Source organism: Eumetopias jubatus, unplaced genomic scaffold (assembly GCF_037043125.1).
Source record: "Eumetopias jubatus isolate StellerSeaLion01/CBP00866 unplaced genomic scaffold, mEumJub1_p1.0 scaffold_5, whole genome shotgun sequence".
NCBI classification, from domain to species: domain Eukaryota; kingdom Metazoa; phylum Chordata; class Mammalia; order Carnivora; family Otariidae; genus Eumetopias; species Eumetopias jubatus.
In genome coordinates this window covers 146,077,734-146,221,589 of record NW_028274811.1, presented here as the reverse complement: position 1 = coordinate 146,221,589, position 143,856 = coordinate 146,077,734, and the positions used below count along the sequence as shown (strand labels likewise).

General features: G+C 45.9%; 3 protein-coding genes across 8 annotated transcripts; 1 reads left to right on the top strand and 2 right to left on the bottom strand.

Moving 5' to 3' along the window:
- Positions 1 to 39,824: 39,824 nt before the first annotated feature.
- On the bottom strand, positions 39,825 to 71,700 carry ATPSCKMT (ATP synthase c subunit lysine N-methyltransferase). Of its 6 annotated transcripts, none has more exons than XR_015768241.1 (6): positions 71,662 to 71,700; positions 67,814 to 68,100; positions 64,706 to 64,843; positions 63,431 to 63,481; positions 55,975 to 56,574; positions 39,825 to 41,961 (listed from the first exon to the last, which is right to left on the bottom strand). XR_015768241.1 is itself a non-coding variant. In XM_028122647.2 (5 exons), the coding sequence occupies exons 1-5, from the start codon at positions 71,675 to 71,677 to the stop codon at positions 56,374 to 56,376; spliced, it is 693 nt and encodes a 230-aa protein (XP_027978448.1). In that variant the 5' UTR covers positions 71,678 to 71,700; the 3' UTR covers positions 53,635 to 56,373. The 6 variants fall into 6 exon arrangements, 4 of the variants coding, with proteins under 4 accessions (XP_027978448.1, XP_027978449.1, XP_087879662.1 ...); XR_003612211.2 differs by lacking the exons at positions 39,825 to 41,961; positions 55,975 to 56,574 and adding exons at positions 60,336 to 60,519; positions 60,667 to 60,835; XM_028122647.2 differs by lacking the exon at positions 39,825 to 41,961 and having other exon boundaries at positions 53,635 to 56,574.
- Positions 71,701 to 71,811: 111 nt separating this feature from the next.
- On the top strand, positions 71,812 to 85,084 carry CCT5 (chaperonin containing TCP1 subunit 5). Its single transcript, XM_028122646.2, has 11 exons — positions 71,812 to 72,261; positions 75,023 to 75,083; positions 75,603 to 75,767; positions 77,200 to 77,398; positions 78,978 to 79,170; positions 79,251 to 79,400; positions 81,485 to 81,604; positions 82,267 to 82,452; positions 83,064 to 83,201; positions 83,622 to 83,802; positions 84,805 to 85,084. The coding sequence occupies exons 1-11, from the start codon at positions 72,157 to 72,159 to the stop codon at positions 84,930 to 84,932; spliced, it is 1,626 nt and encodes a 541-aa protein (XP_027978447.1). The 5' UTR covers positions 71,812 to 72,156; the 3' UTR covers positions 84,933 to 85,084.
- Positions 85,085 to 88,853: 3,769 nt separating this feature from the next.
- CMBL (carboxymethylenebutenolidase homolog) lies at positions 88,854 to 112,180 on the bottom strand. Its single transcript, XM_028122673.2, has 7 exons — positions 112,046 to 112,180; positions 102,746 to 102,776; positions 99,263 to 99,496; positions 97,186 to 97,293; positions 92,976 to 93,118; positions 90,746 to 90,837; positions 88,854 to 89,548 (listed from the first exon to the last, which is right to left on the bottom strand). Exons 3-7 carry the CDS (start codon positions 99,475 to 99,477, stop codon positions 89,369 to 89,371), a joined length of 738 nt encoding a protein of 245 aa, XP_027978474.1. The 5' UTR covers positions 99,478 to 99,496; positions 102,746 to 102,776; positions 112,046 to 112,180; the 3' UTR covers positions 88,854 to 89,368.
- Positions 112,181 to 143,856: the final 31,676 nt, after the last annotated feature.

Below are 143,856 nucleotides of genomic sequence, written 5' to 3'. Positions count from 1 at the left end.
CCCCATGGTCTGGGCTGGCCTTGGGCTGGGCAGCCTAGAGCCTTGTCTGTGCAGAGTGTCAGAGGGTGTAGAGTTGGGATGCTGACTCTTGCTAACAAGGCAACGATATATGTTGGCTAACTGAACATAATAATAATAATAAAAAAAATAAGGGAACTCAAAAAGGGGAACCAGGTTGATAAGTCAATAAAGTCATTTAGTCACATAAAAAAAAAAAAAAACCCTAGACCCAGACTTACCAATTCACAATGAGAAATACAAGTGTCATGTGGCCTGAAGCTCTTGTTCAGTGTGGCCATAGCATTCTCTCTGAGTAAGGTGGGACAAAACTTAGCAGGAGGTTATTGCCTGGTGACACGGAGGCAGCCCCCCTGAGCTCCATGGTCTCCTGATGTAGTGGGAACAGGCTGGGGGTCCACCAGACCGCCACCTGGCATGCTGGACGAGGCCCAGTGAGCACCTGTCCTCCTATCTCCTTTCCCTTCGCTCCCCTCCTGCCAAGGTCTCTCTCCACCAAATCACACTCCCTAAATCCTACCCGATCTCCCCAGCTTTGAGAATCTTCAGTGTACCCTAGGGCCAACGCAATGGAGCCCAGCGCTTTCATGAGGCTATCTGGGAGTGGCTCTAGCCCCACCCTTCTGGACTCCTGACTTCCACGCTGTCACACACATTAGATTCACTCGGGAAGGTAGTTGAAGCACCTTTGTTTCCCACCTGTTCTGTAAGTCCTGGGTCCTCATTTCTGTGTGCTTGGGATAGCAGTTCACACTAGCCAAGCTCCTTCTCTGCTCCACGCACCAAGCAAAGGTCTGAGTACCTGTTTGTCCATCTAATCCACATCTAGTGTATCCAGTCCTCGGCTCTAGAGAGTTGGTTCCACTGTCAGAATCATTTATAGATGGGGAACGGAGGCTTGAGGAATAAAGAAATCTGCCCAAGGCCAAACAGTTATCAAGCAATGGAGTAAGCCCGTGAACCCAGCCCTGAGCTTGGAGTCTACACTCTCAAAGTTGCCACCTGCCCAAGGCACTGACATGGCCTGCACTGCAGATGTTTGTTTATCCATTCATAAACAGTTTACATTTGTACTGTGAAAAAATGGGGATTAGAATCATGAATGCAAGACCTTAAAATAAAATACTTCATTACTTTTTTTAAAGATTTATTTATTTGAGAGAAAGCATGAGCAGGGGAAGGCGCAGAGGGAGAGAACCTCAAGCAGACTCTGCGCTGAGCGCAGAGCCCGTCGCAAGGCTCCATCTCTCCAACCTGAGATCATGACCTGAGCTGAAATCTAGAGTCAGATGCTTAACTGACTGCGCCACCCAGGCACCCCTAAAATACTTTATTATTTTAAAGACCATTTTCCTTTATTGTAAAATGAGATCTTCAAAACTGCTTCCCTAAGTTTAAAACCCTCATTTAATTTACTCTATCCACCACCTCTTTGGAGGTATTAGATTGCATTTTTTTTTCAAACATCCTGTCATTCAGACTGCTTCTCCCCCAAATCTCCAAATCAGTCTGAATTGATGAGGCTTTACTATAAAAAGCAATCTTCAGCTGACATGCGGCATCGTGTGGGAGTTCAGTGTCTCTACTCCAGAGTCTGCTTTCGTGAGTGCAAAAGTTGTCTCCATCACAATATTACCGGGTGATTAGGCAAGTTAATTAACCTCTCTGACCCACATTTCTACATCTACCAAATGGGGGTGATCGTCAGCACGCATCCACCCTCCACTGGTGAGTACACAGATAATCTGGGTAGAGGGTGGTACAGAGCGGACACTGTGCCATCACTGTTCTGCACTGTGCCCTACACTGCAAGAGTATTTTATTTGCATTTAAAAATGAGATATACATGGTCTTTCTGTTGAAGAAATTCTTGAGGAAATTGTTAAAAAGTAAAATCAAGTATAAAATAAAATAAAAACACGTGCTTGCTTGGACAAATGGCCAGTCCTTTTGTTTCTGCCTTCATCACTCTCTGGGAAAAAGGGAGTCGTGGTGTGTCTGTGCCCTCAGCAGCAGCCCCGACCCAGCGCTAAAAGAGGGAAGAGCTCAGGACTCTAAATTCTGAATCTTTCAGACAGTCCTACCATTCTCCAAACATTGCACCAACATCATGAAATACTTTAAAATCAATAAAAATGAACTTGGCAGCAGAAGGCAATTATTCATACATTATCTGAAAACAATAAAGTAAAATATACTGTCCACTCAAGTTTTAGGATTATGCGTGTTACAGGTGAGTATTTATTTTTAGCCGCCTTTCCCCCCTCTTTGTCTCTTTTTGCTCCAATTGTTAGTTTCAGAGGGTCAGACAGAGTTCAGTTGCATAGAGAAAGTACTAACTGCTGAATGGGTCTGTCAGGCTCCTGTGTTTAAGGAGACAGAATTGCATATTACAAGAAAATGATTGTTCAGCTACCTTTTCATTAACAATTTGTCTAAAAGGAGACAGACTTAACTGCTTCCATTGAAGTTGGGAAGCAACAAATTGAATGTGCTCCATAAGGATTATGTCAGACTTCCAACGTATGGTGAGCTACAAACATTAAGATAGCACACTCGGAAATGGTGCTGGGTTCACTGTTGTTTGGTGGCAGTTTAATTGAATAGCCATAAATACTACCAAAAAAAGAGAGAGAGAGAGAACTTGTCATTATCTGCACAATCTCAAGTGAAATACTGTAATGATTTTCTTTTATATCTATTTTGGGTCCCTGGCACGTTAAAGAAAAATTTCTTTTGGGGACCGATACTGAAGGTTATTAAGGAAACATCAGCTACTAAATGCATCCCAGGTCAGTTTCCTGTAATGGCTTTCCATATTTGCACAGAGAGGAGACATCCAAGGGGAGAAGAGAAAACTTCAGAATGAGCCCGGGGCTAACGCAAAAGGGGCTTCCCTGGGTGCACCCCAGGATGGCAGTCCCAGGACAAATAGGTCAAGTAGGCTTCTATGTCTGTCCAACAACAGAAAGTCCTGTCACTTCCCATCCTCACCTCCCAATGCTCTACCTTTTTTTTTTTTTTTTTTTACTTCTTTTTAAGTAATCTCCACACTCAACATGGGCTCAAACCCACAACTCCAAGGTCAAGTGCCACAAGCTCCACCGACTGAGCCCGCCAGGTGACCCAACAATGCTCTGCCTTCTTAACTCACCAAATGATGACATTACTCTCCACATCTGTAGAAAGCTCTGTGTTGGTGTTGTTTTGTCATAACTTATATGGCCAACAAGTCCACAACAAGTAAAAGCCCCAGAACCCCAACTGTGGTTTCAAGGGGTCCAGATTTATTCCTGTCCACCAGGAAATTCACTCTGGCTCAGTCATGGAAATAGTACTCATTAACACTCATTGTATATAATGTTCATGTGTTCGATGCCAAAACCGCTATTCTATTCTCCTACTTAACAGAAAGAGATCACTAATTACCGCAAAGGGAAAAAAATATCCTTAAAAAAAAACAATTCCACACAGAACAAAGGAAAACCATTGAGGCTGTACTGGGTAAAGCTGCCCTAAGGGCCAGGTATGGGAAAAGCAGAGCCTTGCTAGAGAGAAAGAAGGGAGAGGTTGCTTTCTAACATAGAATAATATGTTGATGAAGAAGATTACAGGTGGCCAACAGGCAAATGAAAAGATGTTCGACATCATTAATCAACAGGGAAATGCAAATCAAAACCACAATGAGATACCACCTCACACTAGTCGGAACGGCCAGTATCAAAAAGACAAGAAATAACAAGTTTTGGCAAGGATGTGGAGAAAAGGGAACCCTTGTGTGCCGCTGGTGGGCATGTAAATTTGGTGCAGCCACTCTGGAAAACAGCATGGAGGTTCCTCAAAAAATTTTAAAAAGCAGAAATACCATATGATCCAGTAATTCCATTTCTGGGTACCTACCCAAAGAAAACAAAAACACTAAATCAAAAGATAGGTATTCCTATGTTTACTGCAGCATTATTTACAACAGTGAAGATATGAAAGCAACCCAAGTGTCCATCGGTAGACAAATGGATAAAGATGTGGTGTATATATACAACGTGGACTATTACTCAGCCATAAAAAAGAATGAGACCTTGCCATTTGCAACGTGGATGGACCTAGAGGGTATTATGCTAAGTAAAGTAAGTTAGAGAAAGATAACATGTGATTTCATTTGTAGGTGGAATCTAAAAAACAAAATGAACAAACAAAAAAGCAGAAACAAACCCATAAATGCAGAGAACAGAGGGGAGGAGAGTAAGGAATGGGTAAAACGGGTGAAGGAGAGTAGGAGATACAGGTTTCCAGGTATGGAATGAATAACTCACGGGAAGAAAAGGTACAACACAGGGAATATAGTCAACAGTCTTATAACTGTGTTGTATGGTGACAGATGATAGCCATGCTTGCGAACATAGCGTAACATATAAACTTGTCAAATCACTATGTTGTGCACTCAAAACTAACGCAACATTGTATGTCGACTATATTTCAATAAAAAGATAATAAAATAAAATTTAAGAAAGGGATAGTATGTTGACATGACTGTTAAGAACATGAAGACATGAGAACTGTTATTGTCAACCTGTTATACCAAATATTTTATGTCTACCCCTTTATATCTGGAGATAGAGTTCATGCAAAATATAACCTAAAACAACACTCACCAGGATAACTGCCATCAAACACACACACACACACACACACACACACACACACACACACACACACACAGAAAATAACAAGTGTTGGCAAGGATATGGAGAAACTGCAACCCTCATGTACTGTTGGTGAGAATGTACAATCATGCAGCCACTGAAGAAAACAATATGGAGTTTCCTTAAAAAATTAAATACAGAACTACCATATGATCCAGCGGTCCTACTTCTGAGAACAAGTCCAAAGAAATCGAAGGCAGTGTCTCAGAGGTACTTATACACCCATGTTCATAGCAGCATCATTCAAAATAGCCAAGAGGTGAAGCAACCCAAATGTCCACTGACGGATGAACGGATAAGCAACAGGTGGTCTAGATGTGCAATGGAATGTTATCCCACCTTAAAAAGGAAGGAAGTCCTGTCCGATCCTACAACATGGATGACCCTCGAGGACGTTACACTAAGTGAAATAAGCCACTCACAATATGACAAATTCTGTATGATTCCAATTACATGAAGTATCTAAAATAGTCAAATTCATAGACACAGAAAGTAGAATAGGGGTTACCAAGGACTGGGGGAGGGGAAGGATGGGGAGTTGTTGTTCAATGGGTATAGTTTCAGATTTACAAGATGGACAAGTTCTGGAGATCTATGTCACAACAATGCAAATATACTTAATACTACTGAACTGTACGCTTTAAAATGGTTAAGATGGGGGCTCCTGGGTGGCTCAGTTAGTTGGGCAACTGACTTGATTTCGGCTCAAGTCATGATCTCAGGGGTCCTGGGATCGAGCCCTGCATCAGGCTCCACACTCAGCGTGGAGTCTGCTTGTCCCTCTTCCTCTGCTCCTCCCCACCCCCACTCTCTCTCTCTCAAATAATTAAAATCTTAAAAAATAAATAAAAATAAAATGGTTAAGATGGCTAAAATGTGTGTGTGTGTGCATGTGTGTAACCTAACACAATTTTTAAAATACTCAACACAAGGTCCTAATGGTGACAAAAGGGAAAAAATAAATTTGTGGTAAATGTACATATACTTCAAGACAGAAATGTTCAGAGAACACAACCCTAGAGGGTGTAATGCAGGAGTCAATGCTTGCTGCTATCCTTAGCATCATCAAGGACACAGAGGCAGGGGGACAGAGGTGGTAAATCCCAGTAAAGTGGCAAACAATAAGAGATACATGGTGGCTGCCTTCCTGGAAAGTTTAGGGCACATCACACCTACGCATATGAAAAACAGAGTTAGAGTATTTTCACCATGTGAATGTCCCATGGGACATCTGAAAGACTGACAGGACACAGCAATCCTTCAATGGGCATTACTGGCCCACACACTATAGGATGCTAAGTGCCCCTTTTTTTTAATTTTATTTATTTATTTGAGAGAGAGAAAGAACACAGTGGGGTGGGGGGGGCAGAAGGAGAAGCAGACTCCCTGCTGAGGCGGAGCCTGACGAGGGGCTTGATCCCAGGACCTCGGATCATGACCTGAGCCAGAGGCAGACACTTAACTGACTGAGCCACCCAGGTGCCCCGGATGCTACATGCTCCTAGACCTTAGTCACTCAATGCTAGCAGAGCCCCCCAGTCCGTCACAACCAAAAATGTCCCCTCCAATTTCCATCATGTAGCTCCCCCAGGGAAAAACCACCCCTAGCGGAAGCAGTGAGTATTGACAACTAAACCGTGAGACCCAGAAAGAACATCAAAGGGTAGGGCCTCTTATTTGGGGTTTCATCCCCTGCCAGTCACACAGCTCAGGCCCCACCCCCCAGGCCCTTGCCCAGAGGGGATTTTCAGATGTCCCAGAACGCAAGCAAAAGACCCCTCTTGACAAAGCTATCTCAGGACAAACTTTAGATTTTGTGTTTTCATTTCTTTGACACTCAGTTTAGCCCCACCACCCACCCACACATGTCTCTGTCATGGAATTTTATTTACTTAGGACTCATGAAAATAAAAGGCTTCATTCAGCCTTACAGGAGCGAAGCACTAATGGTGAAAACAGATATGCTGTTAAACCAGCAGGGGAACCATCTTTGGTCTTCCTGATGATCCCCAAATAATCCGGGGCCTGGAGCCACCCACTCTGCCAGCAACCGGCGGTGCTCCTGGATTGAACGCTAATGTCCCTGCATCCGCACCTGGTGATTGGCCTCGCCCTTCCTGCTTGGCTGAATTGTGCAGCCATCTGAAGGCTGAACAGGGCTGTCACAACTACAATGGCACAACCAACCTCTCCAGGCTCCAGAGGCCACAGCCCGAACCAGGGCTTAGAGGAGACAGAGGAAAAGGGCGTAAGAGAAAACAGTGCTCAGTGTCAATCAGACACTTGTTAACATCTGAGCCACATGCCCTACATATAATAAGGGGGCAACGGGCTCCCTTCCAGGGCTAAGACCATGGAAGAAGGATCTTCAGAGGTTTTCATGCCCGCCAGGTCCCCCTGCACTCATGCACGGAACGAGCTATATGCGGGCTCCATCACTAAACACCACTACAAAGATGAGACCCCATCCCTTCGCCCAAGCAGTTCCAAGTCAGGACGCAGAACCAGAGGCAACTACAGCATCTTTGAGAATCAAGGGGTGGCACGGGGACAGGAATTGGCAGGAGGCAGTAAAACTTCCTCCGAACTAAAATGCCTGAGGTCCAGAAATGATTGGGGCAAACGGGTTTCATATGCCTGAATGACCAACAACATTAAAAACTGTAAGCAAGTTTTGTGTCTAGACAGAGCCCTGTCTAGGAACCGTATACAATATGCAATTTTCTACTTAGAAGAGCAGGTACACAGAATTCAATTTGGGGGTGATCTGTATTCTATTCAGTTTCCACAATAGCATTCAAATGTAGGCAGGGACAGAGGAATTTATCTTCCCGCAAATTCACTCCCCAGGGGTCCGCTGGCTCGCAGTGGGTTCAGTGCTGGCTAGATGGGCGGCTGAACAGACAACAGCAAGAAATCACAGCCACAAATTGCCCGGTGGGCGCCTCGGTGCTACAGCCGCTGGTTTAGGCCGCCTCCTGTAATTCAGACCCAAAACCACCACTGGAAAAAGGGATACCTAACCTGCGAGAAAAAAATGCCTTCCCAGCTACCCAAGGAGCAGGTCCTGCTCCGGTCCGGAGCAGGAAATCTTTTCTAACATAATTCCTTGAGCTAAAACATTCAGCCATTCCGTCACATTTGATCGTTTCTGAAATTTGGAATGTTCTGCGGTCAAATTGTCCATTTTAAATGGGATTTCGCTCTCCTCCCCACACACGCACACACAAATACTGTTAGCAAATTGACTGTGTGTTTTGCAATCAGTAACCTCTTATCTAGGAAATTCAGTAACTACCATGGTTTAAAATGTATTCTGTAGAACGACTAGAAACAGAAAGCTAAACTGAGAAGCTAAGCGTGGCTTCCCACTCACATCCATGCTATCAAATGTCTTTTGTTCACATCTGGGCCACCCAGTGGTTCAGCTTTGGGAATCCCCAGGGAGGTAAGCCTTCCCAGGAGACCTCTGTCACACCTAAGGCCTTGCAAGGGAGAGTGCCCGGGCCAAGTTCTCCCCAGGCAGGAGAGGCCAGGCTCTCGGTGGGCTTGGGGTACACTTGCAGACCAAGCCGGGTCAGAAGGGTGGAGTCACACCCCGGAGCTCAGCCCATGTCCAATCTTCCATTTTCGGAAAGGTGAGGCCCTGTCCACACTGATGTCTTCTCCTAACGGGGGTCCTGCATTAGATGTGCAAGGGCGAGGGTGTGTCCCGGCATCCGTCCAGTGCTGCAGAAGGCCCAGCTGCAGCGTGCCCATCCAGCAGCCAAGCTTCATCAGCATCCAGGGACAATGGCGTATTTCTTGGAAGCAAGTGGCTGACTATGTCGGTCTTGTGGAGGAGGTGTCAGAGAAGTCGGATAACGACCTGGTCCCGAGGTAGAGCCAACCGGCAGCGAGTCGCTCGCTATGTGGTGGGTCCACCTCTACCTCACACCCTCTCATTGCTCGCCCTTCGTGGCTATTGAACTCGGGCCCCTCACCTCGGGCCCCAAAGTGGCTCACCAAGAAAGACGGTAAACGGTAGATGTTCCCTTCCAAAGTCTTGATCCCAGAACTAGGTAGAAGTTGTTTTTTGTTTGTTTTTCCTAACCGATCCAGGGTTTTCATGAGAAGGAGCTAAATGTGAAACAAGGTTCTGAGAGCTTTCGAAAGTGCTAGAAGCATTGCCAGCTGTGGCCGACAAACCTGAAGAACCCAGTGGTGACTCGATTGCTGAGGCTTGGTGCGTCCATTGAAGGAACTGTTAACAGTCTGAGTGGTAACACAGGAGCCAAGAAATCTCCCTTCTCCACAGGAGCCTGTGGGAGCCAGGCATCTGTCAAAACACCCACAGAAGCCAGCTCTCAAGGTGGGAAACAAGAAGGGGAGCAATGCGAAAAACGAGACACTGTCAGGAAATGCAGTTTTACTACACAGAAGCTAAAGAAAACTATAAGGCGAATATTTGAGAGCCTGAAAAATGCGTTGTTTCTCTGTTATTTCTGTTTTGAGGTAAAAAATTAAGAGACAAAAACCTACATGAAGTTTTACAAACTTTGTTTTTGAAAAGCAATTAATGGCACAGTGTATCAAGGCACGTATTTTATAAAATATAAAAATCACCACAGGCAAGCATGTCTATGGCACACTATAGCCATAGGAAGAGATGAGATTCTGGAATAATGAAAAGACATTAATTTGGGTAGAAGCCAACTGGATGTTGAGTGATCCAAGGTCCTAGAAAAGAGCAGAACCATAGGAAGTACTTGGGGACAAAAGCCCCCCACCAACTAGGAACCCCTAACTGGGTTGTCACTGAGTAAGAAACAAATGTCTACATGGTGAGCCCTGAAATTTAGAGGTTTACTTGTTCAGCAACTAGCGTGACCCCGATGAGCACCAGCTCTATCCCTCCCGGTGCACAATCTTAACGATGCTTCCTAAGTTCTCAGAGCCTCAATGTCCGTACCTGTAAGAACAAAATAATAATGCTCCTTTACAGGTGTATTGTGGTAATTAAATTGAGAAGGGAATAGGTATATGAACCTGGAACATTATAAGTCTTCAATAAAGGTTCGGATTTACTTGTTTTTTCCCAAGGAATAGAGACTAAGAATGGCCATGAGATGCAATGAGGTAAATAAAACTTCAGAGCATCACTAGAGGGGCGCCTCGGTGGCTCAGTCGGTTGAGCGTCTGCCTTTGGCTCAGGTTATGATCCCAGGATCCTGGGATCAAGTCCCACATTGGGCTGCTTGCTCCTCGGGGAGCCTGCTTCTCCCTCTGCCTGCCCCTCCCCCATCCCCCTGCTCCTGTGCTCTGTCTCTCTGACAAATAAATAAATAAATAAATCTTAAAAAAAAAAAAAAGAGCATCACTAGTAACAAGAAAGAGCTTACTGGAGAGGCGCCTGGGAGGCTCAGTTGGTTAAGCGTCCAACTGTTGATTTCGGCTCAGGTCATGATCTCAGGGTCATGAGATCGAGCCCCGCGTTGGGCTCCACACTGGGCATAGAGCCTGCTTACGATTCTCTCTCAAAAAAAAAAAAAAGAAAGAAAGAAAAGAAAAGAAAAGAAAGAGCTTACTGGAAATAGCTATAAGGGGGGAAATAAAACATTTTAAATATGGTTTTCTTCTACGTAACAGGAGGCATGTGCTTCCATCTGAAAGTTCCTTCCCTTTGAGCAGCTCTTAGTGTCGGGCAATTTGGAATTGTAAAGTGCAGGATGTGAGGCAGGAAAACTTGCTTAAGACCTACTGCTCCTTTACCTTTGGTTCACATGCTGTTCTTCCCCGTTAAACAGCATGTCCTGAGAGGGCGGCCAAGAACTTTCTGGAAGAAAGGCATGTGAGCAGAAGTGCTGCATGCCACTTGTAGGCCTGGTTCCTGAAACCCTACATGTGTCCCCCCCATTCTTTCCCCTTCCTACTGGCAGAAGCGCCAAGGATTAGGGTGACCCTGAAAGCCACGTGTTGAGAACTGCAGAGCCATTGTCCACGAAAATCCCTGAGTGACCCCAGGGAACAGAGCCACCACCAACCTGAACTGTTAAAAAATCACTAATATATTACAATTCTGTAGTTTGCAGTCTCTTTGTTACAGCAGCTAGTGTTACCTGAACCAATACAGACCTGCCCATCTTTGTATCCCCAGTGCCTACAACAGAGCATGGCTCTGTCACTGGCTGAATAATCAAAATGCAACATCTCTACCTATGAAGCAGAGCTACCCAGAATTGCCCCCAGTTCTAGGAAAAACAAAATAAAATTCTACTCCCCATGACGAGGAAAAAAGGTCATAAAGAAATGGAAACACTGGAGTCAGCAAGTATCTGGCCGAGCCATCTGAAGTACACATACAATCTGGAAAATATCAACCCATGAATTAGTCATCTGCTGTTTCCTCCTCCAGCATTATCTCCCTTTATTCAAGGTACAAAATGCCCAAAGTCTTTACAAACCTCCCCTCCACCACTCAGCTCTGTGGTTGAGAGAGACTGACTCAACCCTCCCTGCCCCACCCTCAGACTGGCAGACTGGCTTAAATCAAATGGATTATCCCATCCCCCGAGCCATAGAGATTGATCTGGGCATGGTCTGGGGAGCTAGGCCAGACCACAATGTCTGGCCAGGGCATTAAGACTGACTAGAATTGAAAGCACGAATTCAGTCCACTTCAGTGTACCTACTGCCACAGCAAACATGCCAAAGGTATTCCTGCGATATGGTTACCTGTATGTGAACAAAACCCCCTGTGGCTTCCCTATGGGCTCCAAAAATTTATTAGTCAGTATGGCCTTTGGGGAGTGAGCCATCCACCAGGTCAGGGAGGCTTGGAGCCCAGAATTCATCATTTGCGGGCCACATCAGTGACAAGGCTCTAAGCACTGCCATAAAGAGACTAGAATACAGTTAGTTGTGTGCTCCATGTCCCGTGCCCTACGAGTCGTTGAGCCTACAGTAGGCCTGGCCGTGGCCCACCACAATCCACCCCTTTGTGAAGATATAGATGGACAACTCTTGTGCCCCACCATGTCCCGCTGCTCCCAGTGACACAAACAAGTGTTACTAGGACATAGCAGGGCGTTGCAAAAAATAATAACAACCCAGAACTAAATTAGCATGTGCTATTAGTTATAGGGTAAACCCCTGTTTTGAATGGGTAAATTACACAAATCCACCAGTGAGTATTTGGACTCCTAAGCACACTGGGGTCTGTGAACTTCACTTACGAAGAAGTCGCAGTTATATGGCCTCACCTGCAAGGCAGTTCTTCAAGTTTTCCTGGTCGGACTCATCTCAGTGAAACCCACTTTCAAAAACATGTTCTTGAGACCATCAGCCCCATGGATCTGCAATACATCCGGTTTGGCTAGGCCCACCCGTCCACCCCAACGTCATCCGTCTCCTGAGGAGACAGCTGGTGGGAATCCCTAGCTACACCCGTGACAATAAGTCTACCATGAGAACTCTACTTCACGGTCCTTGCCCTCTCTCTCTGCCATCCAGGACGTAGTAGGTTAAATAATGAAAAAAAATCATGTCTACCCCAAAACTCAGAAGGTGATCTTATTTAGAAAAAAGGCTCTTAATAGAAGTCATTAGCTAAGGATCCCAAGGTGAAATCATCCCAGATTTTGGGGGCAATCTCTAAATCCAATGACTGGTGTCCCCATAAGAAGGGAAGAAGACACAAAGACACACAGGCCTCTGTTCCCACCGAGCTAGTCCTCAAAGGCCCCCCCAGGTCTCGTCTCTGGGACATCTTCAAGATTAACCTCACCTACCTCCAGTGAGGGCTGGAGGATGACAGGCTGCATCCCAGATGCTGGCTCCTCCACTTGGCAGACCACCCACCACCACATGCCCTAATACCTCAACAGAGGATGCTCCCAGGGTGGGATGCTCAGAGGCGCCAAATGCCCTGGGCTCCAGGAGGCCATCCCAGTACGTGGGGCTCTTGCCTTTATAACCTTCCTTCCCCATTTCCCAGTTAGGCTTGCAGTCATCCTTTGCAATCTTGTTAACTCTGCCAAAAGCTCAACCTGACCACACCATCTAGCCTGGGTTTGAACTCTGGCAAGAATAAGGACAGGGTCTTATTTAAGATTGCTTTCATCGTGGTTTATCAGGAAACCAGCCACTGAGCAGGGCCAAGGGCATGCGTGATATAAGGACACAAAAGGAGTCAGGAGCCCCCCATGGCCTTCCAATTTCTCATGAAGGGACCTAAATGCCAACATCTCCTACACAGAGCGAGCTTCCTCCAGGCCCCAAGAGCTCAGAGCCCTGGGCTCACTTGCTTCACACCATGAGGCTGGCAGAGGGGCATGTCAGCACTCCAGGGTTTATGGAAGGAGTGACTGTAACACCACCATTTCCTCTACCATGGTCTCAGGCTCCCACCGCAGGCCCGAATGACCCCCACCAGACTTAACAGAAGTAATAGCTAACATTTAGTAGATGCTGGCGCACACATATGTTAATGCATGTCACGTCATCACAACGATCATTATTACCCTGCTCTTCCATAGGCGGGAAACGAGGCACAGGGCAGCTAAGTAGCCTGCCTATTCCAACTCCCCTTTGACATAGAAGATGGGGACACGGGGTCCCCCAGATCTGTCCCTGTTGGCCTGGAGCATCCCTCAAGTATCCTGTCTTCAGAAATGTCCTGGTTCGAGGACAGCTTTCCATCCTAATTTTCCACAAGTACCCTGAAACTTCAGGAAGTCACGTCCAACACCCCTTCCCTCCTGGGAGTACAAACAGGGGTGCTTAATTCCACAAACTGCTCTCTCCCCTAAAGGAGGACTAATTTTGCTTCTCCCTAGACTGCTCTGATGTCCCTTCCCGGAGGGATTTGGTCCCCTGCTCTCCTCCAGCATTGTCACGTTCCCCGGCAAGGTCTCCACTGGGCCCCAGTCAGAGATGGGCAGAAGGTGGCCGCGAGGCCCAGCAAGGTGCCCGAACTCTCCAGTGACTGAATACACAAGCACAACGACACACTGGGGTCCAGAGCGTGTGAAGCCTTTCTCATGCTGCCACTTACAGAACGTCGTCACAACAAGGGTTAACTGCCTGGCCATGTCCTGAGCTAGGTGACACAGGGCCTGTGGTGAGGGCGGAGACAGGCATGCCCTCACTGAAACACTCCCCAGGGGATTTTGAGCGCAACCCCCTCCCAGGTGAGCTCCAGCGATAAAAAGTGAAATCTCACCTCCTAAGCCGTGCTTTATATTTTGGGTTTTTTCTGATGATAGGAAATACTGCATGCTCATCATGAATTTTTAAAAAAGTGGATGAAGCAGAAAGTGGAGAGCATCCAAAATCTGCCCCTCCCTCAAAAAAACCTCAATAGGTGGATGTGTATCCCATAGAGCTTTCCATACCTATATAAGCATATAGGTATACGTATTAGATTATGTCTAGATTATTCCTAGATTATTATTAGATTAGATGGATTTTTTTTTTAATTTATTTGACAGAGACACAGCGAGAGAGGGAACACAAGCAGGGGGAGTGGGAGAGGGAGAAGCAGGCTTCCCGCGGAGCAGGGAGCCCGATATGGGGCTCGATCCCAGGACCCTGGGATCATGACCTGAGCCGAAGGCAGATGCTTAACAACTGAGCCACCCAGGCGCCCCAGATGAGATGATTTCTAATCAACCACTTAGCCAAGCCATCTCTGTGTCTTAACGTTCCAGCAGTAATTTGGGCTGATAATGTGCCAACAATGCAAATTAATCATTTACTACATATTTAAGGGTAGGTCAGTTTTTCACAATAATGTTCTGGCTTCTGCTATTTTCCCTATAGTTTTTTTTCTTTCCTACCGACCTCCATGTGGAGCAGAATTCTCCCTGTTCCCTCATCTCTGTGCATAAAGGTAATACAGTTGGATGATGTGGTCAGATGACACAGATGAAGCTGGGCCGGTCGCTCTCTGCAGGACAGGAGTGTCTTCTGAATGCTGGGATGTCACTTGCCTGGGTGCTTTCCTTCACAAGAGGACAGCCACCATACCTTCTGGTCAAGGATGGCTGAGGGCACTCCCGGTTCCAGAAAATAGATCTGGCTAAGGGGGGCGAGAGAAAGCCGTAAAATGCACAAGTTCCAACAAGTCTCTCCTTCCCCTGTTAAAAGGTTCACAAAGCTGTGGAGCAACGCACTGTGATACCCAAGGGCCCAGCCTGGTGCTGAGAATCGAGAGCCCGCAGTGGATATTGAGAATCTGATCAGAAAGAACACCACCGCGCCACAAGGGCAGGCAAGATGCTCACCCACTAAGCCTCACACTCTCCCCTTTGCTGAAATAACTCCGATGTCCAGCTACGTGGCCAATTCTAGTCACCATTAACTGACAGTGTGAATATAAACCCTCTTCTAGAAAATACACTCTACACATTTTTTTCTCTCAAAAGCTCATGCCGCATTTAACTGAGGCTTGAGCCCGGTCCAAGTCAGACAGGTGAGGACACTGAGTGTCTGGATACCAGTGCCAACTCCATCACTTATTAGGCATAACTTTGGTCAAGTTGCTAACATGAGGCTCCCTCACCTGTAAAATGGGAATAAAAATACTTCTCTCAGAGAGTCCTTATTAGAACAAAAGCAAGCAGAATAAAAAAAATTTTTTTAAACAGGCAGGAAAAAAAATACAATAAAACCATGTGTAAAGCTGAGGAGGCCCTCTGTAAACAGCAGTTTCTTCCAAAATAAAAGCATGTCTGGGGAAGACTGGTACAGCGCTCAGGAGTAGGAACGCCAAGTGTGGACTGAAGATTCTCCAGAAGAGACAGCCACTTGAGAAGGGAGACGCCTAGTGGCATGCCTGGAGGGCCTGCGGAGCTGGCTGGCCCCGGGTTCAAATCCCAGCTCCCCGCTCAACCACTCACTAGCTGTGCAACCATCAGCAAGTGGCTGAGCCCCTGCAAGTCTCAGTATATCCTTATCTGGAACAGGATTATTAACAGGATCCTCCTCCCAGGGTAGGTAGGACAATGACATCAGGCCATGCATTTTGATGGCTAAAAACAATTTGCAAAATGTGCAGGATTGCTGAAGCTGGATAAGTCCAGGGAGGAGCATATTACTGTTCTCCCTACTTTGTGCGCATTTGAAATCATCCCTAATAACTTGCAACCAAGTTCTTAAAATAGTCCTCACACATAAGTGCCCTTAAGTAACAGTCAAAGAGAGACGTTGTTGCATGCCCTTCTGGGCATTTGGAAGATCAAAGACCCCTCTGAGGATGAGATGAAAGATGTGGACGAACTTTGCATCCATACACCACAACCTCTGCCCCAACTTGTACACAAAGTCTGCCTGGGATCCCTGGGGGCCCCATGGATCCCAGATTAAGAAGCCCTGCCCTTCCATTGTGGGGAAAAGGCAGAGGCGCAGTAATTCTCTGCCGTGCTACCCATAGTTTCCTAACCTCCCTCAGATTAAAGTGTACTGTAGGGAAATCACTGAAGGAAGAGGAACCAAAATGATGGGCCTCTCTCACTAGGAGAACACCCAATCCAGTGCCCACAGCAAGCAAGACATGTCTCATCTCTATGGTTGGTATTTATTTTTCTGCCTTGGGTCACTTATCCAAACATGGAGTCCTTTTCATTTCTAGCCAGAGTAAGAGAGAAGTTATAGCTTCGTAATCGAAGGGGCTTGAAATTTTGATACACCTGTATCAGCTATCATATTCTTGTGCTGAATCTTCTCCCCAGCAATAAATCTCAGAAAAAAATAAAAGTAAGATGATGCAGTATATCATTTCTGATTCTAACAGTATTCTTGGTTTAACATATGACTTTTATGTCTTTGTTAACATTTTTTCTCTAGCTTTGTGCAAATAGATGGAAAAATATCTAACGTGGTACAAAATATAACTGTGATATAAAAGCTCTAGGTAAAGCCATAAGCAAGAATAATCGGCTACAAATATACCTCTCAAGTTGAATAAAATAGCTAAGGTTTTAGCTGAACTATCAATTTGGAATACAATTACAGCCCAGTAGTTAGCAGATCATTCAGATATGGATATTTTAGTGTTCTACTTTTCAAATTACAGTGTGGAACTTTCAGCAATAAAGGGCAGTTTGAAGAAGTGAAAAGTCATAAAATGGGAAATGTAGCACATCTAGCATGAGCAAGGGGAAAAGGGAAGTGTGTGGAGCATTAAATGGGACTGGGATCCCTGTAAAATTTTAGGAATAGCAACACCTCTGATCTGAAAATCCCAAGAGAGTGCACAACAAGGGAAGGCTGGATGAGTTACGTCTAAAAAAAAAAAAAATAGAATAAGTACTCTGAAATAAATGTGGAGGAGAGAAGTACAAACGATATCAGCTAAAATCAAACTTGGGGTTGTCAATGGGAATTATCAATAGCACATTACGGTGAGAAAAAGTGTGAGCCCAGGATTATTCACATTACTATGTAAGAGTGGTTCAATACTCAAGAGGAGTTCATGAAATGATGATTTGCTTGAAGTTGCTCAACTTCCTATCTAAATGGTACTTCCTGTGTTCCAAGCCAAAAAAGACGAAGCTGGGCTCCAAACATCTCCCACCACAAACAGGAAAAACAGTCTCAGTGCTCTGAGGACAGAGTGCCGAAAACCACAAGGGAGGCACATCGCTCACTTCCATGGTGCTGAGCAAAGCTACTGCTTGCTCCGGAAGGAAATATCACCTCTATCTTCCCAGGCTGTTTGCTCTAAAAACCTCCGCAGAAAGGTCAGTCCAGAACAAAGGCTGTCAGTGCCTCCTTTGCAAGACATTCAGAAGCACAAATGATATTTAAAATGACACAGACTTCTCTTCAACAGCATTTGATGTTGGGAGACAATGGAATAATATCATTGAAATGATTTAAAAAACAAATAGCCAGGAATTTTATCCCCTCAAAAGTAAAGGCAAAATAAACATATTCTTAGAGAAATGTAACCTTTAGGATGAACTACCCAAAATCTGGGATATACTCATAAAGCAACAGAAATTTTTTTTTTTAAAGATTTTATTTATTTATTTATTTATTTGAGGGAGAGAGAGAGAGAGAGAGAGCGCGAGAGAGAGCATGAGAGGGGGCAGGGTCAGAGGGAGAGGCAGACTCCCTGCTGAGCAGGGAGCCCGATGTGGCACTCGATTCCGGGACTCCAGGATCATGACCTGAGCCAAAGGCAGTCGCTTAACCAACTGAGCCACCCAGGCGCCCAAGCAACAGAAACTTATTAGCATCCATTTTCATCTCATTTTTGCTTTAAAACTGCTGGTAAACAAGTTCCTCTTCTACTCCTGGACAAAAACTCAGCCCCATAAATGCCTTAGTCATAGTTAGATTATAAAAATCTAAAAAGGGCCAAATCACCAAAGAGCAATTCCACATTTTAAATACCTGTTCCCGTCTTAAAGGTCGAAATTCAAACCACTGCTCCAAGCTGAGGTTTCTCTGCTTCCCCCACAGGTCAGGCTGTGCACTGCAGTTAGGAGAGGAGCTGCCACGGCCTCTGCTCTCTTCCCAGGCTTGTGCTTCTATCCCAGCTTCTGACCCCTGCAGGCCAAGCGGGAAGGAAGAAGATGCGAGGAGGGGAGGAAAGCTCTTACTGACTAGTAGGGGGGTGAGCTAGGATAGTGCTCTTGGGGTTCAGCAAATGTTCATATCTGACTCTTCATCTCCTGTGTATTATGAACGCCCATATTACATCACTCACAAAAATTAACTCAAAATGGATTTAAAGATCGGAACACAAGAACTGAAACTGTAACACTCCTAGAAGAAAATATAAGAGAAAATCGGTTGACATTGGTCTTGGCAATGATTCTTGGATATACCACCAAAAGCACAAGCTCTGACCTTGAGGAAAGTTGGAATAAAGGTTGGAGGAAAGAGCTGGTTGAGCACATAGAAAGATAATGTCAAGAGAGATGAAGGAAGACAAAAAAGGGAGAGGAAAAATTGCAGTTCCCAACTGAAGGAACCAAAACTGCACAGGAAACAGAATCACTAAAATATAATTTGGCTCATCTGTAAACAAGATTGACATAGCTAAAGTAATGAAAACACTGACTATATAACCTCTCCATCCCTGAAGGTGGGGAGGGGAAATACGTAAACGTGAGGATTATGTGATAGCGTAACAAAGTTTAATTCCGATTCCTCTTAATATAAACTCAACAGTAATAAAATGGTAATCTAAAACTAAAAGTCAAGAAATAGCAGTATAAGCATTATCTTTATAATTATGGTGGTAAGAAACATAAGAAAACAGAAAAAAAAAAGGTGGAAAGCATCTGCTGATGGGGGTGGGGAAGGATAGGGTAAAGGATGCTCTTTTTCATTATAGATTGTGATGGTTAACTGTATGTGTCAACTTGACTGGCCTAAGAGATACCCGGATAGCTAGAAAAACATTATTTCTAGGTTTCTATGAGGTCATCTCCAGAAGAGATTAGCATTTGAATCAGTAGGCTGAGGAAAGAAGATCATCCCCACCGTGGCGGGTGGGCATCATCCAATCTGTTGAGAGCCTGAATGGAACAAAAAGGCAGAGGAAGGATGAATTCTGTGATCTAAGTCATCCATCTTCTCCTGCCCCTGGACAATGGTACTCTTGGTTCTTGGTCTTTCAGACTCAGGTTGGGACTTACACCATCACAACGCCCACCAAGCTCAGGCCCTCTGACTTCAACAGAATTACATCACTGGCTTTCCTGCTTCTCTAGTTTGCTGACGGCAAACTGTGGGACTTCTCAGCCTCCATAACCATATGAGCCAATTCCTATAAGAAATTTCTGCTTATATATCTATATATATCCTACTGATTCCATTTCTTTGGAGAACCCTAAGGCACAAGCAAAACACTTGCAAGCTTTTGCTGACCTTCCATCTTCTCCATCCCATTGGTCAAAACAAGTCAACGACCAAGCCCAGCTTCAGAGTGGGAGGAAGCTTTATTACAGGGGGCAGGTGGGGCCATTCAGGGGCCCATTCGTGTGATCAACCTACCCACTGCCCTGCTTCACAGGGTTGTTGCAAGACTAAAATTAAGCTACCATAACCAGACTGGAAAGGTAGATACTCAAGAACAGACGAATCTATGATGGGTATCTAAGCTGAAATATCCAAGGGACACAGCCAGCCTGCTCTGGCCCCTTCTCTCAATTTTCTTTGAGCTAAAATGCTTTGGATTTAAATAAGCTTAGATTTGAACAAACACCAGGAGGACCATACATGGATCTAAGCCAGGAGTTTTCGAACTTTGCACTCTATGGCCCCAGAAGTAGGAGGGAGGGTGGGTAGGCGGAGACACTTCTGCTTCGAGTACAGGTTGGTTTTATGTTCTGTCTCCCGGGCTTCTGCAAATGATTTAATATGAACCAACTTCAAAACCCACTCATCTAAGTACGTCTTTAGTGCCAAGCTGTCAGGAGAAACAGGACCCACCTACGGACTCTCCAACCAATGTCAACGAGCAAGTGCCATGGGGACAAGATACTAAGAGCCCCAAGGAGACAGGCTCACAGAATGTTGGAGGATAAACAACTGGGAATTTGGAGCCAAGGCTCTAGCTGCAAGCTTAATTCTCCCATTTCTCTCAATAACCGTGCTGCTGCTTTAATTATGGGTTGTGGATGGTCCTAGCAAGGAAGAGAGCAGAAAGGTCAGAGAGGTGCCTATAGAAAGATGGAGGGTGGCATAACTTGCGAGTGGTTACGCGCTCCAGCTCTGGGGACAAGACACACTTCCCAAGCCAGATCTACCATTTTCAATCCCTGTGACCCCAGGTAAGCTAGCTAATCTCTCTCAGCCTCAATTTCCTAATCTATCAAATGGGGGTGAGAGCAGGCAAGGATTCCATGAGATGCTACATGTAAAACTCACCCAAACAAGGCACATCGTCAACAAACGTGAAGTCATCATCACTGAGCAATGGATCCCACAAGGACACGTGGTCTGATGTGAAGTTCTCAGGGGTTGACTCAGGAGCAGAAGTGGGGCACCTGGTCCCCAGATCTCCCAGGGATGTCCCGTTCCAAGTCCAGGGACACTACTGAGAGTCCTGGCTTGACACCTACCCCTGGTCTGCAGGCAGTGCCTCTGCCTCTCAGACAGCCGCCCCCCCCTCCCTGACCCCGGCCTCGAGAAAGGAGCCCTGAGCTCTGCTCAGCCTGTGGCTGTGACAGTGGCCTCCGCTCAGGCTCCCCGACTCTGTCATCTGCCTTCCCCAACCCACCACCAGGGGAAACTTCCCAAAACACAATGATTACAGTTCTCTGCTCAAACCCCTAATGCTCACCACCTTGGCCTGATATTGAGAAGCTTCCATAGGACTCCCTCCTACTGGACTGATCTCATTTCTCCCTCTGCCATATTATCAACCTCTCCTTGGCAGCTGGCCTTACTCCCTGATGTGAAGATGCCAAGCTCAAGGCTGCCTCCAGCAACCCCCCAACCTAGAAAGTCTTCCCCAGTCCTCTGCCTGCCCAACCTGACCTGGGGCTGCCCAAACCTCCAGGTGGGATGTCTGGAACTTATAATTTCTGGAAAGCATTAGAGAGAATACAATTTAACCTAGAACCCTCTGTTTCCCTTTAATTCATGCAGAAATACTAAGCTGGATACCTATCACGCTCATCATACCAAAATAAATTACAAATGGGTAAAGGTGTAAATTTTTAAAAATCCATAAATATTGTTGAAGAAAACACAGGCAAATTCCCTGATGTTCTCCAAGTAGGGAAGACCTTTTTATGCATGACACAGAATTCAAAAGCTATAAATAAAAGATTTTTTAAATCTGAGTAAACAACATTAAAATTTTCCGCATGGCAAAAGAAAAATACCAGCCCTGGTATAAGTTCACAGCACTCTGAAAGGGTGCCTATAAATCAATGAGTAAAAGGTGCAGCAACATAATATAAAAATGGGCAAAGGACACGAACGGACAAGTCACAGGGAAAAAAACGGTTTTCAAAAGTACGAAAAATCCTCAATTTTATTTCAAAATACAAACTGGAAACTACAAGAGGATATCCGTTTTCCATGATCAGTTTAACGAAGATGAAGTTTTTGTTTCATCCACTGTGCTATCACGAGTGTAAGGAAGGAGGCAACCTTACAAACGTCTTAAGGCTCTCAGCTGGAGAGGTAAAGCTCTACGACCTCTCTGAGCAGCGACAAGGCAGCAACAATTAAGATTTCAAGTTCACATGCCCACCGACCCAGCACTCGTCCACACATTGCTTGCTCTGGATCGTCTGTAGCTCTTCACTCTTTGGCATCACTAAAAGAAAGTAGGGGGGCTACCTCCCCAGCACCCCCTTCCCAGGGTGGTTCTGAGTCCCTCCAGGGAGAAGCCCTTGCAGATGAAGGACACGCTAGAAAGTGGGAGACCGGTGGTCCAGGCAAGCTCCTGAGGACCACCCACATGGCACTGCACACAGAGATCCTTGGTGAAAGCTGCAGAGATTGCTGAGAACCACAAGAATCTCGCTAAGCTCAGAAGGACCACCCACTCAACAGCTTCCCGCTGCCGACTGCCATTTGCATCCTCCCTGACCTTCACAACCCCACATGTGTTAAAGATGTGTGTGCCCTCAGTCCCCTGGAAACCTTTAACCAGAACTTTTACAAAGACTGGCTTCTGTTTCCCTGACTGAGCCCTGTTACACATTTATCTTTGGGTATTCATTGTTTCTAATAGCAAAAGAGTGTAAACAACCTAAAAGTGTATCGGTGGTAGATGATTTAAAATACCATGACACAGCCATATGACAGAGTGCCATTTCCCACCAAAAATCACCATGCTTCATGTCTTCATACAGACTGATCACCAAGATGAAAAATAATTAGTTTATATTGTATGCTCCCACTTGTATAATAAAAAAAAAAAAAAATAGGAATATCACCAGGCGTATATATAAGGAACCAGTGACGGTGAGTACCTCTGAGGAAAACTTAAGAGAATCAGGAGTGGGAGGTAGAGCTACATTACTCCAGCTACCCTTTCTACTCCTGAATGATCTAACATGTACATATAGCTCGAACACGAAACCACTAATTAGTAGTTAGTAAGATTACATAATCATTACAAAATGGCAGCAAGACATCAATAGGACACCATGCTTTCTTCCCTTTCCTTCTGTTCTTTATTTCTTCCTGAAATGTAAAATAGAGATAGGGAACTTTCCTTCTTGTTAGAGTACTTTGGAACAATGTCTATTTGCCTTTTTTGGAAATGAGTTTCCTGCATTCACTTATAGTATCTAACACTTTTTCCTCAAACCCCAAAGATGAAGTAGAAACTGGATGGAGATTTATGTGCTTCCTTGCCTTATTCTAATAAAGGATTACTTAAATTGCAAATCCATGCATTTGATCTTATTGAGCTGAAGTCCCTACAGTCTTTCAGTTGATAAATTCTAGAGACTGATTTGACTGTTCCATATCTTCTCTCTAATTGAAAAAGAATAAACAAAAAGGGGACAACTTGACAACTCAGAAAGAAAATCCACATTCTTTCAGTTTCTCACTGTTCCTGTCCTTGTCTAGAAACGGGGTGTCTGAATGGATGCCCTCCACTGAACGGTGACCGTTGGAACCCCAACAACACTGCTGACACTGGAGTTCAATATCATGAGCCCAAACACTTCCAGCTTCAAGTCACTATTCACAGCCCAGATCTGTGACAAACATCTCACATGATTCATCAGACAAACGTAGCTGATATTTTAACTCTTCCCTGAAATCTTTTCTATTCCAGCAAAAAGTTCTTCCTTCCTTCTTTAGACCCCTGTCATACTGCGTATAATTTAAGTAATTATTTTAGTGTCACCTAAGTTTAAAAACTGGCCATTCACCAATATATTCAAATATATTTAGGTGCCTGGTTTTTTTTTAAGTATTATTACTGCTATTATTAATTTCTAGACAGTACTAATGAGAAATTTCCTGGCTCTTTCTGATATTTCCACATAATGACCAACGGTTATGTTTTATTCTGCTTTCTATGTAGTACCTCCCATCTTCCCAGCTACATGAGTCAGTAATCCTTTTCTCACTTAGGCAGTTTTGAGCTGGGCCTCTGTCTTCCAAAGGCAAAAATCCCAAGAGCTCTCATCCTGTCTTACTGTGGTGTCGGCAGCTTATAGGCAGCTGTGCACGCCTCTCCTCCAAGCCACGCTGCTAACTCAGCTCCTACTCCAACAGTCCGTCCCTACAACTCCTGGCAGTGCTCCTCCCCTCCCTCGCACTCTGTTTTAGGCCCTCGAGTTTCGCCTCAGGGGCCTTCCCTGCTTATCCAAGTGACATTGCAAGAGACAGAAGTCACTTCCAAGAAGCTTCGGGAAAAAGACATATCACAAAGTGTTTGCTATGGGTTGAATTATGTCCCCTCAAAGGATACGCCCAAGTCCTAACCTCAACCCTTGTAAATGAGACTTGCTTTGGAAACAGGGTCTTTGCAGATAGGATCAAGTTAAGATGATGTCATTAGGGTGGGCCCTAATCCAGTATGACTCCCTCCAACACACACACCCTTGAGATTCTCTGCTTTTGGAAGTATTGTTGGAGAACAAACATCAACCACACAACAGATGATAGTTCATTCTATTCTACAGAATGTTTTAAGCTAGTCTCAACTCCCTATTATAACAACATACCAGACTATGTTCATAGAGCTTTATCAGTGAGCTACTGGAATTACATGGGGTTAAATTCCTTGTAAATCTCATTATGCAACAAGGTACACAATGGCTATTCCTCGGTCATTATACCTTGATTTTACAAATGTCAGCAATTTGTGAGTTGCCATTTCTTGTTCCTGGTTTGTGGTTCACGATGAGGCTAAACATGATCTAAAGATTCACTGATGACTCTGCCTTCTTGCTGTCAACTAACTGTTCATGCCCATTTCTTGTAACTCAAAGTGAACGGGACTGACATTGTGGGTTGGAGGCCCAGGCTTGCTCTGATCAATGATTACGTATAACCCTTGCCTTACTAGAGGCAGCTGAGTGGTTTTAAGAGAATCCATGACCACGATTGACAAATTAGCTTAAAGCATGTTCTTCCCACACTGATCCAAGAGCATCACCTTTGAATACAAAGGACAGCTCAGTGATTGATGGGCATCCTCTGATGTCAGCTCTACTTCTCTACCTAATGAAGGACAAACTCCAATATATTGATCACATTATACAAATTCTGTGACAATTTTGGAACTTTTCCTTCTCTTATTATTGATTAAATCAGTTGAGATAGACTATAGGCTATGCCACAATAATAAACAGTCCCCAAAGCTGTAAACATTATTTCTCACCCTTGCTCATGACTATTGTCGACTGGCTGGGACTCTGCTCCATGTCATTTGCATTCAGAGACACAGGTTGACAGATACTCTACCATCTGGAACATCACAGAGGCTGTGGCAGAGGGAAGGGGGGGATGGCAAACTGTGCATTAGCTCTTAAGGGAGTCTGCCTAGACAAAACACCTGTAGCTTCTGGTCACATTTCATTGGCCAAGTGAGCCACATGACAAAGCCTATCTTCAAGGGGTCATGGAAACACAATCCTCACAGCTGAAGAGTCCTCATGATACCTGCAATCCACCCCTCTGGTCACTAAATAGCTCAGTTTTCTTCAACAAAATTCACTTATTCCCTCCCCAAGAGAGACAACTCCGAAGTCCCATCCCATGGATCAAGTATCTCAGGGGTGATGCATGGCAGTCTCTTCCTCAGGAGTTGTATTAGTCGGCTCAAGCTGGCATAACAAAAGACCACAGACTGCGGGGCTTAAACAACCAAAGTTTGTTTTGCCCAGTTCTGGAAGCTAGAAGGCCAAGGCATAGCAGGACTGGTTTCTCCTGAGGCCTTACCCCATTGGACTGGGGCCCCACCCTTACGACCTCACTTATCCTTAATCACCTCTTTAAAGGCCCTATCTCTAAGTATAGTCTCATGGGGAGCTAAGGTTTCAACATTTGATTTCATGGGACACAATTCAGTCCATAACAGGAGATGATACACAGTGAGTAAACTGTGCTTGGATGTGGCTCTTCTTTTCTGGAGACTTATGAAATAAAAAGACAAATTATCCATCTCCCACACCCAATCTACAAAGATGAAACAGGGAGCAGACAATTCTGTTGTTTGTTTGGAAAGAGACACAGAGACACTGGGCTTCAGCAATTCTGAAATCCCCCAAATACCTTGAGGCTTACCGTGGGCGTGAGGAATATTAGTCCCTAAATACGCTCTCTGCGAGAAGCCTCATTATCCATAATCCTCCGTGGCCTCTGGTTTCCTTTCACAGTATGCTTTTATGCTCTTTGATACTTCTGAAGCAGGACTAGGGAATATGCTTAGCTTGAGGGCTCAGCCCACTTCCTGCCCTAAATATTTGGGGCCCGAGGATCATTTTCAGTCATTAGCAGTTACAGTCTCCTGTAGTTCAACCTGGTGATTCTTTTAGAAGCATACCTTTTGCAATTACATCAGCCTCTTATCTATTTGATTCCAGAAAACTTCATCTGCCAATAGTCATGCCCATAGTTACCTGAAAAACATATCTTATTTGGATCTTTAGTCTAGTAAAGAAGTTTTAATAATGCAGAGGCTTTAATAATGTAGTGATAGCGAAGGAAATAGAATCAGCTGAATGGTTCTTAACAGGAGGCAAAGAGATCACGCCCTTTGCTGCAAGACTCAGATTTAACATTTTTCTACCAGCAAAGGCTCTATCAATTTTATCTTCTGCTGCTTAGAGTCAGTCTTTCCAACACTGCAAAGCCTCAAATTCCCCCTTCACTCCTGATTAAAGTCCAGCTGATCCTTTTATGACCTTGTCTCCTGTAATACATTGTCAAATGCAGCCAAAAGAAAACAACAAACATCGCTAATATTCTGTTTTCCTGCCTCTTTCTCTAGAACTACAAATTCATTAGGGATATAGTCTGCCTTCCAAGTTAGCCGGACAATAGTGTCACCAAATTTTTTTGCCACTGCATATCATGGACTGTCATCTTTCCAGACTTTATAACAGTTTCTTCACTGTCTATAACTTATTGTTCAAGCCAATGACAAGTTATCATCTTCTTGCTACGTTAGCACCTCACTCCTGGTAGCAATCTCCGTATCAGTCAGAATAAGCTAAATTATGGTACAGTAAGAAACCACCCCACAGTTTCCATGGCTAGAAGAAATAATTTCCTCATGTTACATGTCCATTCAGCTGGTGAGGCTCTGCTCCTTATCATCATTGTGAAGGGACACAGTCTGACCCACAACTCCACCTTCTGGAACTATTATGGCAGGAAGAAATAAATGTAGCAATTGATGCACAAGCTCTTAAAGACTTCTGCCCACGTTTTATTAACCAAGTCAAGTCACGTGGCCATGACTAAATTCAATTCAATCCTACCATGTACCAAAGCAGAGTACCAAAATAACAGTAAAATGTCCTTATGATTCTCACACTCTTTTTTTTTAGATTGAGATATGTAAGAATAAGTTCCAAGAAACTTGACCAAAGACTATACCCAAAAAGACCTCAGGAACATCTCATGGAACTAGTGTACCTTGTCATATACTTCGGGGAAAATGGATTTTGCTTCTAAAAATACAATTCAGTTAGTGAACTTATCCTGTGTTTTGTCTAAGTTTTTATTTCTCAGGTGAATTAACTCTAGGCTTGGCTATTTTAGAGAATACGAGCCATGAAGTCCCAAGAATCACCTGAGACTAACTAGAGCAGGGTGATGGTGCGTCACAGAGACACCTGTAGCATGCCGCCTTAATATTCTGCATGCCCATCACGTAGAGCGACCTGAGGTTTTATATAGATAATTCTCCTATTACATTCCTTTCCCATAAAGACTGCCTTGTCATTCATACTAATGCAATTTTACTCTGCCTACAGTAGAAGAAAGCTACACCTAGATTTCATGACCTCCAAACTCCCAGGGACAATCTCACTCATCCCAACCTATATTCCATATCTCTCACCTGACTATTACTGGAGACTTCTTTGCTTTTGACCATAGTGTAACTTCCATGTCCTGATTTTCTCTTCGGGGCTATAAGAAGGCTGTAGAACCATTTATGTCTAGTTACCATTGTGTTTGTGACTTTAAAAATGCAAGACTGATTTATCTCCTGATACTAAACTGCACTATGAACAATTTAATGTTTGACAGACTCTCAGGAATGACTTTCCTCTCTTCTTGTTCTCTTGACTTATTTACTCCGAGAAGAACACTGAGAGCTTACTCAGGAAGGATAATGCTCCGTGGTTATGTCTTCTCTGGGAGTTGCAAACAAGACTCCATCAGCCTGCCAAGCATATGCACGGTATTCCCATGTGAAACAGAAGCTTCACTGATCAGTGAACAGAACAAATCACAGCTGCTAGCTTAGTTCTGGCTCGAATCAGGTGTGACTTATGCCATCTCCAAAGGCTGGTTAAGGCTCTGATTCATGCATGAACTTCCCAGTCCATATGGGGTAGGCGACTCAGCTTGAGCTAAAACTTTCTATTAGAATTTAATAGAGTTCGGGAAAACAGCACTCTCATACCAATCCATTGCCAGTTTTATTGAATGATGACTCATTGAATAGCATCATTTAAAGCCACGTGCTTTTAATCTCTGAAGAAGCAATCTGACTTGCTCATAGGTAAAATCTGTGGAGAGCGGCCAACAGTTATCTTCCCAACCAAACCACCATCTCCATCTCTTTAAATGAAGGCATGAGAGGTGCCTGGGCGACTCTTGATTTCAGCTCAGGTCATGATATCGGGGTTGTGAGATCGAGCCCCACGTTGGACTCCAAGCTGGGCATGGAGCCTGCTTAAGATTCTCTCTCCCCCTCAGCCTTTCCCCCCTCCCTCTCTAAAAAAATTAAAAATAAAAAAGTAAATGAAGGCATGAACCTCTAGAAGTTTCCCTCCTGGTATTGATATGTACTCAGGAATAAGTAAGCCTACGCTTCTCAAACTTCCCCACTAAGGTACCCCTAATAAAAGACAATAAAGGTGTTTTGAAGGGAATGCAAGAGGCATTTCTGAAGAGGTGTGAAATTCCTTTGAGGTTGTTTCTGTTTTATCTTTTAAATGTAAATAAATTTTCTGTTCTACTCCATAGATATGATGATTATTTTAATATGATAGTAAATACTGATTGAAGTACTTAGGTCAGTCAGGACAGAGAAACCAGTTATGCCCTACTATTTTTTTTAAAGATTTCATTTATTTATTTGAGAGAGAATGAGAGCATGAGAGGGGGGAGGGTCAGAGGGAGAAGCAGACTCCCCGCCGAGCAGGGAGCCCGACGCGGGACTCAATCCCGGGACTCCAGGATCATGACCTGAGCCGAAGGCAGTCGCTTAACCAACTGAGCCACCCAGGCGCCCCGCCCTACTATTTTAACAGAGAATTTAACAAAAAAGTTGACAACCAAGCATCAGTTGGGGACACTGAGTTTCCCAGACGCGTGACGCAGAAAGCAGCTTAACACTCTAGGGTTGGGGAATAAAGAGACGAGGCTGGGATTATGAAGCTCTAGAAGGGGAGAGGAGGAGCCCCATCGGGGACCCAGGTCTCTGATGAATAGCCAGTGCTGTGTTTCTTCTTCTTCTTTTTTTTTTAAGATTCTATTTATTTATTTGAGAGAGAGAGAGCTTGAGAGCAGGGGGAGGAGCAGAGGGAGAGGAACAAGCAGACTCCATGCTGAGCACAGAGCCCGACGCAGGGCTCGATCCCATGACCCTGAGATCATGACCCCAGCTGAAATCAAGAGTCTGAGCCACCCAGGTGCCCCAGCACTGTGCTTCTAAGGAGAGCCATAACACTGGGCATGCGGAAAGACTGCAAATGGCAAGCAGCCATTGCTACTAAATACGTGATGCTGCAAGGTAAGGAACTGAACTGTCCCTGGGCCGTCAGACACCCAGGGATGGAAGGCCAGTCACAGGAAACAGGAAGAACTAGGTCGCTTCTCCAGCCTTGCAGCCACCCTCCAACCTCCCTTCTGACAGAGCCTAAAAAGGAGCAGATGAGAAAGCCGAAATGTGCGGTCTCAGCCCCAACACTCCCACAATGAACACGGAAGGGGAGCAGGAGCTGAGAGACACAACGCTTAATGTTTTTCCAATAAAAGTCCTACCTGCATTGATGCTCCAAGGAGACACACCATACTGATTCGCCCAGTGGCTTTCGAGAGCTCTGCAAAACATCTTAGAGCCCTGACAATGCGTGCGGATTGCTGATCACCAGCCCAGTGTGAATTAACTTAGCAGGCACTTAACCAGGTTCAAGGACACTGGCATGCCCATTCCACTCCAGCCACTTTTTTATGACTTGACACACATCACTTTCCTGGTGACCTCTCACCTAACATGAGGGAGTTGATTCATTTTCTTACAGTCCATTCCAATTTTATAATCACCGGAGATTATTATGGGAAAGCTCACCTTGTATAAGCCTGGCTTCTGTAGAGAGAGGAATCCAAACACAATGAGACTCCTAAACTCTACTGGGCATCTGAAAGTAACTTAAGGGTACTGGGAGGAGGAGAGCCTTGAAGAAAGGGGATGAGAGAGAAAGAAACCGCACAGGAATGGCAGAGCGCTGAAGAGAAACCCGTAAGGGGTGTTAAGGTGAGAATAGACAGGCAGAATCTGCAATTCTGATTACTTTAATTGTTCTCAGTGGCTCATTTCATGATTTCTAATGGTTGTGAAATGCAAGCTTTGTGTGTGCGATAATCCTGTGTGCGGACAAGATGGAACGGGCAAGCACAAGTCCGCTCGAGGGGAAGCCGGCCTCTCCTCTGTAGTGAGGAATTAGCGCCCAAGGTTGAGCACTTCATCCTCTCTTCCCTCCAAGACTGTGAGAATGGGAGGTGGGACACTTGTACACATTGCCATCTGCCACAAAGCATTTCTTGACATCAGACTCCCTTCGCGTAGATAAAATACTTTGTGCTTCTTGGCAGAATGGTGTTATTTCAGTGCAACGTGTAACTCACTGCCTTGCGGGGGAAAGAGCTGCTTCTAACTGGAACACAGAAAAGACACATGAGTGCCAAAGGGTAGACGGTGTTTGTGGCGAGACTCTGCGTGCGCCATGCTGACGCCAAGAAGCCTGCAATTCCCCCTATAACTGTCCCATGAACTTGGCTACAAATCACTCAGTAATTAAATATCCTCTTCAAGATATCATGGCTGATTTAATGAGGGCCAAACCCATCATAACAGATTGTGAATCTGAGCTGGTGGGGCTTTTTTTTTTCCTTTGTTTCATTTTCAAAGATTTTTATTATGGTAAGATATTTGGTAATATTCTTTATTAGGCTGATAAGTTTTGAATTGCTTTTCATTTTATTATCACATTAGTTCCTTCTTAATGGTTTTACTAGAACTCAGAAGTCTCCCGAGTTTTAATAACCTCTCTTTTTTCAGTACTTATAGTCGTGGAATTAATTGTATAAAATCATGATCCTTCACTGAATGTGTCACTGGGCCCAAAGACGAAAACTCAGTAGGAAGAATTAGACCTTGAAGAGTAAATGACGATTCATCTTGCTACAGATTTTTCACTCGGGGACTTTCATTTGCAAACAGTAACACAATTTCCTTCCTTTCCACCTCTAAGAATGCCCTTCAGACTGAGGAATGCTGTGGATTTCTCTGAACTGAGGTTTATTAAAGTGAAACTTTTTAGAGATCAGTTGACTTTTTTAAAGGATATGAAAGGACATCTTTTATTCGCCTAAGAATACTCTCTTTATAGCTGGCTCTGTTTAAAGGAGAGACGATAATAAGGTGAACTATAAGAAAGTACCAGATTAGCAAGTTTTCCTTCGGCCTTATTTTCATGTTCATCTTCCTTGATCCATGGTAGTAGCAATTCTTTTAAAAAATAAATGGCTATTAATTAAAGTCCTGAGGTCAAATCACCTTTGTTAAATTATAATTAACATAAATTAATATTAAAACTATAAAACTATATATATATATAAAACTATAAAACCAGCTATAACAAGCTCAGAAAAGAACAGAAATTTTAAATGATCTTTTGTCTTAGATTTTAGCAAATAATGAGACACTCAAGAGGAAATCAGTGGCCAGGTTTTCAAAAAGGAATGAATAATTAAATGCCCCAGTAATAAGAATAAGAGTTAGGCAAATTAAAATCAATTTACAAATCCATCATCAAAAAAGATTCACTGTCAAATGAACAATTATTCTGGATGACCAGAAAATTCCACTCTTACCAATATACAACTGACCATGTACATTACAACTGAAGTCTCTCCACAGCAGCAAATCAGAACATTATCCTCATTAAAATTTCTCTTCTAAGTCTAACACACAAGAGATATGCAATAAATGAATAAATGGATTTGTTCAGTTAATGGTTTTAATCAGTTAAAAGATACCTGAGTTGGGATGCCTGTGGCCAGTTGAGGATCAGCCTTCAGCTCAGCTCATGATCCCAGGGTCCTGGGATCGGGTCCCACATCAGGCTCCTTGCTCAGCAGGGAGCCTGTTTTTCCCTCTGCCTGCCACTGCCCCTGCTCATGCTCGCTCTCTCCCTCTCTCTCTCTCTCTGACAAATAGATCTTACGAGAAAAAAAGATACCTGAGTCCATCAAACATGATTCCTTAGTCTAACGAAGCTATAAATCTTGAAACTAGTCAATTATTGATGGATCTGATTTTTAACCATTCATTTGGGAAGGTGAGTTACTTCTAAAGATATTTAAATAAGCAAATTATTAAGGTGATAACCAAGCTGTGATGCCAACTAATTACTGTATTGGTCCTTGATGTAAGTAAAACTAAATACGGATTTTTTCTTCAAAAGCATTAGGTAACCAGATGGCTTCACTAGTGAATTCTATTGAATATTTGAAGAAGACATAACATCAATCTTTCACAAACTCTACCGAAAAACAGAAGAGGAAGCAACATGTTCAGAACTCATTCTATGAGTCCAGTATTATCCTGATACAAAAACCAGACAAAGACATCACAAGAGAAGAGAATTATAGACCAATATCCCTTATAGCTATAGGCACAAAAGTCCTCAACAAAATGCTAGCTAACTGAATCCAGTAGCATATAAAAAAATTACCCACCATACCAAAATGGGATTTATCCCAGGGATGCAAGTTTGATTCAATATATGAAAATCAATCAATGTAATACATCATACTGATAGAATTAAAAATAGAGACCACATCATCATCTCAAAAGAAGAAAAAGCATTTGACAAAATCTAATACCTTTCATTACAGCAACACTGAATAAACTAAGCATAGAAGATTTTCTCTTTTTTTTTTTAAGATTTTATTTATTTGAGAGAGAGACAGAGAGAGAGAGAGCACAAGCAGGGGGAGCGGCAGAGGGAGAGGGAGAAGCAGGCTCCCCGCTCAGCAAGGAGCCCGACCTGGGACTCAATCCCAGGACCCTGGGATCATGACCTGAGCCAAAGGCAGCCGCTTAACTGACTGAGCCACCCAGGTGCCCCAGCATAGAAGATTTTCTCATCCTGATAAAGGGTTTCTACAAAAAAACCCACAGATAACATTATACTTAATGCTGAAAGACTGAAAACTTTCCCCCCAAGATCAGAAACAAGACAAGTATGTCTACTCTTACCACTTCTATTCAACATTCTACCAGAGGTTTTAGCTAGGGCAATTAGACAAGAAAAAGAAATAAAAGCATCCAGATTGGATGATACGATCTTGCACATAGAAAATCCTAAAGGAGGGCGCCCGGATGGCTCAGTCGGTTAAGCCACTGCCTTCAGCTCAGGACATGATCTCGGGTCCTGGGATCAAGTCCCGCGTGGGGTTCCTTGCTCAGAGGGAAGCTTGCTTCTCCCTCTCCCTCTGCCCCTCCCCCACTCATGCTCTCCCTCTCTCTCTCAAGTAAATAAATAAAAAATTTTAAAAACGAAAAGAAAAGGGGTGACCTGGGTGCCTCAGTTGTTAAGCATCTGCCTTCAGCTCAGGTCATGATCCCAGAGTCCCAGGATTGAGTCCCTCATCAGGCTCCCTGCTCGGCTGGGAGTCTGCTTCTCCCTCTGACCCTCACCCCACTTGTGCTCTCTCTCGCAAATAAATAAATAAAATCTTAAGAGAAAAGAAAAGAAAATCCTAAGGGATTCACAAGTGCACTATTAGAGTTAATAGACAAGCTCAGAAAGGTTGCAGGGCATAAGGTCAATATACAAGAATCAAGTGCATTTCTATACACTAGCAATGAATAATCTGAAAAGGAAATTAAGAAAATTCCATTTAAAATAGCATAAAAAATAAAATACTCAAAAATATGCTTAACAAAAAAAGAGCAAGATTTGGGCGCCTGGGTGGCTCAGTTGGTTAAGCGACTGCCTTCGGCTCAGGTCATGATCCTGGAGTCCCGGGATCGAGTCCCACATCGGGCTCCCTGCTCAGCAGGGAGTCTGCTTCTCCTTCTCACCCTCCTCCCTCTCATGCTCTCTGTCTCTCATTCTCTCTCTCAAATAAATAAATAAAATCTTTAAAAAAAAAAAAAGAGCAAGATTTGAATGCAGGAAACTACACAACACAGTTGAAAGAAATTGAAGATCTAACTAAATGGAGTAACATCCTATTTTCATGATGGAGATGTAATATTGTTAAGATGACAATATTCCACAAACTGGTCTTCAGATTCAATGCAAAGCCTATCAAAATCCCAGCTGACATTTTTTTCTAACAGAAATTGACATGCTGATCCTAAAATTCATTTGGCAATTCAAGGGACCCTGATTAGCCAAAACAGTCTTGAAAAAGAAGAAAGTTGGAAGACTCACACTTCTTGATTTCAGAACTTACTAAAAAGCTACAGCAGTCAAGACTGTGGTACTGGCATAAGAACAGACTTATAGATCAATAAATAAAATAAAATAGAGAGTCCTGAAATGAAACCATACATTTCTGGTCAACTGAGTTTTGACAAGGGTGCCATGACAATTCAGTGGGGAAGGAACAGTCAACAAATGGTGCTGGGACAACTGGATGTCCACATGCAAAAGAATGAAGTTGCAACTCTACATCATATAATATACAAAACTTAATTCCAAATGGATCAAAGACCCAAATGTAAGAGCTAAATCTATTACTCTTAGAAGAAAACACAGGAGGGGCGCCTGGGTGTCTCAGTCATTGAGCGTCCGCCTTTGGCTCAGGTCATGATCCCAGAGTCCTGGGATCGAGCCCCACATCGGGCTCCCTGCTCCACAGGAAGCCTGCTTCTCCCTCTCCCACTCCACCTGCTTGTGTTCCCTCTCTCGCTGTGACCCTCTCTGTCAAATAAATAAATAAAATCTTTAAAAAAGCAGAAGAAGAAGAAGAAGAAGAAGAAGAAGAAGAAGAAGAAGAAGAAGAAGAAGAAGAAGGAGGAGGAGGAGGAAACATAGGAGTAAATACGCACAACCATGAATGAGGCAATGGTTTCTTAGATGTGACACCAAAAGCACAAGCAATGAAAAGATAAATTGCACCTCATCAAAGCTAAAAGCATGCTTCACTTTTGTGCTTTTGACACTATCAAGAAAGTGAAAAGACAACCCACAGAATGGGAGAAAATACTTACAAATCATATATCTGATAAAAGCCTATTTTCCAGAATACTTAAAGAACTCTTACAATTCATCAAGAAAAGGATATATAACCCAATGTATTAAATGGGCAAAGGAGTTGGATATAGATGTCTCCAAAGAATATATCTAAGTGGCCATTAAGTACATGAAAAGATATTCAACATCATTCATCATTAGAGAAATGCAAATCAATGCCACAACGTGATACCACTCCACACACACACTGGGATGGCTAAAATAAAAAAGATGGATAATAACAAATGTTGGTGAGGACATAGAGAAATTGGAACGCTCACACATTGGTGAGAATGTAAAATGGTGCAGCCATTTTGGAATACAGTTTGGCAGTTCCTCAAAAAGTTAAACACAGAATTACCATATGACCCAGCAAGAGAAATGACAACACATGTTCTCACAAACACGTGTACATGAATGTCCACAGCAGCATTATTTATAATAGCCCAAAACGGAAACAACCCAAATGCCCATCAACTAATGAATGGATAACAAAATTGGACATATCCGTACATTGGAACATTGTTCAGCCACTAAAAGTAATGAAGTGCTGTTACATCCTACAACATGGATGAAAACATGGCACTAAATGAAAGAAGCCCGGCACAAAAGGCCAGATTCTATGATTCCAGTTAGATGAAATATTCAGAATTGAAAAATCCCTGGAGACAGAGAATAGATCAGTGGTTTCCAAGGACTGAGGAAGTGGGGGACAGAGGTCACCGCTAGTGGGTAAGTTCTGGGAGGTAGAAAATATTCTGACATTAGACAGTGGGGATGATTGCACAACTTTGTGAATATACTAAAAACCACTCAATTGTACACTTAAAAAAAATCAATGCTCCAACAATAAAGTAAAAAAGCATCAGGTGGCACCTGGTTGGCTCAGATGGTTGAGTGTCTGCCTTTGGCTCGGGTCATAATCTCCAGGTCCTGGGATTGAGCCCCATGTTGGGCTCCCAGCTCGGTGGGGAGCGTGCTTCTCCCTCTGCCTCTGCCTCTCCCCCTGTTTGTGCTCCTTCTGTCTCTGTCTCTCTCTCAAATGAGTAAATAAAATCTTAAATAAAAAGCATCAGAGAAAATATTAAGATATGTGAGGGGCACCTGGGCTGCTCAGGTGGCTGTCTCCGCCTCAGGTCATGATCTCAGGGTCCTGGGACCCAGCCCCACATCGGGCTCCCTGCTCAGCAGGGAATCTGCTTCTCCTTCTCCCTCTACTCCTCCCCCTTGCTTTGCCCCCCCATAAATAATCTTCTAAAAAAAATATTAAGATACATGAAAATGTGATTATGTCCAAAAAATGACATAAAAAGTTATAGCTCTATACCTGAAACTAATATTGCACTTATGTTAACTAACTGGAATTTAAATAAAAACTTGGGGGAATAAAAGATGAAAATGTTGATAAACATATAAGTAGGCGGATAAAAAAGTTATAGCAATTAAGATGAAAATACTAAAAATCATATTTTGCTCTGTCACATCCGTTTTCCCTAAAGAGAGAAAAAATTTTTATCATTACTTTTCTGTATCATATAGTATCGATGTAAAAATATCACATCATTTTTGTAGAGTAATGGCTAATGATCAAAAATCACTGTCTTCCTTTTTATTGGGATAATTATAATAAAATTCTCTGCAATGATTTTTTTTCAGAAGGTAAATCACATCCATTCATTGACTATGCTCCACCTTCTCCCTTTCCTGAACATGTTTTACCATTTTACAAAGTATTTGATCAATTAAGTTTAAATACAGTACCAGCTATGGTTAAGACTAATATATTTCAACTATTGAGAATTATTCTTCAGTTTCTGCAACTTGCATCTAGTACTCATTGATTCATCAAAAATTTCACATGGTCCCTTTCAAAAATACTGTGTATGTGTGTTTAATATCGGAAAAACAATTGCAATCAGGCCAAGGAAATAACTATATCTAATGTTGATTAAAACAAGAGTCAATCTTAAAAGATAATTACAAAGATATGACTTAATTATCTCATAACCTCAGATGGTATAAATTGACCTACAAATCTAAAGATCAATCTGCTGTTCTTTATAAAATGGCAATGGAAAACACCAGAGAGGCTCCTGAAGGCTTAAAACACAGGAATATCAAATTTCCATTATGTTCAACATCATTTTAGTACTGACACTGCAGACACATAATAAATTTGAGAGGGTAACGATTATATTGGATTTGAATTACAATGATCAAATCTATCAGTTGTTGGGGCGCCTGTGTGGCTCAATCATTGGGTGTCTGCCTTCAGCTCAGGTCATGATCCTGGGGTCCTGGGATCAAGCCCCGCATCCGGCTCCCTGCTCATTGGGAAGCCTGCTTCTCCCTCTCTCGCTCCCCGTTTGTGTTCCCTCTTTCGCTGTCTCTCTCTCTCAAATAAATAAATAAAATCTTAAAACAAAAAACTATTAGTTGTTATCATAATAGATTTCTTAATTAAATTATATTACAACTACAATGTTTATAACATCTTTTGTATGAGAAGCCAGCTTTTCAGAATTCTTTAATCATGAAAAGGGAGGGAGAAATCAGGTACTAATATCTCCATTTCATATTTTCAACAAGAGAAAATGAGAAATGTCTTACGAAATGTCACCATATATTACAGACATTTTTAAGAGTAGGCCAGGTGAGAGAGAAAACAAGCATAAGGAGCATATTAAGCCATGTGGCCCCTACCCTTTAGGAACTAAAAATTCCTACTCTAAATCAAAGATTGTCCAAACACAGAGTGTGTATGAACACAGCAGTGCTGAAACCGATACTGATACAAGCCACTGTGTGTTGGAATCACATTTCTACATGACTACGTCCAACAAGGTAAAGAGAGATTGGAAATGATCTCTTAAAACCATAACAACGAGAAAGATAACAAGGGCCCCTGGGTGGCTCAGTTGTTTGAGCATCCGACTCTTGATTTTGGCTCAGGTCATGATCTCGGGGTCCTAGGATCCAGCCCCGCCGTCAGGCTCTACGCTCAGCAGCGAGTCTGCTTGGGATTCTCTCTCTCTCTCTCTCTCTGTCCCTCCCCTCCACATTCTCTCTCTAAAATAAATAAATAAATAAATCTTTTTTTTTTTAAAAAAGATAACGGTTCCCACAAAGCTCTTTTAAAAAGTTATTCATAAGGATTTCAAATTGTCAAAACAAGAGGATGTTTTGAAGATAAAGGAAGTAGAAGAAAAAAAATCCTTAGAGCTAGCTATGTTCTCACCATCCCGTCATCTAGTATCCCTACAACTACAGAGAATTTTGCATGAATATAGGTTTAGGACTCAGTAATGACACCACTTTTGTACTTTTTAAATTTCTTTTGGTATTTTTAAAGGATGGCATATTTTTTCTAGTGGTTATCATTTTACACATATATATTTTTATATATTCTGTATAATATATTTTATATATTCTGTATATTTAATGCAAACCCTTTAAAAATCCCAGTACACTTTTTTGTTGAAATTGACAAGCTGATTCTAAAATTTACATGGAAAGGCAAAGGAATTGAATGACCAAAATAATTTTTAAAAGACTGAAGTTGGAGGACTCACATCCATTTTTCAGACTTATATTAAGCTAGTACTTAAGACTGAATGGTACTGAAGAAAAGATAGACACACAGACCAGCAGAACAGAATACACAGTCAGGAAATAGACTCACATACATACAGATGGCCAACAGACAAATGAAAAGATGCTCAAAATCACTCATCACCAGGGAAATGCAAATCAAAACTACAATGAGTTATCAATTCACACCTGTCAGAATGGCTAAAACCAAAAGCACAAGAAACAAGTGTTGGCAAAGGTACGGAGAAAAAGGAACCCTTCCTGCACTGTTGGTGGGAATGCGAACTGGTATGGCTGGAAAACAGTATGGACGTTCCTCAAAAAATGAGAAACAGAATTACCATAAGATCCTGTAATTCCACTATTCAGTATTTACTCAAAAAATAGGAAAACACTAATTCAAAAAAATATATGCACCCATATGTTTATTGCATCATTATTTACAGTAGTCAAATTATGGGATCAGTCCAAGTGTCCATTGATCAATGAATGGGTAAGAAACATGTGGAATATACAATGGAATATTACACTCAGCCATAAAAAAGGATGAAGTCCTGGGCGCCTGGGTGGTTCAGTGGGTTAAGCCTCTGCCTTCAGCTCAGGTCATGCTCCCAGGGTCCTGGGTTCAAGCCCCGCATCAGGCTCCCTGCTCAGCGGGGAGCCTGCTTCTCCCTCTCCCTCTGCCCCTCCCCCCTGCTCGTGCACTCTCTCTCTCTCAAATAAATAAATAAGATTTTATTTGTTCATTTGAGAGAGAGCAAGAGCACAAGCCAGGGGGAAGGGGGCAGCGGTGGTGGTAAAGGGCAGAGGGAGAGGGAGAAGCAGACTCCCTGCTGAGTAGGCAGCCTGATGTGGGGCTGGATCCCAGGACCCTGAGATCATGACCTGAGCCGAAGGCAGACGCTTAACCAACTGAGTTACCCAAGCGCCCCTAAAATCTTTTTAAAAAATGAAATCTTGCCACTTGCGATGACATGGATGGATCTAGACAGTATAATGCTAAGGGAAATAAGCCAGTCAGAGAAACACACATACCATATGATTTCACTCACATGTGGAATTTAAGAAACAAAACAAATCAGCAAAGAAAAAAAAGAGAGAAAGACAAACCACGAAACAGACTCTGAGCTCAGAGAACACACTGATGGTGACCAGTGGGGAGGTGGGGGAATAGGTGATGGGGATTAAGGAGGGCACTTGTCGTGACCGGGCTCTGAGTAATGGATAGAACTGCTAAATCACTGTAGTGTACACCCGAAACTAATATAACACTGTGTGTTAACTATACTGGAATTAAAATTTCTTAATTAAAAAAAAGAAATAGATTCACATATATTTTGTCAAATGATTTTCAACACAGATGTAATGGCAACTCTATAAAGAAAGAACAGCCTCCAACAGAGGCTGCTGGAACAATTACAGCCACATGCAAATAAATAAGCCTTCATCTATACCCTACCCCATAAACAAAATCTAACCTAAAATGGATCACAGACCTACATACAAGTCTAAAACTATAAAACTTCTAAAAGTAAATGTAAGAGAAAATCTTCGTGACCTTAGCGAAGATTTTTTAGATATGACCCCAAAGCACAATTCAGAAAAGATCAATGAAAATGGACTTCATCAAAATTAAAACCTTCTACTTTGCAAAGGACGCTCTCTTAACTGAATGAAAATAAAAGCCACAAGTTGAAAGAAAATACTGACAAAATGCGTGTAGGTTAAAGGATCTATATCCTAAACACATACAGAACTGTCAAATTCCAATAATAAGTAAACAAGCAACCCAGTTTTGAAAACAGGCAAAAGATTTGAGTAGACACTTCACCAAAGAAGATATATGGGTAGCAAATAAGATTACAAAGAGACGCTTCACAAAATGCAAACTGATACCCTAATAAGAAACCAGGACAAATCTATTAGAATGGAGGAAAGAAAACTGAGAAAAGCAGATGCTAAGCAGAACGCAGAGCAATGAGAATTCTCACAGACCACAGTCTCTTATAAAGTTAACACAGAAGCCAGAAATCCTACTGCTACGGACTTAGCCCACTTCAGCAAAATTTGTGTTCACAAAAGAAAGCCTGTATGCAAATGTGTATAGTGACTCTATTCGTAATCATCAAAAACTGGAAAAAATCCATAACGTCAGGCGCATTCATCCAGCGGAGCCCCATTGAGCGAGGCAAAGTAAGAAACACCTAACAACAGGGATGAATTTCTAATGCACTGCACTAGGTGAAAGAAGCCAGACACAGAGGTTATGTTCTGCATGATTCCATCTATGTGACATTCCGGAAAAGACAAACTCTAGGGACAGGAAAGTGACCAGTGGTTGCCAGGGAATAGAAGTCAGATGAGGCATCGACCACAGTGCGGCAGGTGGGGATTTTGTGGGTAGTGGGATTATATTCTCTAGCTTGATCGTGTGGTAGTTACATGACCGTATATGCATGTGTCAAAACTCATAGCACTGAAGACCAAAAAGGGTGAATTTTTCTGTATGCGAATCCTACCTCAATTTTTTTAAGTCTCTAGCTTTCCCCCTCTACCATTAACACCTTAAAATAGGATGGCAAAACATTGCTACATCGTACTAATATATGTCATCATTATCGGCCAGTACTTGGAGGAGATTTCTGTTTTCTTAGGCCAGAATATTGGTTTTTCTGAACAAAGGTTTGTCTGCAAGAAATATGTATCAAACCCACTTTGAAACTTCGAAACTTTCTCCTGCTGTGGGGAAAAAGAAACTATAAATAGCAAATCACTGTCCATCATTTCCCTCCACATACAAATTGAGTAGTAAAATCCTCTTTCTCGTTTTGATTCCAGCAACAGTTCATTTGCTTCTGGGAAAGCATTCATCATCATCAGTCTGAATTATTTTCATGTTTGCTAGCCGTCTGCAGGATTTGACCAACAGTCATATGGATAATTTGAAATATTTGTTTGTTCATATCCATCTCACCACAATTCATTGTGTTCTGTAGCAAAGTAATTCTTTATGCCTGAAAAAAAATCAGAACCTTCTGTTTTTATGGAAACTTTCTTTATATAGGATCAAAATTCATGTCTTAAAAGGCACCGAGTAAAAGCCTGGACAAATAATCACCAAACTACTGAAGATACAAAATGCCGACAAGTGAACCAAACCGTGAAGCAGAATAAAATGTAAATCCATCACGTATTTATCTCATCTCAGAGAACTGCTGAGCACTCAAGCTTTTTTCCTTCCCTTTGCCTAACTACTAAGTGGGTGGAAATGTTTTCCTTTCATTTACTGGAAACAAAAGTGATGCTACATCAGCAGATAGGCTACAAAATAAAACATAAAAAAAAAACAAGATGATGCCTAGTTAAATGTGAACAAAATAAAATGACAAGAGGCTTCATTAGGGTATGAATTTTGCAATCAAAAATTATATTCTGAAAAATTAAAATGTGGGGACGCCTGGGTGGCTCAGTCAGTTAAGCGTCTGCGTTCAGCTCAGGTCATGGTCTCGGGGTCCTGGGATTGAGCACCTCGTCGGGCTCCCTGCTCAGCGGGGAGTCTGCTTCTCTTTCCGCCCCTCTCTCTGCTCATGCTCTCTCTCTCTCTAATAAATAAAGTCTTAAAAAAAAGAAAAAGAAAAATGTGGAAGGAAAAGCCTAAGACTAAGACCCCTATCAAGACAGAAGGAGCACAGGGTCCAAGATGCAACAGAGAGTAGACAGAAAAAAACATGAAGGTGAAAGTCAGAGAGAGGAAGAGCATACCAGCTCAGCTGAACTGGTAGATGGAAAAAAAAAAACAAACTTATTAAAAGGAAAGTACTTCGTAAATTGTAAATAAAAGTAGAAATGTGCAGTAAATGTGAAATTCATTGTTCTATTTTGGGAACCCACCACCCCAAAATACTTAGATTTTAATTGACATATTAAAAATGAAAAATTGTGAGTAGAAAGAAATGTTCTCTCAATTAGTGTTTACGCTAAGAGGAAACTTTTTCATTAGAAATTCCAAATTTAGGGGTGCCTGGGTGGCTCAGTTGGTTAAGCGACTGCCTTCGGCTCAGGTCATGATCCTGGAGCCCCGGGATCGAGTCCCGCATCGGGCTCCCTGCTCAGCGGGGAGCCTGCTTCTCCCTCTGACCCTCTTCCCTCTCATGCTCTCTATCTCTCATTCTCTCTCTCAAATAAATAAATAAAATCTTTAAAAAAAAAAAAAAGAAATTCCAAATTTAGAATAATTTACTCAGGAAGAAACTAGCACTCCTAGAATTCCAGTCACAAAAAGCAAAAGGAAGTTTAAAAAAAAAAAAAAAAACCAGGATGGATAGCAAAATGTATTATAACTGGGGCTTTTTCAATCTACAGAGAGACAGCCCTGTCAGTTAACTGCTCTAAATGAATCCGTATTAGAATAAAATAGTGTGCAGAAAACAGAGACGTTGTGTAAATGAGACACCCAAATTATTATCGGGGATGTTGGAGAAATAGTATAGAACAGAAGCACCAGAGATCCAGAGTGGTATGCCAACATTAGTGAGGTCCTGAAAGGGGAGGAAGGTCAATTCTGGGAATACAGACCCACAAGTGTGGGCATTAGTTAACCTAGGGAAAGGCCAGCCTTGAAAGTCCATGCACGCCACGCAGGAAGGAAGCGAAGGTTCCAGCCGCGTATGACAACACCACTGGGCCTGGAGGACGCTACACCAAGTGAAATAAGCCAGCCACAGAGGGCCAAAGGCTGCAGGACTCCACCTCCGTGAGGAATCAAAAATAGCCAAACTCCTAGAAGCAGAGAATAGAATGGGGGTCGCTAAGTGCTGGGAGAGGGGGACATGGGGAGCTGCTGTTCAGGGGTCTAAAGTTTCAGTTATGCAGGGTGAAGAAGTTCGAGAAATCTGTCAAACGATACAGTGCTCGTAGTTAACAATTCAGTGTTGTAGGGGCGCCTGGGTGGCTCAGTTGGTGAAGTGTCTGCCTTCGGCTCAGGTCGTGATCCCAGGGTCCTGGGATGGAGCCCTGCATCGGGCTCCCTGCTCAGTGGGGAGCCTGCTTCTCCCTCTGTCCCCCTCCACTTCCTGTGCATGCTCTCTCTCTCTCTAAAAAATAAATAAAATCTTTAAAAAATCAGTGTTATACACTTCACAATTTTTAAGAGGGTAGATCTCACGTTATGTTCTTAACACCAAAACAAAACAACATCAAAGAACAAAAGAGCAGGAGGAACCTTTTGGAGGTGATGGATATGCTTATTACCTTGACTGTGGTGATGGTTTCATGGGTTTGTGCATATGTCCAAATTCATCATATTGTATACATTAAACATGCCCAGATATTTTATGGGATTTTGTTTTTGTGGCATTTCAGATATACTGCAAAAAAGGTTTTTTTTAAGAAAGAAGAAAGAAAAATGTGGGAAAGCAAGTAATAAACTGTGAGTCCAAAAGAAAAAAAAAAAAGTAGAGACTTCAGAAGACGGGAGGGATTGCCAAGAATGGATTCGGAGATTTTCTTCCTTTTTTTTTTCTTTTAAGGTTTTATTTATTTATTTGACAGAGAGAGACACAGCAAGAGAGGGAACACAGACAGGGGGAGTGGGAGAGGGAGAAGCAGACTTCCCGTGGAGCAGGGAGCCCGATGCGGGGCTCGATCCGGGCATGACCTGAGCCGAAGGCAGACGCTTAACCAACTGAGCCACCCGGGCCCTCCGGAGATTTTCTTTTTTAACCAGTGCACCAACATGACTAGGTTGGAATGAAGGGAAAACAATGTAGCTGGACTTCAGTAAGACCCGTGTCCACTCTTCCCTGACATCCTTCATTCACACACTTACTCAACAAATATTTATGGACTGCCTAAGACCTGGGCACACAGTGATGAAGCCCACACGGAGGGGACATCGGGCTACATGCTCAATTGCATGTCCTTATGGTCAGATCGAGAGCATCAGTGAGTAGAGCACAAATGAATGAACCACCACCTCCTGGGAGCGCTGGCCCATAGAGCAAATGATATAGTTTATAGGATAGGGAGGTCCCAGGGCTCTCTTTCAAAATTTGTGGCTTTTCTTTCAAATAATGTAGATAAGAACACTAATTTCCTGGTTATTAAAGTTCTATGTGGCATAAAGTACACAGGAACAACCAAATCATTAGATGATTAAATTAGGATCCCAAATCCCTTAAAACCCTGTAGCAATGGGGCAAATCTAACACAACAAAACTTGAAAAGGAAAATAAATTTTTTACTTGCTTCAAAAACGTAACATGCACTTGAGTCAAACAAACAAACAAACAAATAAACAAACAAAAAACCTCCAGGATCACCTGGATGGTGCAGTGGGACAGGCATCCAACTCTTGGCCTCCACTCAGGGCATGAACTAAGGGCCATGGGATCGAGCCCTGCACCGGGCTCCGTGCTCAGCATGGAGTCAGCTTCGATTCTCTCTCCCTCTCCCTCTGCCCCTCCTGCTCATGCGCGTGCCCCCCCAAATAAATAAATCTTTTAAAAAAATAACTCCACTGACATGGTCTATATAACAATACGGTACAGGACAGGTGACTTATCAGAAGCATAAGTAAAAATTCCACGTGAGTCGAGTATCAGGTGTCAGTTTGAAGACAAGCACAGAGCAAGGAAGGGGGCTGTCTGCTCCTCTCTGCAATGGTGGGGCCCCACCTGGCTCTGTATCTGGCTCCAGAACCCACACTTCAGAAAGATAACTTAAAACCTGGCTTGTGTTAAGAGGAGAGTTACCAGGCTAGGGAGGGTTGGTTTATATGAAGAAACATGAGAATGGAAGATTCAGTGAGGACAGGAGAGAGTCCTCCAAATGTCTGGATTTGGGATTTCCCATGGAGGAAGCATTAGAATTGTTCAGGGTGGTCCCCGGAAGGGTAAAATAAGGGCCCATGGGGGAAGTGCCAGGGAGCCAGGTTTTAGCCAGGTATACAGAAGGCATTTCTAACAGGGTGCCCTAAGGTAAGACGAGCTGCCTTAAGAGTTAGGAGAGAACAGCCAGTCCCCAAAAGGTCTCAGGCAGGGGGGCCATATCCAAAAACGAAATGTTTCAGGCAGCAGTTGGTGGTTATTTAGAATCAATAACCTGAAGGTTCCATTCAGCACTGTTTGGGTATGTCACCTGCTAGTCTACCCAGTACGTCCTTTTTTACACAATACAAAAAGCAAAGAACATATCTTGGCTTTTCACTTGCTATCACAATTTGGTGTTGGACACAACCAGTTCTAAAAGTTACCTCCAAACTCTCAGAGAAGGCAAAAAAGAGCAGTGAGAGAGACGGCCAGGGGCAGGAGGTAGATGTGACCAACAGAGGTCAGAGGAGATCAGAGGGGAAGGTGTCCCAGGGAAGACGCTCTCCCCGAGAGCTGCTCACACACCCTCCATGCGAGCCGACAGCCTTGCCCCGACCCCCTATGCTGCAGTCCCTTCTAACTCTGGGGTCCTTCAAGCTGCTGACCTAAACCTCACAAATCATGTGCTTCTCTCTTCCAACTTTATGATAAAGATGTGTATCAGGGAACAGAAGGGAAAAGACTTGGAGAAAAATAGACACACACACAAACACAATATTTAACCAATAACACAAGTCACTGGAATTCAGTTCCCCACCTTCACAAAAGCTTAGCCCTGAATACCAATGGGTTTGCCCTGAAACATGATAGCACTCAGGCGTCCCAGAGTCTGACTCACCACTGCACATGGTCACACAGCTCAGCACAATCACACCCGCTCAGCATGGTCACACCCACAAAGCAGCATGATCACACCAGCTTCGCATGGTCACACTGGCTCAGCATATTTCAGTCCCATGTCATCACTGATCAGTCCTCTCCTGTATGTACTTTCAAAAGTGGCATCTCATATGTGAACCAAAGCTAATCTTCTACCTGTACGTGTGAACTTTAAAGAATTGTCATTTCGGGGCGCCTGGGTGGCTCAGATGGTTAAGCATCTGCCTTCGGCTCAGGTCATGATCCCAGGGTCCTGGGATCGAGTCCCGCATCAGGCTCCCTGCTCCTTGGGAGCCTGCTTCTCCCTCTGCCCCTCTCTCTCTCTCTCTCATGAATAAATAAATAAAATCTTTAAAAAAAAAAAAAGAATTGTCATTTCATTGAAAAGTTATATATGGCAAAAAAATATTTTAAAATCTATAATCAAAGGGGTCTTGCCCTCACCTCACATCCCAAACCCCACCCACCCTCCCCAGAAGCAAAAGTTATTACCAGTTTCTTGTACACTCACAGATGATTTCCGGCAGGGGATGTGTAGGAGAGTTGGGGAAGGGGGGAGCACGCATGTGTAAGCATGTGAATGCCCCTTTTTTACACAAATGGAAGCAAATATCACAGTCTCCTGCCCCTTGTTGTTTACACCTGACAGCACTCTGCTCGGCTACAGCACCTGGTACTGTAACACCAATTAACTCCCATACCACTGCTGAATCGGGAATGAAGTCAGAATCACCTGGAAGTTCCGCTGGTTTCTAGGAGGTTCTTTCTGCAAGGGGAGCTTAGCTTTGAATTATGAGAACAGGAAACTTCCGCAGGAAGAGAAGTGACCCTCAACACGGAAGCCTGTCAGCTGGATTTTTAGAAAATGTACGGGTGCCTGCCCCTCCCCGGAGAGGGGCACCCCAGCCTTGCAGTCCTGGGCTTGTGGCAGGGGACAACCCCTCCGGGGCTCACTGGCACTGTGTTGTTTCCGCAAACCAGCATTCCCACGCTGTTGTTTTTTTTTTAATTATTATCCCCACAGGCAGCCTCCAGCGCACTGAGCAGCCTGCCAAGTTCTCTCCCCAGACACCAAGTGTTGCTGTTAATACCCGGATTTCAAGGTTGCAACCATCCTGAGTGGTCTCCCATTACCCCGGCTTTTTCCACAAGACCGGCTGGGCTCAATGCACATTCCTGCAGAATTCCAACCTCGGCTGGAAACTACACGGGCGTCCAGACGTGTCACTCTGCCACAGCCTTTCCTCCAGCTGCTCCGTACGGATACACCCACATGCACTCAACCAGTCTCAGCTCACACACGCTTAGGCTGTGTCCGATTATGTGCTTACAAAAACGAGGCTGTCGTTACATTGCTAAGATGTTCTTAGGGACTGATCTGTGTCCCCGCCCCCTGCCCAAAATTCATGTATTAAAGTCCTACTCAGTATTCAGAATGGGACTGTGTTTGGAAAGAGGGCCTTTAAAGAGGGGATGAAGCCAAAATGAGGCTGTTGGGGTGGGTCCTGATCCAACAGGGCCGGTGTCCTTGTAAGGGGAAGAGCCATCCGGGAAGATGGTGCACAGAGGAAGCTGGTTGAGGACACCGCGAGCAGAGAAGGCGGCCACCTGCAAGCTAGGGAGAAACCAATCCTGCCAACACCTTGGTCTTGAACTTCCAGTCTCCAAAACTATGAGGAATACAGGGCTGCTTTGTTAGGGCAGCCCCGGCGGATGATGGAGATGTGTGTACTTCCACAAGCTGCTTATTGTCCAACACAGACAGACTGCAATATGTTTGCAATAACCCACCTTTGGGAGGTGGGCCTACAAAGCAGGTGATAAAGTTCTGCTTAGGAGTCATTACTTCCTCTACCTGTTTCTGAGTGGGGGACAGTTCTGAAAGGGGGACAGGCTGCTTTATCCTTTTCTCAGGCTTATGCTTCTAACTCAAGGACCACGCTATGCCTCCCAAAAAAAGATTTATTCTGAATCAAAGAGACAGGGGACCCAAGCCTTAGAGTTATTCGAATGTTGCTAATATCTAAGCTACTGGGTAGACAGGATGGATTTTGGAGCAGCAGAGCCTTCCCCACGCTCTGGCTAGGCAGTGATGGGGGGGCAGGGGGGCACGGGGTGGGGGCTCACACAGCTGTTAGGTGTTAGTGTCAGACAGGCCTGGGTTCCAATACCAGCTCCACTCTTTGCTAACGAGTACACGGGCCTTAGCAAAGCAATTACTCTCTAAATGCCTCAGGTTCCCCCACTGAGAAATACCATACCTCCCCTGCGGTTAGTAGGAGAACCTAAAATAATGTTATCTAAAAGACCTAGGACAGTCAACACTTGAGAGCTATTCCTTGTTACCACAGTGTCTGGACTATGAATTTCTACTCCTAATTAACACGTTCAGGTCAAGAGAAACTTGCGGTGACCACAGTCTGCCTTTCCGAGCTGTCTCGGATACGCCCGTTGGGTAGTTTGGGCTGGGGCCAGGGCAGGTGGAAACTGGGAACCTGACCTTTCTCCATTACAAATCCATCTTTTACTCTCACTGGAAGTTCAAATTCGTATCATAGCTCTCCTTAACAAAATGCAAATGCCCTTGAAAATGGGAATACGTAATGTAACTCTTAAGTCAAAGAGTAGTGGACACATGGAAGAAAAGGCCAGGGCATGAAGGGATAAAGCGTGGCTGCCCGGGACAGGTAAATGTCAGGGGGCAAGAAGGGACAATCACTGGAAGAGCAGAACGCCAGCTGCCTCCCAAACGTGCTGACTGCTCGCCATGCGCACCGGCACGTGCCTAATGCCTTGTGACACGCCACCTCTGTCACTGTCACGTTCCCCACGAACAACACTGCCCAGCTATCTTCACAGCAAACCCCGCAAGACCTCGCCTCTCGAACGTATCCACCAAGTTTGGGACACACGCGCGGTTTTGTGGATTTTCCTGACGTTTGGATTCGTTCTCATAAAGGGTAATTTCGTTGCCCAATTTTTCACCCCACAGTATTCCAGAGAAGAAAATTTACTTGATTCCTCCTTTCCACCCTTGCATTAAACCTTGTGATCGATGAGCTGTTGTTTTATCAGTCCTTCTCAGGTAATATTCTCACCATATTAAATTAGAAAAAATAAGATCCTATTTCCCTCACCTATAAAAGTTTTATGATTTTTTTGTTCATGTTCAATTTGCATCAGTCCATTGGGTCACAAGTGTGCCAATTCCAATATAACTATAATGTGTCACTATTACGGGAACACTTCACTCCGCCTGAGAGGATCCCGGATGACTAAAGTTTTCTGTTTGAGCGCAGAAACTTTATTGGGTTATTCAGACGGGAGACTTCCTTACATTTACATAAATAGCCATATTTCTATTTAAGTATATGGCCTGCCCCATCTTTGGGGATAATAAGCTCCTTGTGTTTAACACCCATCATGACAAGTGCGATTTTCATTCGTCATAAAATCACCTATTTCATAAATGGAGTTGTTCAGGGAACACAACACTCAGCTGAATCCTCTGAGGGGGGCTGAGATGTTAGGGACCGAGAGGGCTCTGCCGGCCCCAGTCTGGCTCTGCTCCTGTCCCGGCTCTTGGGCCCCCTGGGGTGGGCGGGGGCGGGCCCATGGCAGGGTCCTGCTCACAGGACTGTGGTCTGCTCCCTGGGACCGAGCCCTTCACCCAGAGAGAAACCTGTTACTCTCTCATCTCTCCCGGGTCTCCAAACTCCTCTGGCCTCAACTTCAAGACCTTAACTTCCACTTGGATGTCCCCGATCTTTCTGTTCCCCAGTTTATGGAATCTGCAGGACTCATCTCATCTCTTCCGCCTTTGGCTCCGATGCCAGACTCTGGCCCCATCAACTGGAGAAGGGTCAGAGAGCCTGGGTCCTTATAAAGCTGCTCCCCTGAAAGGTGATGGGTGGACGGTGTCACTTAGAAGGGGATGAGGCACCATTCATGATGCGTTTCTCCCAGCGGATTCAAGAACAGTCTCCTGGTTCTCATCAGAACTTGGGGAACACAACTGCAGCCAAGCCCTCGGGGGGTTTAACAGACTCCTACCTTCTCCTCTGAGCATTACCACTTCTCGGCTGGAGCTCTGATTAAGCTTACTGTCATCCATCAGCTTCCCCGAGATTTCAAGATGTTGGCTACGCTTGTTTCGTATAGCAGAGGAAAAGCTGCCCATGGCCTCCTGTTGGGGGAGGCCAGGCACCGCTGGAGTTGTGTGAAATGCCCTCACTGCTAGCAGCTGCTTTGATGCCTCCCAGACCCACTGGGTTCTGCTTTAAGGGTTCTGGCGGTCCCGCTAAGGCTGGAAAACTCGTGCTCATTGCAGGTCATTTTAAGATGCCACACCTGCTCGCGGATGGATCCCTGTACAACATCTCCACCATGTGGCTGTCCAGACCTCTGCAGCGGCATCTCCAGTGACAACAACGTCCCTATGTCCAGAGGCAACGCATTCTAACTTCAAACGACTTTATTAAAACCCTACTTCAGACTGAGCTTTAGCACCAACGCCAAGAGCCAAGTTTACGCCTCTGAGCCAGTTAGAACAGGTCTAATTGCAGGTAAGCAACGGAGCGTAGTAAGACTCCGTGCTCCTGGGTCTGGTCGGGACTGAGCGAGTTGACCTCATCTCCCTGTCGTTAAGAATGAAAACAGTCAGTAGACAGCGCCTCCTCCCTAAAGATGAGAACGGGGTGTTTCTGTGCACGGAAACTGCTAGGTCACAGTCATCATGGTCATTATCACTTTCCCTTCCTTCTTCCGCTTGGCAAGCCTTCAAGCATTGGGAAACGCCCGTCCTGTTTCTTCTACACCTCCTCCCATCCTGGGGAAACAACTGTGCCTCGTAGGACAGGCTCTCGAGACCCTTTACCATCTAGAATTCACGTCTGCTTGTCAATGCTGCAGCTCACCCCTCTAGCTCTAGTTGTTTTCGTATCACCCATGTTGGTTTAGGGACACACTGTGCCGAAAGCGTCCTCCATGAGATGGGAGGCACAGAAGAGACCCCTCCCAGAGAAGCCTGCCCCTGTGATAGTGCCAACCACGGCCCCCGACGGTCAAGCAGACAGGGGGGCCCAGGGGAACTTCGGGAGCCCGCCCAGCCACCCAGCCCTGACCATTACATCAGGGGGATGGTTTCCCGCTCTCCCCACCTGGCACTGGGGAGAACCCTCTGGAAGCTTGGCTCCCTGCAACTTCCGTGCCTCATGTGGGCCCAGGAAATGATGACTACAGCGGGGACAAGTCTGGATAGCGCTGGATGCGGACCGTCTAGGTTACCCGCTCGGACTTCGGTCACTGAACACCACAGCCTGGGGGCCCACACAACGAGCATCTATTCTGCTCAGCTATGGGGCTAAGAAGCCTCAGATCCCAGCGGCAGCACACTGGGTGTCCGGTGAGAAGCCCCTTCCTGGGTCATAGCTGGCTGTCTTCCCACTCACATGTGGAGGACGGGGCTCTCTGAGGTCACCTTGTAAGGGCACTAATCCCCTTCAGGAGGGCTCCAGCCTCAGGACCTAAGCACCTCTCCAAGGCCCAGCCTCCTCGTATGAGCACACAGAGGGTCAGGATTTCAACCTAAGGACACAAACACGCAGTGCACATCATGGCTTCTCCCCTTGGCAGCCCCATCTGCCAAGAGAGCAGTCTGAGTGTTTTCTTCCCTTCCTTTTATTAATTCCTTTCTAATCCTGAAGAATCATCTTTCCACCGACAAAACTCCCTGCGTGCAGGGATGTGGCTGCGGCTCCGCTGTTACTCGGCCCTGCCCATGTCCCCAAGAACAGGACGCCCACCTAGGAGGACTCCTGCCGCTGGTGAAGGCTGGGTCCACATTCAGAGCCCTCTTGACTTGGTACAATTGCCCAAACGCCACTCTGGGCGGGAGTAGGGCCTCCGCTCCTGGGAGCTCTCCGTCCCTCTTGAATACTCCAGACATGCTTCTGACCTTGCCAGCGAGTGCCTTGTCCTGCAGCACCTTCCAGACAGGGGGCAAGGGCTCAGGGCGCCTGCATTCCACACTGCCAGGCTCCCTCCCCCAACTTGAGCCTCACACCCTCCTGCCTCGGCCAGGCTGCCATAGGCCACATCCCACACCTGTGGGAGAGCAACAATGTGGGTCTGTCACCTCACGTAAGATGTCCAGACGTCAGAGGCTCCGGGTCAGTTCAGCAACTCCGTGGTCTCGCCAAACACCTGGAGTCTGTCCATCTTTCTGTTCCACCAGCCTCCTGGCCCCCATCTTCACTTTCCCCCTGGTGGCTGCAAAACAGCCATAAGGACGGCAGGTGTTCCTGTTTTATATAGCCTGTCGTCCAAAGACAGGAAGGATGCTCCCTCCTCAAGCACTTCCTTCTGTTCACAACAAAACCTTTCCCAAAGCTCCCAGCAGATGGCCCTGCAAACTTCATTGGCAGGAACTGGATCACATGCCCAAAGCCCACCACCCACCCTGGCGCCCAGGAGATGGGCTCAGACAACTGGCCGGGCCCACGATCCCTGAACACATCAGTGCCTGACCCCTGAAGCACTGGGGGTTCCGATACCAGAAAGTGGGGAGATGGCCATGGGATCGGAGAGAGCAGCATCTACACACCTTCAGGCGGGACAGGTGCCCGGCTCAGAGACCTGCAGATCTGGGTGCCCAGGCCAGGTGAGAAACACTCCACCACCGCCCAGAGGATGGCAGGTGGTCTAGCAAACACACACTACAGCACAGGCTCGGAAGACGCCTGCACTTGAGCACATCTATGCCTTCACGACAGCTCTTTCCGACCCTGGGGCATTGGGGCAAGTCCTTGGGCAGACGCGTAGTATCCAGCCACGAGGTGGAAACGTCAGGAATCCTGTATTTTTTCTGTTCTGTTTGGCTGTGGCTTGTCACAGTGTACCCCATCTCTCAGCAACAGTGAACACGGTGTATCTGGAGTCTCTGTTCTTAAATCTTTTATTTTTTTTTAAGATTTTATTTATTTATTTGAGAGAGAGAGAATGAGAGACAGCACAAGAGGGAAGAGGGTCAGAGGGAGAAGCAGACTCCCCGCTGAGCAGGGAGCCCGATATGGGACTCGATCCCGGGACTCCAGGATCATGACCTGAGCCGAAGGCAGTCGCTTAACCAACTGAGCCACCCAGGCGCCCTGTTCTTAAATCTTTTAAACTTGGGTTTCACAGCCTCTTGGTGGAGCTAAGCATTTCAGAATCTGAATGCCAGGATCAGCGGAGGGTCCGACAAAGCCCCCCTGGGACACCGGGGGAGGGCAGGGGTTGCAACCCTGGGGCCAAGCTCTTAGAGAAAGATGCGTACAGACAGGAATGTGCTGGTCATTGAGCCGAATGTCGACGGAACCTCCAGGTCTGGTCACAACAGCTCCTGTTCGGCTATGTCACCACTAAGCTCTATTTCTATTCTTGTTTGTTTGAACTTTAAATTTTATCAAGTTAGCACTTATCCCTGATATCAATCTGTCAGGCACTTCTGAGTCCTACTTTTGACATCAGAAATGGTAGCTTTCACTCCTTGCCTTGTGTCGTGTGCAAACTTAATCAATATCCTCAATCCAGCAACTGATCATTGAAACCAGCCAGCCAGAGAAGCCACGATAACCTCTACAATAACATTCTTACAGGTCACTTACGGGCTACTTGAAGGCCAGCTGAAAAAATCAATTAAAGATCTTACAAACTCCATGAATCTCCACACTTCTGTGAAATGGTCTATTTTATTCTGAGGTTGCAGGACCAGGCATCATCTAATTCTTGGGAAGCTTGGGAAGGAGAACTCCAAAAACGGCAAGCTACATATGCCTTTCCAGATAGCCTGATGCCTCCAGAAATCCGCCAGGAGTGTCTAGAAACTTACTGAATACATCCTTACTGAATACAAAACCCTGTCTCTACCGTCACACCTGCCCAGCAGGGAGCTATGATGGGTCCCTCTCCGAGCGTGCCCAACCAAGTCACAGGGCTGGCGGGAGTGACAGGGAGGAGCACACAGCAAACTACACACCGTCGGAGAGAATTCGTTCCTCAGAAACTGGGGGCCATTGGGAAGGGATGGACAGTAGCAGCCAAAAACCTGACAAATGCCAAGACTGTCCACACTGTTGACTTCTTTCAGAGAATGCCACGCCACTAACATTCACTCTCGTATTTGTCTGTCTCGTTCTTCCAGAAGATACATGCCATAAGATTAGAGGCCTTGTAGGTCTATTCATTGAGTTGGAAAAGCTTGTTACACAGTAGATACTCGGTAAGATCTGCTGAATGAATGAATGAGTCTCCAGGTTGCTGCTCATTTAAATGACAATTATCAAGCTGATCATAGTTTTAGGATTTCAGTTAAAAATGCAAACCATCTCATCTTATCAAACCTGTTTGGTATTTAGGTTACAGGTGTGTATGTTTGGGAGCTCGATTCTTTCCTATGATGCATAGGGATTATTCGAGGCACCATTTAATACTAATTTTCAGATACGTGAAGCTTGTCTACTCACATTCAAAGGTTTTCCTTAACCTGTCTTTATCTAAATCAGTCAAGTCTCCTCTCATACATGAGAAATATTACATAAATGGCAGCTTTCATAAACTCAAGAAGCGACTAGCAGAAACAATCCGTACCTTTCTTTAGTATCTAAAATAATAAATACCACTTAGAGACTGAAGACTCTGTGTCGTGAGTTTACCCAGAAACGTCCCCTGTTCAGTGTATCATTATCCCAACGGGTCCTCGGGACAGCTGGGAAAGCAAGGCTCCATGAGGGGCAAGCCACTGGCGCCAGGCCTCCTGCTGGGGGCCAAGCAGGGATCTGCTGTCAGGGACGGCTGAACCCCAAGCACAAGACCGCTCATTTAGTATTAGGTTACTACCAACTACTCCACTCTATCCTGCAGCTTCTCTGAGCACATTTCCTCAAACCTGAGATCCCATCAATGCTGGCTGATGTGCAACGATATCATGACATACAACACAAAACACCACTGATCACAGACACAAAACACCACTGACTGGAAGGTTCATCACCATTTCAGAAATGTTCAAACATGTGTCTGTGCACACACATTTACACACACACATACATATCTCAGATTCAATAAAATACAGTAATCCACTAGCCTTGGAACAAATGATTCCTAACAAATGTTATAAAATATGAGGGCCCACATGCTTCAGAAAATTAGTTTTTCCATGAAGTACAGAAAAGACAAAAATCCATAAATCTTAAGTATAAATGAAGTTAGAGGAAACTACAAATATTTGTTAAGACATACCCTCTTTAAAAAGTGTTGTTTTCTTTTTTCATCTCTGGCATTAAATCATATTTTTTATAATGTCAGGAGCTGTCCACATCTTCCTGCACATCAAAATGACTATCACTCATTCATATTTTCACACATCTGAGCGCACGGAAGGACAGTAAGACCACCTTCTCGAATACAGCCTGAAAAGGGACTTTAAATCTACCTGCTGTTCTTGACTTCTGTTCGTTTCCCAGAAGTTAAGGAAAGTAATAGTACTTTTTCATTCCATACCGAAGAAAAACATACTCTTTGCTGAAGACACAGCTGGAAGTCTCTGTAAAATCGAAGTCTCTGTAAAATCGAATCCTCTCCCGGGGACCCGTTGGGATATAATAATGAAAACACCTGGGAAACTGCGCTCAATAAAGTCTACATTTGAATGACGGGCTGGAAGCGCACGGGTCTTCGGGGCCCCTTGCCTCTCACAGTGCTCACGTCGTAGGCCCACACGGTGTCCACCCCCTCCCCAGTGATGTGGTCTGGGGTCCAGCGCGGGAAAGGGAACCGACAGGCAATGACTCTGGCGTCATCCTTCAGTTCGAGCGTGAGTTTCTCCTCCAACTGCGGCATCTGTGCAGAACAACAGTCGTTATTTCAGTAAGCGGTGAGTCGGAGGAAAAGATGCCCAAACATTCTTTTGGAGCTGAGTGCCTGAAAATACCTGTGCAAAAATTTGGAATCAAAGGGCACCTGGGTGGCTCAGGCAGTGAAGCGTCTGCCTTCGGCTCGGGTCATGATCTCGGGGTCCTGGGATCGAGTCCTGCATCGGGCTCCCTGCTCAGCGGAGAGCCTGCTTCTCCCTCGCCCTCTGCCTCTGCCCCCGCTCGTGCCCTCTCTCTCTCTCTTTTTCAAATAAATAAAATCTTTAAAAAAGAAATCAGTAACTGTAAATAAGATCCCTTCGGGGCATAAATACATTATCAAATGATCCATTAAAACATGGAAATGACATTAACAACAGGGGCATCTGCGTGGCTCAGTCAGTTAAGTGTCCAACTCTTTTTTTTTAAGATTTATTTGAAAGAGAGAGAGACAAGACAGCAACAGAGATAGCGAGATCAAGCACAAGTGGAGAAGCAGTCTCCCCGCCAAGCAGGGAGCCCAACGCAGGACTCGATCCCAGGACCCTGGGATCATGACCCAAGCCAAAAGCAGATGCTCAACTGCCTGAGGCACCCAGGCACCCAGTGTCCAACTCTTGATTTTGGCTCAGGTCACGATCCCAGGGTCATGAGACTGAGCCCCACCCTCAGCAGGGAGTCTGCTTCAGATTCTCTCTCCCTCTGCCCCTCCCCCCCAAAAATGAAATAAAATACCCTTACTTAAAAAGAAACAAATAAAATGAGAAGCTTTTTAAATTATCTGCCCACCCAACATTTTAATCTACCCCGTCTCAACTATTTAACACATTTTCCCACATGTCTTAACATCTCAGAAATCAGGATACATCTTACAGCTGACACAGTCTTAGAATTACAATTGGCCGTATTTTTTTCTTTCTCAGTAGCCATGCTACATCCTAAAATTAGTAGCATCTAGATTCGGTGAAATATGGTACTACTAAATTAGACCATGAAAAAATATACTCATTCTACTAGAAATATAATGAAATATTTCATAATTTTTCAAAATTTATAATGCACGGACAATGTCTTCACAGTCAACATAACTCAAAGTAAAATCCTCTTATTGATCACTTTTGTATCTTTTTATTACCAATCTACCTGCTACATGTATTGACACTGTAATTATATCAGCAAATTAACAACTGCTTAAAAATTGATCTTCCGATCCTACCATCTTTACCTCCTAAAACTACTTTTTCCACTTCTTTTAATTTGTTTTTTTGAAAGAATTTCAAAGTTACAGGAAAGTCGCAAGAATAGAACAAAGGATTCCTGTCTTCCTTCACCCGGGTTCACCAATTTTTAATTGTTGATCATATTTGCTTTATCTGATTTGCCCTCTTCCTCTATGAATATTTTTCCTAAACCATTTGAGAATACACGTCCCTTCATTCCTTGATACTAAGACACAGCCCCAGCTCAGTCATCAAATTCAGGAAATTTAAGATTGCATCCCAGTAATGCCAAAAGCCTTCCAATTTTGCCAAATGTCCCAATAACGTCCTTTGTGACACTTTCCCCATGAGGTCATGCTGCATTTAGCTATGTTTCCTTAGTCTACTTTCATCTGGGACGGTTCCTCCATCTTCGTCTCCGTTGACACCATTTTTAGGAAGACGGGCCAGTTATTCACCAGTGGTCCTCACCTTGGGTTCTCCTGACGTCTGCTCACGACAACTCGGCACATGCATCTTGGGCAATGTCCCACAAGTGGGGCTGTGAGCTTCTCAGGGCCCCACTGTCGGGTGCCCACGGGGATCTTCTGCTTTGAGAGTGATGGTCACCACCCGGCTAGGGTGATATCTGCTGTCTCCACAGTGGGGTTACTAATTTCCCCTTATAATGAGTAATTTGTCGGAGGTAGCTTGAGATGATGTAAATATCCTTCTGCTCAAGGAACTGTCCCTCACTAGATGTAGCATTCTTTTTTTTTTTTTGACAGAGAGAGAGAGACAGCGAGAGAGGAAACACAAGCAGGAGGAGTGGGAGAGGGAGAAGCAGGCTTCCCGCTGAGCAGGGAGCCCGATGTGGGGCTCGATCCCAGGACCCTGGGATCATGACCTGAACCGAAGACAGTTGCTTAACCAACTGAGCCACTCGGGCACCCTAGGTGTAGCATTCTTGATGATTCTGGCCTGAGTTAATTTTCACAGTATGATTGCAAAGGGGCAATTTGCTAATTCTGTCATTCCTTCTAAACTGACAGTTGGCATTCTGGGGCAAGGAAGAGCCCTCTCCCTTCTTTCTACCTGTGTACCTATCACTCTAAGTACGAGCTCTTAGATTCCTATTCTGTTCAGTGGGTTCTAATCCACCATCATCCTTGTTTCTTCTGATGCTCAGACTGTCCCAGTGTGGCCCTGGGGAGCCTCCTCAAGTGGGCCTCTCTCTCTCCACTGGATGCGCCCCCAACAAATATTCTGAACACTTCCTTATATTTGTGCTCCACAAAATGCCCCAGGCTTTTCTATCGATCCCCCTCCTAAGCCCTCAGATCAGACACCTCTCAGACACTCCTGGCTCCTCTAAATGGGAAATGATATCTCGAAACCAAGATCTGAGCAAAAACTAATCCCTTTAAAACTAACCAAATAAATCAAGACAAACAAATCAATAGTCCTTCTATGAAGACTTTATTCCCGACCTGTATCTTTAAAAAGTGGCTGGTGGGAAAGTCCTCCATGTGACCTCTGGCTAGAGTGAACGAAAACTCTTGACTCTTCATGACAATACCAAGATAACCAAGAATAAATTCCATTAAGGACGGGATATTTCTACTCTTTTAATAGCCAATAAAAGATTTCTTCAAAGAAAAAAAAAAGTTTTGTTCCTCAAAGGAAAAATTAAATAAGCAAAGAATGAGACAATATGTGTTTTTCCAAAATATCAGAGGTTTCTTACAGTAATTTTGTTCATCAAAAGGATCACTGTAAACGTATTCATGTTATTATTCTGTTCTCTTTTATGGTTTCTTTTATTTCCCAATGACTGTCATATGCTAAGTCAAGATAAACCCACAAATGAAAGGAGCTAGTTCAATGGTAAGAAATTAACTGAGTCAATCACACATAAATATGCAATGAACCTGGGTCTTGATATCACACACAAAGAGAGGCAGTGATGTGTCATGTCTGTCTAATGGAATTCAAAATTATTCACACAATTAGAGGTTTCAAAGTGACACGAACTCATCATATTCTAACTACATCTTCAAAACTTTAAACGTGAGCTGAAACCAGCACAAAGATATTAAGACCAAACAGCCATGCCCATGAGCAGCTCTTGATCCATGTGATGGCTCCCTCCTCCCCAAAACACTGGCTTCACTTGGCTTCTGGGGTCCTTCGCAACCCAGGCAGGTCCTTCCCTCCTCTGCTGAAACCCGCCAGGGCTCCTGCCTTCCAACAGCACAGCGTCCTTCACGCCTGGCCCCTAGCTCCCCTCTGACATCACCTCTCCCTGCTGCTGCTGGAACTTAAGAGGCACAGACCCCTGGGCGCCTCCACGGTGGCTCTGCCCTGCACGCTCCCCATACCTCCACGCGTCCCCTTCCCAAGGACACTGTCTCTGCCCCTCCTCCTGCTTTACTCCACCCCACAGCACTTACCCCCTCCTGTTGGACAACATTTTATTTTTTTTAAGATTTTTTTTTTTTTTTAAATAAGCTCTATGCCCAATGTAGAGCTTGAACTTACAAACCTGAGATCAAGAGTCGCGTGCTCTGCGGACTGAGCCAGCCTGGAGCCCTTTATGTAGGGACGTCATCTAATATCTGCTCTCCCCACTAGCATCTAGGCACCTCGGGGCAGGGATGTTCCTCTTTTTCATTCACTAAAGTATCCCAAGTGATTAGAACGCAGTCTTGCACTTTGTGGCACCAAATAAATACCTGTCGAATGAATGAACGAAGGACACATGATCCCATCATGAATCATTTATCTTTATCAAAATATGATGATAATATTTATGTTTACCAATTCACAACATGATTCATAACTAAAATTAATCTTTGAAGTTATAAAATTTAATAGCTCACCATCGGTGTCCTTACTGGGTACGTTTCATTCATTTCACAAGTATTTCCGGAGTCATTACTTTGTGCTGGTGCTGCCGAGCTGACGGAAAGCTCACTCTTGAACATACATTACAGCGCACACAGCAAACCGGCCGAGGCCACCACGTAAGGAAATGTGCGATGACTCACTCTAGAGAAGGAACAGGCACCAGCAGATAGAAAACGGGAGCACTGGGGTTTGTCTCACCGAGCAATCAGGGACGACTTCCTGGAGGAAAGGACACCTGACCTGTGAGTGGTCAGGAGGCATTCACCAACTAGGCCCAGAGCTGGGGGGACTGAAGCCAAAGGGAAGAACACAGCTCACACCGTGGATCCAGGGGCCTAGAGAAGGACAGAGCGCTGATGCACAGAGAGCTGAGGGAGGCAGGGGCCACTCCACACCAGGCCTCAGGCTCGGTGGAGAGGTCGTGCCTTATCTTCACTGCTTTAAAGCAGCAAGACGTCCCAGGTGGGTTTTACACAAGGACACAACTGATCTGTTTCACATTTTGAAAAGAGGAGCATGTGCTAGAGTTAAATGTGGGTATTTACCATGCTGGCGCTAGATTTACCAGATCCAGATGAGATTCCTCACCCCTGGTGGGTTAGATACACAAAAGCAAAGAGCTGTTAAGAACCATCGGTGTGAGGGCGCCTGGGTGGCTCAGTTGGTTGGGCGACTGCCTTCGGCTCAGGTCATGATCCTGGAGTCCCTGGATCAAGTCCCGCATCGGGCTCCCTGCTCGGCAGGGGGTCTGCTTCTCCCTCTGACCCTCCCCCCATCTCATGTGCTTTCTCTCTCATATAAATAAATAAAATCTTTAAAAAAAAAAAAAAACAATTTTCTTTAAAAAAAAAGAACCATCGGTGTGGTATCGGGAGCAGGGTAGATGATTTACAACACCAGGCTTCTCCCTCTCCAGTTGCCAAAGCATTCTCCTGGCTCCTGCATGGCCTATATGTGGCTCACCTGCCACAGGAAACGTGGTGCTACACGGGCTCTGTGGAGCCACGTTGCCATGCCAACCAGTGCTCAGACAAGGCAAGTGCATTTCACTGGAAGACGGCCCCATCAGGGTTCCCAGGACTCCAGAGAGCAGAGCTGGCCCCCTGACCCCCCCAGGCAGCACTTTCCCTCCCCCTCACCGCCTCCACATAGGCAAGGCTCGGTGAGAGTCAAAAGCGGGGCCTTGCACCCACGAACGAGCCCCTGGGGGTCCTGTGAACAAGCCCCCTGCGTGGAAAACGGCCTGCTGGCTGAATCCCTCTCATCCCACGGAATGTGGCTGCTTCGTGTTTTCAGCCGCTCCCCTTTCTCTTGGGAACAGTAAGATGCCACAAGTTCTCAATTTAAAGTTTCTCTGCATACAGGAAAATGGACAATAATTGCAAAAGCATTCATCAAAAAAACAGGACTCTTATTTCCCGAGCGAACAGCTCCAAAAACTGACGATGCTCAAACATGGTAAGATGCACAAAGAGTTGGAGCCCACAGGTCACTGCTGCCCCTCCCCGCCCCCCCGGGATGGAGCTGCTATGACCTTGTAAGCCCACACCTCAGGCCACCACCGGCCAGCCTCTCAGGATGGCATGGAAATCGCAATAAACATCAACTTTCCCTTTTTATAAAGCATGGAATTCAAATTAAATCTATTTGCTCCAAAACACTGCCCAAACATCATCAGGAGTGGACAACGGTCAAAGTCCATAGCAGTGCTAGGATCCCAAACAGTTTGTTTTAAATGACTAGGGGTCACGCCCCTTTTCGTTTCTATAGCAAAAGGATGAGCACCCACATTTCATCTTAATTTTAGGCTTACTGAAAATTCCAAACATATAGAATCCTGCTACTTTCGAGAATATGTTAACAACAGCACTTCTAAATCGACAGAAAAAAAAAAGGGTGGCCTTGTACTGAAGTTCCTAGTAGTAAGAATAAATTTCTCAAGCACTGAGCCATCTTACACAAAAAGGTGTGACTAAGAAAACAAATAAACAGAAAAGTAAATTTCCCTTTTTTTATATTATAAACCATACATATCAGTTATATAGCAGCATTTCAGCAAACATCCAATTTTTGCCACGATTATTATGGCTACAATCACAGAGCTTGAAAAGTCAAAAGGGATTTCTCTCTATGGTCTGTAAACGAACAATTACAATAAAAGCATCCCATCCTCATCATCTTTCCAAAAGCTAAATTTGGAACCATTTAGAGCATGATGCCACGGTGTTTTCACTTTTTAAAGTATGTAATCTAAATTCGATACAAATCAGTCAGCTGAGGTCAACTGAAACTAGTCGACGCTCGCCCGCCCTGAAAATCGCCTTACCGCAAAACCGGAGGAACCATCAATTTGAAGGGAACATGCCATTAACTCTCCCAAGTGACTGCAGCTGGCTGTTAGTGAGCAACCGCAAAACTCTCCAACTACATTAGACGCCGGGAGCTCATAAGGTAGCTTCCAGATTGGAGTTTTTAGGGCTTAGGTAGATCGTTGAGAATTTTATCTGCAGCAGAAGTTTTAACGACATGACTGAATCTTTTACGATTAAACTTTTAAGGCCCCGAGGTAGTGTGTCAAGCCAGTGCAGTGAAATCCGACGTCCCCCATCCCCAAATCTCTGGGGGGCTGCTGCTGGGCACACAGGAGGGCGGCCACACGGAGGTGGCCTGTTAGAGCTGGAGGGTCTACACAAGACCTAAAGCCAACCAACGAGGCGGAGGAGGACGCATACTCACCATCTGAGGCACACCGAAAATAATGACGTTTGAGTACTGCGAAAAAGTAACCTAGAGGAGAGGAACGATGCACAGATTAGTTTTAAAAGGCCAAACATCAAGCTTAACCTTTGTTTCAAAGGGTGCAGCAATGTCCCATTTTGTCAAATAGTAGGTTTTCACAGAGTGACTCCCTTTAAGACCTCACGAGAAGAATCCATGCTTATGCTTCTGTTAATTCAATCCACTGCAGTTGTCCAAACACCTCCCCTAAGTCACTCCTGCCACCCTCAGGGATGCTCCCAGAAGGGCCCACCCAGGGGTCATCTGTCGGAAACGCCAGTGACTCATCCAGTGACCAGCTGGTGGCCGCGCCGGGTGCTCTGGGCCAACTGTGCCCTGATCCACACTCTCTACTCTTCTCCACCATATGCCAAACTAACTCAGCAAGAACGTGTGACATCGGACAAGCACCTTTTATGCTGAGCCATCCTTAAAATTCTAGTCCCCCTCCTCTTCTCTAAAATACTAAGTAAAAAATGAAATAAAATGATCTTTAGTTGAAAAACTGGGGGGAAAAGTGCTTTGCCAGTCAAAATTCTTATTGCCCAATAAAAGTCTTATTTACTCTATAGAGAGATTGTTTATGTATATACGGTATAGAAAACAATGCAAGCAAAACTCAAGTGAATTTTTATAAGCTACTGATGACAACATTACAACGGGAAATTCTTATTTAAGAAAAAGCATTTTATGGCACATTCCTAAAACAAAATTACAGGACTTTTTTTAGAGTACAAATAAACTTGGAAGTTATCTTATACATTATGAAGACCAGAAAGAACCATGACAACACAGTCAGTGGATTCTGTCTTTTGTATTCATCTCTCTATAGACTCACACGTACACACACAGCGACACAGAAACTTGCACACAAGTCTACTATTTACCAAGAATGACATGAACAAGTTAATATCTATATTATAATTTATAAGATTTCCAAATGAGATTAAATAAACCTCATCATTTTGTAACAAAGAGAAATGAGAACTTTCTTAAATGAGCAAATTCTTGGAATTCACATAATCTATCAGGTCTAGAAACCTTAAGCTTCTACTCTAAAAGAGTTCATTTGTAAATCTATCAATTTAAAACGTGTTCACATTTCATCATGCTGAAACATACACTTGTATTTTAACTGTTTTTTTTGATACATTCTTCAGTTTTTAATTATACTAATTACAAATTACAAAGTTTTGGCTGGCATTTCCTAGGACCATTCTCTGCCTTACATACCTTCCACAAATCTGAAATATAAAATTTGGCAGAGCCGTGCACCCCCTCTTGCCAAGCACGGTATCTGGAGTACCAAACCAGCCAGGGGTTTAATTCATAACCAACGGCTGTGAATCCTGCTTTTGCAGCTGCTATCACCTGCAAAAACAGACCAGTGTTTATTCAAGGTAAGAAGAAAAACATCGACCTACGGAATGGGAGAAGAGCTCTGCAAATGACATCCTATAAGGGATTAGTATCCAAAATATGTAAAGAACTTACACAACTCAACAACAAAAACAACAAATAATCCAATTAAAAATGGGCAGAAGACATGATGAGACATTTTTCCAAAGAGACATATAGATGGCCAACCAACACATGAAAAGATGTTTAACATCATTCATCATCAGGGAAATGCAAATCAGAACTACAATGAGATACCACCTCACACCTGTCAGAATGGCTAAAATCAAAAACACAAGAAACAAGTGTTGGTGACGATGTGGAGAAAAAGGAACCCTTGCGTACTATTGGTGGGAATGTGAATTTGGTGCAGCCAATGTGGAAAAGCACGGAGGTTGCCCCCAAAATTAAAAGTAGAATTACCAGATGATCCAGTAATTCCACTACTGGGTATCTACCCAAAGAACATGAAAACACTAATTTGAAAAAATATACAGACCTCTTTGTTTATTGCAGCATTATTTACAATAGCCAAATTATGGAAGCAGCCTCAGTGTCCACTGATAGATGAATGCATAAAGATGTGGTGTACATACATATATACAGTGGAATATTACTCAGCCATAAAAAAAAGAATGAAAGCTTGCCATCTGCAACAAACGGATGGATCTAGAATGGTACGATGCTAAGTGAAATAAGTCAAAGAAAAACAAATCCCATATGATTTCACTCATCTGTAGAATTTAAGAAACAAAACAAACGAACAAAAACAGAGACAAACAAAAAAAACCAGACTCTTAAATATAGAGAACAAATTACTGGTCACCAGAGGGGAGGCAGGTGGGGGAAACAGGGGAAGGGGATTGACAGCACACTCACCATGATGAGCACCGAGTAATGCACACAACTGCTGAATCACTATATTGTACACCTGAAACTAATATAACGCTGTATGTCAACTATACTGGATTTTAAAAAATAAACTTAAAAATTTTTAATTAATTTTAAAAAAAGAAAAACAGCAACTTAACGTGGTCCAATGATATGACTACTTCCTATTTATGGTCTATAATCACAAAATGTCCAATCAAAAGGCACTTCTGTTGAAAACACCATTTACAGAGAGACCTCTAAAACTATGTAGCTTGTAGGCCAGAAAATGCTGATTTAAACTCAGTTCATGTTTCTGTCAGAGATTTCACCTCAAGCATCACAACTGTCAGGTTTGCTTTGGATAGAGCATTTCTGGATTGGCCAACCCCTGGCTCAGACCAACGAGAAGTTGCTGAAAATTCACTGTCTCTCTCCATCAGTGATGGTATAGTGGCAGGCAAAATGAATCTGCCGCTATGGGAGAATGTTTTGTAAACTAGTTCTTTTTTTTTTTTTTTTAAGATTTTATTTATTTATTTGACAGAGAGAGACACAGCGAGAGAGGGAACACAAGCAGGGGGAGTGGGAGAGGGAGAAACAGGCTTCCCGCAGAGCGGGGAGCCCGATGCGGGGCTCGATCCCAGGACCCTGGGACCATGACCTGAGCCGAAGGCAGACGCTTAACGACTGAGCCACCCAGGCGCCCTGTAAACTAGTTCTAATGTGTGATCAAAATGACCTGTCAATGAGAACCTGCAACTGCTTACACATTTGCTTAGTATTTAAAGACTGTTCACTCAAAGTTGAAAACAGGTAAGAGTAAAATGGAACAAGTCAGAATAAAGTCAACTGTAGAAGGCCACCGGCCTCTGTAAGGTGAGGACAATGGGCTGGTGCTAGGGTCTCTGCTCATTCGGTCTTGCCGCCACTCCTCAAGGGAGCATCTCTGAAGGAGCTGTCTGCCCACAGTCATTTCTCTCATTAACTATAGTGTCACCCCCTTAAGAAGTAAAGGAAACCACAAAGATACTACTCAGATGTGTAAAGCACTCAAAACTGGGTTTTAAAACTTCCTCCTGGTTCACAGATATACCTCCTGATTTCCTAAAAACAAACGAGTTATGTTTTACCCTTGTCCTGGCCATTTGGGTCACCATGAGGATGCAAGGTTCACAACCCAGGGGGTGGTGAAAGGAGTCACGCCCCTACTGGTCTCCACCCAAATGTTTCCAGAACGTGAGGCTTGACTACTGTTATCCTCACTTTCTGAGTCATCACTGGTTGGAGGCCTAAGGGTGGTGCCACCGTGCCCGTGGAGGAACGTGCTGGGGACACCCACTGGACAGTCAGTGGCCCTGAATCTTTACTTATAGGTTCCCAGCTGGAGTCAGTGAGCTGAGATCACTAAAAGTCTGATCTTTCGACAAGTGAGGGCTAATGCACTGGCTCTTTCAAAAAACTCTACATCACCCCATAGGAATTATGATGTATGTATAAACACAGATAAACGTAGAAGCAAACATCTATGTTAAACTCCATGACTCCACGTTTCCTCTAATTATACCACCTCTACTGGCCCGAGTTTTTTTATTGGAAAATTTCATAATTACCAATTAACTGCTCCTTTTTACCTGGCAAATACAGAGAGCCACTTTCACCTTTCAGAAAAAATAAATCTGAGAAAAATAAATTCCAATTCCTGCTGGAGGGTTTGAGAGTTTGGCCAAACACACAAAATAAACCACTACTTAATTATATTGTCAGATTAGCAGGTCTTGGCATAAATCTCAAAAGGTGAAGCTGGGATGGGATAGATAGGTGATGGGTATCAAGGAGGGCACTTGTGATGAGCACTGGATGTTGTATGGAAGTGATGAATCACTACATTCTACTCCTGAAACCAATATTACACTGTATGTTAACCACCTAGAATTTAAATAAAAACCTAGAACACAAAGAAAAGAAAAGAAAAGAAAAGAAAAGAAAAGAAAAGAAAAGAAAGAAAAAGCAACGAAGCAGGAATTTTAAAACCTCGAGTTCGAGACCTTCAAGTGTCTCAACATAACTCACAATACGCCCATCACCACTGCCAATATCGACCAGGGATCCTCTTCTGCAATGCAACATTTTCACAACATTTTCAATCTGCTTTGTAGTTGCAGGTACAAAAGGCAGACAAATTTTTCGGAGGGCTGGCATTAGAAACGGTGTGGCCACGGCATACACGGCCACCAGCGTCCCGCCAATAATCCCAGTAAATAGGAACCCCCAACTGCTTTTCTTCAAACTGTTGGTCCCGAGACTTGTAGGTAGAACACATCCTGAGTGACTTTCTTCGAGGACTTCCGGGGGTGCACCTAGATGGAAAGCAAGCAGGAAATATGTACATCGCACCAAATCTGAAATCCACGGTAGGTTTTTTTTCTTTCTAGAATTCTTACTGACAAACTCATACTGTTTAACGAAGGATGATTTAGCTGAATACAATCTAAATTACAACTGTAAGATTCCATGAGTTCTAAATTCCATCAGCTAGAAGTGTTTTAGAGAAAAGTATTCAATTCTAATGGGAGACTGACTAAAATCTTTTCTTTCCAACTACTAATTTTTTTTGGAGTCATCCTTAGAAAACAATTTGGTATTTTATGAATTCAATAAAAATACACAATACGATGTTAACCATGAACTCCGTATTTTTATGGTTTAGAACAAAGGTTCACAAATAAGTATTAAAATGTCTAATTACTACCCTATTTCAAATAAGATGCAAAGATTCCACATCAAAATTGGTCCGGTATCTACAGTCCAGTTGCACTAATTCAAGGAGACCAAAATCAGGTTTCACCAAAAAAAAAAAAAAAAAAGTATGGTGATGAAAAGATTTTTAAAGAAGATCCAAAAAGAACAAATGATACAATAATCATTTCAATGCACCAGTATGGAATAAAGCAAACTCCAGTCACTTGAAAACAAAGAAATGAATGATACCTGAAATACCCTCCTCTTGAGTTTTACCCTTTAAAATCCTCTCAAGAGGGTCTCAAGTTCCTGGGACTGAAACTGATTTGAAAATGATTTTGAAACTGATTAGGGAGGAGCCCAGCACAGCAATAAGAGCAGGACCTGGAGGTGAGGACCTGGACTCTGCACCTGGGTAACAGTATGACCCTCTCTGAGCTTTGGTTTTCTCATCTGTAACATGGGGATTACAGGGTCACTGTGCGGACGAAATGAATGGATGCAAGGAACGCACTTGTAACACTGCTCGGCACACGCTGACTGCGACCACCGCTGGCTACATGCTGAACCCCACAGGTAACAAGGCTGCTCCCAGGCAGCTCCCAGACTAGTAGAGCAGATAAGGCCCCAAACACAGGAATCATAGGAAACAGAAGACAGTAAGAGGGGGGAGAACAACAGATTCTTTTCATTTGAAGATGTTAACATCCATGGTTTCAGGAATTAGTAAGCCATTCAAAGGGCCCATTGGATTATTTTCCCCAAGATGCAGTGAGAAATTTTAGAGGGTTAAAGCAACACACACTTATTATCATACAGTTGGGGGTCAGATGTCTGAAATGGGTTAGCAGCACTGGGTTTTCTGGTAGCCCTAAGATGGGACGGATTTGCTTGCCTTTTCCAGCATCTAGAAGCAGCCCACACTCCTCAGCCCACGGCCCCCCATTACCCAACCTCTGCTTCCATCAGGACACCTTCTTCAGACTCTCCTGCCTCCCTTTTCTTTATAGGGACCCTCGTGAGGACATCGGGTCCACGTGGACAAGCCAGAATAATCTCCCCATCTCAAAGCCCTAACATCATCCCATTTATAAATTCTGTTGTGTACCATATTCAAAGGTTCCAGATTAGGACATGGGCCGGGCAGTGGGCTGGGGGGGTCTGTTACAATTGGGAAATGTGGTGATCTGTTACAATTTGTGAGGTACAGATGTGAACACAGGACACACGAAAAGCTGGCCCTCTGCAGTGAGTCACTGCTCAAGGCCAGTGGCCAACTACCAGCATCTCACACACACTGGAGCTTTGTTCTTGAGAGCCAAGGTCCCCTAAAGTGAATTTTAAAACTGGTTTCCCAGTAGAAAACCAACTCAGAAACAAGAACAAGAAGAGTCTACTGCTGGTGCTAGAAATAAGATCAAAGTAAAGATTAGGAAGGTGATGGTGTTTGATAGAAAGCAAGAGTTTTAAATACATTTTCAGTTATGCCTTTCAGCATCACATGGAGGAATTTACATGCTATAGTAAATAGTCATGCATTTTATTGTTTTTTAAAAAGTCAAAGTACCATCTGCCATGCCTCTGCAAAATTATCCTGTGGGTATTCCGATTATACAGTACAGTGGTTAAAGGGATTTGAGTCATAAAGTTCCGGAGTCACAGAACTTAACTAGTGTGTTACATTAGATAAGTTTTGGCCAAGGCTCAGGCTCTCCACCTGCAGAATTCAGAAATAATACTATCCTCATGGGGTTATTGGAACAGTTAAATAAATAATGCATATAAAGCACTTAGTGCTCTAAATGAGAGAGTAAGTGATGACTGTTAGCTGCTACTGTTAGTCTCAGTACTATGGGTACGGGGGGGGGAGCTCCGTAACTTTTAACTACTTCATATACCATGCAATGTGCCCATTTAACATGCATAAGGCAAAGATTTTAGTATATTCATAGATATGTGTAACCATCACCACAGTCAATTCTAGAACATTCTCATTACCTCAAGAAGAAACCCCTTAACCTTTTAGCTATCACTCCCCCCCCCACACACACACACACTCCTTCACACCTTAGACCTAAGCAACCACTTACCTACTTTCTGTCTCTACAGTCCCTATTCTGGACTTTCATGGGAGTGGAATCATACAGTATGCGCTCTTTTGTAACTGGCTTCTTTCGCTTAGCGTAATGTTTTCAAGATCCATAGATCAGTACAGTAGACCCTTGAACAACACCGGTTGGAGCTGCACAGATCCACTTAAACATGGATTTTTTTTTTATACATTATTGTAAACATTTTCTCTCGTGATTTTAATAACACCTTTTCTTTTTTTAATTAACATCTACGCTAATAAGCATACAGTATGTAATACATATAACATACAAAATATGGTAACTGGCTTCCCATCAACATATTAGCAAAGTTTTGGGGGAGTCAAAAGTTATACATGCATTTTCGCCTGCACATGAGGTCTGACTATACAAGTTTAGACTGCGCGGGCACCCCTAACCCCCACATTGTTCAAGGATCAACTGTACTTTATCACTTTCTACGGCCGAATCTAAGCCTATAAAATATTAGGTCATGACCAGTGCCCTTAAGCAAACATTTAGAGAGCAGAGTACTCTAGCTGTATCACGGTGCTCAAGTTACTGGACTATTTGTGCAAAATGGGGATTTCTTCAACAAACACTTAAACAGAACTTGCTAAGGGCCAGGCACTGTTCTCCCTGAATCCTTGCAGGAGCTGTGCAAGGGAGATACTCTTGTCACTACTGCCATTTTTGCAGGCAAGGTAACGGCGGCACAAAGCCGGTAAGTCACTTCCCCGAAGACCCAGCTAGTCAGCGGCCGCGTTACAGGACTCCCACCCAGTGTGACTCCAGTTCACAACTCAGAACACCGCGAGGCAGACTCCGTGAGTTATTCGCCCCAAAGCGCTCAGAACCGCCCCCGGCAGCTAGATACCGGTAGCAGCGAGCGGCCCGCGCCCCGTGCACCGGGGGCTCCCACATCTGTCCGGCCCGACCTGGAGGTCGGAGGGCCCAGCAGCCCGCCACCCCACGTGGGGCCCGCTCCCGCCACCCCCCCCCCCCAGCCCGCCACCCCCCCCCCAGCCCGCCACCCCCCCCCCAGCCCGCCACCCCCCCCCCAGCCCGCCACCCCCCCCGCCGGCTCACCGCCTCCTCCCTCCATCGCGAGACTTCCAGCGGCTTGAGGCGGGCGGGGGGGGAGTGGACGGAGGCGGGGGGAGGGGAAAGGGTGGAAACCCGGAAGTGGGCTCTACCACCTTCTCGGAGCCGGGGTGGGACGGAAGGAGAAAGTAATGCTGCAAGGAAACGAGTTCCTCGTTGGGGACCCACTACCCAGAAACTCCCCATGGTACAGCTCTGGCAAATGAGTTCCATCTACTCTTGGCTTGTGGATTTTAACTTCCCGTCCGTGTCTTCGAACTTCACCCTCCCCCACAGCTTCCTGGATGATAGAAGTTTCTTAAGGCCTCTGATTCCAGAAGGTACTGTCTGGCGTCAAACTAGTCTCGGGTGAAAAATAAGTCTCACGCGCCCCGGACTGCTCATGCGCGCACTGTTGCGCCCTCCCGCGAGCGGAAGGCGTGTTCTCGGTTCCGGCGCGGTCTCCACCGGTTGGGGGAAAGTAACCACTGCTGTTGCACCATGGCGTCGGTCGGGACCCTCGCCTTCGATGAATATGGGCGCCCTTTCCTCATCATCAAGGATCAGGATCGCAAATCTCGTCTTATGGGACTTGAGGCTCTCAAGGTAACGGGACGGACGCTGGCGGTGGCATGAGGGGAGGCGGCCGAAGCTCGTGGCTCTGCGCCTGCGCAAGCCTGGGAGCGGTTCCGCCATGTGCTCCCCGGAAAGGTCGGGGACCCCGTCCCGTCTCTGGCCCTGCACCCCGCTCCTTGAGCTCGGGTGAGGCCAGCGTAGAAGCCTTTAATCTCAATTTGGGGTTTGGGGTGGAGCTGCTGGCACCCGTCAGCGTTGGGTGGGGCAGTTCAGTGCCTGGGCTGCGAGCCCACCTCCAGCCCCTGGTCGTTCGTAGAGTGTTTTCATCGGGAGGAGGCAGGGATGGTATTCTCTGGTCACCTGGCCAGGGAACAAGCCACAGCCCCCAAAGGATGAGGCTCCCTTTCTTTGTCACTTCTAGAGGTTTAGTCGTTTACGAAGTATTTAATTTCTCAGCACCTTTATACGTGGCGTGGTACTGGATGTGGTGTCGTAAAAACGAAAACCGTGTGCCATTAGAGAAGAAACTACCACCGCCTGCGTGGAAGGTGGACACCCATGACCATGATGCAAGGAATAGGAGGCAGCGTGTGGATGCGGATAAAAGGTGGAGGGTGGCTTTTGATCAGAGGTGGGGTCACTGTTTTTGAATGTGGCAGAGGTAGCGTTTGGGGGAGAGGGGACAGCAAAGGCAAAAAGCTGGGTGGAAAGACGCGTGGTACACTGTAGAGGGAAAGAGCAATGTGGTTTTCAGTGGAGCCCAGTCTCGTTTAAGTCAACAGCAGTTCCCTGAAGGTGGAGGCGTGAATGCCTCACAGTCAAGATGTTAAACCCTGGGAGGGAGGGGAGCCAGTAAGGGGGTTTTGAGCAGAACCGCAATTCAGGTAGAACTGTACTTTAGGAAGTTGGGTCTGGTGGACGAAAGGGAACAGGAGGGACCAGAGGAGTTAAACCAGGAGCAGGAGTCCAGGTGAGAAAGTCATCCGACCACAGGTGTTGGCAGGAAGTGCAGTGGAAGCTTTGAGAGGACATTAGGGTTTGTTAAAAGTAAGATCGCATCTCCAGGGCTGAGGTGTCTCAGTTCACTTGGCGTCTTTGTATTTGAAACAAGTGAAGAAGCCATACAGTCCCCACTGTTTGCACAACGTCTCCGAACCTCGTTTCTCAGTGTGGGTAGTACACCTCCCTCAGGCTGAGGATGAGGGTTACGTGGGGTCACTTCAGGCAGGTGGTGCAGCTTGTCAGTGAAGAAAGGGGCAGGATTCAAGCACACCTCTGGCTGACTCCAGAACCGATGGTCTAAAGCCAGAGTTCTCAGCTTTGACATTGTTAATATTTGGGGGACCAGATCATTCTTTGTTTGCGGGCCCCTCCTGTACAGGACGTTGAGCAGCAGCTATGCCTCTACGTACTCCATCCATGGCAGTGGCAGCCCCCACCCCATTTGTTACAACCAAAGATATCTGCAGGCCATGCCAGATGTCTCCTGAGGGACAAAGTCATCCCTGGTTAAGAACTGCTTACCTGTGATGATGATCCTTTAAAAATTCCATTACACAGACAAATCCTTCAATGTGTATCTTAATGACCGACATTTTCACAGATCCTATGAAGTTTGTCTTTTCCTACCTGCCAGGTGGAGTAACCCGGGAGGGCTTCACAGAACATGTGCATTTGAACTGCTTTGAAAGTTGGGGTTTTGATGAGCAGAGCAGCTTCTATGCGCCGTACTGCTTCAGGGAACAGAGGACATATTTGGGGAACAAGCATGGACCGTCGTCACTGGAAGGGAAAGTAGCTCTCAGGTTGCGGAGGGCATTAAAGAAAACACTGAAGCTTTCAGACTTCAGTGTTGAGGCACTGGGGAGTCATTTAAGGTTTGCGACTGGCAACTGACGTGTTTGAGAAAAATGGGTGGGTTAGCTGGTTGTCAGATGAATCTAAAGGATGGAAGTACATAAGAGACCCTGGATTTCTGTAGGGTGCTATGGATCCAGGTTAGGTTGGTGACAGCGAGACTGGGAGCAAAGGAACATTTGGAGGGAAAATGAGCCTGGTTGTGGCGCAAACAGGAAGGGATGCTTGCAAGTTGCCATTACTTTACTGATACTCTTGGCACATGACAAACAAGGGTGACTTTTGACATGTAGGCCATGTACTGGCTCGACCATGGAATAGAAGGGTACATTTCTGCAGTACACACTGTAGTGTGATAATTCAAGGTGCTGTTACGTGTACATCTGGACTCTTCGTATGAGGTTAGCATTGCAAAGTGGTCCTCCATGGCCTGTCTGGTCAGACTGCCCGTGCTCTCAGCTGTAGAAGAACCTGCCTTGTAGATGTGCTGAGTTAAAGCACTAGGTTCTGCTGCTTGTACCTGAGAATGATCTACTGAAGCTGGTGGCTGTGAAGGTTACCACACTTATTTAGACTTGCATGTTGCCACTTAAATGTGAAAGCTTTTAGAGAACAGAAACTATGTATAAATAGATTTTTATAATCATTAGTTGTGTGGTTTTAACTATTAAAATACATAACTTGGACATTTGTTTTTCATTTTTTTAAAGGAGCTTATTTTGTATGTTTCTGTTTTTAAGATATTTATTTGACAGAGAGTGAGACAGCGACAGAGGGAACACAAGCAGGGGGAATGGGAGAGGGAGAAACAGCTCCCTGCTGAGCAGGGCTCAATCCCAGGGCCCTGGGGTCATGATCTGAACCGAAGGCAGACCACTGAGCCACCCAGGCACCCCTTGAACATTTGTCTTTTTCTGTTTGTTTCATTTTTCAGTCTCATATCATGGCGGCAAAGGCTGTAGCAAATACAATGAGAACATCACTTGGACCAAATGGTAAGAGACTACCTTTCTGTGTTTTTTGACGAATGTTATCAATTATAGACAATTGATACAACCCTTTTATAAAGTTGGGATGTGGGGCAGGTGGCATCCTAGGTCCCCACCTCTAACAAACTTGTTTTGTGTATACCAGGCTTTCAACGTGTTCATGATCATAGGTGCATATGGTTTTACGTCAGGGTTTTTTTCTCCTTTTTCACATCATTTCATTAGCATTTTCCACATCATAGTTGTCCCTTTTTATGATTAATGCTACATTCAGTGATGCTCCTTTTTTTCCTCCCATTTCTCTGGCTTTAGCCCTTTAGATTGCTTCCAGTGTCTTGCTTTGTATCCGCCAACCTAAAAGAATGTTTGCTTGTAGATACTCTTTTATGTGCATTAAATTTTTATAATAAGTTCTATAAATAGGAATTGCGTGAAGAGACCTAATTTTTTTTTTTATAACTTTTGGTACAGATTTTGTTTCTGTTCTTTTCCCTAATGCCATTATAAACATTGCCGTCTTTCTAGGACTTGATAAAATGATGGTGGACAAGGATGGCGATGTGACAGTGACAAATGACGGTGCCACCATTCTAAGCATGATGGACGTGGATCACCAGATTGCCAAGCTGATGGTGGAGCTCTCCAAATCACAGGACGATGAAATTGGAGATGGGACCACGGGGGTGGTTGGTAAGAAAGCAAAATAGCCTTTCTCACAACCTGTTCAGGAGTATTGGTTAAAATCACACACACCTGCCAAGAATGTTTGCTCTGAATCAGATTATGAGGAGACCGTCATGCAAATCCAGGTTGAAGGACATGGCTCAATATAAGGCCCAAAAGTCCTTTTCCTGGAAGAACAAGAAGGGGTTGGGGGAGCATTTCACAACTGTTCTAAATCAAGGGAGCCAAAACGAAATGGCACCCAGCTATAGTGCATAACACTTGATTGGATGTGGGTGCTTTTTTGTTTTCTTTGGTTTTTGTTTTGTTTTAACCGTGAGGGATGTTTGGGATACATGGGAGGATGTGTGGCTTGCGCGTTGCAGAGTAGTGCCCCGTTAAGTTTCCTGAGCATGACAGTTACATTATAGTGCTACAGGAGAACGCCCTTGTACTTGGAGCTGGATGCTCAGATACGTATTAAGATGACGTATTAAGTGATTTTTGCAACTAATTGTCATGTGGTTGAACAGAATTACATGTGTGCCTTCGTAGAGAAAACAAATGTGGCAAAATGGTGTTAGTAAACTATTCATTTTACTATTCTTGTACTTTTCCTAAAGGTCTGGAATACTTAAGTTTCGGAAGGTGGAAGAGGGAAAGAATTGCTTTAATGTTACCTTTTCTGCAGATGAAATTTGAATTCATTTATTCAACAAATATTTATTGGGTCCCCAGCACTGTGATGGATGGGCTTGGAGTGTGGCAGTATTAAAACAAACGATATTCTTCCTCTTTGTGACACTAAAACAAGGGGGAGGAAAGATGGTGGGGAGGCTAAGTCGTAAGTTCTTAAATCCTCTTACCACCAGCAGATGTCACTGAGTAGAAATCCTTGGCCTGGGAGGGGCCCTTGGCTGGCTCACTTGGAAGAGCAGGCAACTCTTGATCTCGGGGTTGTAAGTTAGAGGCCCATGTTGGGTGTAGAGATTACTTAAAAATAAAAAAATTCTGGGTCACCTGGGTGCCTTGGGCTCATGGTCCCCTTCCTGCTCGGTGGGGCATCTTCTCCCTCTACCCCTCCGCCCTGCCTGTGATCTCTCTCTCTCTCTCAAATAAATAAATAAAAGCTTTGAATAAAATAAATTTTAAAAGAAAAATTCTTGGCCTGGAAAGCACAAGAGGTTTTTGCCCTTGTAAAAAATGTTTTTAGGTTATGTTCTTCAGTTATGTTCTGTCCATCACCGAGAGCTAACACCATTTATAAGGGGGGGAGGAACTGTCAGGTCTTTGCTAAAAGCAAAACCAGAGGCTCTTGTAGAAAAAAATAAACCTCCACCTCCAAGATACTTTTACTTTAATTCCAGAACCTTCCTACTTTTAGGGTAGCATCTGATTGGTAGGGATCATACAAGCGTTCACGTTTTCCTGATCTGTTTGTGCGCTGTCCTGTCTGCAGTCCTGGCTGGCGCCCTGCTGGAGGAAGCCGAGCAGCTGCTGGACCGTGGCATTCACCCGATCAGGATCGCCGATGGCTATGAACAGGCCGCCCGCATCGCTATCGAGCACCTAGACCAGATCAGCGATAGTGTCCTCGTTGACATAAAGGACATTGAGCCCCTGATTCAGACCGCAGAGACCACGCTGGGCTCCAAAGTGTACGTTTACGGTAGAGCACCACCATTGGCACTTGTAGAGAAAGCAGCGTGCATGTGCTTGTTGCTAAAGACCTCCTTTCTGATGGCTACCGGTAGCCTCCTACTGTTCTGTGTGCTGCGTTCTGTTTTTGTTATTTTGGTTTGCTTTGTTTTTAATGCAGGTATAGCCACATGCATCTGTTTTAGTTGGAAACTGAAGTTCCGGGCTTGGGTATTTAATCTTCTCTGCAGTATTTGTAAGAGATGCTGTTCTTTAATGTAGCAGGATAGGCTGTGTTAGAAATTGAGCAGAAAATGGTCCTGCTTGGGGAATGTTAATTTTCAAAACACTTGCACCATTTCTTTGCTCATTTAGGGGGAGGGGCTCCACTTTTCATTTATTCAACAAGCAAGTACTGGTCCAGAATTTTAATTCAGTAAGAAGGGACAGTCTTGAAATTGACTTACACTGGGCGTTTTCAACGTTTTCATAATGCCTGCTATTTACCAGGCCTGCTGCCACGTCTTGGGGGCTCAGAGACGCAGGTCCCGCCCCCGGAGACTCAAAAGCAGCCTCATCCAAGGGACATACTTATTTGAACAATAATATCTACTGGCTCTTGCCATGATGTAGCATAAAAATTTAGCCTGAGGTGCATTATTACACTGGTTATTTTGAATCAAGATCAGTGTGAGAAATGTTTTAATTTTTAATTCGTGTGTGTGGTAGTTTTAGCAAAAAGGAAGGCAGAGTCCTGACTCGGATGTTGGGGAGTACAAGAGAAATTGTTGCTTCCTCTACCCTCAGGGAAAGGCTTTACAGCAGTGCTGTGCTAGGTGCCTCCTGGTGTACAGGTGCTGAGACTCGCTGGCTAGAGGAATGGTCTCTGTCCCAAGTACAGTACTGTCCTCCTGGAAGGCAGATGTTACCCTTAGTCAAAATGTACAAACCTCATGTTGTCACGGCTTTGTAAGTTGACCTTGCTGTGTTTGCAGGTCTTCATTATATCATAGATCTTTAGTGCAGAAGATGTTCAAAACAACCAATAATGGCCAGATACATTCAGCGTAAAGCAAAATACCATAGATTCCCTAATAACACGGGTTCGTGGTTATCTTCTCTCTAAAATGACTCAAGATTTCAGGCACTATGTTCCAAGTACTAAATTTCGGTGCAGTTTTTCTAGAACCAAAAGTAAATTTATTAAGCAGTCTGTTTAGAGGTTTCAAAGGTTTCCAAAAAGATACCGCTATGGCCCCCCACCACCCTGGTCCGTAACTGATGTTGGTGGAAGTTCCTACAAAGGTAGCAGCCATGTCAAGTTCTCTCACTTCTTACTAAGTGCCGCACCTCCTTGAGACAAGGTGTCCTTTCTTTCCCCATCCCAGGTATGGTTTTCTCTGGGGTCTGTGGAGCCCAGGTGAGGACGCCCCACCCCAGGCTGTTGAAAGTGCGGATTATGGTGGCCTTGCTGGCTACAGACTCCAAACATCACTGGTTTTACAAAACATCCCGGAGTAACCACATTGTATCATGTGTCATGCTTTGGTTATAGTAGTGGTTTGCGAACATGAAAGGTTTGCTTGGGGTTTTCCTCAGGGTTAACAGCTGTCACCGGCAGATGGCCGAGATTGCCGTGAATGCTGTCCTCACCGTAGCGGACATGCAGCGCAGAGACGTGGACTTCGAGCTCATCAAGGTGGAAGGCAAAGTGGGCGGGCGGCTGGAGGACACGAAACTTATTAAGGGTGTGATCGTGGACAAGGATTTCAGTCACCCACAGATGCCAAAAGTAAGTCCGTGCCTTTCAGGTTCAGACGGTTTTTCCCGCTCTTAAATCCACCAGCTTAAGGGTTTTCTCTCTCCCCATAGCAAGTGGAAAATGCTAAGATTGCAATTCTCACGTGTCCATTTGAACCACCAAAACCAAAGACCAAGCATAAGCTGGACGTGACCTCTGTTGAAGATTATAAAGCCCTTCAGAAATACGAAAAGGAGAAGTTTGAAGAGATGATTGAGCAAGTAAGTCTCACCGTAATTGTTAGTAAAACTTAGACTCTGAAAGGATATGGTTAGTTAGCTGTAGATTTGTACATGATAATGCATGGCGCTCACCTGAAATGTCTGGATGCTCCATTGTTTGGTTCCACACAACGTCTTAACAGTATGAGCCACGTTGTTTCGCTTTTAAATTATAAAAATAGTAAAAGTTCACAGAAGAAATCAAAGTGGGCACAGGGCCCAGAACGGCCTTAGCACGTGTTCAAAATGTTTAAATACAACTTGTAGAGAAAAGAGTTACTGAATAAGTGGAATTAAACTAGAACGTAACTAATTGTAATTCCAGTTCTTGGCTTATACAGCACCTTAACCATTTTTCTCTGGCTGTTAATATTTTACATGTGTATAACCCTGACAGTGGCTTCTTCAGAATTTACAGCATCAGCACTCCATGAGCATTACTTACCGTGACAGACAGACCAGAAGCCATCTTGATGTTTGTCTTCACGGGAGTAGTTGGATTCATATACTCCTATGTGATCTGTGTCTCTGCCTCCCATATACCAGGCACTGTCGTATGTACCTGAGATATAGCAGGGAACAAAGCAGAGTTCTTGCCCTTGAGGCGCAGAATAAGGGGAAAGTGGGTAGTGGCTCTGTGAAGGACACTGGTCAGAGAAAGTCTCTCTAAGGCAGTGACACGTGACCAGAGACCTAAGCAAAGTGAGAGAGCTACGTATCTGGGTGAAGAGCATTCCAGGCTGAGGGTAAGGTGGGTGTGGGCAGCATATGCAAAGGCCCTGAGGCAGGAACATGGTTGGCATGTGCAGGCAACAGCAAGGCTGAGAGGTGGGAGCATGCTGGCAGGAATTTGTAAATTAAAACCCATTATCTGGGCTACAAGGCTGCCGTGGAAATGCCAGCCGAGGTGCACTGGGTGAAAAGGGGGCAGGAACTGAGAGGCCAGGGGAGTTGGGTGAATGGTGTTGGTAGATGTGTGGGTTGCCAGGAATGTGTTGGGACAGGATGCTAACATACTACAGAATGAGAGTTGTGCACGGAGAGAGGAATGTCATCCTCAGTTGAGGGGACCAAGAAGGACCCCTCCTATTTTGAACACATGGGAGGGAAAACTAGCCGTTTGAGGAGGTACTGAGGCAGGTTGACTTCAGGGGACAGCTGGGGTTTTTTCACAGCAGGAATATGCCAGGAGTGCTCAAGAATTAGTGGGCTGTTAACAGACTGAGTTCCAGAGGGTAATGGAATGAAAGAGAGCCGGGGTGGTGGAAGATTTCAAGGGGTTTAGGTGCAGACAGAGTGGGTGTGAGGCATGGCCCAGCGACCACAGGTGACCGCCGAGGGCAGGATACATGGGACCGTTCTGGTCACTGCTGCCTTCCCAGCACAAGTGGCTTAGCCGTTTGCGGGGTGGGATGCAGGATCACCTCTGTGGGCCTCTAAAGTAGCCTGTTGATGCACAGAGGGTAGTGCACCCAAGTGAGAAAAGCAGATGGAGAGAAATGTGTGTCAAAGGTGCTGTTTCTGTTAGACACATACATGAATGAACTTGCCTTACGGGTATTTATGGCGAGACAGCTGTCCCCCCAGGTCCTGGGGCAGTGCTAAGCCTTGTTGACATGTCTTTGTTTTATTTCACTGTGGCCGTGGGGTTCGGCGTGAATTACTGATATTTAAAGCATAGTTTACAAACCGAGGTGATTCCAGGGGCGCCTGGGTGGCTCAGTCAGCTGAGCGTGCAACTGCTGATTTCAGCTCAGGTCATGATCTCAGGGTCATGGGGTCAAGCCCAGTGTCGGGCTCTGCACTCAGCTCGGAGTCCGCCTGGGATTCTCCCTCTCCGTCCCTCCCCTACGCATGCACTTGTAAGCTCTGTTTCTGTCTCTCAAGTAAGTAAATAAATCTTTTTTAAAAACGAGGTGGTTCCTATTGGTACTTGTGCGTTATTTAGAGTCTGGGCCTGACAGAAAGTGAGACACTCGGGTGTTTCCTTCCTTCTGCTTTGTTTCAATGCACACCCCACTGTGTGTCCCGTCCTTCTTCGAGCACAAGGAACACTGACGTGACCGAGGCATTTTTTTCCCCAGATTAAAGAAACGGGAGCTAACCTAGCTATTTGCCAGTGGGGCTTTGACGATGAAGCAAATCATTTACTTCTTCAGAATAACCTCCCTGCGGTTCGCTGGGTAGGAGGACCTGAAATAGAGGTAGGACGCTCGTGCGAAGACCTGTGAACTCGGGGTGAGCTTAAGATGCCTGTGTGTCTTGGCGTTGCTCTTACAGCATTTGCCTTCAGTAACCCCATTGTGCCAAGGCTCCGTAGGTTAGGGGAGGGGGAGCTGGGAGAGAGAAGAAGGCTGGAGTCTTTTCTTATTTATAAAAAATGTACATCATAAAGAACAGCAGAGCTGTGTAGTTCTGGTGTGCTGTGGTTTTTAGAAATGCTCTCCCTCTGTCATCCCGCTTGGCTCTCTGAGGCAGGAAGCCCTGTCTTAGCCACTTCCGTGTCAGCCACATGCTGATGGCCGTCTCACATGTGGTCTGCGCCCGGACGCACGGCCTCTGGTCCTCACCGCGGCCAGGGAGTGGAGAGGGGCCGCTGCGCAGAGCTCGGTCCGGTCAGGAGAGGTGGTCAGGAGCTGTGGGGAGTGTGTGCACGGTGGTGGGACCGACTAAGACACCAGCCCTTCGAACCACACTGATTGACACGGCTTTTTGGGTTGACCTTGACCTTTCTGGGCTAGCGTGTGTTAGCACTTGGATGTGTACAGGGTAGTCCTAGATGGGGCTTGGCTCATCTGTCGTGTGACCCAGGAAGGTCAGTGCTCACCAGCGTCGTGTCTCTCCTCCTCCTGACCACCCCACCCAGCTGATCGCCATCGCAACAGGAGGCCGGATCGTTCCGCGGTTCTCAGAGCTTACGTCCGAGAAGCTGGGCTTTGCTGGGCTTGTAAAAGAGATCTCCTTTGGGACCACTAAGGACAAAATGCTGGTCATCGAGCAGTGTAAGAACTCGAGGGCTGTGACCATTTTCATCAGAGGAGGAAATAAGATGGTGAGAATCTACTTATTTACCCTGCATTTTTTCTGCTTTTGGTATATGGTTTGGCTTTGCCCGTCATGTATTTAACTGAGATGTAATTGCTATTTTTTAAACAATCGTTTTTCTTAAGAAATCATGACTTATCATGATGTAAAATTATCAAAGATCATGTGCTGTTGTTAATTCTACAAGGCACACTGGCCTTGGAGTCGCTTAAGTGAAAGTAGGGGACCCAAGTAAATAACCACTGATTCTCTCTTCTCTCAGGATAGATATTTAGTGCATCCTGATCACTTAGACTCGTGAGGTTTTTCTTGGTCAGTTTTGGATTTTTTGACCCCTTCCCTTGCTCCTCATGGGTCCCAGAATGAGTCGCTGGCTGCCTCTGCCTGGTTGTAACTACATTACAGGGAGGAAAGGGAGGGTAAAGGTAGAAACCATCTGGCAGCGAATGTTCTGGTGTGTTCTCTCCATTTGTTCTTAACCTAGAGAGTTTTAATGGAGTTAGGAGTATTTCCAGTACTCAGCAAACACCTAGATTAAACCAGAGGTGACAGGTAGCTGGCTCTAAAACAAGTACATGGTAATAACAGTAATTTAGGCAAAACTGTCTCCTTCCGTAGATCATCGAGGAAGCGAAACGCTCCCTTCACGATGCTCTGTGTGTCATCCGGAACCTCATCCGCGATAACCGTGTGGTGTACGGAGGAGGCGCTGCTGAGATCGCTTGTGCGCTGGCAGTGAGCCAGGAGGCCGACAAGGTAGAGCCCCTGCGAGGTCTCTGGACCCCGGGGGGTACAGCAGTGGGGCTGTGAACAAAGCATTGTAGTCGTGGGCGACCAGCATCTGGTCTGGGATTCTCGCCCACACGTTAGGTGCAGCTGTCCAAAACCCGGCATTCCAGCCTTGACTGACCATCGCTCTCCAGTCTCGTAATGTTATTTGAAGCTCAGAGTTAAATGAGTATCATAACTGAAAATAAAGTAGTAAGAGCCGATTTGAGACTTTTCTCACGTGTATACCTTTTCCTCCCCCCGTAGCGACGTTTACATTTACATTCTATTCTTAGAATTTTTCATGAGTCAGGTTTTCGAAGTATGCGATTTAGTTACATTTCCAGATTGCGGGCTTGTTTTATTGTTTTTACCAAGCACGCTAACCGTGACCCTGCCCCCTTCCAGTGCCCGACCTTGGAGCAGTACGCCATGCGGGCTTTTGCCGATGCGCTGGAGGTCATCCCCATGGCTCTTTCTGAAAACAGCGGCATGAATCCCATCCAGACTATGACCGAAGTCCGAGCCAGACAAGTGAAGGACATGAACCCTGCTCTGGGGATTGACTGTTTGCACAAGGGTACAAATGGTGAGGAGCAGTGGTGACTTGGAGGGGCTGCGTTGGGTTGAAATCTAGTGATTTCATGCTGGGTGCACAGTGTGAGATGATCGTATCTTAAATACTTACACCCTTGAGATATTCAGGTCCCAAATTTTAGAAAGTTTCGTTTGATAACCTTGGGAGTTGCTGAGACTGCTAGTCCTAGCAACATATCACTGATTTTAATAACCGTAAAGTATAATGTGCCGTTTCCTACCAAAGATGATTTCTATTTCTGGTTTTAGAAAATTATTCCCACGTTTCTTCTTGACACAGGTAGGTTCTGGGTGTCCTGGGAAGCAGCTCTGAAATTGACTTTTTGGTCTCCGTTTATTCTGGGGTTGTGTCCACGATTCCGGTACTGTAGCTGCTGGGGTTTGAAAGGGGACCTAGCGGAAGCTTGCTGGAAGGAACGGTGGCCCTCGTGACTCTGGTGCTAATGGGGCCGTGTCCAGAGTTCTGCAGTCCTCCCCAGCCACAGAATCCGAGGATTTGTGCTTGTCCTTAGAACGACAGCTGTGCTGTGGTTTTCATGTTCACGGCCAGTGGATCTTAATAACAGCAGCTCTTTGTCAGATACTTGAATTTGTTTTCAACTTGAAGGCCTGGTTCTGTTGACATTTACAGTTTTTAGGCCTTTCTTGGAATTATTTTACATTTCAGGTATAGTCCGATTTTTTTACGTATTTGGGGCTTACTAAATTATGTTATTAGTGAATACTTTGTGGGGCGAGATGTCTCTGAAAGGTTTTAGCTAGTCGCCCAGCACTTTGAGCTTGTCATTGGGGAGAGGTCCCCTCCACCCCCAGCTTTCTGGCACCCAGGTTCAAGTTCCAGAGTGTCCCGGGAGAACAAAATCCTGTTCCTCTGAAGTGTCACTGGGACTGTGGGCTTCTTCCAGATTTGTATTTAAGTTTTACTTTGATTCTATAAATGAGAACAAGTTATTAATATGAAATATATTAATAGGAGAATCTCTGTATTTTTCAGATATGAAGCAGCAGCATGTCATAGAAACTTTGATTGGCAAAAAGCAACAGATCTCCCTTGCAACACAAATGGTTAGAATGATTTTGAAGATTGATGACATCCGGAAGCCTGGAGAATCTGAAGAATAAAGAAAAACTTGAGAATAAAATGTAGTAGTAAGACCCACTGCTGTGACCGAATAAAGGGATGTCTCGTGACGCATCTGCAGTTATTTATTACTGTGTCCTTTTTCAGACACTGTGGATGCTGTTATAATAAATAAAAATAGCTGTTTGGTTAACCATGGTTTTACTTGTTCACAAACGCTCGGTTGTGGGAGTGCTGTCTCGCAAGCTTTTGTATTCGTTCCATTAAAGCGCTCTCCATAAACCACTGCTATCTTCTCTTCAGGAAACACCGACTGACCAGTCAGATGCTGCCTTAATTAAGGGGTTTGAGTAGATCTTTTTTTTATCTGTGGGTACTTTAAAACATTGAGTTTGTTCTCAAGATTCGATGGATTGTGGGCTTGGTCCTGTGAAATGTATTTCAATGCTGCACCTCTCTGAATAGATGTGGAGACCCGTCGGAGAGAAAAGTATGGGAAACCACGAGATTGCGGGATGTCCCGAGCTCCTAGCCGAGACATGCATAGCGAGCATGCGGTAAGATTTCACGTAGGCTCCTGGGCGTCCCGTTGCCCTGGCGCTGCCCTTCCCCAAACAGGCCAGCGTGTGCACAGAGGAGACCCAAGTGGGCCCAGACTCCTGCACCACCTGTAGGAACGTAGAAGATTCGTTCAGAGCCCCGCTGGGGTTTCCCTTCCGCGGGACAGAGCGCGTGGAGGTTTAGAATGGGTTGAATGGAAGGAAAGGTCTCGTGTGGGTAGACCGGTGTCTCCTTCCTAAAGGGACAGTGGCTGACATGACCCAGCCCTTAGCACGGGCCAGGCCTTGTTCTGAGAGTGAGCTAGACCGAGTGCTGCTCTCACCTCCTGGTCAGTGAGCTGTAGAGCTGGGGCAAACCCAGGCACTCCTGACTCCCGGGGGCCCCTCCTCCCCTAGGCTGTTTCGCCCCGTGTCTGGCTCTCTAGATTCCATTTTTCTGGAGAACCAGGATGTTTACTTCGGTGCCACCAGGGGGAGAGGAGTCCTGATGGGACTAGTCGCATGACCAGAATTACGAAGTGAATTGTTGCGGTCTACGCTGACTTCAGTGATGTTTCAGAGTTGCCTTCTGTGAACCCGGATCCTGTTGGATTGTTTCCTCTCGGGCTGTATGGGTGGTTTGGCAAAGCAGAGGCTACAGGCTTAGGGGAGTGAGTGCTGGTATTCCCAGCAGTATGTTGTGGAATAGACGGTCCAGTTTTGGAAGCTGAACACGGGCACCTGGGTGGCTCGGTCACTTACGCATCTGCCCCTTCAGCTCAAGTCATGATCTCAGGGCCCTGGGATCGAGCCCCACGTCAGGCTCCACACTCAGCTTGGAGTCTGCCTCTCCCTCTGCCCCTCCCCCTAACTTATGCTCGCATGCACACGCTATCAGATGAATAGATGACATTGTAAAAAACCCTACTGCACATAGAACCTGGTGTGTATTTCATTTTAAAACATACTGTGCTGTAGCACTATTAACAGTCTGTACTACTGGGTTCCGGGTCGAGTCAAGTCAGGCGGACCCACCTGACGGACTTAATTCCAGCCTGCAGACAACACAGCAGCTTGCTTTGGACCAGCCTCGCCTGAAGCAGTCCATGATTGTCTGAGAAGAGCCACTAAACCACTCCTCCCTTCCAACATGGGCCTCACACACGGTCCTGGTGGTTTTGGGGCTGAGAGAAACAATAAGGCCCACGAAGAGGAAAATCTATAGAGACGTTTCACAAACTTGATTTTGCTTCATGTGAGGACCTCTTCAAGGTAACACGTGACCTTTTGTACTTTCCAGTTACAAATTTCGTGCCATGTTATGTGTCCCTTTTTTTCCGTCTATAATGCAAAACACTTATTCCGGGCTCTGTAATGAGGCCTTAGGACACTGGGCAAAAGAAACCAGTCTGTCAAATGGAGAAGATCCAGAGTCTTCAGTAGCTGAGCCTGGGACCCACAACCCCCGGGGGTGCCAGGGGGACCTGCTGCCCTGCCTTCAGCTGTGAAGTCTCCACCTGACGCTTCAGACTTTGCAAACGTCGTGCCTTCCCGCTAGGCAGCTTTCCTAATCCCGACCGCCGGACGGGTCCCAGAGAGCCTGCTCACCAAGTGCGGGGTCAGCCCGTGCCCTCCATCCCAGCCGACTGTCATCTGTGCACACCAAGAGTGACTCAAGGCACGGGCCTCCCAGGCCAGATTCCTACACTGGACCAGGACAGCACTTGCCTGCTGGCTCCCAGCTCCGACACTGGCTGGATTTACTAGGTGTTTGCTAAATGGCCTGCTCTTCAAGGACAAGCAACCACTTACAGTTGCCTCTGGTAGGGCTGAGAGGTCGTGTGTTACATGTGACAGGCACCACACAAGAAGAAAAAGCCCCTCTCCCTGAAGGAGGGCCTTGCTGAAGTAATGGGAACACGGAATCCTTAGCTCCCAGCCTGGAGCGCACAGCTTCCTGACGTTCTGTGACAAGTGTAGAGAGCACGTCCTTGTGGCAGGCACGGTGGTTGTGCCAGCCCATCTAGCCCCCTTATCACCGGACACCAGTGTTACTCGAAAGGACGTTGAACTGGTTACACTTCTCAAGAATGATACAGTGAGCCTGAAACTTAAGTAGATAACCGTCTTAGTTCAGGCTCCTAGAACAAAAATGCCATAGACCGTGGCTTAAACATTGCTTTCTCACTGTTCCGGAGGCTGGGAGTCCCAGATTGGGGTGGGTGGCGGTGGGGGGGGGGCGCGGTACGTCTTGGGAAAGAGTTCCCTCCCTAACGACTAGAGCCACTGGCCTCCCTCCCTGCCCCGGCTGGTGTTCTGTGAGCTGGAGGCCCACAGCCACGCGCATGACGAGAGGGCCCAGAACGGCAGGCACCCACCCATGTCCTGACATCAGCAGGGCCCTGAACCACTCTGCGACCCAATTAGGAGTGTTGTGGGAAAGACTCCAGTGTTATTCTCTCAGCCACCGTTAGTCGGGGTATTTGCAGCCCAAGAAAACCTGATCTTCCAGACAGGACTCAAACCAAACTTGCCCAGAGCCCTCCTTCTCTCCCTTACCTGCGTCATCTCTAAGCAGGCCTCAGACGGTTCACTGTGTCCTCCCAGGGCTCTTCTAACTGCTCCGGAATCCCTCTCCTCTCCATATCCCTGCCTGGGTGAGGCCCACATCACTGCCTCCTTCTCTCCCTCTCCAGAGGGACCCATCTTGTCACCCCTCCGCCCTCACAGAACTAAAACCATCAGTCATATGAGACTCCGCAAGCCCAGCTGTGGAAGAAATGAAAGGGTCGGTGTGGATCCTTCACACTGCAGGGACCCTTCTCGTTCCTGTCTTCTGGAACAGAAGTGCGTGGGTTTCCCTCCCAGAGGCCCAGGGTTGCTGGGAAATGGTTCCAAGTTGGCCATGGCGCCCGGGGGGTGAACAGCCCAGAAGCCAAGTGGAAACACCCTCCCCATGCCCCCACCTGATGGAGGGCACATCCTGCAGGGCCTAGGCCTGGGTGGGAGGGTGGCCAGGTGGCCTTTCTGGATCTGCAGACTCAGGGGCCAGTGGGAGTGACCGCCGTCCAGCCCAGGGTTCATGGAAAGTCAGCAGGGTGCAGCGAGAAGAACGAAGAACCTTTCCTGGCACAGACTGGCTCTGCCCAACATGGTTTCCCTGGGCCTCGCATGGCCGCCTGAGTGCCTGGCATAGGGCTGGGGCTCCCGAGGAGCTGAGCTGTTCGTGGGATTTAATATAAAGTAATTAAAATCTAAAAACTGAAACTTGACCCCGTACCCCTTCCAAGTGAACGCATGAGTGACTTCTGACGCAGCCCCAGGCCCTGGGCCCGGAAAACGCCGTTTTGGAAAAATCACTTCCTAGGAGACCGTCACTGTAATCCATCGTTCTTCATTAGCTTTTAGAAAAAGCCACACACATTCAAAAAGTAAGTTTATTGGCTTGATGTAATTAGGTCAATGAAACCCTATTTTAACCTCAGGATTTCTCATAGTGCAACGTATGAACGTGACAGATTCATCTGTACTAACACAGATAAATGCCCAATTAAGCTGGGCTTTGAATCTGAGTTTATAGTTTACGTTCGTCACGGCTTTGCTATGCTCATCATTTTAAAAGATGTAACTAATTAAAAAGCAAGAAGTCCACACCTGAGCTGGCAGCTGGTCCATAAACGGCCCTAGGTTTTTACTGAGGATATTACTCTATCATTCAAATTCTTTAGGCACTGACCTGGTTTGGGGGAGGGGGGGGTGAATGTATTAAAAGTTAAATGATGTCATGCATTAACATTTTCTACCCAATTTATGTTTCAGAGGGAATAATGAGTTTCAGGATTCCTTGATTTGTATAAAGTGACAATTAAACGATCCAAGTATCCCAAAGCACGTTTCTGGATGCAAGCTATCTTGAGGAAGTTTACACTTGGCCACAGCTAAACGTACTTGTGCAGCCACTCAAGTAAATTTCTTCTTGCCTCGTCAATATAGGGCTTGTCCTCCGCTGAACAATCTTCTCTCTTTCGATGCACGAAGCCATGGGTTTGCCCAGAAAATGTTTTAATTTGATATTCCACTTTGCAGTGTTTTTTCAACTTCTGGGTCAGTAAAGAGACCTGATAATGCAAAAAGATTTCACGACAGTATGATTTTAAAAATCTAGCCATATTTTCCATTCTCCAAATCCTCTCTGAATGCTCATAAAAGAAATTTAACGTCAGTGCCTTAAGTTCTGTAGCTATTATGAATTGTTTACTTTTAATTCTATACCTAACACAGTCCTTACCTTTGGCCAAGGAGAGGATTCGGAGCAATATAAAAATGATACAGTATCAGTTCTTTGAAACGGTATTAATATCTTTTGTACATCATTCAATATATAACAAAATATTCAAGTATAAATTATTTTAAATTTGTATTAATATGTATTAGTTATGAATAACAACAATAATTTCTAAATGACTGCTTTTGAACCAGTTTTCTTCTGCCTTTTTTCTTATCATCAACATACTGGGTTTAACACACCCAACTCTTTTTTTTTTTTTTTAAAGTAAATACCCCCAACGTGGGGCTCAAACTCATAACCCCAAGGTCAAGAGTTGCAAGTTCCATGGACTGAGCTCCTTAAAGACCTTCTGTCTTTAACGACACACACTTTATCTTAACTCGTGGGTTACACACAGGAGGATGGGGAGGCAGGGCCAGCTTCGATGCCCAGTAAACAGACCACACCAGGAACACTTTTGGGGGGTTACAGTCCATAAGTCCCCAACAACACCCACCTTTAAAACTTTAAGATTTTATTTGAGAGAGAGAGAGCACAAGCAGGGGGGGAGCATTAGAGGGAGAAGGAGAAGCAGGCTCCCCACTGAGCAGGGAGCCCGACCCGGGGCTCGATCCCAGGACCCCGGGATCATGACCTGAGCCGAAGGTAGACACTTAACCAGCTGAGCCACCCAGGCGCCCCGTCACCTTTAAAAAACTTTAATATTGAAAAATATTTGGAGCAACCAATGAACCCTTTGGGACATTTTCCCTGAAAGGTCAAATCATGTTATTAAACATAGAAATGAGAAGAGGAGGGGGACCTGGGTGGCTCAGTCGGTTAAGCATCGGACTCTTGGTTTCGGTTCAGGTCATGATCTCAGCGTCGTGAGATCAAGCCCCAGGTCCCGCTCCGCGCTCAGCAGGGAGTCATCTTAAGGATTCTCTCTCCCTCTCCCTCTGCCTCCCCACCCACTCACGAGCACGCACTATCTCTAAATAAATAAATCTTAAAAAAAAAAATGAGAAGAAGAAAGATGCCAACTTACTTGTTCAAGGGGAATTACAGCATCATTTTCGGCAAAAATGAACAACGTGGGGTTCTTTAAACTGTGCACATCTTCAGAGTCCTTGACGATGCCTGGAAGATGGGCACAGACACAGGGCAGGATTTCCATACGTGGGCCTCAGAAATCTCTGTGGGTTTGGTTTGATTTTTCAAAGTAAAATACGTGCTTCGGGGGAGCAGTTTATTTCCTTTCTAGCAATTCCACAGAAGTGGCCTGGCCTATAAAATTAGTCTCAAAGAGCTACTTACCTAGTCAGGCCCCTGCTGTCCACTTCAGTAGGAGTCAGGCCAGAAATAATGGGATTAGACCTTGCTGTCTGCTTGGCCCGCACACAGACAAGGAGCAGCCTGAAACCTACTCCCGGGTGTGACGATGCCTTCGTTTACAAACCGGTGGCAAACTCAAATCTGGAGCACCTGGCCCCTACCTACCGCTCTAGAAGTCTCTCACAGTGCACACAGGCCCCACAGCTTCTGACCTCAGCCCGCCGAGTGGCTTCATTCATAAGGTGGGGCGGCTGTTCACGGGGTATTTGTGCTCAGACTAGACCACGGGTGTGACGTCCCGGGTGTGGTACCCCGTCCTCACAGGCCATCTGTAAAAGGTACTTCTCATCCTCCATTTCAGAATTTTAGCGAGCATTTGGCCAAAAGCCTATTCTACCTTGGGGATTCAGACAACTGTGGGTGTGCCCACGCCTAAAGGAAAATAAGCCAAAGTTCTGCGATATGACGCCATTTTAAGATAACAGTATTGTTAAAGGAAATGATTCTGACACTTGTGAAGGAAGTTTTATTCAAGGGGAACCACCATAATGGGGTTTGGCTGTAGGGGAAAGAGATCGCTCAACCCGAATACCAGCACAAGTGGGGATTTATGGCCAAGGAGCAGCGTGGGGGGGCAGTGGGTGGAAAATTACTAGGAGGAAACATCAGAGTAGGCCGGATTCTGGGCAGCCGACAAGACGGGATTCTTGCTGACCAGATACGGGGTGGAGGGGGGGGCGGGGGGGGCAGGAATTTGGTCAGACATCCAAAGCGGGGGATTCTCACTGAACTGCCCCCGTGGGCCAAGGACAGAGCCCGGTCGGGGCCCCCTCAGAAAGAGGACTCACAGAGGAGCCTGGCTCAGGTGCGGTCAGGGACAGGGTCCAAGTCAGTAGGAAGAAGAAAACAACCGCCATCTCCTGCCTCTTCCATGTCCTGCGGGCAGCACAGCAAGGCCAAGTAGCCCAGAGAGCCTCCCCTCACCTGTAACCCCTCCCTAGGAGACAGGGAGCCACACGAAGGATGGCCACGCTCCCTGGCCCGCGCTGTGAAGGCCACGGGGCGCGGCTGGACAGCGGTTTGATGGCCCCAGGCCTCTCGGAGTCCTGCCACGCTCTGCAGCTCATGCAGTGTGCAACGGCGGCCGGAAGGGGGAGCCCGCGAGGCGCCCACGCAGAAGAGCCTTCTGCCACTTCACTCAAGGGGACAGTCAGTCCCCTTGTGTCCAACAGCAACGGACAGCTTAGTAACTTTGGTTAAGTTAGTATTTAAAGGATTTTTTTAATGCTAAAAGTAAGCAAAAACACCACATCGAGAAACCATTAATCCAAATAGGAATCCTTAGTATAACGGTACATCCTATCATGAAAGAAAGCCAAACTTCCTTCTGTGTCTTTTCTTTTTCTTTTAACGTTTTTCTGGTCTGCTTCTCTATGGTGAACTTAGTACGCCATGTCTCTATACACATGTGTTCTTATTTCATTGCTATGATACCTGTAATCTGGCTAAAATGTTTCTTTTTCTTTCCTTCCTTCTTTATACATACATTGTGTGTGTGTGCATGCAGTTGAAAATAACTCCTATCTTGGGAAAAGAGGTTCACAGGCATTCCTCATAAAGAACGGTGCTTGGTATTAACCATGCTCACAGAAATAAATGTTATCCCCTTCACCCTAGGTGAAGAAATCAAGCCCTCAGGTTAGGTGACTCTCCCAACAGCACATTGTGGGGACCAGGACTCCTCGATCCCAGTGACATCCTCTGGTTACTACATTACGAACCTGCACCTTACAATACTTTCAGATTTGTAAAGCCAAGTTCCTCATGTCTGCACAGCTGGGCTGTGTATTGCTCCCAGAACAGCTAGCTTGGGAAGAGGCTTGTAGCTGTCACTCGAGCACTCCTCCTGTTTCCACTGTGTAAAATATGCAAGGCAGATTTACCGTAGACGGACACCCCTGCCCTGAATTCCGGGTACTTCATCATCACGTGATGGACAGCCACTCCACCCCAGCAGAATCCCACGGCGCCGATTTTCTGGGCATGACACTGCTGTTTCAGATACTTCAAGACAGCATCTACCTCCCTAGAACAGAGTTATTCAAGAATCAACAGATACAGATCACTTATATGTGGAATCTAAGCAGCCAGCCTCAGAGAAACAGAGAGTAGAGAGGTCCCAGGGGCGGGGCATGACAAAATGGGGAAATATTGGACACAAGGCACAAACTTCCAGTTATGAGATTAACGAGTTCGGGGTTATAATATGCAACCGGGTGACTAGAGTTAATAATACTGTATTCTATCCTTGAAGGTTGCTAAGAGGGCCGACCTTAAGTGTTACCACCACCAAAAAGAAAGAGTAACTCTGTGACAGCATAGAGGCGTTAGCTAAGGCTACGGTGGCAATCATTTTGCAATATATAAACATGTTAAATCAACACAGTGTACACCTTAAACTTACACATTATGTGTCAACTGTATCTCCATAAAGCGGGGCGGGGGGGGGGGGGAGGGCGGGCAAAGAAACAATCAAGAGGTACTTTGCGAGCCCCCCGGGGAGTGTGCTGGACAGCAAGTGCTATGCTGATGGACGGTAATGGGGCTTCAGCAGCTCTTCCTTGAGGCTCTGAGATTCTTACTGTTGGAGCTCTGTCCTCACCACGTGCTGCCGGAGTGATGCACATCTCCCCGCGGGTCTCCCCACAGGTCTCTCCACCAAGCACAGCCTCCTCCAACCACCCGACAGAGCTGCAGGCGGGCTCTTTGCAAACCACAAATCACACCAGCTCACATCGCAGCTGAAAGCTGAGTCCCTGGCCTTCCACGGCCTCTGAATAAAGGCCAGAGGCCAAAGCACAGCTCCTAAGACCTGATCCCAAGATCTACCACCACCACCACCCCGAGCACCCCAGCCTGCTCTCCTCTGACAAACACCAGCCCCAACTGGGCAGCTCCCCAAACTCTCTGACTTGGCACATTCACTCCCGCAGCTAACATCCCAACTCTGGAAGGCCTGTCTCCTCCTGTGCCCAAAGAGCACAGCAGGACTTGGAAAGCTTCCAGCACAATATAAGCCAGGAGAGCATCAAGAATAGTGGCCCTGTCTTTGCAAATGGTTCATTTGCAAATTGCTTGTCTGGAACTCAGTGCATTTTCAACTAGAAGCAATACACCCAAATGGAGGTAGGAAGCAAGGCCAGCCAGGACGTTCTGTTTGATCGGATAAGTAAGAAATGCTGTTGACGATTTAAGAAAGAAAAAGAAAGCCATTCTATTGCACTTCCTTCCCCTTTTGATCATAGCATATCCTTGAGCACCTTTAAACATACATATTCTACCACTGCGTACAAAGCAGTTATATTCATCATGTGAGCAGTAATCAAGTAATTCCGCAAAACAACACGGAAAGGGCAATAGTTCTTGACATTTGGGGTTTCAAATTTTCCTCGAATGCTTTGATCTTAAGAATAACTGCCTTAATTGGAGGGGACAAGAAAAGAGGCCATTTCTATAAAAATGCTTTAACTCGAGGGAACATGTCTTTGCTGGTGTTGCTCTGAATGCGTTCCCCACTTTTCTGGGAGCACCAGGGTTTAGCTTTGGATGAACCTCTCCTCCCACCCCCCAATGCTTCGTTCATATACCCTGGGAGATTCTGCCCTAGGTTCCAGGAGTGAAGTGTGTGGCTCAGGCTGACCATCAGAGCATAGCAATCTTCTGGCTACAATGACTGATTCAAGGGTGGACCTGTGACTGAGCCATAACTATCAGGGCAAAATGGGAATTTTGCTGGGTTGCTGGAAAAGGGACCACTGGAAGGCTGGAGCTGCTGCAGCCATCTTGTCACCCAGAGGCAAAAGCTGCCTGAGAACGGAGCCAGTGTACAGGCAACGAAGTAGAGAAACGTTGGAAGGCAAGTCCTGGAGCTAGTTTCTGCACTAGGAACCAACCCCCGCTTCAAGCCAGAAACTCCCTCTTTTCAGCTCTGTAAACCAATAAATCCCATGACTGCTTAAGCAGTAAGCATTCAAGATGGATTTTCTGTTACTTACAAACAAAAAAACACTTGCCCAGATACAAGGATTTCAGTCTCCTTTCAAAGTTAGTGTTTCTCTCTTTTTTTGGTTTTGGTTTTTTGTTTTGTTTTGCTTTGTTTTTTGATAGAGAGAGCGCGCGCATGGGCAGGGAGGGGGGTGGGGCAGAGGAAGAGGGAGAGAGAGAGAATCTTAAGCAAGCATGGAGCCCAACATGGGGCTTGGGCTCACGACCCTGAGATCATGACCTGAGCAGAAATCAAGAGTCGGACGTTTAACCGACTGGGCCACCCAGGTGCCCCATGTGTTTCTGTTTTAGGTCTCATTTTTATTTAAAATGCATGGCTCTCCTTTTCCCCTCTGGAAGAGTACCGCGGGGCTGCTCCAACACCTGCCAGAGACGATCACTCTGCTCCGGGCTCACAGATGGAAGGCAGACCCACACAGCTTTTCCTCAGAAAGCAGCAAAATGTCCTATTCTCCCTGACTGCAGCCCCACACGGGAAGCTGAATTTCACATTTGCAACCCAGTCTCTGCGGTTCTCTTGTGTTTCTAATTTTCTCTTCACTTCTTGCTTTATTTTGTTTTTCTTGGGGTTGCAGTTAAGGATGCAGGTCCCCTGGGAGGGACTTGGAAAAGGCAGGTGTGCAGGAGGGTTAGCCCCAGGAATCTCGGAGCGAACCCCAAGGAAGGGGAGGGAAGGACGCAGAGCCGGGCAGGGGGAGAAGCTGGTGGTGCAGTCTCCACACAGGCCTCTACCAGCTCCTCTGGGGAGCTTGGAGCTAGGGTGGCCACTGAGGGTCCCCCTGACTGAAGATGAGGAAGCCAGGCCTTCATACCCCTGCAGGAAGACGCCTCGGATGGGGCAGAGAAAGACCAGGCAGCTGATGTCCCAAGGACAGCTGATGGGCTGGTCTCCCGCCCACAGTGGCTGCTGGTTAACACAGCCTCAGGTGCTCGGCCATGCCGGGAGCTCCCAGGGCACCCCGCAGCACAGGCCCCTGAGAAAAGGTGGCCCCAGTGAGTGTGGGGCGTGAGACGGGGCTGAGGAGCCAGGCAGGGGCACTCGGCAGGGCCCCAGGCCCTTTTGGGCTATGGGAGGAGGTCTGCCCGGGGTCCACCAGCCCAGGGGACAGAGGGGCCAGCAGCCCTGGGGTCACCCCTGAAGGGCACTCCGGTGGGAGAAGAAAGGAACAGAAAGTTCCAAGGACCATGTGGTCACAGGCAGGGGGCCACATTCTTAGCAGTTTCCCCAACCTCGGCTGGGGGAGCAGCTTATCAAGCTGAAGGCTCCCGTAGGGTGACAGGGAAGAAGGGTGTTCAGAAGGACAGATGGCCAAGGTGAATCAAGGCTGGTGTTGGGGGAACCTCCTTTGCCCTGGGCTCACATTGACTTGCTTGGGAGGAGCTTGGCATCAGAGCGCACTCCTGGCCCCTTTCCCCCTCCACACTTAGCCCGGACAGATGAGGGTGTCTGAGCGGCAGCTAAGCGCTCTGTTCCTTACTTCTGGGCTGTTGGAGCTAATTCAATAAAAAGCTGAAATCCTGGGGGGATTCCCCTCTTTTCTTCTCACTGCTCCCTGGACCCTGTCAAGACAGCAGTCGTGGTCTGATGGGCCTGGTGTCAAAACCTGAAGTCTCTCAGAGGGGGAGATGGGGGGTCAGGTCTAGGCTGGGGGAAGGGGACGGCCCTTTGGGTTTCCAGTCAGCTGAGCAGGAATGGGGCTAGCCTCTGCTCCAGCTTCTTTTCTCGGCCCATTGCCTCGACTGGTTCTGCAGCTAGGGCAGGAAGGAAGGAGTGTGGACCCTATGGACCCCGAAAGCCCCCAATGTCAAGGGAAATTGCATGACCCACAAAGTCCCCTTGGCATGAGTGCCACGAAGTCTCTCAGAGAGGGAAGCAGACAAGCCCGTTGGGCGAGGGGAGGTTTGCCGGTGTCCCACCTTCCAGGCCACACGTGGTGCTCAATGAAAGCCCGTTTCCTTACGCATTAACCGTGGCCACGGAAGTCCCCCCACGAGGGAGGGTGGGAGGTGTGTGAATGGTGAAGCCGCACCCACTTCTCCCTCCAGCCTCCGCTCCCCCGGGGGGCCCACACATGCGTGATAACTTACTTATCGATCTTTCTGGCATCTCTTGTTTTCAACCACTCCGGGAAGGTGGACCAGTCCTCAGAAGGGTGCCACGGCTCCTGCCCTACGAAGAAGTCTGGAACGATGGTCCTGTCAAATAGGGACATTCACTGCTCTTCATTTCAGAGCTGCTGGTCTCTGCCTACATTCATTAAGAAGCTTATTATGTTGGTGATTCTGATTCACAGAAGAAAAGTGGGGCCCCCGAAGGCCAAGCTTGATTGCATCAAAGAGGCCACCTGGCGCCAGGCCAGACCACTTCGGATTTCACAACCGGAGGTGCGCAGCCTCTGGCAGCCTGCTTAGAGCCCAGCCCGTCTGAGATGACAAGGCAATCCGGCAGGGCACAGGACCGGAGCCCCAGGGTCCCCCTCCCCCATCCCAGAGGAGCCTCATCGCTCAGCTCGCCTTTTGCATTAGCCCCAGGTCAGAGGATCCACCTGCGTCGCAGGTACAGTCATGATGACCAAGCAGTTCTCCCCAGCCCAGCCTCCGCCCAGGATGCCTACAGGGCACAACCTCCCGCTCAGAGGGAAAGGTCTCATGCAGGTTCTAAAACGGGCAGCAGGGAGAAAACAAGCCAGTTCCCCATGTCCGTGTCCATCCTCCATGCCAGTCAACCCCCGGGGCTGGGTCCACACCGCGCTGGCCGGAGACTCGCTTCCTAAAATAAAGGCCATCGCCACGGACGGAGGAACCGGCTTTTCCTGCCAGGGTGGAAGGAGCCCTGAAATCTGGGTCAGAAGAATCCAAGTTCAAGTCCCAGTACCGCCCCGTCTGCCCTATGGCCTTACCAAGTCACTTTTAGCCTCATTTTCTTGGTCTAATGAACAGACGGCACCGCCCGATCTCAGAGGATTATTTTGAGGGCAAAGGGAGTTGGACACGTGGGAGAAAGCTTTGTAAATCACAGGCGCCTCTGCTCATTGTTTATGTTCCGTCTCCAACGAAAGGGCCCACCGTTAAGACAAGGGAAGCCACAGTCCCATGCAACCTGCCTGCTGCAGGGCGAGACTACAAGCTCCATCTTCATGCCTCAGGGCAGTCCCAGCCTTGTGGGGTCGTTGGGAGGATGAAGGACACGTATCCCTGTAACGCCCTCTGCACGGAGTCCGGCAGAGCCACGGGGCAACGGGGTTGGCTACTGTGTTTATCACTGGGTTTGCCCCTAGTAAGTTACGTGGCCTCCCGTTCCAGACGACATCTGGGGGCATGAAAAGTGAAAACTCAAGTGCAAATCCTCTTCTGAGTCTGCACTAAGGCCGAGTTACGCGACAGGGGGCGTACTACCTTTAAATCGATTTCTCTTGTAGGAAAACAAGGCAGGTGCACACTTGGATTTGCAGCTTTTTGAGAAAAAGAAAACTGGGGTGTGCCACACTCAGGGCTGGGGGGTCGTAGGCGATCTGAGGCTGGAGGGAAAGAATGGTTTCTCCTCTCCTCCGTGTTTACTGACACTCTGCCAGGACCTGGCGTGGTGGGAAGCAGACAGGTGTGTTCTCGACACTCGATTCGGCAAAGGCCTAACCGTCCGGAGGTGAGTGAGGTCTCACAACACCGTTCTGGAACCCCCGGGAACTCGGACAGGACCGTGATCGCTTGTGTTTAGCGTGCGTTTAGCGTGTGGTTAGCCCAGGCTAACCATGGGCACCCTGCCTGTGAAATCTGACCCAGGCTGAGATGTGCCAAGGGCCGAGGAGCAGATCCATTTCAGGGCTGGCGAGGTCTGCCCCAGGCGTCCCGTACCTGTGTCCGGGCAGGCCCCGCATCGGGAAATCACTCTCTCCGAGTCCGATGGGTCTACAGGCCCAGGCAGTGCGAGGAGGAGCCGAAGCCCCGGGGCGGGGCTGGGAGCAGTGGCTGCCTCCGGACGCCCGGTGGTGGTTAGGCTCACGCGACATTCCCCGTTTACCTGCCCCCGGTGAGATAAGGAAGTAGGTAACCTAACTTAGAAGGCAGGTGGGACTTTTTGGGTTTGGTTTTGTTTTCCCTGAAGGGAACAAAAGAGATCACAGAAATCTCCATGAATTTAAGGAAAGTGACAGAACTTCATACGTACGTGTACCCATTTCCGGCGATCATGTCAGCCATGTATCTGGTATTGGGCAACTGCCAGCCAAATATATCTTGAATGACGATAACAGCCTTGCCCGTGTCGAAGGGGGGCTTGGTGACATAAGCCTGGATGTGCTCGACTTGAACTTCGCGCCCCATCCCTCCATACTCTATCCTGTGGCCAATGTCACACGGACAAGGATGTGCCTCGTTAGCCATTGGAGAGATTTAAGTTGGGCTACAGAGAGAGAAACATGCATTATATTCTGAATGGTGCAAATCCAAAGATTATACACAGTAGGTAAACTAAAATCAAGAGGACAGAAAAGAATTCATTTTAACTATACTCATTGTGTGTTCATGGAGGAAATCGCTGGTAACTTGTGATTCTGAGTGGGGCTAATAGGAATCCAGTCCCACTACTAACACTAGAAATACCGGAGTGAATGTAACCAACAGATAAAGATTAAAATGGTGGAGCTCACAAAGGGAACAATCCCCAGCCAGGATTGGAGAGGAGACTTGAAGCCAGGGTCACAGTGGCCTGAGCAGATACGGAGGGAGCCCGATGATGCTAGGGAGCAGGCTAGACCCAGGAACAAGCACTAATAGCCCCCATGAGACGGGGATTTGTGACCGAGGCCCCATGCAGTGTCGGAGCCCCCAAAGGTTTATATTTAGCGGGGAAAGTAGAAAAAAAAAACAACAATAAAAGAAAAAAAAAGAAAAAGAAAACTCTACCAAGAACTAGGACCATGGTTAGAAAGCCCAGGGAGGAAAAAAAGGAACCAATCCTCCAAAATGTCCACGCTCCTTTCAAAGTAGGAATACCTAGATGGTGAAATTAACGAAACAACTGACCCTAGACAGCAAAATCCCTGGGCGCCTGGCAGAAGCAAATGCAAACCTGCTTAGAGCAAGACTTTCACACCCCAGGACAAAAGACACTACCCCCTGCAGAGGGGAAAGCCCGAGGGTAGCTGGGTCTGGATAGAATGTACAGGGATGCTGGCAGATGGCTCGTGGGGGTATCAGGCAAAGAAGAGTCAGTGAGGATGACGGTTTCTTGCCCGAGGATGAGGGTTTCTTGCCCGAGCAACTGGAAAAGGATAGCGTGTCTTTAAATGAGAAGGGGGCGACACGGGAAGAACAGGTTGGAGATCGGGTCTGAAACGTAGGGTGGTGAGTCTGAAATGTCTGTTGAACAAGCTGAGTGGACAGCTCATAACAAGTTCAGGGCAGGGGTCCAAGCTGAAAAGACAAACTTGAGAACTCGAGTCAGCAATATACAGCCGAGCCTTTTTTTTTTTTTTTTTTTGGCAGATTCCATACACATGAATTTGCCCAGTTGCAAAATTTACTTGCAACTCCAAAATTGATATTTGCTGTGCTTTCGCCACCATCCACAGACTTCCGTAGAGCAGTGACAGATCTGAGTCACTGACACACACGGTCCCCGCCAAGGTCAAACAAGGCGACGCTCTGCCTTCTCATTCAGCTCCCACTGCAAACAAGTATCCTGTTCACTTTCTGTTGACTCCCACATCTTCTGCATTTTTGTGCTTTTTGGCTGGCGATTTCGTTGTTTACAAATGGACTCCATGCACAGTGCTGAAGGTCTGTCTAGTGATCCTAAGGGCACGATGTGCCTCCAAAGACAATATGTATAGTAGACAAGCCCTGCTCAGGCGTGCGCTACAGCCGCTGATGGTGGGTTCAATGTCAATGAATCAACTCTATATTAAATAAGGCGTCTCTACACAGAAACACACATAAAACGGGGTGACGCACTGACCAGCTGACAGAACTGTGACCAGAGGCTCGGAGCAGTGGTTCAGGATTTGCTCGTCCGCTGTCCACGTGATTTATCGACCACGACTATGGTTGGCCCTTGAACAACACGGGTTTTATCTGCACGGGTCCACTTACACATGGATTTGTTTCCATAAATACAGTCCAGGACTGTGAATGTATTTTCTCTTTTTTGTAACTTCCTTAGCATTTCCTTTTCTCTAGCTTACTTCATCGTAGGAATACAGTATATAATATGTATAACACGCAAAATATGTGTCAATCATCTGTTTACGTTACGGGCAAGGCTTCCAGTCAACAGCAGGCTATTAGGAGTGACATTTTTGAGGAGTCAAAAGTTATACAGATTTCTGACCGCACGGAGGTCAGCGCCCCTAACCCTGTGTTGTTCAACAATGCTGTAAATAATGAGAATTTAAAACCTTGAGAATGAATGACATCATGAAGGGAATGACAGTAGATAAAGAAGAGAAGGATCTGGAAGACTGAGCCCTGGGGCCTTCACCATTAAGGGCTTTGGGGAGGTGAGAAGAAACAGAGAGTGAGTCTGAGGAGGAACAGCGAGCAAGAGGGGAGGAACCCCCGGTCGTGGGCCTGGAGCCACGTGAAGACAGGGTTTCAAGGAGGCAGAGTGTAGACGAGACATTCTGCAAGAAGCCCTGAGAGACGCAGAGGGTTGGCCACAGGGCTGAGCAACGGGGACGTCAGGGTGACCTCCACGAGAACAGGTCTGGAGGACCAGGGTGGGCAAGACAGCAGCAGGCTGGGGAGAGTGACAGGAGAGAATAGGGCCGGGTGAACACGGACGCTCTTCAAGGCTTTTGCCAGAAACCGGAGCAAAGAGAGTGAGCAGAAGATGGAGGGAAGATAGGGCAACAAGTCTTTTTATTTATCTATTTTTTAAGATTTTATGTACATATTTGAGAGAGAGCGTGCAGAAGCAGGGGCGAGGGGCAGAGGGAGAGGGCGAAGCAGGCTCCCCGCCGAGCAGGAAGCCTGATGCGGGGCTTGATCCCAGCACCCCGGGATCACGACCTGAGCCGAAGGCAGCAGCTTAACCGACTGGGCCCCCCAGGCGCCCCTCTTTTTATTTTTTAATGGAAGAAATTCCAGCACACTTGTATGGGAATGAGACTGGTACCTCACAGAGGAAAACAAAGCAAAACTAAACCAAACCGACAGTTCGAGGGGCACAGGGGAATTGAGGGGCACAGCTAGGTGGGAGGGGACGGGGTTGCACGGGGAGGTCACCTTCCCTAAAGCAAGGACGGGTCCTCCACGGTCCCAGGAGGGAAGGCAGAAGGGTGGGTGACGTCGGGGCAGGAGGCTGTGGATGCTCCCTACTTGCACCTGCTCAGAGAACTGAGAGCAGAGCCAACAGTGAGGGTGAGAGCAGGGCCGAGGTCTGGAGGGTCAGGACAAGTGGGAAAATGAAGGACCAAGGAAATGGACATGGTCCCTGAGGCTGTGTCCCTCCAGCCACGTCCAGCAGCAGGACGGTGGTTTGAAGCGGGCAAAGAAATGGAAAAGAACAGGACCGGACTCTGGAGGCCATTATGGGGGCAGGAGGGCACGGTGGATCTGTGGCAGGAGGACAGAATGGCCAATAAAGGGGATAAGATATGACGTTGAGTGACCCAGGCGAGCAGAGAGATCCCAGTGGATCCCCACCTACCGTTGTGCAGCCCTGCCAGATGGTGAGAAACCTGAGGAGGAAAGCAAAAAGAATTTGTTAGAAGAAAACAGAGAATACCATTTTCCTGAATCTTGGCATACAGCAGCATTTCTTACACTAGACCCAAAAAACACAAACCATGAAGACAAGGATTAAAAAATTTCATTAAGTATGTATTAGTCTGCTTGAGCTTCCATAACAAAACAGCACAGGCTGGGCAGCTGACATGACAGAAATGTATTTCTCCCAGTTCTGGAGGCTGGAAATCCCAGATCGGGATGCCCACAAGGTCCGGTGGTGACGGGGACTCTCCCCGTCACTTGCAAACAGCTGCCTTCTCGCTGTGTCCTCACACGACACACACAGAGGGAACAAGCTTTCCGGCCTCTTCTTATAAGAGCACTAATCCCATCCTGGGGCCCCACCCTCACAACCTCATCTAAACCTAATCACCAATGGTCCCACCTCCAAATACCATCACGCTGGGGGTTACGGCTTCCACACATGAACTTTGGGGGGGGACACAAGTCCGTCCAACAGCAGGAGTCAACTGTAAAAACCACTTGTAAGACAACTGGGGGAAATTGAACTGACTGGATATTTGATGGTATTGAGAATTACAGTAATGGTAGAGGGGGATAATACTATTATAGAGATGGGTGTGTGTGTGTGTGTGTGTGTGTGTGTGTGTGTGTGTGTGTATACAATCCTTACCTTTTATGGCTACATGCTGATGTATATACAGATAAAACAACTACATGTCTGGGATTTGCTTCAAAACAGCACAGGGGGTGGTGGAGGGAAGAGTTATTATTATTCGAGATATCATTCTCAAAGCACAAGATTTAGTATCTAGATAAGATATAGGAAGAATTCTTGGGGCACCTGGGTGGCTCAGTCAGTTAAGCATCTGCCTTCAGCTCAGGTCATGATCTGAGAGTCCTGATATTGAGCCCTGTGTCAGGCTCCCTGCTCAGTGGGGAGTCTGCTTCTCCCTCTCCTTCTGCCCCTCCCCACCGCTCGTGCTCTCTCGTGTGTGTGCTCTCTTTCTAACAAATTAATAAAATCTTTTAAAAAATTTTTAAAAAACAAAAAATTCTTATAAATCAACAAGAAAAAGGCAACCCCACAGAAAAATGCTCCAAAGATAAGAACAGGCAACTCACAAAAAGGTACACCTGAATGACACATAGACTTATGAAAAGACATTCAACCTCACTGGCATTTAAGAAATTGTACTATTTTGTACATGACACAGATACTATTTTGCATCTTGCAGAATTGGCAAACGTCTGTTCGCATCAAAAGCCGGTACCCACGCAGGGAAACGGGAGGGAATGCAAGCTGATACAAACTCTGGAAAGTAGTCTGACAAGGTCTAGCAAAGTCAAAGATGCAGACACCCTGCAACCCAGAAATCCCACAGCTGGGTGTATTCCCCAGAAAAATTTACACCTGTGTGTGTGTGTGTGTGTGTGTGCACGCACATGCCCACACGCACACACACACACACACACACACACTCATGCACATATGTGGTGAATGTGGAAGGGGTGCTTTTGGTGGCACAGACGTGATGACAGTAACTGGAAGCAATCTGACTTTCAGGAGGAGCACAGGATAAATTGTGATGTATTAATTGTTGTGGGTTGACCTGTGTCCCCCAGAAAGACATGTTCAAGTCCTAACTCCCAGAACCTATGAAGGTGCCCTTATTTGGAAAGAGGACCTTGCAGAGGTAATCAGGTTAAGATGAGGTGCCTGGCTGGCTCCGTCAGTTAAGCATCAGACCCTCGATTTTGGCTCAGGTCATAATCTCGAGGTTGTGAGATCCAGCCCCGCACTGGGTTCCACGCTCAGCGGGGAGTCTACTTGAGATGCTCTCCCCGTCCTTCTGACCCTCCCCCCATCAAATAAATAAATAAATCTTAAAAAAAAAGAAGTTAAGATGAAGTCATACTGGATTAGGGTGGCCACTAACCCAATAACTAGTATCCTTATAAGAAGAGGGAAATTTAGATACAGAGAAACAGAGGGAAGAAGGCCACGTGAAGACATAGGCAGAGATTGGAGTGAGCTCCTACAAGCCAAGGAACACCAGGGATGGCCAGCAACCATCCGAAACGAGGAGAGAAGCAAGAAAGGATTCCCCTCTATAGGTTTCAGAGAAAGCAGGGCCCTGCTGACACCTTCATTTCGGACTTCTGGCCCCCAGAACTGTGAGAATACATTTCTGTTGTCTTAAGTCACCCAGCTGGTGCATATTTGTTACAGCAGACACACGAAACAAATACATTCATAAACAAACTACATGTATACTTACCAATATGATAAATCTTAGAAACATAATGCTATTTAAAAAGTCAATGGCCTTTTTGATGCTAAGTAAACACTAAAAAGAAAAATAATGCTTCCTTTACTAATAAATATACTGTAGTAAAAGTACAACGCACGGGGATAAACACACCACCATTAGCCAGTGGTTACTGGCGAGGGAGGGAGGGTGGAGACTGCTGGCTTTAACTGCACTTGTTACATTTTATTTCCTAAGAAAGTTTTGACTAAGGACAAAATGTTCACATTTTTTAAGCCGGGGTCACGTGAATATGGGTGGCTGTTATATTATTTCCTGTACCTTCCAGAATATTTTAGAAAGAAAATAACTAAATTTTAAAGAAACACAAATTAAGAGCTAGTCATTTGCTCAAAGAAAATTTGAAACGATTCCTCATGGTTTTGTTTTCACAAGCTCGGTTATAAAACTATTATTAGTAAGAGAAGTCACAACAATCCAGCACCAACAGCAGCAAACTTTATGTCCAATGCACTATTTGTGGACAGCCGATTCCTTAGGCTGATTTCTTTTTTTTTTTTTTTAATTTAAGTTCTGTTTAGTTGACATACGGTTCAGCATCGGTTTCAGGAGTAGAGATCAGTGGTTCATCATTTATATGTAACACCCAGTGCTCATCACAACAAGTGCCCTCCTTAATGCCCATCCCCCATCTGTCCCATCCCCCACCCACCTCCCTCCATTTGTTGGACTCTGTTCTCCACAGTTAAGAGTCTCTCATGCTTTGTTTCCCTCTCTCTCTTCCCCCCAACAAATATTCACATTTTGTTTCTTAAATTCCACATATGAGTGAAATCATATGGTATGTCTTTCTCTGATTCATTTATTTCACTTAGCTTAATACATTCTATCTAGCTCCCTCCATGTCATTGCGAATGGCAAGATTTCATTCTTTTTGATGGCTGAGTAATATACACACACATACACACACACCACTTCTTCTTTATCCATTCATCAGTTGATGGACACTTGAACTGTTTCCATAGTTTGGCTATTGTTGATAATGCTGCTACAAACATTGGGGTGCACGTACTCCTTTGAATGTGTATTTTAGAATCCTCTGAGTAAATACCTAGTAGTGCAATTGCTGGATCATAGGGCAGTTCTATTTTTAACTTTTTGCAGAACTGCCATACTGTTTTCCAGAGTAGCTGTACCAGCTTGCATTCCCACCAACAGTGTAAGAGGGTTCCCCTTTCTCCGCATCCTCGCCAACACCTGTTGTCTCCTGTGTTGTTAATTTTAGCCATTCTGACAGGTGTGAGGTGCTATCTCATCGTGGTTTTGATTTGTTATTTCCCTGATGATGAGTGATGTTGAGCATCTTTTCATGTGTCTGTTAGCCATCTGGATGTCTTCTTTGGAAAAATGTCTATTTATGTCTTCTGCCCCTTTCTTAACTGAGTTATTTGTTTTTAGGGTGTTAAGTTCTTCATAGATTTTGGATCCTAACCCTTAATCAGATATGTCATTTGCAAGTATCTTCTCCCATTCCGTAGGCTGCCTTTTAGTTTTGTTGACTGTTTCCTTCTCTGTGCAGAAGCTTTTTATCTTGATGAAGTTCCCATAGTTCATTTTTGCTTTTGTTTCCCTTGCCCCTGTTGACATGTCTAGTAAGAAATTGCTACAGCCAAGATCAAAGAGGTTGCTGCCTGGCTTCTCCTCTAGGATTTTGATGGTTTCCTGTCTCACATTTAGGTCTTTCATCCATTTCGAATTTATTTTTGTGTGTGGTGTAAGAAAATGGTCCAGTTTCATTCTTCTGCATGTTGCTGTCCAGTTTTCCCAACACCATTTGTTGAAGACACTGTCTTTTTTCCATCGGATATTCTTTCCTGCTTTGCCGAAGATTAATTGACCATATAGTTGTGGGTCCATTTCTGGGTTCTTTATTCTGTTCCATTGATCTATTTCATCTATGTGTCTGGTTTTGTGGCAGGGCCATACTGTCTTGATGATTACAGCTTTGTAATAGAGCTGGAAGTCCAGAATCATGATGCCCCCAGTTTTGCTCTTCTTTTTCAGGATTGCTTTGGCTATTTGGGGTCTTTTGTGGTTCCACACAAATTTTAGTACTGTTTGTTCTAGCTCTAGAAAAAATGTGGTATTTTGATAGGGATTGCCTTAAATGTGTAGATTGCTTTGCGTAATATAGACTTTTTTTTTAAAGATTTTATTTATTTATTTGACAGAGAGAGACACAGCGAGAGAGGGAACACAAGTGTGGGGAGTGGGAGAGGGAGAAGCAGGCTTCCCGCAGAGCAGGGAGCCCGAAGCGGGGCTCGATCCCAGGACCCTGGGCCCATGACCTGAGCCGAAGGCAGACGCTTAACGACTGAGCCACCCAGGCGCCCCTAATATAGACATTTTAAGAATGTTTGTTCTTCCAGTCCAAAAGCATGGAATGTTTTTCCATTTCTTTAAGTCCTCTTCCATTTCTTTCAGAAGTATTTTATAGTTTTCAGAATATAGATCTTTTACCTCTTTGGTTAACTTTATTCCTAGGTATCTTATGGGTTTGGTGAAGTTGTGAATGGGATCAATTCCTTGATTTCGGTTTCTGTTGGTTCCTTATTGGTGTATAGGAATGCAACAGATTTCTGTTCATCGATTTTATATCCCACAATGTTGCTGAATTCATGTATCAGTCCTAGCAATTTTTTGGTAGATTCTGTCAGATTTTCTATGTAGAATATCATGTCATCTATATTTAATGAAAAGTTTGACTTCTTCCTTGCCAATCTGAATGTCCTTAGGCTGATTTCTTACCTGACTTGTCCCATGGGGTTGCGGAGACCACAAAATATCCTGGCCATTCCAAAGCAACCTTGAACCCGATCTTTTTACTTTATCTTCAATTGATACCCGCTTTTCAGAAGGAATGTTTATGGCCAGGAGAGCCACCATCTGGACTGTTCTGCACAAGGGGGCAGTGGCCAGGACAGCCTGGGTGTGGAAGGCTGGACTCCAGCCAAAACCGTGTGTGGCAAAGCATTGCAGTGCATGTTCTAGGCCAAGGCCACAGGGCGGGCAGACATTTTCCAGGGACTACACCCCCCTGAGGCTCGGGGAAAGAGCCTCGGGGAACACACCCAAGCAGTCTACTGCCTGGAGGATACATACAATTTCTGTACATCCCTTTCAGGATTTTGGCTTTGCCCCGCCCCTCCCCCAAATGGCACATTTGTTAAAGGAGAATTTTCAGAAAAAAGTAAAGCCATGACTCTCATCAGATTTTTTTTAAAATGAACACATTAAGGATTTTATTTTACTCATATAATAGAAGGGAATGAGGCAGCTGTGACAACTGATTTGAAGGAAGAAGGAAAGGGCACAAACGTATACGGAGAAAAGGCATGTTGAGATTGCAAAAGGGGAGAAAACAGATTTTTCCACAGGTGGGAGGAAGCCAATTGGTTCTCCACCAGACGGGACAGAATTTACTAACTTACTGGTTACCAGCGACTTACAAAGAGTTGCAGTGGTGCCAAGACAATGACTGGGACCAGAACCGGACGACCCAGAAGGGTGTGCCACCGATAACAGAGGCTGTCCCAAAAAAAACATTAAGTTTCTTCTGCATGACATTCATTACGAGGTCGGTCACAGTGAGCACAAGGTTTCTTCCTATTGGGGGAAACCACAGGGGTGGGGCTGTGGGTGTGACGTGTACGGTGGGGGCCTCATAAAATGTGTCAAGAAGGACTTTTCTGGGGCGCCCGGCTGGCTCGGTCGGGAGAGCATGCAACTCTTGATCTCGGGGTTGTGAGTTTGAGCCCCAAGTTGGGTGGAGAAATTACTTAAAATCTTAAAAAAAAAAAAATAGAAGAAGGGCTCTTCTGTTTCCTGGCAGGTGGGCTTGGCAGCACTCACTGGCCACCTCGAGATCAGATCTGTGGTCTCCACTAGTGAAGCCTCTGGAAGTCAGAACCCTCCGCATGGCACCAAGGATAACCAAGACGCGCCCCTGCACAAGAGACCTTCTCTGACAAGGCTACGCTGACTAGCAGCACTAACGTTCATGATCCGCCCATGACCTTCAAGCAAGATGCCACAAAAGTGTGAATGACCTCAAAGGTCATTTTACAGTCCCTTAACCAAGACTCTTCTTCACCAAGCTCCTCTGAACTCTTCTCCAACAGACCCCGACTTCTCGGCTTCCGACGGCATCTCCGCCACGTCCAGTTCCAATAAGAATCCCACTAAGTTAGTTTCACAGAATCCCTGACCCTCCATATCTAATGTTTCCCCATCCTCCACAGTCCCCCAGGTGAGGTCTGATCGCACTGGCTTGTCTTCTGCAAGAACCCCGTTAGGTCGGTTTTCTAGAACTCCCATTCCCTGTGATGCTTCCTCTTAGCCATTTTCCATCCACTGACCCCCACTCCACTCCTTGGCTCTAAAGTCCCACTTTTTTTTTTTTTTTTTAGATTTTATTTATTTATTTGACAGAGAGAGACACAGCGAGAGAGGGAACACGAGCAGGGGGAGTGGGAGAGGGAGAAGCAGGCCTCCCGCCGAGCAGGGAGCCCGATGCGGGGCTCGATCCCAGGACCCTGGGACCATGACCTGAGCCGAAGGCAGATGCTTAACGAGTGAGCCACCCAGGCGCCCCTAAATTCCCACTTTTTTTTTGTTATTTGCAGAGTTGAGCCCAGTCTCTCTCACCCACTGTAAAACCCCACTTCAGGGGTCCCTACTCATATCCCGATGCTTCTGAATAAGGTCTGCTTCCCTTCTTTAACAAATGGCATGACTGAATGATTTGTTCTTCAACACCCTACAGCCCTGCTTCACACACGAAATGCTTCCACAATATCACAAGTCAAGACCCATGGGGATCAGTGGTGCCTGTCTGATCCGCCAATTCCAAGGGGCTCACATGTCCTGCCCCCTCTCCTAACCTGAGCCTTCCTGAGGCATTCCTTTGCCCCACATATCTCTACGCTTCTTGACTTTCTCTTGAACCAGTTATAACATCTGCCTGGTTCCCTCTTTCATGAATAAAATAGAATCCTTACCACGTGCTCATTTAAAAAAAAAAATTTTTTTTTAAGTAATCTCTACACCCAACACGGGGCTCGAACTCACAGCCCCAAGGTCAAGAGTCTCATGCTCTGCCGAAAGAGCCAGCCAGGTGCCCCAACACGTGCTCATTTTTATATCTGTATGAGAGTCATGATTTTACTTTTCGCTGAAAATTATCTTTAGCGATGCAATTGAACAACATTCCCATTTTCTCACTGGAAGTCAAAAAGGCGATAAATGGGTGGTAAAGCGTGGTCCCACGAGTCTGGTCTTCCTGCTCTCATACCCTCAAGGATTTAAATAACTCAGAAGTCAGACTTCCCAATGCAATGATGTTCTCCAACAGAAACAGAGAAAACAGATTTCGACGAGCAAAGGGAACTGGCGTCGATGGGACTGTAACCAGCAACAAAGTCAAGGAATGAACTGCTAGAAGCTTCAGAGATCTGGAAACCATCAGCAAGCAAAACAAAGGCTGAAAGGTACCAGGAAGTCTTGGTGTTTTCCCCTTACTGGGGAAACACTGCAGAAACTTGCCTGGCCACTGATTTTCGATCTTGCAGCTGGGAAGGCTCAGGCACAGTCCTACTCATCTGGCTACCCGTCGATGATCCTACAAACACCAACAACTCCAGATATTTATTTGTCAGCAATCATCCTTGTATTTTCCACCGGGCACAGGCCTAGGCGGCATTAATTAGAAAGGTAGATGTGATGAGTACCCACTGGCCTGCAAGCATGCCAATCACATGGCTGCCTCTGGCCTTCTCTTGGGCTCTTCTGAGGCCTGGACAGCCTTTCCCCAGACACCTGCGGGGCTCACTTCTGACCCCCTTATTTTAAATGGGCTTTGAAAGCAACAGGTTGTATTTTCCATCAGCAAGTAGACCTAAATCGCCTCCAACCCACATGGCCGTGCGTGTGACCTGTGCGGTCTTTCTTGGCAACTCGCACCAAGTACCCAGCACCAAGGATGTCGCAATGCCTCCTCTCCAGACCCCTTAGGAGGCACCCTAAGGAAATACTGCCAAGTGTGGGTAAAGATTTTTGAAGCCGGTGTCCATCTTATCAGTTCAGATGAAAGAATGAACACAGGAGGTCATATATATCCCAGGCACAGCCAGACCAGTCAAGGAACACGTAGGGTTCCTTGGATTAAGAATGCTTAAGGGATAAGAATGCTTGCTTAAATTTCTAACCTAAGGAACACAGATATTTTCCAGATTCCAAGCCTCCTGAGACGGAAAAGACCTCCAGGGCACCAAAGTGGTCACCTGCTAGTATGACCTCATGGGTCTCCAATCAATGGTGTCCACCTTCTCAGGAGACCCCTTCCCCAAATTTTGCCCTTAAAAGCTCTCATTTGCAAGCCATCAGAGGATTCTGGACTTTTGAGCATTACTGCCCATTCTCCTGGGTGGCGCCACACCAATAAATCAGCTATCTTCTTCCTCTGCAAAAGCTCGGTGTCAATTTTTATTGGCTTGCTGCGTATCTGGTGGACAAACTCTCACTTGGTTCGGTTACATTTTGATGCAAATATGCTCATTTTTCCCACAGGTTTATATTGGTAAAAACTACACAACCAAAACGTCCAACTGTAGGACAGTAATTACAAAGAGTATTCAATGGCATGAAAGAAAGCTCCCACACAAATGGAAAATATAAATAAGAGTTTACGTACTACAGTATGATTTCAACTACGTTTTCCAACAGGACAACACACCAGAGCGGGCTGGCCAGGGCTGCTTTTCTGCAGCGACAATGTACTACCTCTTTGGTAAAAGGTTTTGAAAAAAGGGCTTTGATCGGCCCATGACCTGTGCCCACGGCTGACTTGCTCTACCTCCTGCAAACCCACGCGCGAGTGAGGGCCCAGCCGGGCTGCGCGCGTTCCTGGGCCCGCGCGGCGCACGTACCTGTCAGCCGCCCGAAGCCTGCGCTCTCCCCGCGCCGAGGCGGCCCGCCGAGCCCGGGGACGGTCGGGGCAGGCGGAGAGCAGACGCCTCCCGCCGGGACGGAAGTGGACGCGGTGACGGAGGGCGGCGGATCCCCGCCGGCCAGTGGCTGCCCCGGATTCCCAGCCTCCCGGGAAGGCCGGGCGGGAGGGAGGGGGGAGGGGCAGGGGAGGCCTGGAGGGCACGGGGGGGGGGCGGGGGGAGGGGGGAGGGGAAGCCTGGGGGGCAGGGGGGAGGGGTGGGGGGTGGAGAGGGAGGGAGGCAGGGAGGCGGGAGGAAGGCGAGAAGCGGGAAGAAGGCCCGCTTGTGAAATTTACGTGTGTGTCTGGCTCCTAGGACCTGGGACTTCCCTGTTGTAAATCTGGATTAGGCTATTTTAAAAAAATAAATTGTTACATATTCATTGTTGGCCTCGCCCACTCCGTCCGCCCTCCAGGCTTTGTCTGGTCACCTAAAGTTGTCATAACCAATTCCGTTGGCTCCAAAGATTAAGAAAAGAGGAAGAAACGCCGGTTAGGAAAATCAGTGACAGTGGAGAAAGGAGTAGCAGCTTCCTAGCGCCACAAGAAGTTAGCCACAGATCTTATGACCCGACAGATAGAACCTTATTAATTTAGATGCTTCTAATCAGAAAATGTGTGAATCCAGACTGAGGATGATTTTTTCCTTCAGGGATCTTTTCTGCAGAGAGATGGCAAATCAGTAAGATAAAAAGCCGGCGGGAGTAAGGTTTGTGAGCAAGACAGTTGGACTGTTCAAGGGTAATCTTCAGGCAAAGGTAGAATCGTGATGCTCACACACATGTAAAAATGACATGTGTTGAAGATTTTATGCTCCTCATTAATTAGTGAGGAAACTAGGCAGATGTTAAAACCAGTTCAGAGGCACCTGGTTGGCTGAGTCTGTTAAGCATGGGGCTCTTGATTTCAGCTCAGGTCATGATCTCTGGGTTATAAGATCAAGCCCCCCCCCCCCCATTGGGTTCTACTCAACGTGGAGTCCGCTTGAGATTCTCTCTCTCTCTCTGTCTGCCCCTCCCCTGGTTCCTGTGCACGCTCTCTCTCTCTCTCAGATAAATAGATAAAATCTTAAAAAAAAAAAGTCAAAAGAAAAATCCAAAAAAATCACAGATTTACATTTATATAGAGTAATTAATTGTTAAAAGGAAAGTGTAGATGGAGGCAAACTGGCTTTCTTCCAGGGGATGGGAAAGGAGGGCAGTTACCCAGAACAGTCTTCGTGTCTACCATTTACCTACAACTCACACAATTGTCGAGTGTCTCCAAGACATTGAAAGATGAGAATCAGGCTGGAAGGTGTCCTCTAGACAAGCCTAGTTTTCCATCAAAACACAAAATGATTTCTATAAGACTGTTTTTAAACACCTTCCAGCATCTTGGAAGTACCATTTACATGGAAAGGCTAAATATGACTAATTACATGTCATTTTTCTCCATTTGCTAATTCAGCTTCCAAGCATCATTACTAACTTCTTATTTAATAACACGGTTGTTAATATGAGATAGTTCACAATTGCGAGACTCTCTGTCTTGCTGCAATTTGCTAGCTCAGGGTTAAATTTATGCATGTATTTAAAAGTTAAAAAAAAAATAGTTGCCTCCCCATCAGTCTCAATTGGCAAAATGTGCTGTAGATTCAAATTTTATGAGACAGCCGTATGTTATGAAATACGCCTCTGCCACAATGTTCAAAAGCAATTTATTCCTACCATTTTCCCACCTATTTTCCTAAAAGGATCTAGCAGATCCTTCCTACTGTCTACTCATCATTTAACTTGTACCTTTCACTTGAGCAGAGCTGGACTCTTTCTTGCCCTGCCCCCTCCTTTCTGTGGCTTGCTCACCTTGGGGAAAGGGCTGCCCTCTGTCTTACTATTTATGCAAATCATCTTCAGCACATAGAATTCTTCTCCGTGAAGCTTGCTTGAATGCTACAACCCTTTTTTTTCCTTCAAGATTTTATTTATTTATTTATTTATTTATTTATTTATTTATTTATTTATTTGAGAGCATGAGTGAGCAAGAGAGAGCCTGAGCAGGGAGGAGCGGCAGAGGGAGAGAGAGAAGCAGACTCCCCAGCGGAGCAGGGAGCCTGAAGTAGGGCTCAATCCCAGGACCCTGGGATCATGACCTGAGCCCAAGGCAGATGCTTAACCAACTGAGCCACCCAACTACAACTCTTTTGAAAGTCTCTCATCTACGTTCCTAAAGAACTATTCCTTTGGCAAACACGGTCCCAGGTCAAGTACCATCTTCTAGTGGAAGAAAGCGTTGTTTACACAAATGTAGTAACCCGAGATTTCTGAGGACAGAGGCTGTGAGTATTCTCCCCTTACAACACCAGAGCTCAATGAAGGAATGCTTCCCATTCCTGTCAATTTTCCCTAACCCAAAGACATGTCCCTTCTCTTTGGATTCAGTTTCCTTAACTCTAAAATGAGGGAGGAGACCAGACATGGTTCTCAAACTTCAGCGTCCAAATCCCCTGGAGGGCTTGTGAAACCACAGAGTGCTGGGCCCCAACCACAGAGCCTCTGATTCACCGGGTCCAGGATGCACCTTAGGAATTTGCATGCCCAACAGGATTTGACGCTGATACTCCTGGTCCAAAGATCACACTTTGAGAACCACTAGACCGGAATGACAGTGTCTAGCAAACCCACTTTACTGATCATCAAAACCACTTAGGAAACTTGCAAAGGAGATTCAGATGTCCTGGGCTCAGACCTCCTGAACCAGAATCTTCATAAGGGGCACGGGGGGATTCATATTTCAAAAAAGCTTCCCCGATGACCCTTATAATGGACAAAATTTAGGACCCAGTTGAACTAGATAATCCGTACAGGTCATGTTAGCGTCAGCCTTCAATGGTTTTATACTATGGGTTCGGCAAGAAAAGCCCAGCTGACGGAGGGCAGGTGCAGTTCTCGGGCTAGAATATTCCTTGTAGCTCAATCAAACTGGAAACATGGATTTCTGGGGGAAAATGGCTGAGTCTAGCCAAGAGGCCACATTGCCAGCCCATCACACCATGGTGGATACTCTTCCTGTCCTCATTGTTATCCCCTGGAGACACACTGATTTACCACCAAACAGATCCCTTCGTATACCAGTCTGAAATATCTGAATCAAATTATGTTACTGCCTTGGAATTTCTCCAAAATAATGGGTAGGTGTTTTGGTGGGGTTTTTTTCCCACATCTGAAAAATTATTCAAGAAGCCACCAAAGTGTTACCACCAAGAACAAACTGAGGGGCAGCCTTAAACATAATTTTTTTTTAAAGATTTTATTTATTTATTTGACAGCTAGAGAGAGAGAGAGCGAGCACAAGCAGGGGGAGTGGGAGAGGGAGAAGCAGGCTTCCCGCAGAGCAGGGAGCCCGACACGGGGCTCGATCCCAGGACCCTGGGACCATGACCTGAGCCGAAGGCAGACGCTTAACGACTGAGCCACCTAGGCGCCCCTAAACATAAATTTTTGTTTCTATCCTGAAATGCCCAAATTTCTTACAACACCCAAAATGGCAGTTTTCCAGATTTCCCCAATTTTAGTTCCAAATTCCTCTGGAAAATTCATCACACAAGTTAACATTTAACCCAGGGTCTTAAAAAAAAAAAAAATGTTTAAAGTTACAGTCTTACAGAAATACTTAAGTGTAAGCGGACACTAGGATTTCATGGAGTTCCTTAATAAACGAAAGAACTGTGACTCAGCAGACACAGCTGGTTATCTTTCCAGAGTTGTTTTAGTTTTCTTTATGAAATAAGGAACTAAAAACCCAGGGACTGAATGAGCCCAAGCTGAATTAACAAAAGGGGCAAAGGCAAAGCTTAGCAAGACTGCTGATTCTACTAAAACGCTCTGATTAACATTGACCTTGAAGGCAAGGTCACGAAAAGTATTCCAAGCAACTGTTCCTCTAAAGAAATTTTGGAACACAATCAGAAAATGTTCTGGGGTGTTTCAGAACATCTCAAAATAATACCTGAGGGAGAACATATTCCAACTCATCTGTTACCACTTATGGGGCCGTTCTGCTGACTCAGTTCCCCGCCCCCTGAATGCAGCTGTAGGTAGCCAGCTGGGAAAGGGCTGTGTCTTGTGTGCGAGGCAGGCATTGCTGGTGAAGACAGATCGGAAGGCTGGGTAGAAAAGAAAGTTACGTGCTTCTAGAGGATTCTTGAGCCAGTCAGCCATCTTGTCACCCCCAGAGAGAAAGCCTAAATTTCGCTAAATTTGTTTCATCAATCTTTTTTGTTTTTTTTTGCCCAAGTATGTAAGTTATGGACAACGTGACATTTTGCCTCTCAAAAAACTGTGTGGTAGTCAGCCTCCAAGATGACCCATAATGCTCCCCTGCCTCTGGGAATTCACACCCTCATGCAGTTTCCTCCCACAAAATGCAGGGTCAGAGAATACAGAAATAGTGATGGTGTGTCTCTTCTGGTATTAGGTTATAAAAGACATCATGGCTTCCAGCTTGCATTCTCGTGTGCGTGCTTTCAGATCACTCTCTCTGGGGGCAGTCGGTCGCCACGTCATGAGTAGTACTGCGGAGAGGCCCATATGGCAAAGAAAGCCCCCGATCGACAGCCGCGGGCCTGGACCATTGCAGACCTGGGCCCCCCAGCTCCCGTCCAGCTGCAGATGACAACAATCCCAGCCAACATCTTGATGGTAACCTCCTGGGAGACCGTGTACCAGAGCCAGCTGGCTAAGCCACTCCCGGATTCCTGACCCTCACACACTGCAGAATAATAATTTCTATTGTTTCAAGTTGCTAAGCTTGGGGCTAAATTGTTACCTAGCAGTAGATAATTAATACATACTTTTTAATAAATATTGCCCCACATTTGTTTTGGGAGCTTTTATCCTTTTTATTTTCGAATTTTCTGTGTGCCAGTATCACATTGCTTTAGTTACCATAGTTTTATGGTAGATACTCAAGTTCTTCTCTCCATCTTCAAAATCATCTTGGCTCTTTCTGACCCTTTACTATGCTGTATTAATTTTGGACCCTTAGTGTCAGCTTCCATGAAAAATGCCTAATGGGATTTTAATTAACCTTTTCGTTAAAATGGCACTGATACATTAATTAATGATTCGCATGACCCTTCTGGGTTTTCCCATGTACTGAACAAACACTTGTCCTCATAGGGGGTGAAGTCCAGAGCCTAGGCTGAGCTTCAGTGAAAGGGCCATCGAGGGAGTGAGGTGCCCCAGAGAAGAGAAACCCCGCCGGAAAGGGCAGGGGATGAAATCAGGCCAAATTTTCTTTCGCCCTCTGATGGGTTACTTGCAGTTCTTAAAACCCTTTCTTTGATATGGCCTCTTCTCTACCTTTAGTTGTGGAGTTTGTTCTGCCAGTTTTCAGGTCGATTTCTAGGGTATTTAGGATGATTTGATAGTGATCTAGTCGTAGCAGGAAGAGGGGAGCCCGGGGCGCTCCTACTTGGCCGCCATCTTCCCTGCACACTCCCCGCAGTGCATTTATTCACCGACCAGCAAGGAGGATGCTGTTGTTACCAAACCCTACAACGTGGGTGTGGCCTGGGGCAGCGGGCTTTGCTGAGAGTGCTGGAGGAAGCCTGAAGTGCCTTGAAGAAGCTGTTCATAGAAAAGCCAAGGTGCCTAAAGGTTCAGGTAAGAGCTTGCAGGAGAGCGAGGTAACTGTTACTAGAACCCGGAGAGAGAGGGCTTGGCGTTGCCGCTGCGGGCAGCCGTGTGCACAGAAGGAAGTGCACCTGTGGACTCACGATCTAGAAGGAGATTTCGCACCAGAGTGCTGAAAGTGCTTCCTGGTCTCTTCTACTGGCTCCCAGGAAGATGCGAGAGAAGAGGGATAAATAAAAACTGAAAGGAGCTACAGCTGGATGGTTTTGAAAATCCTCAGCCTTCCCAGATGGTGAATTATGCTAGAAGTAAAGAATGGCTTCCGAGGCACGGCCCGGCCAGAAGCACTGTGGTCCTGAGAGACATCCGAGTGTGTGCCTGTCCAACCGCTCTGAAGAGAGTTCAGAAAGAGAGAAGGCGGGAGGGACCCCCAGAGTACCTTTCTCAGACAACAGGCCCTCCAAAGAGATTAAAGGTGTACGTGTTGCGGCCAGAATGCCTGTGTCGCCTCCAAATTCACGTTTTGGAATCCTAATCCCCAGGGCAGTGGTGTTAGGAGGGGAGGCCTTTGGGGTGATTGGGTCATGAGGGCAGAGCCCTCTGAATGGGGTTAGAGTCCTTACAAAAGAGACCCCACAGAGCTGCCGGGCCTCTGCCACCATGTGAGGAGAAGCCTGCGTCCTGGGGGAGGCCTCTCACTGACCATGCTGACACCCTGATCTCAGACTTCCAGTCTCCAGAAGCACGAGGGATGAATTACCTGTTGTTTATAAACTGCACGGTGTGCGGTGTTTTGTTAGAGAGCCCGACTGGGCTAGGACACCCACGGACCCTGTTAGTCGAAGGGCAGTACTCCTAGACCACGCCGTCATGCTGCCCCTCAGCTGTGGGCAGGAGCCCAAGGTGGAGAAGGACTCATCTCCGAGACATGTGTGGGTGTCGTCTTGGTCTAATGGGGAGCATACTTAAGAGATTCGCAGAAAATTTGTAGTTTTTAAGAGAACACACGCACAGGAACATCGACAGCTCACACTGAATGGGCAGAGACAGTACAAAATAAAAAGGGGCCTTTGAACCCTCAAAATTTTACTGGCAGGAGGCAGGCTGAGAATATCACTCAGCTGCCAACACCTGATACCTTTCACAAAAAAGGAAAGATGACTCACAGGGAAGAACCAAGCACCCAGAAGGCAGAGTGCAAAGCCTTGGTAGTATAGCTCTTAAGCCTTGAGACATAATTGAGGAATTGACACTATTTCCCTGACTAGATTCTAGAATCTACACAGAGCAGCAACTTCTTCCTCGTTCTCATTTTCTCCCTTTTGGAGTAAGAGCGTCTAGGGTGGTTTTTCTATGTCTGTCCCATTATATGTTCAGTGGGGAAGGGTGTTATGGACTGAATGTGTCTCCTCAAAATTCATACGTTGAAACCCTAACCCCTCAATGTCATGGGATGTGGAGATGGAGCCTTTAGAGGTAATTAGGTTTAGACGAGGCCATGAGAGTGGGGTCTTCATGATAGCATTAGTATCCTTACAGGAAGACATCAGAGAGCTAGCTCTTTCTCTCTCTCTCTCTCTCTCTCTCTGCCATGTGAAGGTATATCAAGAAGGCAGCCAGCTCCAAGCCAGGAAGAGAGTCTTCACCAGCGCTTGACCATCATGGAACCCCTATCTGGGACACCCCAGGCTCCAGAACTGTGAGAAATTAGTGTCTGTTGTTCCTAAGCCCCCAGTTGATGGTATTTTGTTATAGCAGCTGGTGCTGACTAATACAGAGGGAGTAGGGGGCTGACAACTTGTCAAGAAGAACTGTACTGGAGGAACTGTACTTAAGGACATATAATCACACCCAGACCTGATATACATTGTGAGATTCTGGACAGAGAGCAGTTGCTATAATAGCATGAAATTTCCGGGCACTCCGGAAGGGGCTGACTTAATTTGCACGTGGGAAGGATCTGAATCTTTGGTGGACTGTGGTGGTCTGCAAGCTGGCTGGCACCATCCTCCACCTCCAGGATTCATGTGCCCCCACAATTGCTCCATAGTCAGTCTGCATGACCCACAGCGTACAGCAGAAACGATACCGCTGATGTTAACTTATTTTTCTAAGTGCGGCTTACCTTTCCCTCATTCTCTCTTTCCCTGTATCTCTCTGTCTCTGAGAGAAGCCAGCAGCCCTGTCAAGAGGCCCACAGGGTGACGAACTGAGACTGCTGGCCCAAACCAGCAAGGAGCCAAGGCTTCTTTCCAATGCTATATGCCCAGGCCATCGTGGACACAGACCCGCCAGCCCCAGGCAAGTTCGGATGACCACGGTTTTGGCCAGCATCCTGACGGTAACCCTCCTAAGAGGGCTGGAGCCAGAACCACCTGGCTAAGGCCCTCCCGGATCCCAACCTTCAGAAAGTGTATGAAATACTAAAAATAATTTAAAATCACTGTGTGTATTAATCATCTGTTCTTCATACTTTGACGTCTAGAGCCTTGCTGACCCTGGAGAGATTGTCCTTGGCTCAGCCAAGACAGTGCAGACCTTTCATATGCAAACCAACCAATCCAGAGCCTTCCTTATTGGACTCCTTATTGGACTTCCTTATTGGACTTTCCTAAGGCTCTCACACTCTGGGCCACTCTCTACCTGCACCAATCACCCCAGGTCCCAGACAACTAGAGGTAGCCGCAGTGCCCCAGAGCCCACCGAAATGATTCAGACCAGCCAGTCTTAAACTTGCTTTCCCTGCTTTCCCATTCTTCCTGTGGAAAGCAAGGTAAAGGCTCTTGCCTACATTTTCCAGTCACTCCCTCTGCCTCCTGGATGACCCTGGTGCTTCCCCATGTGGCCCACCTGAGGCAGTGTACTCCCCTCTTTGGGGATGTGTAACAAACCAACGGTAGTCACCTCCTAATCTGTTGACCTATATTTAAAATACTACGATATAGGGGCGCCTGGGTGGCTCAGTCGGTTAAGCGACTGCCTTCGGCTCAGGTCATGATCCTGGAGTCCCGGGATCGAGTCCCGCATCGGGCTCCCTGCTCGGCAGGGAGTCTGCTTCTCCCTCTGACCCTCTTCCCTCTTGTGCTCTCTGTCTCTCATTCTCTCTCTCTCAAATAAATAAATAAAATCTTTAAAAAAAAGAAGAAGAAAAAAAATACTACGATATAGGTAATTTGTTACACACACTAGGTAAGTAATAACTTAAACACACCCATCATTTTCCTTCAGACCACAATGCCATCTTCACGTCTAAGAAAATGAAAATTATTCCTTAATATCATCTAATGCCTGGGGGGTGTCCGGGTGGCTCAGTCGGTTAAGCGTCTGCCTTCGGCTCAGGTCATGGTCCCAGGGTCCTGGGATGGAGCCCCGCTTTGGGCTCCCTGCTCGGCGGGGGTCTGCTGCTCCCTCTCCCTCTGCTCCTCCCCCTGTTTGTGCTCTCTCTCTCTCTCTCTCTCAAATAAATAAAGTTTTTTTTTAAATCATCTAATGCCTAGATCCATTTGTAAATGTCCTCCGTCTCCCTAAAAATGCCTTTACAACTGGTTAATTGGAGAGCAGGATCCAAATAAGGTCCACATATTTTATTCCATGTTAAGTCTTTCAAGTCTCTTTTCAAAGTAGAACTTTCAATAAGGCAAAACCACAAGTCTCCTATTAGCACAAAGTAACTAGGTATCAAACACTTAATTAACTCATTAATGAGGGAAGCAGCGGGATGGTTAAACCGGTTAAAAGAAACTCTGAGAGTCGAAAGCACTGGAGAAGGATTGCGAAGTTAGGTATTGAAAAGTCTGGTTAACATGCTCAAGACATTTTTGAGTATCTTTGCAACCAGACAAGGAATCGTTTGCATCCCTACCAGACAAAATGAATCTCAACTGCTGTCAGGTAAGAATCGTTTGCATCTTTCAGTTTTGCACATGTTATCCCCTCCCCTCGCAGAATTGTTAACTATCTTGATGAATCTTAAACAGTCTGAAATGAAGGTGTACCCGCCCGCCCTGCCCCAGAGGGTTAGTGCCCCAGCATGATGTTGAAAGGCAAGGAAAGTAAGTCCTACATTTCCTATTTCCAAGTTTTGAGATTTTTCTTGTTTTTGTTTTTTTTTTTTTTTAATTTTTTTTCCTTAAGTAGGCTCCATGCCCAGCATAGAGCCCAATGCGGGACTTGAACTCACGAGCCTGAGTTCAAGACCTGAGCTGAGATCAAGAGTCACATGCTTGACTGGCTGAGCCACCAGGCATCCTGAGGGTTTTCCTTTTTTTTAATGCTCTTTTATTTTTTTTAATTTTTTTTTGAGATTTTATTTATTTATTTGACAGAGAGAGACACAGCGAGAGAGGGAACACAAGCAGGGGGAGTGGGAGAGGGAGCAGCAGGCTTCCCGTCGAGCAGGGAGCCCGATGCGGGGCTCGAGCCCAGGACCCTGGGATCACGACCTGAGCCGAAGGCAGACGCTTAACGACTGAGCCACCCAGGCGCCCCTCTTAATGCTCTTTTAATCTAGAGTAGTCTCCCCGTTAGATTGTTACCCTGTAGAAAGTTCCCATATTCTGATTTTATCTGCTTCCTTTCAAGTGTACTTCAGTCGACTGTGATTTTAAAATCAATACCTAGTTGTAAGACTAGTGCATGGCACTGAATGGATGAGATGGTTTTTGTGCCAATGAGTTATTAAACTATTACAGGATGTTGAGCTAATGTTTTATTAATTTATTCACTCTGTTGTTAACCTCAAATTCAAACACATACGCTTCCCTTTGGATACTCTAAAAGTAGCGAATGTGGGCTTATTTCAGAGGCACGATCCTGAGGTCTCTGTTTGATCATGGACCTCCCTCCATTTCTTCCAGGAGTCCTTGGTGCCTAACAGATAGAGGCTTCCTGGTGGTTATCTTTGAAACCTTGGCCTGTAAGTTTGAAGGAGCTCTTCTTCCCCACCCTGATTCCTTACCTCAGCAAGTCACTGAAGTTCTTGCAACTTCGGCTTTTTGTAAAGGACATTGATTTTTCTCCTTGACATCAATTTCGGATTTGTTCTGTTTTCCCCATATGTCTCTAATACCCTCCTTGTGGCTTCTCTGCCTGGTTTAGCAGAGGGAGTGCCACACATACCAGGTATCTCTTCCTGGGTCTCCTTCAGAAAGTGACAGCTAATGCCTTCACAGAGTAGGTCACAAGCTGGCTTTCTCCTTGCTTTCTCTTGCACCATCCTGTGAGATACTGCTCATTGTTGTTTAAGTAGCTCAGTTTGGGGGGATAATTTGTTACTCAGCAGTCGATAACTGATACAGTATCCATTCAACTTATCTCCCTACCCCTCCTTATATATATTTTTTTTATGTACTGGAAGTTAAGAGTAAAGGCTTAATGAGGTTTAATCCAAACATTTTTGGCAGGAGTCTTGCTATGTTGTTTTAAGAACTTCATGTTCTAGTACATCAGGAGGTACATAATGGTAGGAGTCCCACTAGGGGTGGCATTATGTTTGATTATTTGGTTCCATTACTAAAAATCTTGTACCATTTGATAGATTATTGTTCAAAAATCCTCACCTAACCTCCACAGGAGGAGTATACTTTCCCACTCCACCAAAGCAAGGCTCAGCCATATGATGTTTTGGCCAACAGGGTGTTAGCGCACATGATGCAAGCAAAGGCTTGAAGCCTGCTTGCCATTCAGGGCTCACCCTCCTGTACTTCTGCCATCACCATAAGAAGAGCTTCTCCCCGGTGGCTGTCATCCCCTGAACCTGAGCCCCAGGACCGTCCAGCCAAGCCCAAACTCGATCAGCTGCCCTGTAGATCTCTGAAAATAAATAATGGTTATTTTCGGGTACTTCATTTTTTAGAAGTTTTTGGAAGGTTTTAGTTTAGTTTTAGAAGGTTTTTTAGACAGCATGGGGGAGGCAGTAGCTAACTGATACATCACAGCAAAAGACAGCTGCTACAGGTAGACACCGTTGGACACCTGCTTTTCTCAAAGAATCAGCCTCCTGATCCACAGACATAGGAGACTGGCAGCCATGTTTACATGGCAAATCTTGCCCCCCAACACCATGGTGGATCAGAGTAGGGTGGGGAGGGGGCACCTGAGCTATCCAAGTTGGTTTTGGGGTGAGTGAAGACTAGCTAGTTTCTCTGTGTGGCTAGAATAGTAACACATACAGGAGCTACGGGGTGGCCATACTCTACATGGAAGTAGGGCAAACGTGCAAACAAAACAAAACAAAAACAAAAACAACGAAGCAGACACAAAGATAAACAGGGTCCTGCCAGCGTTCCAGGTCCTGGTTCTCATCCCTTTCTCAAGCCCAGACTCTTTCTTGACCTTCAGTTCTAGTACACCATATCTTGATGAGTGACTCTTTTATGAATAAGATAGTGTCACTGGGCTTCTGTACTTGAAACTCAAGAACCTTCATAACACCTGCTGAGACCTGCCTTGCCCAGGTGTGCCCCGAACACACCTGCATTCATTCCCTGGGGCTGTCACAGCAAATGCCACGAACTTGGTGGCCTAAAATAACAGAACTGTCCTCTCTCACACTTCTGGAGCCCAGAAGTCTGGCCAGGATGCACTCCCTCTAAGGGTAGGATGCTTCCCTGGTGCTCATAGTGTCTGGAGGCTCAGGGTGGTCCTGATCTGGCCGCTGCTGCCCGCACTCCAGTCTCCACCGGCACCTTTGTGTGGCCTTCTGTGTGGTTTTATGTTCTTCTCTCCTGCCTCCCAGAACGACAAATGTTGGATGGAGGGCCCACCCAGATTATCCAGGAAGATCTGGTCTCGGGATCCTTCACTGAATTACATCTACAAAAACTTTTTCTCATCAAGGCCCCATACACTGGGTCCAAGTATTAGAGCATGGACCTCGTAGCTCATGCAGTCTTCTCTCCAGGCCTCAGCCATTGGAATAAACCTTATACATTGGTACATGTATGTGTGATCTACAGAATTCACTTGGAGAGCATTTTAAATATCTATAGGAGTTGTGTGTAGCCTGGAAAAAAAAAAATAAGAGAAAGCAAGATTCCAACAAGTCTAAAATTCTTTTGTGTTGAATGGAACAGACATTTTACATTATTTTAGGATCCCTGTTAAGGTCCAAGGTGTTTGAATGTAGTATGTGTAAATGAAACATAGGGATTCAGGCCACACCAACGTACCTTCTAGAGATTCTGTAATCACTGACAGAACAACTGTAGACAGGGCTCCCCGCATCGCTGCCAGACAGTAAGAAGACCCACCTTGAATCTCTGCGATATTCAGGCTCATAGTTGCCTGTAGCCCCTGACTTTGGTAGCCTCAGTAAGCTGGGTTGCTAACTATCCCCTATCATGTGCACAGATATCTTTTATTCCGGGAAAATTTAGAATTAAGTATCAAAAACTTTTTGAGACTCAAAACCATTGTATTTTACTTTAATTTATTTTTAAGTAATGTCTACACCCAGCATGGGACTCGAACTCACAACCCCGAGATCAAGAGTCACACACTCTACTGACTGAGCCAGCCAGGCGCCCCTCAAAAATATAGCATTAAGATGAAATTTGTTAGGTAGGATATGTACATTTGGTATATGATATTCTTGAGATACTTAAGAGAATTTGACCTATGGGAAGCTCAGCTGTGTCACACCAAATTTAAAATGTGCAACTAAATCATTAATTTGACTTTTGATTTGGGGATGACGTCTTACTAAGTTTATTTACCATGTTGAAACGATTCAGGGAACTTAAATTTTGTTTCCTTTGTAACTTTAATTTGTTAGATTTCCTGTAAGTATTCAGTACTCAGGAAATTTTTGTCGTTTTTTTTTAAAGATTTTTTTTTTTTTTTTTTTTACTTTTGGGGTGCCTGGGTGGTGCAGTCGGTTGAGTGTCCAATTCTTGGCTTTGGTTCAGGCTGTGATCTCAGTGTTGTGGGATCAAGCCCCACATCGGGCTCCACGCTCAGCAAAAAGTCGGCTTGCGATTCTCTCTTCTCTCCCTCTGCCCCTCCTGCCTGTATTCTTTTCAAAAAAAAGATTTATTTATTTATTTATTTATTTGACACAGAGAGACACGGTGAGAGAGGGAACACAAGCAGAGGGAGTGAGAGAGGGAGAAGCAGGCTTCCCGCCGAGCAGGAAGCCCGAGATGCGGGGCTCGATCCCATGATCCTGGGGTCATGACCTGAGCTGAAGGCAGATGCTTAACGACTGAGCCACCCAGGCGCCCTGATTTCTTTTACTTTTAATTAGTCTCTACACCTCCTGTGGGGCCCAAGATCAAGCGTCACATGCTCTACCAACTAATCCAGCCAGGGACCCCAGGAATTTTTTTTATTGTTAATTCAAACAATAAAAACACTGTAAAAGAAAATCAGTTATATTACATTTTACAGTGCAGCTAAAAAGATCTGAGGGTGGAAGCAGGAGGGGGGATTGGAGGAAGGGGGTCAAAAGGCATGACCTCCCTCACACATTACTGGATCGTACACCTGAGATAAGCGCTGGGGATGTCATGTACAACCTGAAGTCTTCGGTTCACACTGCTCTTTCCAGGTATGCAGGAGAGGTAGGAGAGTAGATTGTCAGGGTTTTCCCCACAGGAGACATTTTTTTTCCTCTTCTTCTTATTCTATCTACATGAGGTGATGGATGTTACCGAGACCTATTGTGGTGATTGTTTCACAGTGTATGTAAATCAAAGCATCATACTGTACACGTTAAACTTAAAAAAAATGAATTGGAATAAGGCAGCCAAAGAGAAAAAAACTGCGCATTTGGTGATAAGAAAACTGTGCGTGCAAAGGCTCAGTGAACTTAGGGGTATAGCACACATAGGGTATTATTAACTTAAATAAGCCAGAAAATTATGTCCTCTTAGGCTGGCGAGGCACATGGGAGCAGACACAGACCTTGCATGTCCTTTCTGTTTATGCATTCATCACAAGAGGAATTACAATGTCTTGAACTGAAAGCTTTGGGCTGGCGATATTTCGTTATTACAGTTATTACAGTTCCAGTAAGGTTGAAATGACACATATATAAAAACATTTTAAGGGTGCTGTTACAAAAGTGTGAGTCATGACTAATGCTTTAGCTTTGAACTCAGAAAAAAAAGCTTTAACGTTTTTCTTCTTACGAAGTTTATCTTTTCCCCACAATTTGTGAATTCTAGATTTACTGTAGAAGGATAATTCTGATTTCAACTGTATTCCAGTTATAATACCTTTATACTTGCTTACACTAAAAAAAAAAATGGTTTGAAGATGGTTAATTAACTAAGCTAGTAAATGGGACCAAGTATTATCCAAAGATCTCTTTAAACTGATGCCTTGGGGCACCTGGGTGGCTCAGTTGGTTAAGCATCTGCCTTAGGCTTAGGTCATGATCCTGGCTTAGGTCATGATCCTGGGGTTCTGGGATGGAGCCCCGCATCCAGCTCCCTGCTCAGCAGGGAGCCCGCTTCTCCCTCTGCCCTTCACCCCGCTCAGGCTCTCGCTCTCTCTCAAATAAATATTAAAAATAAATTAAAAAAAACAAACTAATGGGGGCGCCTGGGTGGCTCAGTCGTTGAGCGTCTGCCTTCAGCTCGGGTCATGATCCCGGGGTCCTGGGATCGAGCCCCGCATCGGGCTCCCCGCTCTGCGGGAAGCCTGTTCTCCCTCTCCCACTCCCCCCTGCTTGTGTTCCCTCTCTCGCTGTGTCTCTCTCTGTCAATAGATAAAGTCTTTAAAATAAAATAAAATAAAATAAAATAATGTCTCAAATTTGCTACATGTATAATAAGAAAGAGATCTGTAACCTAAGCTTTAATAATGAAAGAATAACAATTTCGGATTTGTAACCTTTGTATATTGAAAATTAAAATGTAAAGCCAAAGTGAACACCTGCACAGTTCTTTCTGTCCCCAGAAACGACCCTAAGGATGCCCAAACCCTCATATCAACAATCGGTGCCAACCCCTGTCCATTTCTGGCTGCCAACATTGGGTACTTTCTCAGGCCCAATCAGAGTGTATCAAATTTAAAAAACTGTACTTATATCTCTCGCATTTTCAGATCACATGCAAAATTGCCCAGCTCCAAACCACCATTTCACTATATTTGTATCCATTATGTGGACTTGATCTTACTTGGCCTTGGAGCCTCAAAATTTGGGGCAGCATATTTGCAACAGTGTAGATCAAGCTGGAGAGTTTTATGCTAAGTGAAAGAAGTCAGAGAAAGACGAATACCATATGATTTTATGCATATGTGGGATTTAAGAAACAAAACAAATGACTAAAGGGGGGGGGAGAGAGAGAGAGAGAGAGAGAGAGAGACAAACCCCAAAATGGACTCTTAGCTATGGACAACAAACTGATGGTCCCAGAGGGGAGGTGGGGGGGGAGGGGTGAAATAGGTGATGGGGATGAAGAGTACACTTAACCTGATGAGCCCTGAGTAATGTATGAAACTGTTGAGTCACTGGATCATATGCCTGCAACTAATATAACACTGTATGTTAGCTACACAGGAATTAAAATAAAATGATATAAAATCTGTGGGTGCAGGGGCACCTGGGTGGCTCAGTCAGTCTAGCACCACCGACTCTTGGTTTCAGCTTAGGTCATGTGGGATCCAGCCCCGAGTGGGGCTCTGCACTGGGTGTGGAGGCTGCTTAAGATTCTCTCTCTCCCTCTTCCTCTGCCCCTCCCGCCAGTCGTGCGTGCACCCTCTCTCTCTAGCTCTCTAAAATAAAATAAATAGGGCACCTGGGTGGCTCAGGCGGTTAAGCAACTGCCTTCGGCTCAGGTCATGATCGAGTCCCACATCGGGCTCCCTGCTCGGCGGGGAGTCTGCTTCTCCCTCTGACCCTCTTCCCTCTCGTGCTCTCTATCTCTCATTCTCTCTCTCTCAAATAAATAAAATCTTTAAAAAAAAATAAAATAAATACACTCTTAAAGAAAGAAAGAAAATTTGTGGGTGCATATTAAGTTATGGTAGTTATTTAATAAAAAGATATTTAGTCGTAGTGATTATACAAAGGAAATGTTCATTTAACACCCCAAAATTACTAGAATAAACACTTTATTTTTTTAAGATTTATTTATTTATTTCAGAGAGAGAGAGAGAGAGAGTATGAGCAGGAGAGGCAGAGGGAGAGGAAGAGAGAATCTCAAGCAGACTCCACGCTGAGCACAGAGCCAGACCTGGGGCTGATATCACCACCCAGGACATCATGACTTGAGCCAAAACCAAGAGTTGGACACTTAACCCACTGAGCCACCCAGGTGCCCCTGGAATAAACACGTTAAATAAAAATCAAAGTATCATAAACTACAGTTTAATATTTCTGCTGATAAAGTAGTTTTGAGGTAAATAGCATTACTGCTTTATGAATTAAAATGAGGAGACACAGGGGGCTCCTGGCTGGCTCGGTCAGAGAAGCGTGGAACTCTTGATCTCAGGGTCATGAGCTCGAGCACCACATTGTGTGCAGAGATTAAATAAATAACTAAAATGAAGAGACATTTACAGCAGCTCCAAACATAATTGCCCTAACATCTTTCAATGAGTAAGTTGATCAACAAACAGTGATATATCTATGCAATGGAATGTTACTCAGATATGAAAAGGAACAAATTATTCAGACACCCAAAAACATGGATGGGTGAGTGAAAGAAGCTGGTCTCAAAAGGTTGCATAGTACATGATTCCATTCATACGACATCCTGGAAAAGCAAAACTGAAGGAAGGAAGAAGAGACCTGTGGTTGCTGGGAGCAGGGTGGCGGGAGGTTAGGAGAGGGCTTGACAACAAAAGGGCACCCGAGGGAGTTTCCCGGGAGGATGGCAATGTTCTTAGGGCTGATGCTGGTGGTCGATACACATATCTACGCATATTTAAAGCATACAGAACTGTGCGCCAAAATCAAATGCCTATTTTATAGTATGTAAATCTAAAATAAGTCAAAATACATAAAGAGACAAATATCCAAAAGTCTGAACAGTAATTCCTCAACTTGCTCTTCTTCTCTGGGTATTTGTTGCTCAGTATTCTGCTGAACAGAGAAATAAATTCTGGTATCAAATTCCTTAATCTCAAGAGAATCCCATGAAAGGAGTCGTCATGATGTGTTTCTTTTTCAACAAAACAGCAAAGAAGTCCTTCCTGAAACCCTGATATTGGGAGGTAAGTTTCAATTTAAATCCCTGCAAGAGGGGCGCCAGGGTGGCTCAGTCGTTAAGCGTCTGCCTTCAGCCCAGGTCATGACCCCAGGTTCCTGGGATCGAGCCCCGCATCGAGCCCCGCATCGAGCCCCGCATCGAGCCCCGCATCGAGCCCCGCATCGAGCCCCGCATCGAGCCCCGCATCGGGCTCCCTGCTCTGAGGGAAGCCTGCTTCTCCCTCTCCCGCTCCCCCTGCTTGTGTTCCCTCTCTTGCTGTGTCTCTCTGTCAAATAAATAAAATCTTTAAAAATAAATAAAATAAAAATAAATAAATCCCTGTAAGAGAGAAGGGTCGTAATGCCATTTGAGAACCCAGGGTCTGCTAGTGTGGTGAGAGCTACTAGGAAGGGAGCGTCAGCATCGAAAAGGGCAGAAAGGGAGAGCACAATTTTGCTAATTCAAAGCCAAGGGTAAAGGATGGCAGGCCCCAACTCCTTTGGGTAGAAAGCCAGCAAAAGCACCAGTAAGGAGAAAATGGCAATTTTCAGGCAATCACTGGACCCATTTAGCAATTTCTTTTTCTGTCTCCCTAAACTAGCTCTTAGTCTAAATAATAAAACAACTCAGTTTTCTTTTTTTAATGGGTAAGCATTGTTATATTTTGGCATTTAAATCTAAATTCACAGACTTTCTTGAACAACTCTGCTTCCTTTTTTTCCTTTTTCTTTTTTTTTTTAAGATTTTATTTGTTAATTTGACACAGAGAGAGAGACAGCGAGAGCAGGAACACAAGCAGGGGGAGCAGGAGAAGCAGGCTTCCCACCTAGCAGAGAGCCTGATGCGGGGCCTGATGCGGGGCTTGATGCGGGGCTCGATGCGGGGCTCGATGCGGGGCTCGATGCGGGGCTCGATCCCAGGACCCAGAGATCGTGACCTGAGCCGAAGGCAGGCACTTAACGACTGAGCCACCCAGGCGTCCCCCTCTGCTTCCTTTTTTTCAAAGGAAGAAACCCTACCTTTACTGTTCTGGAAAGTGGGAAACTTTCTCATTTGTTTTTAGAGAGGACGTCAGTTTTCATAGAAAAAGGACACCGTCCTGTCACCATTTAGGGTCCCATTTGTATTAGTTATCTCTTGCTTGCATTACAAACATCCTTAAAATTTAGTGACTTCAAGCCACTAAATGTATGGTGTCTCAAGTTTCTGCTGGCCACCCCTGGGTTCAGACAGCTGGTCAAAAAGTTGAGGCTAGAGTCTAAGGTGGTTTCATTCCCATGTCTGGGGCCTCAGTATGGCAGTCAGCTGGCCCTTGCTCTCCCCCTGGACTCTGAGTGTTCTAAGAGATTGACAAGAGAATTTACAATATCTCTTAAGGCCTAGTCTTATAGGTTGCACTGTGTCCTTTCTGCGGCATTCTGTAGGTCAAAGCAAGTTACTGGGCCAGCCCAGGGTTGGAGAAATGAGTCTTGCGGCTTGATTTAAGGAGGGGCAGGAAAGTCACATTGCAAATCGGTAAAGGGCACAGGGACGTTATTCATCGGGGGACCATGACAGTAACAATGCGCCACTCTGCTCTTAATAATGTTTAAAGCTCCTATAAATATTAATTAAATTAGCTCTTGGATCTGAAACTGGATGAAATTGAGCTAAAGATATATTTTGGATTAGAAGCTCACTTTCACTCCAGCTTTGATGTAGTTAATCCTCATTTGAAAACCATCAGAAAGCACTTATAGACGATTCAGAGAAATCTGATCCTGTGGTTTTTATGGGGATTTTAACCATCAACTAACAGAAGAGTAACATGGAGTCCATCAGCTATTTTAAAATGCGCTATTATTATCTAATCGTGTGTCAACTCCCCTAGGTGTCCTAATGTCTAAACATTTCATAATGTTGTAGAATTATGAAAGGATCCAACTCCCAATAGGATGAGTGCAAACCTGAGCATAACTATCAGCTAGAGCTGGGATGCTGGGAGATCTCTGGAGCCGAGGCACAGAGGAAGACCAGGATAATCCTTGTGTGTGCAGTTCAGACTTAGCCCACTGTCACCACAGGCTGCCAAACCTGTCACCTTTCTGGCAATAAGGAGTGATGCTCACATGGGGACCAGAGCCATGCCAACACCTGACCACCTCTGTAGTCTGGGCTAATTCCAGGAGTTCCCTGGGGGAAAAAGTATCTTGCACAAATATCAAGGTCAGGAAACTGCCCACACACCTGCCCCAATTACTCAGCCTCACCAAATTCATCATGCTCTTTCCCTGAAAGCCTCTGTGCTAGCAGTCCTTGATTCCCCAGGGTAAGTAATGAAGTAGAGTATAAATCAAAGCAAGGGAGCTGGCACCCTCAAAGTGTTCTGGCTTGCCCCTGTGTTGCTCTTAGCCCAGATTTTCAGCCTCCATCCTGCCTTAGGGAATGATTTTTCCTCCAACACCTTGAGTCAAGGGCGCTTTTGCAAACCCCAGGCTATGCTGGAGCCCAGGACCTTGTTGCTAGGGGAGAAATGACACCAGCAGAGGAACAGGTCCTGCAGAGACAGATCCTGCAGAGAACACTGGGAACAGATCTTGCACAGAACACTGGGTAGCTGGAGTGTTCCAGATTCTTCCAGAAGAACAGGGGAGTAGGGAGAAGAAACCCCGAAACAGAGAAACAAGAAAAGGAGGAGGAAAAAAGATGACTCTGGAGGTAAGAATTTCCTTTTCACACTTCTGCTGACGCTGGGGTGGCCCTTACCTGCCAGTGAGGAGGAGCCTGGAGGGGTTTGTAATGTGGGGCTGGGCCGGGGTTGGGTGGTGTGTGCCACGGAGGGGGCCCTCCATGTAATGGGCGCCCATTACAGAATGGGCACTTGCACTCCCACCTGATGGAGACAGATAGTGAAGGCTTTGTCCCAAACCAAAAGAATCTGCAAGCCTCTCTAAAAATTCTGAGTTTTCATGTGAAGCTCTCCTCCTGTGGGAACTCAACTGGGTGAAACAGGTGGTTAAAGCATTTAGCAGCTGTGTGTGCCCCAGGGGCTGTAACATCAAAACCATTCTTTGTAGAAAAACCGAAGTGTTTAGGACTCAGGCGGCTCTCCCTCTCCCCCATACCTTCCACCTTTCGTGCAGTCCCGTGGATGTCCTTCACTGGCCCCTTCCTCCCTTTCCCCCCCTCGCTCCCAGGATCTCCTGGTCTTTCTCTCCCCACAGCAGCCTCTGCCCAGATCCCCATCCTCAGGCCTCCCTCCCTCACCTCCTCCAAGGGGATGGCTCCAGGACACAGGCTGACCACCCTGCCCAGCCCTGAGTCCTGGGACAGATCCCAGAGCCGAAAGGTTCAAGTTCAAACTCCCTAGCATGGCATTGATGTTAGGCCTCGGGGAACTACCCTGGGCCCCTCCCCCCTGACTCCTGTCCTTTCTCCAGGGCGAAGTGCATCCAGCACGGTCACGCTGCTGGACTTTAATCCATGCTGTTCTCTCCTCCCTGCTGCAAACTCTCTTGGAGGTGGAGGCAAATATTATTTCAGCTGTAAGGCTGCACTCCTCCCGACAACCTCGGCAGAACCCCCACCCCAACCAGTCACTGCTGGCCGTGCCTGTGGATTTCTGCTCGCCGTGCGTTACAGCCCCTATGATGGATGGCAGCTGGGAGCTGGGATGGCTGTCTCCTTTCTCTCCAGGAGGAAGATGTCCTCACTGGATCCTGCCTTCCCTGAGCTCTGTCTCATTCCACACAATACAGTGAACTATTCCTCTCATAGGTCTCCATGCAGTGGGCTTTCTGCAGAGAAGGTTCTCTGCCAACATGTGGGAGGTGATTTATCCAGCGCTGTTGTAAATCTATTCAACTAGTTTTTGAACTGGCCCCACCTTCCCCTCCCCCCAAAAACTAAAATGAGGTCTTTGATGGTTCTTTGAAATGTTAAAGTTACCATATAACCCAGCAATTCCACTCCCAGGTATAGAGCCAAGGGAATTGAAAACATATGTCCACACAAAAATCGATACATAAATGTTCACAGCAGCATTATTCATAATAGCCAAAAAAGTGGAAGCAGCCCAAATGTCCATCAACTAATGAATGGAGAAATAAAATGTGCTCTATCCACTCAATGGAGTATTATTTGGCTATAAGAAGGAATAAAGTACTGACATGTTACAATATGGATAAACCTTGAAAACATTGTGCTAAGTGAAAGATACCAGACACAAAAGACCACAGATCAAATGACTTCATTTATAGGAAATGTCCAGAATAGTCAAATCTACTTGACTCTCGAAAGATTAGAGTTTGGGGGCACCTGGGTGGCTCAGTGCTAAGTGAAAGATACCAGACACAAAAGACCACAGATCAAATGACTTCATTTATAGGAAATGTCCAGAATAGCCAAATCTACTTGACTCTACTCTTTCGATAGATCTTCTATCGAAAGATTAGAGTTTGGGGGCGCCTGGGTGGCTCAGTCGGTTAAGCATCTGCCTTCGTCTCAGGTCATGATCCCAGAGTCCTGGGATCAAGCCCCGCATCAGGCTCCCTGCTCAGCGGGGAGCCTGCTTCTCCCTCTGCCTGCAGCTCCTCCTGCTTGCGCTCTCTCTCTCACTCTCTGGCAAATAAATAAATAACATCTTAAAAAAAAAAAAAGATTAGAGTTTGCCAGGGACTGGTGGGTGAGGAGAAACAGGGTGACTGCTGATGAGTACAGGTTTCTGTTTACCGAGAGGAAACCGTTCTGGAGTGGATTGTGGTGGTGATCGCACAACCCGGGGAACATATCAAACCACTGACTTGTACGTGTTAAGTGGATGAATGGTACATGTGAGTTATACCTCAATAAAGAGGTTGAAAAGAATTGTCCTTAGAGCCCTGTCAAAGGATAGTCTAGTTCTTGGAGGGCCGCATATTTTGTACCACTTCTGTTCTAGGTGCAAGAAAAAAATCGCTTTCGAAAGATCTTCTGGCTCTTGGCCTCCGTTCTCCCTTTTCTTCCCCCTCGGGTGGGATGGGGTGGGGTGGGTTGTCAGAGCCCGCAGAGGGTAGGTGAGGAGCCGCTCCTGTGGGTGCGGGAGGAAGGAGGCCAGCGAGGTCAGCCTGCGGGTGCGCACGCGCGCCCAGGACTCTCCCGGACCTGGGAGTGGAATTGCTGCGTAGACGCGCCTGCCCAGTCCCCAGGAGCTGCGGTCTGGGAAAAGGATGACACCCGACACTAACGGAGCTGTTCCGCGTCAAGTGCACGCAGCCTCCCGGAGAGACCCCGAAACCAGCCTTAACATTACTCCGGGCGGGGGGCGGGGTGGGGAGCTAGGAGAGGGCTTTTCAGGGAGCGCGGGTAGCGGCTAGCCGCCGCTCAGCCATCGGGCACCTGGCACCTGGATCCGGTCCCTCCCGGGTCCCTGCCAACCTCAGGCCGCGGTGGGGGGGGGGGGGGGGAGGAGCCATCCAAGGGCCGCCCGAGATTGGGGGAGCACGAATATGGGGTGCCGAGTCAGCGGAATCGGTCCGGACCCCGAGAAAGACCTGGCTTAGAATCAAAGGGACTGCAGGGGGCGGGAGGTTTGGAAAACAGCAATATTTGTATTAGGGGAGAAAAGCAAACACAAATGTCCTCGCAGTAGGGATTCGGGGGGTTCGCGGGAGAAAGCAGAAACCCGGCCGGCAAGAGCAAGCGTGGGGGACGAGGGCGCGCCGGGGACACGCGGGCCCCCTGCCCAGCCGGGTGGGCGCCGTGGGCAGGGCCAGGCAGGGGAGAAAGAAGCCGAGGGGTGCTGACGGATGGTGGCGGTGTAGACGCTGGAAGCAACACCGTCTGCTTGCAGTCCATCTACTCGAATGGAGACCGCGTCCCACGCGCCTCATGGTGTCCTGGTTTTGCCTTTAAAATGCGTGCCAGCTGGTGGAATCTCAGAGACAAGAAAAGGGGGGCTTCTCGCCCTGGGAGCTGGAGGTTGGTAGGAGAGCTCCTGCCCAGTCTGGAGCCATTCGCCAGGGAGGCGACTCTGGGGCCTTGACTTTGAGGCCAGCTCAGACCCCCTTGTCACACCACCTTGCTACCTCTGCTGCTCTCCAGCCGAAGGGCAGGGGCGGCCGCTGCCGGCAAGAGTCCCGGGGGTGAGCAAAAGGGTGGCTGTCCCTCCGCGCCGTCTTTCTTACAACCGTTTCTGTTATTACCAGCATAATTCATGTTCATTATTTAACAGTATATCAAATACATTATGATAGTGTAGTGGCCCTCCCGGGATGTCCACCCCCTAATTCTAGAAACTGTAAATAATGCTCCATGGCACACACGGCCCCACACAAGGTGGGGGACTTCGCAGGTGTGATTAGGTTGAGGCTCTGAAGTTGGGAGTTTATCCTGGATTACCTGGGTGGGCCCAGTGTAATCACAGGGAAATGGGGGCAAGAGAAGCAGGGTCAAAAGAAGGAGATGTAACCACAGAAATGGAGGTCCCAGCGATGCAATTGCTAGCTTTGGAGATGGAGGAAGGGATGCGAGTTGCTGAATGCTGGCAGCCTCTAGAAGGTGGAAGAGGTCAAGGAAAGAGCTTTTGCCCTGAGCCCCCAGGAAGAACTCAGTCTCGTAAACACCCTGATTCCAGGACAGGGTAGTGAAGCCCATCTCAGACTTCTGACTTCTGTCAGTGTAAGATAAGAAATTGGTGCTGTTTTAAGCTACTAAGTTTGTGATAATTTGTTATAGCAGCAACAGGAAAGTAATACACGAATACGTACACTTTATTTCTATTTTTATTTATTTTTTTACGAATACATACATTTTAAAAAAGAAAATAAATCAGTTGTGATCCACCACCCAGAATAAAATCATAGTTTTTAATATCTATAATTTAGCAGTCAACTGAGAACAAGAACTGGTATGTGAAGGCCCTTGGGAAGAGTGAAAGTGTCACATAGCTAACGTGGCATGTCCGGGTGAAGACACCTCAGGAATTTACCAGCCAAGAGGGTCTTGAAGCTCACCCAATGCCCAGATCTGGCTTTCTCAATATCATTCTCCACTAAAAGAAGGCAGAACCCTTCGGATAAATAGCAAATTTCAGGTCTCAGATAGGAAAGATATAGATGAACCCAGATCGTATTACTCTGTGAGACGGTGAGGAAGTGCTCAAAGAATGATAGGGACTTATCCAGCGAACCTAAGAAAGTTCGCTTGGAGGAACTCCCTTTGGACAAATCTGGGATAATTTGACCAACAATAATGATAGTCTTGAATTATGACTATTCTTATTTTGTTCTATCACAATCATAGTCTAAAGTAAAAATCCATGGGTGCCTACTGATACAATTATATAAATGAAAAAATAACTGGGGAGAAGAGAAAGCTCGTCCTATGGTAGAATATCAACTAATAAGTATTGAAGGAATAGTGGAATTCTAAATACCATTTACCACCAGAGCAATACTTGTGTCAGAGGGAATCATTAGTGGATGCTGAAACAGTGGGTGGGAGTTTAATGAGAAACAGGATTTGTACACAGTCTCACTCTCTCCTCACAGGATACGAACCATAAAAGGGAAAATAACAACTTTACAGTGGAGAAGCCTGGCAGCCCCCTTAGCCAGGTGATCAAAATTAGCATCACCGGTAATGGGACAAATGGACAACATGAGCCTCTGATATGATGCCACAGAAGGGCCATGTCATTTCAGCGCTGCTCATGCCAAAAATTCATAACCTCAATTTGCAAGGGGCTAGCAAACAAATCAGATTGGAAGGTATTTCTACAAAATAATTGGCCTGTATCCTATAAAAATGCCAATGTCATGAACAATAAAGAAAGATTAAGAAATTATTCCTTATTAGAAGGGGCTAAAGAAGCATGATACCTAAATACACTATGGACTTGTCATTGGATCCTGGACCAGGAAAAATGGTATTTTTTTCCCACTTTCCTTATAAAGGACATTAGTCCGGCTACAACGTGAATGAAACTTGAGGACCTTAACCTTATGCCAAATGAAATAATCCAATCAAAAGGACAAATATTGTGTGATTCCACTTTTGTGAAATACTCCGAATTGTCAAATTCAGAGATAGAAGAGATGGTGGTTTCCAGGGGCTGAGGGGTTCAGTGAGTGCAGATTTTCAGTTTGAGATGATGTGACAGAAGATGTGCATACCAATAGTGTTCCCTATAGACTGAATGTTTGTGTCCCACCCCACAGCCCGATTCATGTATTGAAACCTCATCCCCCCTGTGATGGTGTTTGGAGGTGGACATTTGAGAGGTGATTAGGTTCGTGAGGGCAGAGCCTTTGTGAATGAGATTAGTATTCTTATAAAAGAGACCGCAGAGAGGTCCCTTGCCCCTTCTGGAAAACAGTAGGGAGGTTCCTCAAGGAGTCAAAAATAAAACTACCCTATCATCCAGTAATCATACTATTGGGTATTTACCCAAGGAACACAAAAACACTAATTCAAAGGGAACCCCTTGCACCCCTGTGTTTACAGCAGCATTATTTAAAATATTCAAGATATGGAAGCAGCCCAAATGTCCATCAACTGATGAATGGCTAAAGATGTGGTATATATATATACGCAATGGAATATTATTCAGCCATACAAAAGAATGAAATCTTGCCATTTGTAACCACACGGATGGAGCTAGAGAGTATAAGTCAGAAAGAGCAAAATAAGTCAGTCAGAGACAAATACGGTATGAGTTCACTCATATGTGAAATTTAAGAAATGAAACAAATGAGCAAAAGGGAAAAAAGAGAGAGAGAGAAGAAAACCAAGAAACCGTTGCCTAGCTATGGGAACAAACTGATGGCTACCAGAGGGGAGGGGCTGGGGTGGTGGAGGAAATGGATGATGGGATAAAGGACTGCACTTGTGATGAGCACTGGGTGTTGTATGGAACTGTTGAATCACTCTATCGTACATCTGAAACTAATATTACACTGTATGTTCACTAACTGGAATTAAAATAAAAACTTTAAGAAATTATAGAAAATATTTTTAAGTTAAGGTTAAAATGGTAAATTTTATGCGATATATATTTTACCATAATAAAAAATAATTTGAAAAATCCTGCAACTTTCACAAACACATCAGTAGCTGATTGGCAGAATTTGCATAAGGTCTGTAGTTATATAATACTGGTATGCCAATGTTAATTTCCTCATTTTTTAGAAGATTTTATTTATTTAGAGAGATAGTGTGAGTGGAGGTTGCAGGGGGGCAGAGGAAGAGAGAGAATCCCAAGCAGACTCCACCCTGAGCGCGGAGCCGGACCTGGGGCTCGATCTCATGACCCCGAGATCATGGCCTGAGCTGAAATCAAGAGTCAGAGGCTTAACTGACTGAACCACCTGGGTGCCCCTTTACTCATTTTGTTAAAAGTACTGTGGTTATGTAAGAAAATGTCCTTTTAAAAAAATAGAAATATATAGTGAAGTATTTAGGGGCAAAGAGGCACAACGTCTACAATATATTCTCGAAGAGTTTAGAAAAATTAGTGTACACAAATTATTCATATATGGATGATGTGGGAAACAAAGGCAGAAGAGAAATTATTAAATTTCCTTACTACCTACAGCCCACTGACAAGTCCTTGAAACAGGCAGAGTGACCTTCCTCTTAGGGAATCAACTGCCTCGATGTTAATACTTTGCTAAGGGCCAAAGGCAACCTTAGCCCGACCCACAGGATCCTGTAAGTCTACTTTAACATACAAAAATTCCTTTAGAAATTTCCTTTATCTCTAAACCTCCAAGATATGTGTTGGTAATCATCCCTCAAGCATATGACCCACCAATATACATCTGAAGGGTCTCATGACTGAGGTTTTATTAGACGGTAATAAATGACATTTTCCCAACAACAGCTAGCCCCCCTCAAGGTCCTGGAAACTTTGCTTCCAAATTCCTTAGAGACTTACGCTGTTCCTAACCCCCTTTCCAACTTGAAAGTATATAATGGGCCACCCCTCATGACTCCAGCGCGGCTCTTTCTGCCACAGGTCCTGTTCTCTGCGCTTTAATAAAATCACTTTTTGCACCAAAGATGTCTCAAGAATTCTTTCTTGGCCATTGCCTTTGAACCCTAACGTCTTTCCTACATCATGGAGAGAAAGAATGGTAAAGCAAATGTGCAAAAATTTAACATTTGGGGAATGTGGGTGAAATGTATAGAATCCGTACTATCGTTGCAACTTTTCTGTAAAATTATTTCAAAATAAGTAGTTTAAAAAATTAGAAGAACTTGGGCGCCTGGGTGGCTCAGTCGGTTGAGCGACTGCCTTCGGCTCAGGTCATGGTCCTGGAGTCCCGGGATCGAGTCCCGCATCGGGCTCCCCGCTCAGCGGGGAGTCTGCTTCTCCCTCTGACCCTCCCCCCTCTCATGTGCTCTCTCTCTCTCTCTCTCTCTCATTCTCTCTCTCAAATAAATAAATAAATAAAATCTTTAAAAAAAATTAGAAGAACTTGAACTAACTGGAAAGGAATAAAATGGTCTGGAGCAAACAGGATTCTAATGCCTACGGCTGTCTTGGTCACCTGGGCTCTGTGATACCCTAATTCAGGTGGCTCCGGAACCATGGATGCAAGGTCTCAGCCACACTGACCGATGGGGAAAAAGCAGGCCAGGGGTCCTCGGCATGGAGGCTAGGGCAGCCCCAGCCACTTGCAGAGGTGAGCCAATATGTGAAGAGGCTTGGTGAGCTTGGGTTTGGCCCAAATGGATATCCAGCAGGAGCTTCAGTGGCAAAGGTGAGGCAGAGAAGCCAGGTTGAAGTTCAAAGCCCTAATAGTTCTATTGCTTCGTAGAGGGAATCCCACTCTTGAGCTACACACACAGTGGGGAAATCTCACTGACTTAAGGATGAGTGAAACAAGTCAGACGCAAATGGTCCACCCTGTCTGATCCCATTCATCTGAAGTTCAGGAGCAGAACAAACTGATGGTGATGGAAGTCACATTCTTATCCCTGGGGAGTGGGTACTGAGTGGGAAGGGCACGAGGGAATTCTGTGCGGTCCTGGAAATACTCTATATCCTGTTCTGGGTGTTGGTTACAAGTTATCAAGATGTACACTTAAGCTTTGCCCACTTTCTACCGTATGTGTTAATCCTACATTTTTTAAAAATGGTGTACCCCACCCCCGCCTTGGCACTGCAGCGTGGACAACGCCTCCCTGTTAACGAGGCATTCGGCGCAGATTCAATGGAGATTCGATTCACCTTGTTTGTTATTTCGTTGCTAAGCAACACAGTCCGAGCTGCACAACCAAGTGACGCCAATGATGAGGAGCCAATGTGGGGGATGTGCTAGACAGGGGTCCAAGAGTGACCGGCAGGGACAATCCCCACTCCCAGCCCGTTTTTGCTCTGGGAGGTGGGGTGACGGGGTGGGCGGCGGGGAGGAGGTGAGGGTGGGGTTGAGCCGGGCAAACCGGCCCCCTCTTTGGCTGCTTTGAGCGGCTGCTCTCCCTGCCTGCGCGTGCGTCTATTGCTATGGCAACTGCTTCCCAGTACTGGGGCTAAAGTGAGCCTCTGTGGGTGTCAGGCAGGGATGGGAGGTCTCACCTGCCATGCAAAAGAGTAGCCCGATGAAGAAACTGATGAGTCACTGCAAGAAAAGGCTGATGCTTAGGGTCATTCCTGTCAAAATGGGACAGAGTGGAGGCTGGGGGACAGGTCAGAGAGAGTGGTGAAGGTTTTCTGAAGGGCAGGCGTGGGCGGGGCACCAAGAGAAAGACTTAAGACCGGTTAAAGCTCAGATGATATGGAAATACATAAAGCCCACCCAAACGAGGAGAGTAACGCTGTTTATTCCGCGCTTGCTATACACACGGAGTCAGCCACCCTCCCGTGTTTGGCAGGCACTCCAAGGCGGGCAGAGGAGCCTGGAAGCTTTCTCACGGGAAAAGGAAGACTCCGTCCGATACGCTCTCCGAAGAGGCTGCTGGCACGGGGACCTAGAGGCGGGCTAACCAGAAGCGGGGCATCCTGTGGGATCAGTTACAGGTGTGGGTTTCACTTCTTCTCATTGCTCCTACATTGGAAGTGGGACCAAAAGTTAGAGAAGCTGACAGTTATTGATTAAGTGCTGACCCTTCCAGGTCGATGGCCGCAGAGGTGGCAGTTTGGCTTCCTGGGCTGGTTTTGCAGATTGTGGGTTAGAGTTCTCTCCACGTGTAGGGTCAGGCCACTGTCCGTTCATGTATTCAGTCTCCCGGTGAATACCCAGAAGTTAGAGAGGTCAGGAGAGGGGTCCCCGTGGTCTTATTCACAAGGGGGTGAGGCCCTCAGAGCCACAGCTGTGGGGGTCACCCCAGGAGATGTGGGACATGGAGCGTCCCAGGGAGGAAAGTAGTGGGTGAGGTTAAACCCCCATGTGAACTCGGCAGTGCGTGGAGCAGGGGCACCTCTGATGGGGGCTCGGAGTCCCCTGAGGGCCCAGGATGTTTCCCGGCACAAGCCCTGGATCAGACACTAAGTGCGCCCCTTCCAAGGTGTCAGACCTGGGTAACTCACCGAAGCTGAGTGTTCTCTTCATCCCTATCTCATAGGAGTGTTGAGATATTGCGCCCCAAGTTCGCTGGACAGGGCCTGGCACTCAGCAAGGGCTCAGTCAATGTTAGATGTTATTTAGAGCTTCTGAATGATTGGTCAAAAATTTAAATTAAGACTATTGTGGGGATCAATATCCCAACTGTGGATGTAATTGTAAACTAAAATGTCAGAAACCTGGACTCAGAGTGGGGCTCGAGGGTGGGTGGTGAGCGGATTGAAGAGGCTGGCGGTGGAAACACCGCACTGTGGGTGCCAAAAGTGTGCATTTGTCCAGCCGAGACTGTGTGCCCTTCCCAGGCTGGAGGAGGAAGAGCGGGGTGCGCCAGTGGTGAGACGGCAGGTCCCTTAGAACTCTGTTTGGAGTGAGGCAGGACCCGTTCTTGAAAAGGCAGGCAGATCTGGGGGCTCCTGCCTGGCTCAGTTGGTAGAGCATGCGACTCTTGATCTCCCTATTGTGAGTTCAAGCCCCATGTTGGGCGTAGAGCTTACTTAAAAGAGAGAGAGAGGCAGAAACAAGGAGGAAGGAGAATTTCACAAACCTAAGTAACATGTATGTCAAACGCTTTAACGGTTTGTGCTCAAAAAGAAGATTTAGGGGCTCCTGGGTGGCTCAGTCGATTAAGCGTCTGCCTTCAGCTCAGGTCATGATCTCGGGGTCCTGGGATCGAGTCCCGCGTCGGGTTCCCTGCTCAGCGGGGAGTCTGCTTGTCCCTCTTTCTCTGCCCCGCCCCTGCTCTTGCTCTATCTCTTTCAAATAAATAAAACCTTAAAAAAAAAAAAGATTTAAACCTAAGAAATTGAGAAATTCCAGCTAGACTTCAGAATTACATACGTCCAAGCAGTCAGAACGGCAGTCATGACATGGGTTCCCCAAGGGAGGTTGTGATTCTTTCCCAGTAAACCTAGGAAGTGTTTCTGAATTCAGTGGTAACTTCTTCAGGGACCGGGAGTAAGTCTTTGATCTGCCTGACCTGCTTATCTCCAGGGTCTAACAAAGCAGATTCCACAGGAAAACCACTCCGTAAATGTTTGATGGTAACGGAGACACACGAGACGACAGAAGAAATTCAGCTTGGGAGCTGAATGTTTTCTATAAATGCAGGAGGGAGAGGTGTTAGACGATCCCTAAGGATTCCTCTGAGTTCCCTAGGGAAGATAAAATCTCTAAGGTAGAGCCTCAGCTTAGGGTAACGGCACAATTTCAGGGTAGAAGCCAATCAGATCGAAATGTATGTTTCAAGCGACACCCCAGAGAGAGACACCCCTGGGGCCCATGGACCGGCCCCTGAATGCTGTGTGGAGCGGGGTGTGGCAGAGGGGCTTGAAACTGGACACAGGCTGCAACCAGCAGGTCAATGCTGAAGTTGACCCTGGTGCTGGAGCACAAATATTCCCTAACCACTGTATTAGTTTTCTGTGGGTGCCGTAACAAATTACCACACACGAAGAGCTTAAAACAAGTTATTAC

Excerpts from the sequence above, each read along its gene's own strand:
- ATPSCKMT (XM_028122647.2), bottom strand. Across the intron at positions 63,482-64,705 it reads ATATTTCAGATTTGTGGAAG|GTTACTTTTTCGCAGTACTC; the intron begins GTATGTAAGGCA and ends CCTCTCCTCTAG. Across the intron at positions 56,575-63,430 it reads TTTTCGGTGTGCCTCAGATG|ATGCCGCAGTTGGAGGAGAA; the intron begins GTGAGTATGCGT and ends TGTTCTGCACAG.
- CCT5 (XM_028122646.2), top strand. The coding sequence starts at position 72,157 with ATGGCGTCGGTCGGGACCCTCGCCTTCGATGAATATGGGCGCCCTTTC. Across the intron at positions 79,171-79,250 it reads GTCACCCACAGATGCCAAAA|CAAGTGGAAAATGCTAAGAT; the intron begins GTAAGTCCGTGC and ends CTCTCCCCATAG. Across the intron at positions 82,453-83,063 it reads TCAGAGGAGGAAATAAGATG|ATCATCGAGGAAGCGAAACG; the intron begins GTGAGAATCTAC and ends CTCCTTCCGTAG.
- CMBL (XM_028122673.2), bottom strand. The coding sequence starts at position 99,477 with ATGGCTAACGAGGCACATCCTTGTCCGTGTGACATTGGCCACAGGATA. Across the intron at positions 90,838-92,975 it reads GGCAGGGGTGTCCGTCTACG|GCATCGTCAAGGACTCTGAA; the intron begins GTAAATCTGCCT and ends CCCATCTTCCAG. Across the intron at positions 89,549-90,745 it reads CTGTAATTCCCCTTGAACAA|GTCTCTTTACTGACCCAGAA; the intron begins GTAAGTTGGCAT and ends TTGCATTATCAG.